Source organism: Pollachius pollachius (assembly GCF_949987615.1).
Source record: "Pollachius pollachius genome assembly, chromosome: 5".
Classification (NCBI taxonomy): Eukaryota; Metazoa; Chordata; class Actinopteri; order Gadiformes; family Gadidae; genus Pollachius; species Pollachius pollachius.
Window position 1 is genome coordinate 2,815,950 of NC_136938.1, and position 140,164 is coordinate 2,956,113.

The 140,164-nt window shown below is 48.5% G+C and overlaps 9 protein-coding genes and 1 long non-coding RNA gene across 12 annotated transcripts; 3 read left to right on the forward strand and 7 right to left on the reverse strand.

Moving 5' to 3' along the window:
• Positions 1–524: 524 nt before the first annotated feature.
• LOC307075633 (rho family-interacting cell polarization regulator 1-like) lies at positions 525–11,058 on the forward strand. The gene is made up of 17 exons (XM_079736287.1): positions 525–621; positions 2,604–2,688; positions 3,215–3,353; positions 3,882–3,960; positions 4,050–4,073; positions 4,180–4,233; positions 4,605–4,754; positions 5,023–5,086; positions 5,186–5,229; positions 5,440–5,565; positions 5,837–5,985; positions 6,163–6,271; positions 7,491–8,120; positions 8,464–8,804; positions 9,042–9,141; positions 9,502–9,568; positions 9,654–11,058. Exons 3-17 carry the CDS (start codon positions 3,262–3,264, stop codon positions 9,710–9,712), a joined length of 2,088 nt encoding a protein of 695 aa, XP_079592413.1. The 5' UTR covers positions 525–621; positions 2,604–2,688; positions 3,215–3,261; the 3' UTR covers positions 9,713–11,058.
• A 140-nt stretch (positions 11,059–11,198) lies between these two features.
• vrk3 (VRK serine/threonine kinase 3) lies at positions 11,199–18,679 on the reverse strand. 2 transcript variants are annotated; one of them, XM_079736290.1, is made up of 15 exons: positions 18,613–18,679; positions 17,849–17,988; positions 17,614–17,763; positions 17,027–17,107; positions 16,699–16,884; positions 16,400–16,549; positions 16,269–16,312; positions 16,031–16,097; positions 15,549–15,633; positions 15,366–15,468; positions 15,193–15,285; positions 14,859–14,991; positions 14,316–14,433; positions 12,410–12,468; positions 11,199–12,169 (listed from the first exon to the last, which is right to left on the reverse strand). In XM_079736290.1, the coding sequence occupies exons 2-15, from the start codon at positions 17,985–17,987 to the stop codon at positions 12,015–12,017; spliced, it is 1,563 nt and encodes a 520-aa protein (XP_079592416.1). In that variant the 5' UTR covers position 17,988; positions 18,613–18,679; the 3' UTR covers positions 11,199–12,014. The 2 variants fall into 2 exon arrangements, with proteins under 2 accessions (XP_079592416.1, XP_079592415.1); XM_079736289.1 differs by having other exon boundaries at positions 18,604–18,676.
• A 448-nt stretch (positions 18,680–19,127) lies between these two features.
• On the reverse strand, positions 19,128–26,423 carry rab27a (RAB27A, member RAS oncogene family). Its single transcript, XM_079736028.1, has 6 exons — positions 26,229–26,423; positions 23,941–24,106; positions 22,982–23,067; positions 22,176–22,279; positions 21,633–21,756; positions 19,128–20,879 (listed from the first exon to the last, which is right to left on the reverse strand). The coding sequence occupies exons 2-6, from the start codon at positions 24,091–24,093 to the stop codon at positions 20,678–20,680; spliced, it is 669 nt and encodes a 222-aa protein (XP_079592154.1). The 5' UTR covers positions 24,094–24,106; positions 26,229–26,423; the 3' UTR covers positions 19,128–20,677.
• A 1,012-nt stretch (positions 26,424–27,435) lies between these two features.
• LOC307076073 lies at positions 27,436–28,771 on the reverse strand. Its single transcript, XR_013811883.1, has 2 exons — positions 28,652–28,771; positions 27,436–27,784 (listed from the first exon to the last, which is right to left on the reverse strand). It is a non-coding gene; the product is annotated as an uncharacterized lncRNA (long non-coding RNA).
• A 418-nt stretch (positions 28,772–29,189) lies between these two features.
• Positions 29,190–32,591, forward strand: pigb (phosphatidylinositol glycan anchor biosynthesis, class B). Its single transcript, XM_079736609.1, has 12 exons — positions 29,190–29,544; positions 29,634–29,763; positions 29,877–29,994; positions 30,098–30,202; positions 30,449–30,579; positions 30,694–30,834; positions 30,915–30,966; positions 31,044–31,255; positions 31,339–31,403; positions 31,491–31,710; positions 32,140–32,317; positions 32,409–32,591. The coding sequence occupies exons 1-12, from the start codon at positions 29,445–29,447 to the stop codon at positions 32,556–32,558; spliced, it is 1,602 nt and encodes a 533-aa protein (XP_079592735.1). The 5' UTR covers positions 29,190–29,444; the 3' UTR covers positions 32,559–32,591.
• A 15-nt stretch (positions 32,592–32,606) lies between these two features.
• On the reverse strand, positions 32,607–39,056 carry ccpg1 (cell cycle progression 1). The gene is made up of 10 exons (XM_079736610.1): positions 38,983–39,056; positions 38,379–38,647; positions 38,067–38,169; positions 37,766–37,848; positions 37,375–37,582; positions 35,651–35,968; positions 35,292–35,386; positions 34,961–35,071; positions 33,398–34,737; positions 32,607–33,296 (listed from the first exon to the last, which is right to left on the reverse strand). The coding sequence occupies exons 2-10, from the start codon at positions 38,436–38,438 to the stop codon at positions 33,119–33,121; spliced, it is 2,496 nt and encodes an 831-aa protein (XP_079592736.1). The 5' UTR covers positions 38,439–38,647; positions 38,983–39,056; the 3' UTR covers positions 32,607–33,118.
• A 7,956-nt stretch (positions 39,057–47,012) lies between these two features.
• prtga (protogenin homolog a (Gallus gallus)) lies at positions 47,013–73,182 on the reverse strand (the record flags this gene model as incomplete). The annotated part of the gene is made up of 19 exons (XM_079736456.1): positions 47,013–47,474; positions 47,943–48,059; positions 48,161–48,314; positions 48,494–48,614; positions 49,020–49,187; positions 49,632–49,802; positions 50,389–50,516; positions 51,000–51,183; positions 51,310–51,405; positions 56,644–56,832; positions 57,921–58,226; positions 58,426–58,590; positions 61,010–61,257; positions 61,705–61,864; positions 62,731–63,027; positions 63,645–63,778; positions 64,672–64,816; positions 71,977–72,279; positions 73,116–73,182. 19 exons carry the CDS (start codon positions 73,180–73,182, stop codon positions 47,013–47,015), a joined length of 3,615 nt encoding a protein of 1,204 aa, XP_079592582.1.
• Positions 73,183–75,936: 2,754 nt separating this feature from the next.
• nedd4a (NEDD4 E3 ubiquitin protein ligase a) lies at positions 75,937–98,934 on the reverse strand. Of its 2 annotated transcripts, none has more exons than XM_079736523.1 (29): positions 98,783–98,934; positions 97,393–97,466; positions 97,123–97,201; positions 96,996–97,034; positions 96,250–96,303; positions 89,473–89,523; positions 89,143–89,204; positions 88,875–88,977; positions 87,559–87,722; positions 87,208–87,325; positions 86,834–86,995; positions 86,636–86,725; positions 86,409–86,525; positions 85,758–85,961; positions 85,126–85,203; positions 84,014–84,068; positions 83,832–83,890; positions 83,657–83,722; positions 83,072–83,301; positions 82,647–82,768; positions 82,208–82,278; positions 81,570–81,665; positions 80,967–81,040; positions 79,357–79,417; positions 78,900–78,959; positions 78,716–78,823; positions 78,372–78,468; positions 78,167–78,239; positions 75,937–77,902 (listed from the first exon to the last, which is right to left on the reverse strand). In XM_079736523.1, the coding sequence occupies exons 1-29, from the start codon at positions 98,825–98,827 to the stop codon at positions 77,800–77,802; spliced, it is 2,715 nt and encodes a 904-aa protein (XP_079592649.1). In that variant the 5' UTR covers positions 98,828–98,934; the 3' UTR covers positions 75,937–77,799. The 2 variants fall into 2 exon arrangements, with proteins under 2 accessions (XP_079592649.1, XP_079592648.1); XM_079736522.1 differs by having other exon boundaries at positions 86,409–86,528.
• A 4,841-nt stretch (positions 98,935–103,775) lies between these two features.
• Positions 103,776–119,274, reverse strand: LOC307075837 (DNA-binding protein RFX7-like). The gene is made up of 9 exons (XM_079736549.1): positions 118,894–119,274; positions 114,305–114,338; positions 111,985–112,070; positions 111,536–111,658; positions 109,841–109,957; positions 109,201–109,285; positions 108,856–109,063; positions 108,040–108,341; positions 103,776–107,729 (listed from the first exon to the last, which is right to left on the reverse strand). Exons 1-9 carry the CDS (start codon positions 119,124–119,126, stop codon positions 104,538–104,540), a joined length of 4,380 nt encoding a protein of 1,459 aa, XP_079592675.1. The 5' UTR covers positions 119,127–119,274; the 3' UTR covers positions 103,776–104,537.
• A 1,227-nt stretch (positions 119,275–120,501) lies between these two features.
• Positions 120,502–123,772, forward strand: tex9 (testis expressed 9; the record flags this gene model as incomplete). Its single annotated transcript, XM_079736898.1, has 11 exons — positions 120,502–120,602; positions 120,713–120,776; positions 120,979–121,049; positions 121,229–121,274; positions 121,369–121,448; positions 121,537–121,685; positions 122,035–122,117; positions 122,461–122,634; positions 122,745–122,879; positions 123,387–123,521; positions 123,605–123,772. The coding sequence occupies 11 exons, from the start codon at positions 120,502–120,504 to the stop codon at positions 123,680–123,682; spliced, it is 1,116 nt and encodes a 371-aa protein (XP_079593024.1). The 3' UTR covers positions 123,683–123,772.
• Between the last annotated feature and the right edge of the window lie 16,392 nt (positions 123,773–140,164).

The following is a 140,164-nucleotide window of genomic DNA, read 5'->3' on the forward strand; positions in this document are numbered from 1 at the left end:
TGGCTACAGATAAACCACCTCTCTTAGGGTCAATCAATGAGTGTTCTTCGGTGTTTTGCTGTCGCGGTTCAGCGTGTTGATGCGAGCTGAGATTTTCCGCTCAGAGGAGAACGGTCTGCCACATCTCATCTGTCACTCAGAACCGCCAGCACTTCCGCTCTGCCAGGGGACCTTCAAAATAAGAACCATGGTTGCATGAATAGTTTGTTATTTAAATGTGCTTATTATTGTGTGTGCGCCCATTTTTAGAAACATGTCTCTTTCAAAACTAACTTTTTTTTATTTCTGCATCATCTGTAGCTCTTCTGTTTGCCTTAGTGTGTTGTGGTTTTCTTCGATTATGATAGAGGTATTAGTTATCATAGTATCATAATATTTTAAAGCTGAATCTGGCTATTTCCGAACATGGTTGGTCCTCGGAGCCCCTTGTGGTCCCACCGTTAGGAGCTTTTATTTTGAAGGCGCAGCAGGAACGCGACTGCGCAGCAGGGAGCGCTTGACGCCGGACAGAAGAACTGCGAGATGAAGAAGGACAGCGCCCTGAGCGGAATGGGAAGCAGTTCTGAACGCGTTCAGCATCGCAATGGGACGATCTCGGGATCCGCAGATCTTCAATCCTAGGTAAGACGAGTGAATGTGTGAAGGAGCGCATCTGGGATCCAGGGGTTTTCCTGTTTTGGGATCCGCGGACAGGACGCTTCGACATGAGTCTGCTCTTCTTTGATGTTAAGTTTTCCCAAATTAAGTTGGTCCCGCTGAACCATCTTCATCAACACAATCAGCGCCGTCATTTGTTTCTCGGTGTTCGGAACTTCATGAGTCCGCATCGTGATGATCTGAGCCGGGGGTAGGTCTGGAGCTCTGGAGCCATGGAGGGAAGCAGGGCCGGGTGGGGTATGGAGGGCTTGGGGGTTGTTACTATTCAAAGTTTCGGCAGCGGGCCTGAGAGCCATCTTTAAGATGAGGGGCGTCAGGAGGTGTTTCTGTCAGAGTCCCAGTCAGTAGAGCTTGTTGGCAAATCCAGCAATTTGTCATCTAAGCGTTTTTTTTGTTGTTGGTATGTGTCATTTATGGACATCCCCTTACAACACACACACACACACACACACACACACACACACACACACACACACACACACACACACACACACACACACACACACACACACGTTCATGTGTGTCTCGCTATCAATATGAGAGCAGTACAGAGCAGAATGCGTGTCTTGTGCGTGTGTCTTTGGATCAGTGGACTTGATGCTCACGCGCTCTACGGCTGGGGGTCCGAGGGTCTTGTGAGGGGATCCAATCAAATAACTCGTTGTTTTAGCTGCCCTCAGATAACTAATAACTAACTAATGGACGCTTTGGATAAACACCAGAGCTGGTTGTATTGGACAGCGAAGGTCCAGTGACAGTACGTCCCCAAACTGATCCTGTGTGGAGGCAAGGGGTCCTCATGTGTCCCTCAATAGTCAGCATTTTCGTCTCTCTGTGTGCCTGAACGTTTCATTAGACTCCCGTCTGAATCTAGAGGATGGCATTGGCCAGCTCTTTCTCTACGAGTGTTTAGGGCCGATAACACATCTTGCTTCACTCAGAATACTTTGTTTCAAAGGTCCTTGCCTTTCTCTGACCCTGGCAAACTACAGCTAATCCTCTCAGCATGTGGCAGGGATTAGGGCTTTAAGTGGACCCCTGGAATACCGTAGTAGAATCCAGTAGTACTACAGCGATACAAGCTGAGGTGGACCACAGCGTCAGGGAGCGACTTCATGTCCGATAGGGTTGTGAGGGGATTTGATCCAACAATGATGGTCTTGGTTCTGCCGTACCTGCTGTCGCGGCCCCAGGTAGTCTCCTCTGGTTTGATGAACATTACTTAAGTATACAGACAGACAGACAGACAGACAGATAGACAGACAACCGGTCTCTGTTCACTGCCGCTGCGGACCACCAGAGCGCAGAGATCTCCATGCCTAACGTTTGTAAGGCCCTGCTCTGCTCGTACAGAGCGGAGGTGTTACGGGTTTGGCGTTGGCTTAGGCCGCTTTACTCTGTAATCTCTGCTGTCACTATCTCCGTGGAACTGGGATCTGAGTCCTGACCAGTCTAAAAGCGTTCTGCACTCTGCTGAGGATCACATGGGCCAATAAATCACAGATTTCTGCTCACATGCGACTCTCTGGTCGACATAGGATCGGCGATTTGTGCAAGATGTTTTTATTCTGCCAGGCCAGACTTCCCTGTAGAGTTTCCTGTCTAAAGTCCGCCATGAGACTTCCTGTGCTGTGTAGTGGATGAGAGAGAGAGGGGGGGTGGGGGGGGGGGGGAGAGAGAGGGGGAGATTGGGGGAGGAAGAGGAAGGGAATTGCCTGTGAGCGTGCAGGTCGTCAGCGCGATAGCCACACACAGCGGCATTGAGCAGCACAATGTGGTCAGGCAGAGGAAATGAGAGAAGCACTCTAACGCCTTCCCCTCCTGGTATTATAAATTGTGTATTATTAATGGTGAAACTACTCAGATTATTGGTTCCTCTTTGTGCACTGTGAGTTATCATGTCAAAGCATTTCCTCAACTGTCCTCTTTTGTTTTGCAAATGGCAGGACTTGACGTCGTTGGGGCTTTGATGTGCTGCAGAACTAGAGTCGACCCTCCAAGCATGAATCAGTAGTATCCTCAAATCAACAGGTAAGGGCTCTTTAAGTCTTGCTCTTTTTCTCTTTTTCTCTCTCTCTCTCTCTCTCTCTCTCTTTCTCGCATTCACACATACTCCTACTTTCGATTGGCTTAGTTCCTATATTTCTTGTGCCAGGGTTTCTATATAGACGACCATCTAATAAGAAATGACTGTCGTCTTTTAATAAGCCCGAACGCTTTATCTTGAGTGACCTCCAATCAATACTGGAGCAGGCTCACACATCAAACTTTAGATTAAAATTTAAGGGCTGATGCCAGATCAGCTCTGATCTCGGTGAACGGGGCTTCGGCCAATCATGTTGCCGGTAGTAAACCAGTAGTAAATGGTTAAGTTGTCTGTAAAGGTTTAATCAGCACTATGTAGACCAGCCCTCTTCATCCTCTCAGAGTAGGCTTCTTGGCTGGTTTAAACCGGAACCACAGGATACTGGGCGTAGCTTCGCCCCTTCAGTGGTTGTTTTTTTTGACTCCCCCAGTAGGTCCTGGTAACCAGTGTCCCCCCCCCCCCCCCCCCCAGCGCTACAGGGTCCAGGTCAGAGGTCAGAGCCGGCCCAGAGGACCAGGATGTTCACCGGCTCCACCAAGAACCCCCCCGCCAAGACCCCCCAGCCTGAGAGGCTGGATGAGGTCTACGCAGCCCTGCGACGCGGCCTGCAGTGAGTCCACACACACACAAACACATAGACGCACATGCAGACACACACACACACACACGCAGACTTACACACACACAGACACACAAACAGACGCACGCAACCACACACACATGCACACACACAAACAGACCCCCACACACACACACACATAAATGCGTGCACACATACACACACACACACAAACAGACCCACACACACACACACACACACACACCCCCAAAGACCCACACAGACACATAAACACACACATACATCCTAATCTGGAGGCTTTTATATTTGTTATTACAACCATACCATGATGCATCCTTATATTGCACTAAACACACGTTCACACATATATATATATATATATATATATATATATATATATACATATACATATACATATATATATATATATATATATATATATATATGTCCTTTTATACTTTATATATGGTACAGCGTAGTTTTGATGAAGCTTACCGCTACAGGTAGCCTGGCTACCACCTCCCCTCCACACAACCTCTAATGTTGAGTCGTCCCCAGGTCCTACCTGCAGGTCCACCAGCTGGAGCTGGACAGCCTGGGCCAGCAGATCAGAGAGAACAAGAGGAACGGCCGTCTGGTGAGAGAACCAGTCACACCAGTCACACCAGTATCATCCTGCTGGTCAGACTGTTCTGTGTTACTAACTTCATGTCCGTCTCTCCGTAGGGGTCTCTCTATGAACAGGATAAGGTAGGCCCCCTCTACATCCTCAGAGTGCATGTGGACTCCACTGGGAACCAGCAGTGGGAGGGAGTGGGTTTATACTGGCCTTATTGGGTTTCTCTTTGTTCCACAGCAAGTGAAGGCCATCGAGAGGTTCATGCGGCGCCTGGAGTTCCACCTCAGCAAGGTGCGTGAGATCCTCTGGTTCCTCCTGAAGATACAAACCTCCTCAAACCTCGGGAAGGTGGACGATGAGATGAGATACCTTCACCAGTTGAAGGCATCTCACCCTCCTCAGAGGGTGAGATGCCATCTCCTGCTGGTGGAGGTATCTCACCGTCCACAAGGGTGGAGTTCTGTGGGGTGGAGATCTGAGGTCTGATGCCTTCACCACCGCCTCTCCCCGTCTCCTGTGGATGTCCGTGAGATGGTGAGATGCCTTCACCACCAGGTGACTGCATCTCACCCTGGTGGTGAAGACATCTCCCCGTCCTCCCCCTCCCCCCTGCTGTCCATGCGTTCTGACGGCCCCTCCCCCGCTGGGCGGGTGGTGTTCAGGTGGAGGAGCTGTATGACGCCTACTGCATCCAGCGCCGGGTTCGGGACGGAGCGAGCAAGATGGTGGCGGCGTTCCACTCGGCCAGCGGCAGCCGGGAGGCCAGGGAGAGCCTGAGTGAGGCCAACAAGGGCTACAGGGAGTGCACCGAGGTGAAGACACGCACGCGCACATGCACACCGACACGCACACACAGACACACACACACACACACACACAGAGGCAGAGACATACACACACACACACACGCACACAAACACACACAGAGGCAGAGGCAGAGACACACACACACATACACACACAGGAGTGTGTCTGGAGCCGGTGTGGGGGTGTTCTATTCATATTAACGACACCTTTTTCCCTAATCCTCCCCTCGACAACCCACTCCCCCTCCCCCCTGGTTTCTGGTTTCTGTTGTAGCACATGTGTTCGCTGGAGAGCGATCTGGAGAGCCAGATGGGGGAGTTCCACATAAAGATGAAAGGTGAGTCATGCTGTGTCTGCTTCTCCGCTGCTGGGACCAGATTTGAGCCGCTAACGCTAGCGGCTAACCGCTAACTCATTCCCTGCTGACGCCTTCCAGGTCTCGCCGGGTTTGCACGGTTGTGTGCCGGGGACCAGTACGAGGTGAGGCAACACACACTCACACAGACACACAAACACACACCCACACACACAAACACACACACACACGCACACACGCAGAGACACACACACACATAGAGACACACACACATACACACACGCACAAACACAAAGGCAGAGACAGACACACACAAGCACACACACACACATAGACACGCACTCTCCCGCTGAGGGTTGCTGGTTCCCTTCCAGGTGCTGATGCGCTACGGACGGCAGCGCTGGCGCATGCGGGGCCGCGTGGAGGTGAGCAGTCGGCAGGTGTGGGACAGCGAGGACTACATCTTCTTGCCCCTGGTCACCGAGCTGCTGTCCATCAAAGTAAGAGCGCGGTGTAATGTCCTCTCAGCAGATAGAGCCTCACTCTACCAGGGAGAGCTGAATGATGGATGTGGGCGGCGATAAGGCTAATAAATAATACAACGCAACACGCATAATTCAGTCGTGTTCACACAATGTTTCTAAAATGGGATTGGCGCTCATGGCCACACACACACACACACACACACACACACACACACACACACACACACACACACACACACACACACGGCGGTCCCCCCTGCTCCAGCTCTGTGTGTTCCTCCTCCAGGTGACGGAGCTGAAGAGTCTGGCCAACCACGTGGTGGTGGGCAGCGTCTCCTGTGAGATGCTGGACCTCTTCTGCCCCCTGCCTCAGACCCTGGCCGTGGACATCAACGACCTGGGCACCGTCAAGCTCAACCTAGAGGTGACTTGGAGGTGAGAGGTCGCTCCCTGGCCCCCCTGGTCCGTCCGCGGGGGTCCTAGACCGTAGGGTTTGATAGTGTCTCTGATTCTCTCTCTCTCTCTCTCTCTCTCTCTCTCTCTCTCTCTCTCTCTCTCTCTCTCTCTCTCTCTCTCTCTCTCTCTCTCTCTCTCTCTCTCTCTCGCCCCCAGCCCCTTCGATAAGGACGACCAGGTGTCCTCCGCCAGCACCGTGACCAAGCGGCTCTTATCCAATCAGAGCCCTCCGGACACGCCCTCCATGCGGGAGCAGGTGTTCTACGTGAGTGAAGCCCCTCCTCCCCGCGGCTGGCACACACGTGACCCCTTCACAACAAGCACCTTTCCTCCCCTCCTCCTCCCGCTCTTCTGTCCTCCAGCCCCGCCCCCGACACATCACTTCCTGTCTGCCTTAACTCCGGCGTCCCGGTTGTTGTGTTTCAGACGCCACTCGGGGGACGGCTCTGCCCCGCGGCGTGGGGGTGGGCGCAGGGGTGTGTGGGGAGAGTGGTTCGGAGCGCCCGCGGCTGGGGGCCGTCTGCCCGCCGCGTGCAGGAGAATGGGCTAGCTAGCGCTAACGCTAACGGTGCTAGAGGTAGCGGTAGCACTGTCAGTAGCGGTATGTTTGAGCAGAGCTGTGGTCCCTGTAGCTGTCTGATACTGGTCGAGTAGTGGTCCCAGTGTTCCCAGTGCATCCCAGCCACCCGGAGAGCGCAGCCAGTGGCCTTGACGGACCACACCGAGGACGGGACGGCGCCGCCACGACGGGCGGAGGAACGTGCCCACGTGACGTCCTGATTGGCCCGCTGATCACGGGTGTGTTGGCCTGTAGCCGTAGTGGAAGACGTAGCAGTTAGCGGCGTAGAGACGGAGGTGGAGGGGGGGGCACTATTCAGATCTTTCAATTAGTAAATTAGTCAAATAAAGTGAATAAGTCAATTTGTCCAATTAAGGTTAACCTTTACCATGATTTGTATTATTAACCAAATCTTGGTAAAGATAGATATAATCACATTAATAATAGTTGTTCTAAACTGCGCCCTATCGTCTTCTGGTCTGGTGTCGGTGTGTAGCACTGTGTTCAGTGATCCTCTGCTCTGCCCTCGTTGTGGTGACGTAGTAAGGTGGTGTTTTCACCGTGTTCTGTGGAGCGGCTCCTTCAGCCATGAGGAGCGGGAGGCCGTGCGTCGGCGTGGCGACCGCACGACAGTTCAGCCAGCTCTCGTTTCCGGAGCTTAATCCAATCACCATCAATCCCCGGCCTGGAGACTATCCTGATTGGTTCTGAAGAGATGTAATCGAATGATCTGTGATTCAGCCTCATTAGCCTCTAGCCCCCCCCCCCTCCCCTGGTCCCACTGGTCTGAACCCTCTCTGTGGTCTCTCCTTTACTGGTCTCAATGGTCCCCTATAGTCTCTCTCTGCCACCCACTGGTCTGACTGGTGTATCTCTCTCTCCCCCCTACTGGTCTGACTGTCTCTCTCTGGTCTCTCTCCCCCAGTCCCTACTGCGGCGTCAGGGCGACCCGGACAACGGGACTCTCTGGTCCAACTCCTCTGAGTCGTCCGACGACTCGTCCAGCCCGGCGCTGGGGGGCCACGCCCACCGGCTGGCGGGGGCGTCGCCCGCGCTGCAGGCCACGCCCCCCCGACAGCTGTCCTTCGCCCCCCGCCAGCCCAGCACCTCCACGCCCTCGCTCTCGTCCAATCAGGGGGAGGACGAGCCGGAGGAGGCGGGGCCGGAGGCGGGCTTCACCCAGATGCTGGGGGCCCGCAGCTTCTCGGTGCCCAACGGCCACCTGCAGAGCTCCAAGTCGGACCCACACCTGGGGGGGGTGGCGCCCCACGAGCCCCCCCAGCCCCGCAGCACCTCCTTCCCCAGCGTCTTCTCCCCCAGCGCCGCCCTGCTGGGGGGGCGGGCCGACGCGCTGGCAGAGTGCCACTCGTCAGAGGAGAGCGTCTGCAGCCAGGGGGGGGGCCCAGGGGGGCGCCAGGACTCACCGGCCCCGGGCCCCGGAGAAGACAGAACCACGGGGTCGGGGGGGCCGCTGGGCCAGAGCTTTGAGGAGGAGGAGGAGCAGAAGGGTTCTGAGGAGCACAAGGAGGAGCAGAAGACTGAGGAGACTCAGATGGTGAGCGTGGTGTGTGTGGTATGTGTGTTAGGATGTGCGTGTGAGTATGTGTGGTGTGAGAGTGAGGATGTGAGCGTGAGGGTGTATGTGTGCTGTGTGCATATTGTGAGTGTGAGCGTGTGTGTGGTGTATGTGTGAGGATGTGTGTGGTGTGAGGATGTGTGTGTGAGGATGTGAGTGTGAGGACAGTGTGTGTCGTGTTGTGACTGTGAGGTGTGTGTGTGGTGAGAGCGTGAGGATGTGTGGGTGAGGATGTGTTTATGTGAGGATGTGTGTCTCTGAGTGCCGGCTGGTTCCTGGAGTCTTACTGAAGGAGCGGTTCTGATGTCGTCTCGCTCCTCAGGTCCGCTGCTCCAGCTCCTCCAGCTTCACCCAGGAGGTGGAGACGGCCCTGGAAAGCTTCGACTTCCTCAACTGCTCGGACCTCGACGAAGATGAAGAGGAAGAGGAGGAGGAGGAGGAGGAGGAGGAGGTGGAGGAGAAGCAGGGGAAGCAGGAGGAGGAGAGGGAGGAAGACCAGAAGGAGGAGAGGGAGGAGAAGCAGGAGGAGAAGAAGGAACAAGACATATCAGAGGAGGAGGAGAAGGGGGTTGAACGTGGCTCCGTGGACGAGGATGGGAAGGAGCAGGAAGTGGATGTGAAGGAGCAGGAAGTGGCTGTGGAGCAGATCTACGCTGCTGACAGGTCAGTCCTCGGTTCTGTCCTGATGTATATACTGTGGGGGCCGTGTCCTCATGGGGCCAACGGGGCCCTTCTCGCCCTCATGTTCTTCATGTTCCTCATGTTCCTCTACACGTTCCCAGCTCAGAGCGTTACGTAACCGCTGCCAAATAAGGAGCAGGAGGCAACGGTTGCTATGTGGTGTAAACCCGGCGCTGCACGCGGCGGTTACTCATCCCTGCCGTGTTCCTGTTTCTATAGCGATGACCACCAGGAGGGGGAGGGGGCGGAGCTAGACATCCTCATGGAGGCTCCGGTAGGCTTCCGCAACTCGGACGAGGACTGCTGCTACTTATCGCAGGTAAAGACAGCGGATGAATGCAATGAAGCTACCAAACCCTGCTAGCGCTGTGGGCTACCACTGTGTGCCAGCACTGTGTGCTAGCCAGTGTGCTAGCGCTGTGGGCTAGCGCCGTGGGCTAGCACTGTGTGCTAGCCATTATGCTAGCGCTATGGGCTAGCGCCGTGGGCTAGCACTGTATGCTAGCCAGTGTGCTAGCGCTGTCGGCTAGCACCATAGGCAAGCGCTGTGTACTAGCCAGTGTGTTTGAAGTTTTGAACGAGCTCTCTCTCTCTCTCTCTCTCTCTCTCTCTCTCTCTCTCTCTCTCTCTCTCTCTCTCTCTCTCTCTCTCTCTCTCTCTCTCGACCTCCCTCCCTCAGGGGTCGAGTGCTGAGGACCTGCAGGAGGCCTGTGACGTGGAGACGGGGGCGCTGACCCAGGAGGAGGGTAAGGAGCTCAGAGGAGACTCAGACCGAACCCCCTTGTGAGGAGGGTCATGGAGGTTTCACGGTCCCTTTCTGTCTGTCCTCAGAGTCTGTCGGGAGGCGGGACCGTCCCTCTACCAGCGCCACGGCCGCCGCTGACTCATAACAGCCCGGGCGTGCCCCCCCGGCCCTGCCCAGATTTGCCAATTTATATATAAATATATATATATATATAATCCCAGTGTGACACTGCTGGAGCCATGGTATCCAGGAGATACCAACGACAAGCAGACTCTGCCTAACAGGAGGAGGATGTGCAGAACGAACGCCGACCGGCAGAGTGTGGGGGTTGTTATGAATCCTGATTATCATTTAGAGAAAAACATTTGATTCCAAAGCAGTCCTGCCTCCGCCCCCACGTCTTTCTGCTGCTCTGTGCCAAGGCAGAACACGGCTTGACACTTTTAATTTGAAAATTCACAAGTGTGTCTTTGTGTGGTTGTTGTCTCGAGGCTGTCGTTATTTATGGTCACGCGCGTCTCTCAGCGAGCCGGACGGGCATGGATCTGCTCACTGCTCGTCCACTCAGGGTCCGTCTCCACTACAGTATTCACCCCTCAGTGTTGACCTCTGAGGGACCACTACAGTCCAAACATCACAGGTTCTCTTGAGGAGCCGCAGCCAACTGATGGATCTCCCCCCCCCCCCCCCCCCCCCCCCGTCTCCGGTACAGCATCCTGTCCACTCGGTCCGACCAAACCCGGGGGGGGGGGTTTTAATGGGGAGCGGGGGGGGGGCCATTTCAGGGGCTAAGGCAGCCCGGACACAATGCCCCTCTGTGTGTCGGGGCTCAGTCCACCAGACGGCAGTGCTGTGGAAAAACAGTTGAGGGACGGTCCTGGAGCCACGCCCCCTCCAGTCCTGTCTGGAGGAGAGGAGACCGGCCAGAACCAGACCCAACACCCGGACCACCGAGTGGGGGACGGGGGGAAGGGACGTTTCCCCCCTATTCCTTCAGACCGGCCTGGTCATTCTACAGAGTTCAGAGGTCAGAGGTCAATCCTGCCCAGGAAGGGGCAGACTTGCTAAGAAGCTCTGCTGGAATCTGATTACACAAAAGCCACTAAAGCCACTAGAACTGTTGAGATACACTTTGGGTGCAATATAGAGAGTACAGAGACAGGGTGATCTGTAGAGTTACAGAGCAGGCTGGTCTGTAGAGTACAGAGCAGGCAGGTCTGTAGAGTACAGAGCAGGCTGGTCTGTAGAGAACAGAGCAGGCTTGTCTGTACAGAGCAGGTAGGTCTGTAGGGTCTGTAGAGTACAGGTTGGTCTGTGGAGTGCAGAGCAGGATGGTCTGTAGAGTACAGGCTGGTCTGTAGAGTACAGAGACAGGATGCCTTCTGGGAAATACCTCACCCGAACCTGCACGTTAGTTTAGTTCTCACTGCCGACACGTGGCCAAATTTAACCGTGTATTCGGCGGCTTTAAGAGGTCAGACCCCCGTCTTTGTTGGGTCTTTCTGAGGATCCACACGTTGATCATCGTTAAGCCTTACATTTATGAATGTACTCCTCGTTTTGAAAGTGCCTGGTCTGACATAAGCGCCTCACTAAGAGAGACCCGGTAAGACCGAATGAAGGGCGGAAACTCAGGCCAAGAGGACGTTGTTTATTTTCTGAATTGCAAACATGAGATTTACATTTTCATAGTCAACAAAAGTGTATATGGTTTTAAATGTCAATATAACGTTTGTTTGACAATATAAAGATTTCTTAAAAAAAAAAAAGTTTGTATTTGTTAGTATGCGGCGCATGAAATGTGAAGACGTGAAACACTGGCGCCACCCCGCTGCCAGGGGAGGTCACGACATTAAGGCCTCCAGGCTAAAGCATGATAAATTATCGTTAGGTCTTCAGCCAATCCTGGTGAGGTGTATATGGTGGGTTTTAACGTGTTGTATATTGTATTGTATGTATAACCTATTGTGACGATATTCAGCACTTAACAAAGCACAGAAATCAACATAGAAAAAGTAGCGAACAAAACATAAAGCAAAATGTATATTTGAACAAGTGCACCTAAAATTAACAGTAAAGCACCAGCACACTATCTCATTCAAGAGTCAAAGAACTGAGTGAAGGATTTAGAACACATTAATAATCCACAGTGTGGCACCCTTCCCAAGTGCATTTGGACATAAAAGACTATATTGTAAACAACACTACAGTGGAAAAACATTTGAAAAGTGTATGAAAATCAAGTTTGACTAGATAGTAGTCATCAATCTGGTAAAACGTATTCATCCGGTAAAACGAAATGACATAAAACACACTTTTAAATTCAACTTCACTCTAAAACCAGTATTCATTTAAAATCCCGTTCAGTGCCTTTCCTCGACAACAATAAAGAGAGACGGGTTTTATAGTGGACTTAACAGAGCTGAGCGGCCGCTCTAGGGCGCCCACTAGTGGTAGGAGGCCGTCATGGAGCTGAGCGGCTGCTCCAGGGCGCCTCCTAGCGCCAGCAGGCCGTCATTCAGGCCGGCCTTCAGGGCAGGGTAGTCAGGTGTGTCTGTGTATCCCAGAGCCATCACCTGGGTTACATACTGCTGCACCGCACCTGCGGCACGACACAAACACATATGCACCATTACACACACAAACACACACAAACAAACACAAATGCATTCAGACACACCCACAATCACACACACACATGCACAATCACACATACACACACACGGTTACACACGCACAAACACACACACAAAAACACACGCACCCTTACACACACACACCAACAGAAGGTCATTAACCTGTGTGTTGGTTCACCCTAACAGACAAACCATGTTTCACTCACTGGAGACTCTCTTCTCCCCGAAGCAGCTGCTGAGCAGAGTGGGAACGTCCTCCAGGAACCTGGGATGGGTCAGGGGTGGGGGGGGCTTTAAGCACTTACATCGTTATGGAACAGTCATGTTTTAATCTAAAACAGTGTGTGTGGAGCAAAACCATCCATCCTAACATGACATGAATAATATTAAAGGCTGTGTTGCAGGGTTAATTTTCCAACGAATTTGTGCAATTTGCTTGTTGGTAATAAAGATTTAAACTGTTATCCATTGTATTTAATGTTGTTAGGTATCACAAAACGGAATGTAATACGAAAAAGTAGGTACTATTTTAGCGGTTTGCGATTGATTGCGATTCTCATTTCCCCCAGAATACATTGCATGACGTCACATTGGGGAGACACGGACCAAAGACGCATTGAGACCCTTGAGAGTAGAGACTAGTAAGTGAGTGTTCAGCAGATTATACAGATACATAGATAAATACATCGATTTATATAGTTAGTATATGCTACACGTGAACCTCCTAAGATGGCGCAATTTGATTGGTTCGCTATCTCGGGATATTGGGCAATATCCCATGATTGAGATCTCAAACTCGGGATATTGTTTATATCTCAAAATGTCCGGTAATAAAAACAAATAAAACGCTAATAAAAACAAATAAATCCCGGTAAAAAGTGTTATCTCGTTTATTTTTGGAGCTTTCACGTGTAGTGTAAATACTAAAACAATTATTCACCCCAGGCTCCGTGAGGTGAATAATTGTGTATATGGCGCTATATTCCCCACTATTCACTTCGCCTTCGGCAAATAATTGTTAATTAATAGCCTAGATAGATAGATAGCCTAGTCAAGTCTTTATTAATGCTAAACGACACAAATCGTCGGGAATTCATTTAGGTGATTCGGCTCACACAGGAGAGTAAGAGACCACACAGAAAAAGGGAGACAACAAGTCTGACTGGAAATATACCAAATACATCACATTAAAACTAGACACATGCGGAGATAGATAGATAGATAGATTATATTCTTTGCCAAGCGAAGCCAGACAGTCCTGCGTGCGTATGCAAATTAGCCATGTGCGCCAAACAGAAGAAAGACGTAATGTTGAGAAGTCATACTAAAAACGGATAGCAAGGGAAAGCTAAACCAGAGTGTATCACTCACACACTTTGGGTCCATTCTAACTTATGGTAAGAGGCTATTCTTTAAATATTTGCAGTGACTGAATGTTGAATGTTGACTGAATGATGATAAAACGGATTGTTTTGCATAAGATGAGTGTGTGCGACTGTGCGGCTTCGGCATACTGCATGGTTATGAAGGCCTTGTGGTTAGCAGAGTTAGTAAGTTGTGGTCTTAGTGAAGCAGCCTAGCCTTGGAGTTGGAGAAATTGGAGTGATTGTGTACGGGCGTGCGAGAGTGAGAGAGAGAGCACACCCGCCGTGGTGATGTTTGGCTTGTTGTGGGCTGTCTGTCAGCATCCGCCGGGTTGGACGAATGTGCTTTGTGTATGTGTTCAATGTACATCTGTCTGATCGTATCTGCGGTAGATTGATGGTTAAATAATGTCACACCACGATCGGTCATACTTGCAGGCACTCATTTGCAAGTGCATTTATTGCGTGTCCGATAGGCTATACCTGGCATTTATTCAGTTGATTGCTCTTCTAAAGTGCGCCAGATCGGTGCCAATTATTGTCATGTTTGCACTGTAATGCACAACTTTGCCTCTCCTTGTTATAAATCAACACGTTAACCTGCAACACGGCCTTTAAGTAAACAAATCCTCTGGACTCCAAAGGATTCACTGAATTCATCTGAAATCAGAGCGGTCTCCCCCTCCAGTAATGAATGATTGAATAAGTGAGCGAAGCGTTCTGTGGTGACAGGATGTTGACCCCTCACCTCTGCTTCTGTGCGCTGATGGTCTGCGGGTCGCTGGTTGAGTCCCAGGGCAGTGTGCCCGTGAGCCAGTGCAGCAGGCAGTAGCCCAGGCTCTGTAGGTCACTGCGTCGGCTAGGCCCTGAGGAGACACGAAGCAAGTGGAGGGGACAGGAAGCACGATGGAGGAGACAGGAGACAGGAGACACACGGTGGAGGAGACAGGAAGTACACAGAGGAGGAGGAGACAGGAAGCACAGTGGAGGAGACAGGAAGCACACGGTCACGTTGATTCATGAGACGCATGCAGACCAGGACTGGACTGGAGGATTGCTGTGTTCTAGGTCCTTCCAGTAACTGATAGATGGACTGCAGCGCGTTTCTAACTAGTGGCCCCCCAATTTATAATATTGCCTCAAATTCAGCCTTTCATACACACATTCACACACTGACGGCGGAGTCAGCCCCTCAGGGCGACGGCCAGCTCGTCAGGCGCAGTCAGGGTGAGGCGTCAGGCTCAGGGACCCCTCGACAGAGAAGAGAAGGCCAGGTTAGTGGTCCACTCACCTGCCCCCTTGTGTGAGTCCACGCTGATGTACTCCAGAGCGCCCTCGTGTGGCGTGCGGCTGGCCTCACGGTACTCCACCTGCTGGCCCCCGGGACAGTAGCGGAAGGCGTGGGAGTAGCCAGCGAGGAACACCTGGGGACACGGAGACACACGGCCGCAGCGTCAGAGAGACGGCCGCAGCTTCAGAGAGACGCCTCGCACGCGGCGCAGAGCTCCGCAGCGTCAGAGAGACGGCCTGCACTAACTAAGCTCATAGCGCGTAGCTGTGTGCAGGTTTCATTCTGGGTCAGGCAGTAACAGAGGGGGAGTGTGTGTCTCTTCAGATCTCGTCACCTGGGAGGGGCCCTCCATCGAGATGTAGATGTTCTCAGCGTTGATGTCCCCGTGAACGTACTCGTTGGAGTGGATGAAGGTCAGGACGTCAAGCTGTGGGAGAAACAAGAAGAAACACTGTGGTTACCGCGAAGAGAGCCGGACATCTCTGGCCATCTCTGGAGACAACTCACGATCCTGCAGGCTAGCTGGAGAACCGTTCTCTCGGACGGGAGCGTGGCTTTGCTCTCCAGGATGGACAGCAGGGTCTGGCCCATGCTGGGGAAGATCAGAAACCTACCGAACACACAGAGAATTCTCACCACCACACTGGATGGAAAACTAAAGAAGAGCCTGGATGAATAACCACTTCTGACCTGTATTGGAGTGCATGGAGACCAAAGCCCACACAGGGGGGCAGTCCGAGGAAATCCAGCCTGTTGCTTTTGATCCACTTGTCCACTAAAGACAGTCGTGAGAGAATAAGAGGCGGTCAATTATGCACAGATAAACCAACATAAACATGAAGGAAACTAGGATTATGATGTAGTGGACATCATAGTGTACCGAGCCTATCGTAAAACAGAGAGCGAGCTCTGAACGCCATGTGTTCACGGTCCGGAGGGGGGCGAGTGAACCCACCAGGGTTGGAGAAGTGAACCACCAGAGGGTGAGGAGTGAACCACCAGAGGGTGAGAGTGAACCACCAGACGGTGAGAGTGAACCACCAGAGGGTGAGGAATGAACCACCAGAGGGTGAGGAATGAACCACCAGAGGGTGAGGAATGAACCACCAGAGGGTGAGAGTGAACCACCAGAGGGGGGGAGTGAACCTAACAGAGGGGGGGAGTGAACCCACCTGATGAGGCTTTAGCAGCGCGCTGCAGGAAGTTCTGCTCGTTGAAGATCCGCCCGTCTTTAGCGCCCTGCGAGGAAGAGGAGGAGAGGAGATCAGGCATCAAGGCGGCCATACGACCCCCGAACCGTAGGTGGGACGGGGGTCGCCAAACAGAGACCGCAAGGAAATATAAAGAGTTTGGAGTATTGATTATTGATTATATTTATGAATGAAAGTATAATGAAAACCTTGGACTCACCAGTTTGAGAATGTGTTTGGATTCCTTGGAGTTGGAGGCGAAGGCTTAGAGGGAAACAAAACAAGAGGTGAGGAGGAGGCCACACAACATGAACCTTCAGCTCCACACGGCTCCAGGATCTCCTCAGTCACCTTCGTAGACCAGGTCTTTCTCCGTCTGACTCAGCAGCTTCCCCAGCCTCCACTTCCTGCACGCCGTGTCTGTAAGCTCCTCCCCTTCCTGCGGCGGCGTCACAGCAGACACACGCTTGCCGCTCCTTGACTTTAACTTCGACCCCCGGCCTGCTCGCGTGCACACACACACACACACACACACACACACACACACACACACACACACACACACACACACACACACACACACACACACACAGGTTAGTTCTACGGTCAGTGCTGGTCAAGAACCGTCTAGAAGGACAACCTTGACGTACGGAAGTGATTGTGACGTACGACCCAGCTCTCCTTCTGAGGGGACTTCTGGGCGGGCTTGGGCCCCGGGCTGGGGTCCCCTCCGGGGGAGGCCTTGAAGAACGGGGAGGGGGAGGTCGGGAGGTTGTCTTCTGAGAGCTCCTTCTCCTCCACCTGCCGCCCACACACTGACCTGCCCCTTCCTTTAACTAACACACACACACACACACACACACACACACACACACACACACACACTTTACGTGGGCCCAGCAAAACAGATGCCAGGGCATGGTGGAAGGTGCTGGTTTGAGTCCCGGGTGGCGGTGACATCGGACGAGTTCAGCTCACCTGGCGTTGGGGCCTTCTTGGCCGGCGGGGAGTTCAGACCCTCCATCCCATCTTTCTGTTTGAGGGCAGCTGGTGTCTTGCCTTTTCGGGGAAAATGGATGAGAATCAACCAGGTGATCAGCTCCGAAATAAGAGCGTTATCGGTGTCCTAAACGTCTAAATATCTCGGGGGCTCCAGCTTCTGACTTCACACGTTGAGTTTGTAATGATGAAGGTACAGCTGGCAGCTGTGTCTTCACAACTAGAGCTGTTCCGATACCGATACCAGAATCGGGAATTCCCCCGATAATGCAGTATTGGGAATTGGCGATCCTATGCTCAGATCCGATACAATCACATGATAGTTCACTTACTACACAGGCAGAGAACCTCATAAACATGTGCGGTGTTATGCTCACGCTTAACGAGAAGAATAAAAATGTATTATTATGATTAGAGATTATAAATATAAATGATCTAGTTCTGAAAAAAACAGATGCTTTATCGTATATAGTCGGAATCGGCCGATACTCAAGTTCAGGAATCGGAAAGTAAAAAAATGGGATGTGAACATCTCTTCTTCACATTACACACGAGCAGGTGTCTACCTCTGGCTTTCCCCCGCTTGGGGAGGACAGGAGAGGCATCCTGGAGGGGAACTGGATCTTCTGCGGAACGTTTACCCCGAATGGCAGCGCGACACGGCGACCCCAGAGGAGGCCGGGGGGAGACGGAGACGGGAGAGAAACTGCCCGAACCTGAAACCGATACAGACAGGAATGGTACCGTTCAACCAGACAGAAACACAAACACCTACACTCGAACTGGATCGTCGGTTCTTACTCTCTCCAGAACCACAGATTGTGTCGTCTCCCGATGGTCCCGCTCCCGCTGGAGCCGGAAACTTCTCGCCACAAGACGGGCAGAATCGGAAATCCGCTTGCAGCTTCGTCCCACATTGAGGGCAGAACTGAAACGGCATCCTGCAGACCAGCCGAAAGCAGAGGGTTCCGATTTTAGATGATGGGAGCGTATGAGCTTCGACTCAGAGCTACTCAGGGTTAGATTGCGGTTATAAAAATCCTTTAAATTACAAATTAAACCAATAACTCAATAAGTAGACTTTTTCTTGCAGGGTTAAGCATGACAGGAGCAGGTCGGGTTATTATGAGGACAGACATTCATGTTGGTTAGTCTGTCAAAGCGCCGATGTTTGTCATTAAAATACGAGTTATTTTGGGCAACAACTCGTTGATTGATCAGCATGTGTTCGATTGGCCCTGTAGTGAATCTGGGACCCTAACCCCAACCCTGGGCTCCAATAGTTCACCCGAAGCCCCACATGAAGTCAGCTTTGTGAAGGAGACGAGTCAAATACTGACACAAATCTGGTTCATTACGTTATGCACTGCAACACACTTTCACTTTCAATTCTGCTTCTACTTCCTATGCTTCTGATCCCAACAGCTCATATCTGAAGTAACGCTAACTATCTAACACATAACCAAACTAACCCAGAGGGTCCAAGGAAGAAACTATTTTAAACCGTCCTCCTTTTGTACCTTATTAAGCCGTCATAAGAAGCTCATCTTTAGTACCTTATTTACCCTTATTATCCTGATGTTGTTTAAAGCTCCAAGTTCCGGCAGCTTGCTATGAAGTGGACCTTCTTCTACTCTCTCTAAGAGCAGTCGAGCGTAGCACTGTTCATGAGCTGCTGCCGCCGAGCGGAGGCTCGGGATTATTACACTGTTGCACTTTGAATTGTAAAATTGTTTGCCCCAAAAAAGTTCTTATTTCAATACATAATATTATAAAATCGATATGGAGTCAAGAATTTGGATTCTTGCGAATTAAAGCATGGTAAATAATGAATACAGGTAACAGCAACTTTGTGTCTTCTCATCATGACAGATTATTCCCACAGAAAGATGAGTTAAAGCATTAAATATTAAAGTCATTATTTATGGTAGGCCTAATTATTCTCAGTTCAGACTTTTCTAGAAAGCAGCATAGGTGTGCTGGCATGATTCTGAATGCATTAGACTCTTAACTTTTAATAAATCAAACCTTTCTTTACAAATGTGTCTTTTACAAATGAACACAAACAAAGAAATATCAATCAATGCTTTCACACGATAAATAAAATATATTTATTTTTGCATAGTTCACATATTTTCCATTTGAAAGTCTCCAATATATGACTCTGATGGTGTGTATTTGGCATCGGTATCAAACTACCATTGATAAAACATTCCAAAATGGGATCTAGAATAGTGTTAACTATTGGCATTAAATATAAATCATGGGCGCAATGTTTACTAACTTTACACATACTTGGCAGTGCAACTATAAAGCCTTTCATGGGGTTAAGTATTTATACTGCCATCACATTATGCTGTATACCATTGTCTTTGCTATTCAGTGTCATTACATGATCAGAGCGTTTCAGTCTTGGTGCCTCAGGTGATTGTTGTTTACCTGAGGAGGAAACTCATATTCTTACATTCCTAAATGGGACAGACCCTCATTATGGAGGCTTCAAGCTGCCTTAGTATTACTGGAGGTCCATCAGATGTCCAACAGTATCTCTTCAGATGGTATTAACCAATGAACAAGCAGCAAGGCCCGGGGACATTTAGTAAAACATGCCGTTGGTTTAGATTCTGTTTGCTACACCACAGCTTTTTGATGCGTTCTATTCCTAAAGCAGATGTGTTTTATGTTAGCCCTGATTAGAATATAATCAGTCATACAAAAGCAGTCCAATCAGTGGCCAACTCGTTAGTCCCTGAAAACAGGAACAAACTGTGGTCATAGTGTTGCTGATTGGCTGATAAAATGAACCAATCAGGCTTTTCTTTACTTGAGTTACAAAAATATTTCCTGCTTTTCTGGTGACTTGCAGTTCCTATTTTCAATCTTTTTTTTATTAAAAAAAATGATTAAAATGATTGACCGGTATAGAGATTATAGAAAATAGTAATAAAAAAACGGTTTTATTTTAAATAAACCAGCTTGTGGATATATATACGCCCAGTGTGACAGAAACACGCTTCATGCTGCTGGTGACGTAATAAATGATCGTTATTATTGTGGCTGATGGACCGAAGGTTTCACACGCTTTCTTCCTGGGTTGATTGAATATATTTTTATATTAATAAATGTATTTCATTAAATAGAAAGAGGAACTGTCATATTAGGGTATCTATGTTTGGCATCTGAGCCTCAGCATAGTGTGAAGGGGAGGATGTGGTGATGAACGTAAAAAGAAACTTGGTGACTGGACTGTTAAAACATCAGTCGAATGAGAGACGGATTAAACCGCTAAAAACAACAAACACAATCTAAGTACATAAACTAACATGGAATAGGGCTATCATAATGGATACTCAAACGGACCATCGCTCAAAAGAAGAAAAGAGAAGGGAGCCCCGCGAGACCAGAGAGGCCGCTTCGATACGACCACAGAGGTCGCTTTGATCCGACAAGCGAGGCGCTTCGATACGACGCAACTACAGAGATCCGAACCGACAGACGCCCGCTGGAAACAACGCGGAACATCACATCACTTCCTGTTCCTGCCCTATATCCTCACCTGCCCAACCCACACCCAGCCTCCTCATCCTGCGCCCCTTGGGGGTCGGGTCCCCTGGGGTTGCCCCCCGGCCCCTAACAGGCACACTTGCCGCCCTCCGGGGGGGGGGGCTGGTCAAGGGGGGCGGGCCCGGTGCCGTTTGCGCGCACCGTGCCCTCGGGGATCCAGGAGCGGTCCACGCAGCGCTCCATCCGCCGCATGATGAGGTCCAGCAGCACGTCCACGGCCCCGCCCACGTTCTGCCCATTGGCCGCGCTCGTCTCGAAGTACGGGATCCTGGGGGCGGAGTCAGGAGTCAGGGGTCAGGGGTCAGAGAGGAGAGAGAGGGGGTCAGAGAGCAGAGGAGAGAGAGGGGGTCGCTCCACTATAGTTAAGAAGGTTCTTCTTTAATCTTCCAAGAGAAGAGAAAGGTTCTTATTATTGACACTCCCCATAAGCCCCTCCCACTCCCCATAAGCCCCTCCCACTCACGCCACCCAGCAGCCGAGCTAGTCCACGTCACACAGCTTCAGAACTGGGAGGGGCGTCATCTTACACTCTAGGACTTTAATTAAACGAATTGCTTTAACAAACAAAGCAACTCATCTGCATAAAGACGTAAACAACAACAGTGTGTCTCCGCCCCCACTGGGCCACATCAGGTCCACATGAGGATGGTGTCCTCAGAGTCTCCCCTCTGTCGACCCCAGTGTCCTGAACACGTACAGCCACCTGCTCCCTGAAGGCGTGTCCCACCGACAGCTTGTCAGACCAGGATATTGAATAAAGGCGGACCAATATTTGTCTTCCCGGGACCGTCGTATACTCCCTCGCTCCCCTGAAGAGGGCCGGGCAAACAGAGATCACGGCCTCCTAGACAAACGCTGGGGGCCCCGGTTCTACAGGGCCTGGGTTCTACAGGACCCGGGTTTTAAAGGGGCCGGGGTTCTACAGCAGGAGGTTCTGCAGGGCCCTGGTTCTACAGGGGCCAGGGTGCTACAGGGGCCCGGGTTCTGCAGGAGGTTCTGCCACCATACGACAGCCACGTACCCGTACTTGTCGGCCAGGTCGCGGGCCTCCTCCTCCTTCACCGCCCGCTGCTCGCTCAGATCGCATTTGTTCCCACACAGAACGATGTCCGGGTTCTCACAGTAGGCGTGGACCTGCAGCTGACCTGCAGACACAGCAGAACCGGAGAACAGGAGAACCACAAACACCGTTAGGAACCAGAGATCAACAAGCACATCTGAAACCAGAGAACATAACAACAACAAAGTCTGAGCAGATCTTCAGTAAACACCAAATAGACAGCGATTGTTGTGGCTCAATTTGTTTTGTCATGTAAACAAACATTTATTCTAGATAGATTCCCTGCAGCCTGAGCTTTAATTAACCTGATTTTAAATGATGTCCTTTTGAATGAAACCCCTCCACCCTCAGTAACATCGACAAAGTAAGAACTTTCCCTAAAGCGGTCTGAGGAGAAACCTGGACGAACATCTTGAGAGGTTGTTAATATACTGATATATAATAAAATATAAAGGTGATGGTGGCAGTGGAGGTGGCTCAGTTTGAATCAGATGAACGACTCACTCATCCAGTTCCGGACATTGAGGAAGCTCTGCTCATTGGTCAGGTCGAAGAGCAGCAGGAAGCCCATGGCGTCCCTGAAGAAGGCCGTGGTCAGACTCCGAAACCTGAGGAGAAACACAGACAGGACGTTAGACTACTCTGGTCATGGACTAAACCATCACACAGACAGGACGTTAGAATCCTCTGGTCATGGACTGAACCATCACACAGAGATGGGGGTGACAGACAGTAAGACCAGCGAGGGACGCGTGGAGTGGGAGGTTCCGGGATACCGATAAATACAAAATGTGTTGTTCTCCTTCAGCTGTCAGGTAAACCAATAGATCTTCGTTATTAGAAAAAAAACTGAGCTGTCTTTCCAGCCATTCATTGCATCTTTTAAAAAGCGTTTCATAAACACATGTGTGTCATAAACACATTTATAAAACAGCCTTGAATATAACCTTCTCTCAAGTAACTCTTCTGACAGATGTACTACCTGTAAGTCGCTTTGGATAAGAGCGCCTGCTAAATGCCCTAAATAAATAAATGAAAAGTAATTATTTTGAAGAACCACAGGTCTGTGTATGTAATGTGCACTGGCTTACCGACAATATAAAGCAAGGGAGAGAGGGAGGGAGAGAGGGAGGGAGGGAGAGAGGGAGGGGAGAGAGTGAAGGGAGAGAGGGAGGGAGAGAAGGAGGGAGAGAGGGAGAGAGGGAGGAGAGAGAGGGAGGGAGAGAGAGAGAGGAGAGAGAGGGAAGTGAGAGAGGGAGGAGAGGGCGGGAGGTGAGAGAGGGAGGTGAGGGAGGGACATGTCTCTGTACCTCTCCTGCCCGGCCGTGTCCCACAGCTGGATGTGGATCTTCTGCCCCTTGCCTGTGGCTCCATCGGGTCCGTTGGCCTGGTACAGCTTCAGGAGACGGGGGGGGGGGGGAACAAGCACACGATATTAATATTCAAGAGTCATACTGCAAGTTCCTCATACGGTATGACCGGTGTAGAAATAACAACGTTCGCCCGGTTATGTTTATGTTTGTGGGTATTTTCCACAAGAGGTGATAGAGGTGGTGATCAGGCAGTTCTCTTTAAAATAACACTTAATGACGATGAGCAACATAACATGTCAATGTAAACGTCAAATAAAATAAACAATCAATGATACAGACTGACAAGTTCTGTTACATCATTGACTACAGAATAATGATTAATAAAAATAAATACAGACTTCTACCAGCTTGAAAATCAAAAACCAAACCGATTGAAAATAAAGTTTTCACTCTGATCACATAAAAACACTTTTTTCAGGAATTAACCATAAATTATGGTATGATTGCATATATTTCAAAAGATCGCAATGCATTGTACATAGTAAAAGATTAGGGCAGTGCAGTGTACCATGATCCGTACTGCATCATTACATTCCTGCACTAAGACACAGAGTAGAGACCACTCAGCAGGTTATCGTATATGACGTTGGCCGTGGTAGCGTTCATGTTCTTATGTGATCAGAGGCTGTGTCAACACGTTAGCTGAGTGTTGTTGTGTTTGCCAAGTATTATAATGTTTATTCTGAAGGAGTGTACTACGGTTCTGTCTTAGTCATCCTCTGTGTGTTACTCAGAACCCTTTGCAGCGAAGTGCTTATCAGTCAGGCTTTTGTTAGAAGAGCCGGTGTGGTGTGCAAATGTATGAGTTTAAGCTTTCAATGTACACTGAAATAAAAAGAGTTAGAAACGCTTCCACCAGGGGGCCTGACTTTAACGTTTGGGAGGTTTCTGCTTACCACCCTCTTTTCTCTGAAGTCAATCCCGACCGTGGTGATGAACTTGGAGTTGAAGTTCCCGTCCGTGTACTGGTACAGGAAGCTGGTCTTCCCCACTCCCGAGTCTCCCAGGGCTAGGAACTTGATGAGGTAGTCGTAATCACCATCAGACATTGTGAGTCTTTCTCTAGAGCAGAAGGAAAACACGCAGACAAAACAAGACAGGTTTCCCTCAGAACAAGCAGATTCTTGCCAGAAGAGGTTCTCAGACTTGAGTCTACGCTGAACGATTACCACATTATCATTTCGTTTTTAGAGTGTTCGCTATGCACTCAACTTCAGGACAAAAGGAAGAGCAGCACGGCAGTAAAGCCGTTTAACCAACAAGGCGAGGTCTTCTGACGGAGGTGCCATTGCAACATATCCTGGATCATAATCTCAGGGCAGATATGCAACAGCAGCCAGTCGCCTGGTTCCCCTCCCTCCATCTCTCAGCACAGACACCTATCTGCCTGCATAATGGGAATCAAGGCCACTTGGTTCAAAATTAAATGTAAGGCATAAAGGGTCTCTCACAATGTCCTACCAGTGTGTGTGTGTGTTCCCCCATTCACTCAACATATTGATGCAGGTGACAAGCATTGCTCCTTAATTCAATAAAATCTAAACTGCCCCGTTTGACTCTGAATGGCCCTCCTGCAGTGGCCCTCCAGAGTCTAGCGTACATCACATGACCACGGGGATTTTAGACACTTCACATTCTTTAGCCATAATGAGCCTTTCAACTCGGCTAGTAAGGAGCTTAGCTTCTGGAGCTGTACCTATGGGAACGCACTAGGAGGAATGGGTTGGCACGCTTCAATAGATATGGTCAATGTAGAGCCATTCATCATCCTTTAGTATTATAATGCAGCCCAGCAAGAAAGAAATGCAGAAAGATCGATATGAATCTACAAAAGTTAAAAACAAGAAGCTATTAACCACAGACGACTCATCAGTCAGTGGAACTGGGACAGTTAAAAAAAAGCGAGCATTTATAGGAAACCAATGTAAACGTCCATCCTATTGCCGACATGTATACCAATTATTCACCATTTTAAAAGCCGTTCTAGAGCTGCCAGCCTAATACACACAGTTACATAATCATTCATATCGTGTCATGTTGCCTCTCAAAAGTTATCTGGCCACGTTTTACAGCTCTTCCTGAAAATAGTTTATTTAATAAATTTTCTAAATTACATCACAGCCTTTTCAAAAGTCACTTCTTGTATTTGAACGGACGCAACTATTTACCACTATAGCAACTATTGCAACAACTGAACCGTTTGAGAATACAAATGCAGTCTACATTCAAATCGATTAAACAGTTATCAGCTCCAGCACGAGCACCAGGATCATCATCATCATGTTACAGGCTGAGGCAGCGGTACACTTGTACACCTGCCCTGGTAGCAGCTGCTTTGCTCCAACACCCCCTCCCACCTATAATGTCCGCTAAAACATAACGGCTTCGTGGACCCAGTCCCACAGGGCCTACCCTGGCAGGGCTCCAAGTCTGCGGCCGTTCCCACAGGGAAGACGGATACGAGGAGAGGCCCCGTAAGCAGTCTATGACACGTACCGAGGCCCCTGACACCCCGTTACGCACACACAGGACCCTGACACCCCCTTACGCACACACAGGACCCTGGGACTCGTTACGCCCACACATTCCCCCTCGCTTCGGAGAAACTTAAGTTATGGTTCTGCCATGTAGCCTCGCTGACGCACTCATTGCTCAATTGATTATTCGACATAACAGGCGTTTTAAAAGAGGAGACATCCCTATCTAATCGACCTCAGCTGGCCCTCATGTGGTCGAGCGGTCAGGTGACCTTTCTCACACAAAAACAGAACTTTAGAAGCCCCCCCACCGGAGAGGAAACATCCAAGACTGCACCGAGCCTCTGAATAGGCTCCTGAACCAGGTGTTAACCCCTTATGGTTCTCAGGGGTAAACACTTGACCGCGGAGATCGTAGATGGTATTAGTAACATCAATGAGCTGCAGATGTTCATTCAGGGGTTTGATGTGAACCCAGAGAGCTGTGAGGAGACATGTCCATCAGGGACCGGAGGAGACGAGGAAACCCATTTACATGTTGGCCCCGAGCAAAGAACGAAATCAGAGAATTGTTTGACTTAGTCTCTCAAGTCCTTCAGGATCGGTATGTGAGGTACTTCAGCAGACTTCTACTGTTTCTGGGCTGTCTGGATAAGAACTAACAGATGCTGTTTTCCCGATTAACATTTCCTGAAATTAAAACTTACCAGCCGCAGTGTTGGCACACAAGGTTCCGGGGATCGAAGGCACTTTTTGGTTCAGCTTTTCCTAAAGTTAAACTTTGTCAAAAGTTTTCTCAGTCGCCGCTTTGATCCATTTGTTGCACTGCCTGACAACGAGATTATTAGAGATATTGCACTTTGAGTGAGTGTGTGTGTGTGTTGAGTGTGGTGTCTGAGCAGATCAACCAAGCGTTGGTCTGCTGAGCGGCTCCTCCCCCAGACTCCATCCTCCGCCTCATGAGGAAACATCTACCAGCAACATGGTGGTCTGTGCGTCACTCCAGGTCGCCAACCCAGGGCTCTGAGACCAGAAGGTTCTCAGTCCATGCATCGAGTTCACACTAGTGTTACACGGTTGGATGTTAATGCCATGTGGGCAAAGAACACGCTTTTCGAATCCACTCGGAACTTAAAGGAAACGATCGTGTCTTTCTGACTCGAGCCAGCTACCAAACCCTTTGAATGCTGAACTTTAAACCGTAACGGTGGCCTCAGGCCTGTAACGGTACCCGCCATGACGAGCGGGTTCATGGATGTGTTTAAATGGCTTACTTATGAATGCTTACCAAAGTTTTCATCAGTTATTTCAATCAATTGACACAATTCTTCTTGTGGACTCTGTTGACCCTGTTGGGCCGTAGTGGTGTACTGGTCCTACTCAGGAGGTAGAGCGAGTTGGCTGGTATCCTGAAAGTTGCTAGTTCGATCCCCGGCTCGTCCTAGCAGAGTTTCGAGGTGTCCTTGAGCAAGGCACCTAACCCTGAAACTGCTCCCGACGAGCTGGCAGTTGGATTGAATGGCTGACTCCGCCGTCGGTGTGTGAATGTGTGTGTGTGTGAACGGGTGAATGTGAGGCAGTATTGTAAAACGCTTTGGTTGGCCAATTGTTAGAAAAGCGCTATATAAAATGCAGTCCATTTAGTGGTGTACTGGTCCTAGTGGTGTAGGTCCTAGTGGGTTACTGGCACCAGTGGTGTACTGGTCCTAGGGCTGTACTGGTCCTAGGGGTGTAGGTCCTAGTGGGGTACTGGCACCAGTGGTGTACTGGTCCTAGGGCTGTACTGGTCCTAGGGGTGTGCTAAGGGTCAGAAAATATTCAGAGGGCTGGTCATGTGGTACAAACTGATCCAATGAGCTTGAACCAAACGTCTGGGTCTGAATAGAACGAGAATATTCCACACTAACGTCCAAAGTCAGATAACACAACATATTTTATTTTGTACAAAGGGACAATTCCCATCATTCCACTACGTCTTTACTCTGAGGTTCTGGCCGCCGCTCAGGCCCTGCCTGAGCAGCAGCCAGGGCTGGTCCAGGGGTTGGCAGAACCAGGGCCTGCTCCGCGGCGGGCGCCCCCCTGACCCCCGCTGGTGCCTGGTCCTGAGGGGGGTTCTGGCGCCGGTAGTAGGGGCCGTAGATATAGACCCCCCCGGCGGTCCCCAGGCACATGGCTACGGCCATCTGGGGGAAGGTGATGCTCCGGCGGAACATGGTCTCCTCTGGTCTGGGAACCGGCCGACGCTCTGGAGCATGAGGCTAACCTGGAGAGAGGAACGGGAAGAGTCACCTCTACTACCCGCTTTTACTTTGAAACTGGACGTTTCTTCCGAAATGATAATCATTGTCATGCAGTATGTGTGGGAGAGTATATATATATATATATACAAGGGCGTAGGAACCGGGGGGGACGGAGGGGACGTGTCCCCTCCAATATTGGAGACAGGCGCATTTGTCCCACCTAAAAATTATACCGGGGGAGAAAAATATTTTATTTCATTTTGAAAGCGCAACACAGCGTCTTGTCACCGCTTCTTATTCTAAAAAACTAGATGATTGAGCGTGCAATTAAAGAATTGATTTGATATTTATCAGTTCATTACTGCCATTCAAAATTTGTTTTCCTTTACATTTACAAATGTATCTTTTTGGCAAAATCTGATATATTTGTGAATTTTTTCAGTGTAGTTAATTTGACATATTTCTGTTCAAACCATTAACGGATCTGTCAGGTTTCCGATATGTGTCCCCCCCAATGTTAAACTCATTCCTACGCCCCTGTATATATATATATATATATATATATATATATATATATATATATATATATATACATACATATATATACATATATAAAAACACACACACACCATCAGTAAGAGCAACCTAAAATGTCATATGCATTGTGTTAATAAATAGACAGAATATAAAAAGGATAAGCTCTTCTGCTGTTGAATAATAAGGCGTTAGAACAGGACTATTAACCTGAAATAAATAAAAACGAACAGGAAATACAAGAAGCCTCTTTGAGCTTAACTTGACAAAGATACTCCCCCAGTTGGGACCTGAAATATACATTATATATGCGAATTGTAGGTTATCGTCTAAATTAAAATGTTTTCTGAACATACCGGAGTTATTAGAAGGCACAGAGGACGAGAGACAGCCAAATCTAATGCTTATAGGAAAGCTACCGCTACTGTTTGGTCAAGGACCACAGGACGAAACATGTTCCACAACCGGGTACTACAGGAAGGTTAGGCGCGGTTCTCGCGAGGCCTGCTCAATATCTCGCGAACGTGACTGCGTGTAATCTAAACGTTAATAATATATCATTAATATAAAAATGTATACACATTTGTTGTGTGTCTTATGTTTATTAGGAAGATATCAAGATGTGTCCCCTTCATTAACTGTATATGTCGATACATTCAAAACTATAATCGTAAAATTAGGAGGGTTTTATGCAATTTTGAATAATACTTAAAAACTATATATTTGTATTAACCAACAGTACTATACAATATTGAGGAAAAAATGAAATTAACAGATTGCACTGATAAGATATTTTCTTTAATTGATACAAATTGTAGTTAGTTTTGAAACTTTTATTGTGAAGTAAACTAACACTTGTACCGGAAATGTAGAGTATAAGGAAGTTGACGAAGTTGCTTCTGCCTAGTTTGTGATTAACAAGCTGGTGGAAGTCTGGATTCATTTATTAATCATTATTATTATATTCTGTAGTCAATTATCTAACAGAACATGTCAGTCTATATCCATGATGGTTCATTTTGTTTGACGTTTAATGTTGCTGATCGTCGTCAAGTGTTAGAAATCAAGTATTTGGTTGGAATATCGGACAATATTATCGATCACTAATCGAAGACAGATTGTTTCAATGACAAGGGGAGTGAAGCCACGATGGAGACCATCCGTGCCCGTTTCGGCTTCAGGGATAAAGACGAAACTGTCAAACTGAGGAAACGGAAATCCCAGCTACACAACAATGTGGTTAACGAGGGTGGGCATCTGGATGATAAGTCATAATTAATAAGTCTTCTATCAGCACCTTCTGTACAGAGGACCATGATGCCTTCCTCCACTCCACAGGCTGGTTGACCTTCGGCATCACCGCCTTCTCGGTGGTGTTCCGGCTGGCGAACTGCTCCCTTGTCCAGACCAGCTTCGTGCCTGATGAGTACTGGCAATCCTTAGAAGTCTCCCACTACATGGCCTTTGGATATCCTTTTGAACATGATATAGTCGTCCCGGTGACTGAAGCCCCTGTGTTTGTTATCATGATGCCGCTGACCTGTGATAGAATGAACACTGTATTCACCTTGACCTTCTCACCTACGGCTATCTGACCTGGGAGTGGCAGACCGGTCTCAGAGGGTTCATCTACCCGCTGTTCTTTGCCACCATTTACAAAACTCTGCACTTCATCGGCTTGGACTCTGTGACTGTGCTGGTAAGTAGAAACCATATTTCACTGCTCATTTTAGCGTTCAGTTTCCTGTGTGGTTCTGTGCTGCTGAAGTTGTTCTGCTCTAACCGGAGTGGTCGGGGCATAGATATGGTTTCCCAGAGTCATGCAGGCCCTGCTTGCGTCTGCGGCCGATGTGAAGATGTACTTCTTCACCCGATCGATGGAGAATCCTCATGTGGCAAAATGGACGGTAAATAATTACCAGACTACAGAATATGATGCACCTAATGTGCTGTTATCAATGTTAACCAAGATAAGATACTTGACATACCCGGTAACATCAAATTAATATGATTTTATGAATGGATTTTTCTGCACATACTGTTGTTGTTGTTATTGGCCGAGCAAGATTTATTTTGCCCAGTTTCCTGGTGTCAGTACAAGGTGTGCAGGGGGAATCCTTACTGATATCCCAACGAACTGTCTCCACTGCTAGTACTTCTGCCAGCTGTGCTCCTGGTTCACCTGGTACTGCTGCACCCGGACCCTGAGTAACACCATGGAGACCACCCTGACCAGCCTGGCCCTCACCTACTACCCCCTCCCGGGCTCCAAAGCACACCACAGGTCAGAGCCCAGAACACAGCACAGGTCAGAGCCCCTCCAGGCCTGGTCTGTATCTCCTCATCCTCTATCAATCGATCGTAATGAAACATTTTCTTTTTTTTTAATACGTTTCAGTAAGAAGTACCTGACGCTGGTTGCCATCGCGATTGTGATCCGTCCCACGGCGCTGATCGTCTGGCTCCCACTGCTCGTCTCCCACTTCCACCTGGAGGAGGGCCGGCTGCGGCTCATCACCCACCGCTGCCTCCCCATAGGGTGAGGGGTCCTCCGTCACCCCCCATACTCGCCCTGATTTGACCTTAAACGTGCTCACTAACCGCCTCTCTGACCCGCAGGGCTCTCACCCTCGTGAGCTCAACTGTAATCGACTGCCTGTTCTACGGCAAGGTACAGAACCCCCCCCCTGTCTTCTGATCATAAGGTCCTCTCTGAGGCGGTGTGTGTCTAATGCTGGTTCTCCGCAGTGGACCCTGGTGCAGTACAACTTCCTGCAGTTCAATGTGCTGCACGGTCTGGCCGCATTCTACGGCTCACACCCCTGGCACTGGTACCTCAGCCAGGGCTTCGCCGTGGTCATCGGGCCCCACCTGCCCTTCTTCCTCCACGGCTGCTATCTGGCCTCCAGACGCTACAGGGTCCTGCTGGTCACCATCGTCTGGACCCTCACGGTATACAGGTGAGCTCGGGTCGGGGGTCAAAGGTCATTCAGGTGAACTGCAGGACAGACCAGATTGCTCACAGTCTGTGATCTGTGAACAGCTTTCTCTCACACAAAGAATTCCGGTTCATCTACCCCGTGCTGCCCTTCTGCATGCTGTTTTGTGGTGAGTCCTTCGCCCCGGTATTCACCATGTCATTGTTCATGGTGCACAACACCCCCGTTGACGAGATCTGCTCCCCTGGGCCTGCAGGGATGTCATTGGCCCACCTGAAGGCCCGGAGGCGGGCGGCGGCAGGGGGGTTGCTGGTGGCCAACCTGCTCCCAGCACTCTATACCGGCCTGGTTCACCAGCGGGGGGCACTGGACGTCATGACCCGTATGCAGGAGCTCTGTGAGCCCCCCGGCCCTGCGGGCTCCCCCAGCCCCGAGGTCCTGTTCCTCATGCCCTGTCACTCAACCCCCTACTACAGGTACTGACACTCCTCATCCTGTCACTCAACCTCCTACTACAGGTAGTCTGTCACTCCACACTCTGTCAATCAACACCCTGTTACTCCTCACCCTCTCACTCCTCACCCTTCTTCAGGTAGTCTGTCACTCGTCACCCTGTCACTCTTCACCCTTCTACAGGTAGTCTCTCTTGGGGGTCTGTGACTCCAGACTCTAGAGGTTGTTTCTCTGGGGGTTCTGTGATAGGACTGGTTTCTCTCTACGTTATCTATTCCACAAAGAAGAGTCCATTATTCAGTTTGTCTGTGTGTTCTCCTTATAATATGTTTTTTCTCTGTGTGATGACACCTCCACCAGGGTTTATATATGACCGGTCTTACATGAAATACTAGAAAACATGAGTAAAAAAAGATTACAAATAGTTTGACATTCATGCTTTCCTCCTGCAGCCACATCCACTGCCCCCTCAGGATGAGGTTCCTGGAGTGTCCCCCTGACCTCGGGGGGGCGGGCTACTCTGAGGAGGCCAGGGTCTTCTATCAGGACCCCCTCCACTGGCTCTCAGGGGCCTTCCCAGACCGGGCCGCCCTGCCCACCCACCTGGTGCTGTTTGACGTTCTGGAAAAGGTACAATGTTCGAGAAGGGCTCTGGTCTATTAAACACAATTAGTCGGCTTCACTGTTTTTCCGTTATTAAAACGCTCTCTTGTTGATCTAGGATATTTCCGGATTTCTGGAAAGCAATAAATTCACAAGGACTGCCGAGATATTCCACTCTCACTTCCCTGAAGGGCGAGTCGGAGGAAACATCTTGGTCTATGAGAGACGAGCCACGGCCCTGGAGGAAAACACACAGCCTGATATTTAAAATAGCTTTTATTTGTTTGTTATTAAATGTGAGACAAAACCAAGTTCGTCTGAGTTTAGTTTTTCTTTATTGTTTTTGTTTATCATCCAACACGCCAAACTTGAAGGTCAAATAAAACATCCAGAACAAGATGAGAAGTGGAATGACAAGTTGGAACATTTAAAAGCGATCTAACCATGGCAAAGAACTTCACAACAACGTGAAGTACAGCAACAAGTCCAATGCAACTTGAACAATAAAACATCACGCCTAATGAGAATCCAAGCCTTGCTGCTCGACAGCTTCTTGAAAGATGATCAATTTACAATAACTAATCTGTTGTTGTGGTTTGAAATTCTAATTTATAAAGTAGATCAAAAGTAGCCAGATCACTTGGGGAACACTGCCTGTCGGAATGGCTTTTAAGTACATTCCCAACTATTTGAAAACCAAACACAAAAAGCTTGAGGAAATTCAGTAGCATTATACAGGAAAACATTGTGCAAAACATTTAAGACTCTTAGTCCAAAGCAAATCAGGAAAGAACTATAAAGTAAGTGGAAAGACACTATTTGCATATGTTAATATTTCGGGTCAAACGGCATTGGGCCCAATTCAATTTTGACGTCAGCCATGTGTGTGTCTGAGTTCCCTCCTGATCGGCTACATCTCTCTCTCTGGGGTCGCGACCTCGCTCTCTGCTGCTGCTGCTTGACCTGCAGGCTTTCTTTGGTCTGCTTACCGGGACCCTCCGTAGGTCTGTTGGGGAAGTTCAGAGGCGAGAAAAGCCTTTCATTTACAATCATGTCACAGGTACACCTTAAAACGCTGTCACCGTTTAACTGGTCTGCGGGAGTTACCTTGGTCCATAGCTCTTAGTGTTTGACTCTCCATAGAAGTGCCTGTCGACGTACTCATCGAGGTCTACAAACACCCCGTCTTCAAGGCCGTAGTACTCGTGCATGTTCTCCAGGTAATCCTCCACGCGGCCGACAAAGTCTTTGAACAGCATCTGGTCGTGGATGAACACACCGTTGCGGAAGAACTTGTTGATGAACCTGTCCAACTCCTTCCAGTGGTGGAATTCCTCCACCTCCTGATGGAGGTAGCTCTGGAGGAGCTGGTGGAACTCGTCCGCTCTCACGGGCTCCGTTCCTTCTCCGAAGAGACTCGGGGAGCCCTTGAAGCCACGGTTGAATACGCGAGCGCCCCGCCTGGGAGCCTCTCGCTGGCTCTGCGTGTCTCTGTCCTCATGGACTTTGTCTCCTGACTTACGGGTGTTCTGGCTGCGCTTGTAGCCCTCGGTGGACTCAGAGGAGTGGCTGTGCTGAGGCCTGTGGGGCCCCTGCTGCCACGGCCCCTTAGCGTCCCAGGGCCCCTTAAAGTCCCTGGGGCCCTTAGCGTCGTTGAATCTTTTGGACTCGGCGGTGGCCTTGTTGATTAACGTCGACGCAGAATCCTTAAAATGGCGGAAGGTTGATTTGACGGAATCAGAGAACTTCCTCAGGTTCTCCTTCACCGCCTCCTTGGCCTTCTTGATCTGCTCCTTGTGGTGATGGACAAACTCCTTGGTGGAGTTCTTCACTGCCTCGAAGGTCTTCTTCACCTTCCCGGCCATGCCCTCTTTGGACTTCTGGGCTCTGGGCGGAGTGTCTCCTTTGGCCTTCTCCTCCTTGCTCTCCACGTACAGCCGCTCCCACAGGTCCGAGCGCTGCTGCTCAAAGCCCAGCCTCTTTTCCAGCTCCATCAGCCGCGTCTGGGTCTCGGCCTGGCTCTGCTCCGCCCCGGCGCTGCTGCCGGCCAGCTGCTCCAGCTCCTCCCTGAGGCCCTCCGTGAACCTCCTCTCCCGGTCCAGCTCCTTCCTCAGCGAGCGCGTCTCTGCCATGGCGGCGTCCCTCTGGCTGAGCAAGCTGCGCCCCAGCGCCCGCCTCGCCTCAAGCTGCTCCGTCAGCCTCTGGTTCTCCAACACCAGGGGGTCCGCGCCGCGGGCCCCGAGCTGGGCCACCTCGGAGCGCAGGGCCCGCAGCTCCTCCTGCAGGGCCCACAGAGAGCGTTGCTCCTGCTCCAGGGAGCTCTGCAGCTGCTGCTTCTCCGAGGCCAGCCGCTGCCCTTCCGAGGCCAGCCGCTGCCCCTGGGCCTCCATCAGGGCCCTCTCCTCCAGCCCCTGCTGCAGCCGCACCTCCAGCTCATAGCTCTGGGCCTGGAGGACACCATACAAAGGGAAGCACTGGTTATCATAATGAATCAAACTAGTCTAGTTAATCACCTGTACTCTATAATCACAGCTCTGCACTTCAAAGTGGTCACACCTTAGTGTTATTCATTATATTTGCTCAGGTTGAATCATGTTTAAAATACTACATAACTAATAATGAATATTCCCAGTGGTTCTACTTGGGAGGCTGTAGAGAAGGACAGGTTACCTGTATCAGGGTCTGTTGTATATTGAGCTCCTCGTTCTCTTTCGATATATTTATAATCATCTCCACAAAGCTTCTGTGATCGAGCTCTTCTTTGGGAAACCAAGCCAGGTCCTAAAGAGTGAAACAAAACATGATCATTTCTCTTAATACCTTTCAGAAATCCACCTTTAAGTAACACGTTAATTTATTTATTTATTCATTGGTTTATTTCAGGGACATTGAGTTAGCCTAAGAGGCTAGTTTACACCCGTTGTCCCCGGATATATTATAGCTTTACTAATACAATAAAGGACACGTTTAGTGTTTTGTTTATTGTAAGCATCTCTCATACCTCATCTTTAAAAAAGGTTCTCAAACACTCTTCCAGCACCGCATCAGGATCCCCACACACAAACTCCTTTCTACAGTATGACTGCTGAGATTTGCCTGAAATACAAAATACAATGACTTAACATGAGGACTTTGAACAAACAGAACAACACTGATGAAAGGTGCTCTTTCCAAATATCAATCTCAGTGACAATCTGTCTGCATTTCTGTATGTCGTCAAAGCCCTGAAGCGAATGGTACATTCCAGTTTTGCCATTGATACTAAACCCCCCGTAATTTCCATAACATTTCCTGCATCCCAAGCAGTTCTTTCAGCTCCAATGTAATCCGACTCTGGTGACTCTTCCTGGAGGTATTTACCGTAGTAGTGGCCCACGCTAATGCTGACGGCGACCAGCATCACCAGCAGGACGCACGTGTTGAGGCTGCAGCCGGCCTCCCCTGGCCCTGGGACCCGGGCCCCACGAGCCTCCTGGGCCTGAGGAACAGCCTCCTCCTTCTCCCTCTCCTCCTGCTCCTCCTCACTCTGGCCAGACCCCGGGGCCCCTCCCTCCGGGGGGTCTGCCAGCAGGGGGCCGGTGTTCCTCCGGGGGCGTCTCCTCCGCAGGGCGGTGGCGGCTCCGCTCACGGACTCGTCCTCACTGCTACTGCTGGACGGGGGCGGCGGGGGCGGCAGCACTGAGGATCAACACATTCATGTATTACTGTCAGACCAAGAGCCCTATGATATATCAGTCCAACACATTCATGTATTAGTGTCAGACCAAGAGCCCTATGATATATCAGTCCAACACATTCATGTATAAGTGTCAGACCAAGCAGCCCTATGTTATATCAGTCCAACACATTCATGTATTAGTGTCAGACCAAGAGCCCTATGTTATATCAGTCCAACACATTCATGTATTAGTGTCAGACCAAGCAGCCCTATGTTATATCAGTCCAACACATTCATGTATTAGTGTCAGACCAAGCAGCCCTATGTTATATCAGTCCAACACATTCATGTATAAGTGTCAGACCAAGCAGCCCTATGTTATATCAGTCCAACACATTCATGTATTAGTGTCAGACCAAGCAGCCCTATGTTATATCAGTCCAACACACTCATGTATAAGTGTCAGACCAAGAGCCCTATGATATATCAGTCCAACACATTCATGTATTAGTGTCAGACCAAGCAGCCCTATGTTATATCAGTCAAACACATTCATGTATTAGTGTCAGACCAAGAGCCCTATGATATATCAGTCCAACACATTCATGTATTAGTGTCAGACCAAGCAGCCCTATGTTATATCAGTCCAACACATTCATGTATTAGTGTCGGACCAAGCAGCCCTATGATATATCAGTCCAACACATTCATGTATTAGTGACGGACCGCCGAAAGTTTCAACACGGGAAGAGCTGAACACAGTCCAACACGTTCATTATATTTATGTATTAGTCTCAGACCAAGCAGATTGCAGTGTAGAGTAAGTGTTGATAAACAACTACTGATTGATCAAATTCATAATTAAGTCATGGTTAATTACTTCAAACAATTGTCAGGGAAAATGCAGAAAGCCAACCCCTGCCAAAATAATGTCAAATAGCTACGGTTAACGTGATGTCAATCACTCTTTGGCACACTGTAGGTTGGTGATACACACAGTCGATAAACAGGAAGTGACAACATGCTACCAAACGAGCAATACAGGTTTACGTCCTGTAACCACATTCTTTGCCTGATCCTCCTGGGGGTTAAGCTCTGGTTAGTTCTCTCTGGGTTGCTCAAGATGCACACACTTCACTAGCATCACTCTGGGGCCACCTGGCAGGGAGCTGCTCCCGGTGAGCCGCTGTCTCAGCCGGAGTCCTAACCGCCACAGAGTCTGAGGAAGCCTCCAGGAACCTCCTGCTTCAAAGAACGGCATCATGGGACAGGGGGGACTCAGAAACTCTACCGTTTCTTGGTTTTCTGTTCATAGTTTGCCTCTGAAGTCTTGTATCTACTTTGTAAATACTTGAAACTTTGTGCTGATTTAAAGCGTCACGTGAGCCAAAGAAGTTCTAGTATGAAAGGTGGAAGTGCGTCCTACCGGTCTCTACGGCCGTGAAGGTGTACTGACTGCTGGACGAGGTTCCCATGTAGGACTCCTCGTTGGTTGCTGGTTCACCCTGCTCCTCGTCCTCCTCCTCGTCCTCCTCCAGCTCCTTCATGTCTCCTAAGGTCATGATGTCTGAGGAGGAGAGGTCGCTGGAGGAGCACAGCGCCACGTGCTCCTGGGATGCGGCGCCCCCTAGGGCCTGCAGGGGAACAACAGGTCGGCACCAGCAACATGAGATTACTGCATGGGGAACTCCAAACTTCAAATATGAAAAAGCTTAACTACAAGCCTATGTTCCTCACTCAGTTTTCATGTGAAAAGTAGGGTAGAGGGCCGGTGGTGGACATAAGGGTTTACACAGTAGTAAGCAATGTATTCTGACCTCAGATGCTGACATTGTTTCCTCAAAGGTTTCTTCCAGCACAGTTGCATCTAGTGGATCACGTTTCCCTTCCAAGCAACCAGCTAGGAAGAACAAAATGCACATGGATTAAGAGGTTATAAACAATAATAATAAATGTGTTTGTTAGACGCACATTACATAACCGGTATGAAACAATGTAAACCAAAGAGTTCAGTCAAATCTTTGGTTTATATTGTTTCAAACCGGTTATGTAATGCAGCACTTGATTGACTACTGTAGCATTGATCTAAATATAAAGTCACATCCTGGTTTTCCTTACCGGTAGGAACCAGTAAGTCTGGCTCCTCAACGGGAGGAAAGCTGGCCGGACCATTCCCGTATTCCAGTGCCTGATCAAGGCCCAGGCTCTCTATGTCTGAACCCTGCAAAACACACAAAAACACGATCATATCGAACCTCAACACAGACATGTACATAATGACAAAGACATATATAATAAGAATTGCAGAATTACCGCTTGTTATAATATATGCACAACTTTTATTTGACTGCATTTAAACAGAGCAACTTTAAATAAGCTCAGAGCTCCATACAACTGGTGGACAACTAGAGAGAAACGAGAGATAATCACCTCATTGCTGATCAGAGTCCATCCACAGGAGGATTCTGTATCACTCAAGGTTTCTGACATTTTGACCAGAAGTGCAGCCCTCCTGCGGTGAGAGAGACCGTAGTGCAGCCCTCCTGGGGTGAGAGAGAGAGAGACAGTTTGTGCACCCCTCCTGGGGTGAGAGAGAGCAAGTTTGTGCACCCCTCCTGGGGTGAGAGAGAGACAGTACGTGCAGCCCTCCTGGGGTGAGACGTGCAGCTCTCCTGCGGTGACGTCAGAGTTTATTGTATCTAGACAACAACAATAACATGGATTAAAAATACAACACAATATCGACCTCTAGCGGGGCGGGCTAAAAGCCCACTAAACTAATGACATGTTTTAAAACAATCACGATATGACAGGCTGGGACTGAACAACCGTTGACCTTAATTCATTTACTTTAATTTCTCCATAACAAGATAATGACTACACGTCTGAAGTTACCTGGTAACGTAATACATGATGTAAGTGGCTAACAACCGTCAAGCACAAGCTATATTGAATGCAATAACTGTGTCCATTCTTTAGTTAAAGTTACACATGACAGCTAAATCAACAAACGAAGATAAATGTGTTTATTTACCGGGAGAATCACTGATGCAATTCGTTGCAAGAACAAATATATGTTGTGCTCTGGGCCTCGGTCGCCCGCAACCCGTAACGACAGCCCAGTTCAGTGGAATGTTGGGAAATATAGTTCACAGGAGGAAACACACCGCCTAGTTTCTCCACATTTAAACTACATAACCCGTCGTGCCTGCATGAAGAACTTGGGCCAACAGACGACAGGGAGAGAACCACGTGGTGACGTGAACAACAACAACAACAAGGGCGGGTTAACATGGGAATAAGTCTCGTCGATTATAGACTCTTCTACACAAACACATCTAATATTAAATATTGTTTCAAACAACAACTGAATATTGACTTTATATACTGTCGTGGATAAATAATTGTAACTAAAAAATAAAATGATATATACATTATATAAACCTTTTTTATATAATTGCTAGTCAATTGCATATTCATTTGTATACATTCTCCTGGGACCTAAGGGTACCTCCTTTTCTCTCTCTCTTATTGAAAGGTGTTAAGATAGTTGCATTTGCATTTCCATTGCAGCCACGAAGTCATCGACTGACTTCTTTGTTGTGTTTATTGCTTTAACTGTCTTCCAGCTTTGCAGACATGTCCTCTTCAACTTGTAATAACATGTCTTTCCAGCCATGGCTGACTGAACCCTTGCAAATCCTAAACTCACGATGGTCACCCCCCTCACCTTTGTTGTTCTGTAATTTCGTAATGTATTTTTGCCTCAATTCTCAACCCAAGCCTTATGAATCTTTAAATGATTTTTTATTCTTGTGCTCTTCTTCCAAGACCCCTACTTCAGGGCAGTTTACTTCCAACAGAGAAATCAGTTTAGTCACTTTTTTCAAGCATTTCTCTGTTCACTTTAATAAATCCAACCTTAAGCTTCCCTACAGTGTGGTCTTTGTTTGTTTACAACCGAATTGCATGAAACGTCAACGAGGTCGGAGGCTGTTCACACTAAACCTACAATTTGAGCGAATTTCACTTAAAATCAATAAATATTGAGCTCCACACATCGACACACACCCCGGTGGTATTACAGGTAGCATGTAGTTACCAGTTTGGAGGAGTGAGGTGGGCGGGACCAAGAGGAGGGGCGGGACCAGGTGGGCTCCTCCCATCTCCACCTGCAAGTCGTTTACTAATCAGGGCTCCAGCTAGTGGTGATGAGTTCACCTGCTGCATCAACAGTTCAGTTCACTTTTGGTTTCCCCACCAGGCGTCCGATGTCTCTCAGATCCAGTAATCTAGATACTAGGGAACAGAACATGATTGGAATGTTCTTGTTAACGTTATGAGACTAATGATGAATCTGTCCTCCAGGTGAACGAAGAAAACAAACTTTTCGAAATAAAACCGATTTCTAGATCAGGACCTGCTGTGAGTAGAGCACTTATAGGCCTACTTGATGCCTTGACATTACTCTCTAACAGCCTATCAATATGAAAGTACAATTGGAGATTTTGAAATAGTGATCTTATTGAAATTGGAAAGAATAACTTTTTACAAGATGATTCTTATTTTCATTGGATTATATACACTAATTAAAACACATGAATATCCTATTTCTGTTAAGTCTCTTTCGCGAGATGCAGCTTAACTCTACCAAACTGCACCTTTTTATGCAGTAAAGTGAACTTTAAGTTTCACATTTTTATGAAGTTTCTACAGGTTCAAGTACTTTGAGTTGTATGATTGAAGCCCACGTAATTCAATTATAAAAAAAAGGTTGATTTGAGCTTACAAATTATTCAAAATATCAAAGCTTAATAAAGAAGAATTAATTTAAAACTTGTGGGAGTGGCTTGTGCTGATGATTGGAGAAGGGATGCATGAATAATTAACAGGTGAACAGGAGCCACTTTGCCACTGTGGTCGGTGGTTCGTTTAAGCTCTGTTGCTCTCCTTCACAGGTCGAGGAGGAGAGATTCTGTGAGTATTGAACCATGAAGAAGAAACTGTGATCTATAAGTCCTGATTTTTCCTCTTCATGCAGAGGCATTGTTTTGGGCTCCTGGTTGGTTGAGGTGGATAAGTGTAGGATGATTTAAATAGTTGGGATTTTTCTTGGGCCATGGGTTTATTCAGTCCCTAGTTTGATAATGTTGTGAATTCTGTCGTTAAAGTTGTGCAGTGTAGGTTCTAAGTTTTGGGTCCAGATTGCCTTTTCTTCCCACTACTTTCCTGAACTTTGCACAACATCACGTGTTTTCCTACTGACGGGGTTGTGGTCTGAGTGATCAGACCACTCCCCCGCTGTGCTCCTGCTCAACAGACCACCTCCCTCACCACTTCCATCAAATCCTGTCCATGTCCTCCGGCTCTCTGGCACACTTTGCATCTGACGTTTCCTTATTCAGGGGACATTCTGGACAGGAAACCACTGTCAGCCAACACATGGCTGACGAAGACCAGGAATCTGGAGGAAGACCAGGACTCTGCCTGCCAACAAGAAGTACTGGTGAGTCTGCATGAACTGTATTGTTAACGATTAGACATTACTACCAAGAACCAGTTTCTTAGCAGACCAACTGCCATTGTTGGTTACCAGACGTTGAGGCTGTTTGTCCCAGACAAGGGCCCCAGGGTGGAGGAGGTGATGGAGCCGTGCTGAGGACCAGCTGGTGAAGGACGTCCCTCGTGGGGTGATTACGTCTCTAAAGGGACTCTCACCCTCACCTCAATGAAATAGGCTGCTGCTGCATCATCTACTTGGATTTAAAAGGTATGCTCTTGATTTCACATTCATTTTTAAAGTTTTAAACGATAACTCTAACCCTTTGCCACCATTTCTATGTAAGGGCAAGTTGGAAAGAATAAAATAAATCATATTTCATCCTCTCTAACATTCCAGCCAGCACTTGTTCAAACAGGGCGTCTAAAGAATAACCTCCCAAGGGATCAACTTCCCGGCTGTGTTCCCAGACCAGGGGTCCTGGGCTGAGGAGAGCTGATGGAGGAGCCGGGAATCTGCCTGCAAACAAGTAGTACTGGTAAGTTTACTACCAGACATTAAAGCAAACTAACACTGATACCATACCGCACAAACCACTGTGTTACCAGACCATCAAACTACTGCTGTGATTGTGCGCAGACATTGAGACCAAGCCAGTTTGTTACCAAACAGGAGGGTGTGGCAGAGGGAGGTGATGGAGGACCTGCCTGGGGAAGGATGTCCTGCTGGACGAGAGACACAGACTCTAAAAGGACGACCACTGAGGAGAGAGAGCTAGAGCCGTGCATCTGGAAGGTGAATCTGGTGCCGACGGCCCTCTACAGGCCAGGATAAGGTGAGAGCCATTTGATGGCTCCATCAAATGAGGTACGAGGTTTAACCCCCAAGTTCTCAGACTACATACATCTGAATTCAGAGTCTCTTTGAATAAGAGTGTGTGCTAAATGACCGACTGTTTCATGAGAATGAACCATGTCATCCATCTTTATAATGCGGTTAAACTGCTGTGTTCAGTCTGGGACCGACGCACCTGAGCAGCTCCCCATCTGAGCGGCTCCACACAAAGGCGTAGGAACCGGGGGGGACGGAGGGGACGTGTCCCCTCCAATATTGGAGACAGGCGCATTTGTCCCACCTAAAAATTATAGCGGGGGAGAAAAATATTTTATTTTATTTTGAAAGCGCAACACAGCGTCTTGTCACCGCTTCTTATCCTAAAAAACTGGATGATTGAGCGTGCAATTAAAGAATTGATTTGATATTTATCAGTTCATTACTGCCATTCAAAATGTGTTTTCCTTTACATTTACAAATGTATCTTTTTAGTAGAATAAAATATATTTGTGAATTTTTTCAGGGTAGTTAATTTATGACATATTTCTGTATTTCAAACCATTACCGGATCTGTCAGGTTTCCGATATGTGTCCCCCCCCCCCCAATGTTAAACTTATTCCTACGCCCCTGGCTCCACACCTGCTCCTCTGCACAGCTGGGGTCCTTCAGGTCAGTCGTCCTCTGCTGAAGATATCACGGATGTTTTAAACGTTAGGTTATTACAACTGAAGTAAACCTAGTGATTTCCTGACACTAATTAGACATTCATGTACAATTTGTATTTTACCTCTGGTAATGTTTCAGAGGGACCAACAAACAGCATCACAGCCGAGGTCATCGCTGGACTGGATTCATCTCCTACACTCACACACCTTCACACGACGAGACCTTCACCGCATGCTGTTCACTGGGACCCTCCTCAGGGTGTCCATCAGGGCTCCTCCCCTCAGTGGGGTGTTCCTCAGGGTACAGTGTTAGGGAGAGATGGTCGAGGTATGGGCTGGTTTCACGATCAACCGCTCCAATGGTTTCCACATGGGATGGATATCGGACACAACGCTTCCCCAAAATGTTTAAATGTGCAAATGCTTTTTGAAATGTGTTCTTATTGTGTTTGATAATATACAAATCCAAAATATCCAACCTGGTTGTGTGGCTTCTTCAGTGTGTTGTGCGTTTACTGCTCTCAACGTCCTGGGTCAGTCGTCAAGTAACCCTCACCTAACCTCAACCCCCCTTTCCTCAGTTTAACCCCCCTCCTCACCTAAATCCCTCCCTAGTCTACCTTAACCCACCCCTTACCCTCACTTTAACACCCTCCACCCTCACCTTAACCCCCCCTGCCCTCACCTTAACCCCCCCTCCTCTACCCTCACCTTAGCCCCTCTACCCTCAACTTAACCTCCACCCCCCCTTACACTCACCTTATTACATTTACATTTAGCAGACGCTTTTATCCAAAGCGACTTACAAAAAGTAAATTTGTCAGTAAGAGAAACAACCATCTCCGTCAGTACAGTAAGGATGTTCACAGATTGCTAGGTTAACCTATCATTTTATTTATCATATATATTGGACAACAGTTTAGTATCATACGTTATAGCTCTGATAACGGTGTTATGGATATTTTAGGGCTGGCAAACTGCCTCTGAGCCCCAATTTAAAAGGATGGCTGACCTATAGTAACAAGCATTACAAAAGAAATTAAGAATAAGGACAAGTTTCTATTTCTATACTTTTATTGAAACTAGAATTCCTCTTTCACAATTAAAGGCGGTATAAAACTGCTTACATTCAACCACTGAACCATTTGGGCCGGAGCGTCGATATAACTTGTAATTCAGACAAAAACAAATAGACCAAATATGTGGACAAGACATGGACACTGAACAAAAAACATTCTTATTACAAAAGGTACATTCAAGAGTCTGGTCCGGAGGGGGCAGCAGCGGCGGCTCCCTGAGTTCAACTGTGAAATGGCTGTCGCGCCGGACCCCCTGAAACCGCTGAAACCAGCTCGTCATGTTCTACTGCAGAGGGGAGGAGCCACACAAACCAGGCTCCGCCCCTTAAATTCACACATTCAGGAAGGAACTTCCAGGAAACAAAACAAAGTGTCAGACATTCTTATCCGATGAGTCATAGGCTATTTGGCATTCGTTATAAATATAAGGAAAAAGTAGAACGTAATGAGGTAGCATTTATGTAGCTTTAACATTCAGAGACCCAATCCAGAACCTGTAGACTCTGAAATCATGGTAGAAACAATAAAAACTACAATCCAGATTGGATTTTGTGGATTGAGTTTGGTACCAGTTGTGTGAACAGATTTGGTTTCCAGTAACTGCGTCAAAGTAACAGAGCTTATCTTCAGGTTGTGGACTGGGCCTCATACTTCTCTTACTTATTCAACTGCATCAAACAGTGAGAGCACTTAAGTCAAACATGAACCCAGTTCTGGCGTCATTGCACGAGAAATGGGACTTAAGTAGCAATAAAACCACTCTAGTACAGCAACTGAAACATCCAATCGCTGCTCAACAAAATAAAGACTGTTCTTGAAAGGTGTTGGAAGTAAATGATTTGTTCACAACCACACTTTCAAACATCTCTTGGCGGCTTGCAATGTCGTAGGAACACTAAGTAGTCTTTTAGTTGACAAAGGCATCACTATAAAAAAGGAAAAGCATCACAAAGAGACAGTGTGCTGTTTAATTGTTCCTTTCCCGATATGCAACGGTGACAAAATAATCTTTGGTTTTCATTGTTGCTTGTGTTGATTGTTTTTCCTTCCGTACAAACACATCGCGATTAATTATCGGATTGGATCCCCAGCAGCCCCTCTGATTGACATACATTCATGTGCATAGATTGGAACATCCAAGACTTTCAAACACATCACCTGGCTGAAAACTTGTTAAGAGTTTATAATAGTAGTACTTTTTAACAGGCCAATATGTACTGGTCGACATCGACCCGTATCTTCAACAAATGAGTGAAAGTCAGTGAATGCCCATACATGACTAAACCGTTGCGACATAGGCTTGGAAGCGATATAATACTCTTTAACTGCGTATAAATTCTGTCTACAATGTACACAAATCCACGCGCGACAGTGAGATTCTTTAAGGACGGCTGCTAGGGGACCTTCTGATTGGTGCGCTGATGCTGATTAGAATGAACCTCCCTTCTTTCATCATGGGGGGCCTTTGGATTCTTTTGGCCCTTTAAGAGAGAGCCCACGGCAGAGCTGATCACAGGGCAAGGGCACCGAGGTGCAAGGCTTTGATTGGGAAGCAGCATCTCAACTGATATGCTAAGCTGGCTTCCATCTTCATTCAACAAATACAAAAATCAAGCCAGTGACCAGCCGGTGGGAATTCAAAGAAATAAAATGGAAATGAGGCAAGCACACAATTCTTTGGTTCATGGCATCTGCCACCGCTGCACATCACTTGATGAAGATGAAGACGATGATGAAACTAATCTCTACTGGACAGACAAGTGCTACTCTTCATCTACCCTACAGTAAAAACTACTTGGACCAGGGTATTACTGCATGTACCCAGAAGCACAAACACCAGAGATCCCTCTTTAGGGAAAAGGTTTTCATGGTGTTTCATTCAATATTTTTCTTTCTTCTCTGATTATAGTCTCACATTTCTGCCCTACAATCACACGCTTCCTGACCCCAATGTGTGGGCCCCCCACTGAGAGAGACCCCCACGCTAAGGCCAGTGTGACACTTTAAGGGCTGCTGGACTGCAGCAATTCAAGCACTTCGGTACGCATTATTTTTACTTCAAAAAGAAAACTCAAACTAAAGAGTCTGCTGTACAGCATGCAAACGACTCACATAAAAATCAAAAGAAGAGTTCCATCTGAGAGGCAGGACCGGCCTGTAGAGAACCGGCACGGGAATACATTCACTGCAAACATCTGAGTTATCACGTATTAGAACGGTTTAGCACTGAGGAGATACCCTGTCAGCCATGTAGGAGCTACATGACTTTTCAATGTGCTAAACCTTGTTCCCTGAGCAAAAAGACAATAAAATAATTTGTTAAAATTAGGTAGTATAAAACAGGACCTGCAAGGGTGACTGCAGGCGGACACAGAAAGAACATCTTCAAACGTAGAACTGGATAATACTGGCTCGTTGTGGAACACCGACACCCCCCCCCCCCCCCCCACCCCGTGTTCCTGACCAGGGGGTCCAAACCCCCACAGCCCCATCATCAGACACAGGACGAGGAGGCACGCGGCCTGGCTCCACGAGAGGCCAGGCCGCCGCCGTGTGGTCGGACGCGGCCGGGCACCACAGGCGTACGATAAGTAGGTATTAAATACGTTGGGGAACGGCTGAGAGACGCCTCAAACACTAAGGGACTCCGGCATCCATCGCTGCTCCAGTGGAAAACTGCTAAGTACTGCCGAGAAATGTCAACATTCACATTCTTTGACAATCTTTTGAAACATTCATGGTGGGCGAGATTTCTCTTCGGAAAACAAGCAAACATACAAACAGAAATAAAAGAAAGAAAACATTCACTCAGAGGAGACATTGAAGAACACATCCCAGCCGTGGAGACCTTGGTCTGCTTCTGTTCATTGTCTCTTAGAACAACAGCAAATACTGGGCAGCAAGGTCTCTCTGTCACTCTCTCTCTCACACACACGCTCACACACTAACAGTGATAAACAGTCACACGCTCACACACGCTGACAGTCACACACACAGAGAAAGTGCCGGCTGGGAGCCGTTCTGGGTTTGTTGGTACTGATGGCAGCTTATCTCAGCGGTCACCCTTATCTTCAGGCCCGAATGGCGCAGCTTCTGTTCCTCCTCCTCCTCCAGCTCCGGCACCTCCTGCTCCTCCAGCTCCTGCTCCTCTAGCTCCTGCTCCTCCAGCTCCTCGCGGCTGACCTCCGACCCCCCGCTCTCCTCCGTGCTGAGCGAGGCGGGCCGGCTGCGGAGGCCAGAGCAGAGGACGGCCATCTCGGTGCCGTCGTGGGAGTAGCGGCCGGAGTCACCCGTGTCCTGGCTGCCCTCGCTGCCCGACGAGCCCTCAGTGTCCAGGCAGGGCCCCTGGGGGCTCGGGCCCCGGCATGGGGACAGCTCCACCTCGTAGCACAGGACCGTGGCCCCCTGGTGGTAGGACAGTGGCCTCCTGGCTCCGCTGGTCGGCACCTGATAGACATTAAGGGCACGAGTCAAACCACTGTAGAGCACGGGTCAAGCCACTGTAGAGTACGGGTCACACCACTGTAGTGTACGGGTCAAACCACTGTAGAGCACGGGTCAAGCCACTGTAGAGTACGGGTCACACCACTGTAGTGTACGGGTCAAACCACTGTAGAGTACGGGTCAAACCATTGTAGAGTACGGGTCAAACTACTGTAGAGGACGGGTCAAACCACTGTAGACCACGGGTCAAACCACTGTAGAGTACGGGTCAAACCACTTTAGAGTAGGGGTCAAACCACTGTACAGTGTCAATTTAGTGGTGATCCGTGCACTTTGTACTGTGACACATCATGTAGAGGACAAGGTGTTGGATAAAACGTCCCGTCTGAGAGTCATTGGTAATCGCTGACAGTTCAGACAAACCCTTTGAGGGAACCGTTCTGGTAAATCAAACATCTCGTCTGGTCTTACCTGTATCTCCTCCACGTTCTTCTGGTCCCTCCTGAAGAACGCCCACTTCTTCTTCCGCTTCTCCTCAGGGAGGGGATTCACCGGCCCCAGGCTGTTGATCATCAGGTCCGTTCCCCCCTTGAAGATAAAGGAAAGTTAGGAAAGTTAGGACTTAAATCTTTTTCTCTAAACCATAATGGCGATATTAAAGTGAGTAACCATTGTAGTTGTATTCGTACCTTGGCATCGATAAAGTGGTCTCCACTCATCATGGGCATCACAATCTCCTCATCTTCCGCCTGGGCTTCAGACCTCCGAACGCCTGCTCCACCCAGACCTCCACCCAGCACACCACCAGTCCTCTCACTGTACTTATCAGCAGCCAATAGTTTCCTGGACAGGAAGACAACACACACATTCATGAGTCAGAAGCCTGACGAGAAACACGCAGAGAGGCGACCGGAGGCAGGAGCCTCCACAAGTCTCTCTCTCACCATAAGGACGACCCAAGTACCTCCCCCTTGTGTTATGTTCTTCTTGAGTTATGTTTCGTGTGGTGTGTGATATATCACCTGCTCTGGCCTCTGCAGGCGATGATGATGGCGGACATGATGCAGAGCAGAGCCACGCACACGCCCACCAGCACGGCCGTCAGCGGTGTCTGGTTCAGGGCCAAGAAACCCTCGGAGGAAACTGCAAAGACGGGCGCACAGGTTAGCTTGAGTATCACCACTATGGTTCCCCAGCTGTAACAGATGTAGTCACGCTTTAGGGTCAGTAGAGGCAGCAACATGAACTATTGTCTCAGGAGCAGGAGCCTTCAGGCGGCCTGATGGTCACCACAGGGGATAAACAGGGAACTGCATCTCCTTCAGTAAGGGCAGGAGAATATATGGTCTAGAACCTAACATGGTGGCCACCTGTGTAGTCGACACCTGTGTTGTCTACACCAGTGTAGTAGACTACATACTACACAAGGTGTAGTCTACACCTTTGTAGTCTATGGTGGAAGGCTGTAACTCAGCCATCATGGTAACTCAGCTGTCATGGTAACACAGGTAGGGCTCAGGCTCTGGGGGAGGAGGGGCCCCTACTGACCTGGGTTGTGCGGGGGCCCGTGGGCGTGGTGGGAGCCAGTGTCGGGCCCCAGGGCCAGCTCCACGAGGGGGGAGAAGGGCCCGTCACCCATCTGGTTGGAGGCCGACACCTTGACCAGGTACACCTGGCCGGGCTGCAGCCTCTCCAGCAGAGCCATGCTGCTGCCCCCTGCTGGTCAGAAACTGACGTTAGCTCCTGGTTTAGACATTCTATATTTCATCATCTAGGATTTATTTATTCCACAGTAAGTTATTTGAGACGTATAGAAGCGACTTTCAGACACAGGTTTGTTCGATGGAGGAGCCAGGAATTATTTCACTGCAATTGTTGGGGGTTTGTAATGTTATTTTGGTGTGATTGAGAGCCGGGTCACGTGGATATGGGCGGTTAGGCTCGATTACTGTTAAGCACCTGTTCAGGTGTACAGAGGAAGAGGGGATGAATGGGTCTTTTGATCAAATATTATTTTGATTGCAGCAATTGATCGCTGTAATTATGACTTTGATTATACTTTGTGGACGTAAGAAATGTTGATACTATTTCAGTAATAAAAGCTACATAAATATGTTTTTTTTGGATTCCAGCGAGTCTCTCTTGTGACGCAGTGCTCACCGTCTCTCTGCAGCACCTGCCACTGGCCGGCGGCCCAGGCCTTCCTGGAGGCGTACAGGATGGTGTAGTGCGTCACCCCCAGCTGGTCCCGGGTCGGGTGCCTCCAGGACACCAGCGCCGTGGAGTCCTGCACCAGGGACACCTTGACCTGGGAGGGGGGCTGCGTCGGGGCTGGGGGGGAGCAGGGAGTCAGTATATATCAAGGACACCTGTGATTACAGGTACGATGACGAGGAGCGTCACTAGCAGAGCTAACAGGTGTAGTGTGGCGATGTCTGCTAACAGAGGATCTCTGAACATACAGTATATATCAACACCCACAGGAGGGACTGAACCCCCTGCTCAATCAATTAATGAGAATTTGAGATCTTATCCAACATGTGTATGTTGCAGCAGTGTGGTGTGTATTGTGTGTGTTGCACTAGTGTATTGTGTTGCTCAGGGCGTCTCACCCTCGGGGAAGGTGCTCTGGTAGACCACGGGGCTCCAGGGTAATGTGTGTGTTGTGTGTATTGTGTGTGTTGTGTGTATTGTGTGTGTGTTGTGTGTGTTGCTCAGGGGCCTCACCCTTGGGGAAGGTGCTCTGGTACACCACGGGGCTCCAGGGTAATGTGTGTGTTGTGTGTATTGTGTGTGTTGTGTGTGTTGCTCAGGGGCCTCACCCTCGGGGAAGGTGCTCTGGTACACCACGGGGCTCCAGGGTAATGTGTGTGTTGTGTGTATTGTGTGTGTTGTGTGTGTTGCTCAGGGGCCTCACCCTTGGGGAAGGTGCTCTGGTACACCACGGGGCTCCAGGGACTGGACAGCTGGTCCAGGTGCAGCCGGATGGCGAACTCATAGCGGGTGTTGGGCTCCAGGTCCCGGACCAGCAGCTTCTCCTCACTCCTGCACGGACACACTCGTTATCACTGCACTAAGGAGACCGTCCAGCAGGTGGTGCTATAGAGCCTCTCCGGGAGCCGGCCCCTGCTACAGGGCCATCTCTCCATTCAGAGTAAGGGCTGCTGAACTATAACTGGCTGCTCACACTGGAAACACTGGTTCCCAGCGTTGGTTCCATTTGTCAACATTTCAACTTTAACCTGACCCCGCCTCAGCTGAAGCACTTAAAGGGGACATCCCTTTAGGCAGGAACCTGTGCCCCGTCCTCGTGTCCCCTGTTCTATATACTGTCCTGTCCATACGTCCCCTGTCCTGTCTTCTAGTCCTCTGCTCTGTCCCTGTCCTCCTGTCCCCTGTTCTATATAGTGTCCTGTCCATGTGTCCCCTGTCCTGTCTTCTAGTCCTCTGCTCTGTCCCTGTCCTCCTGTCCCCTGTTCTATATAGTGTCCTGTCCATGTGTCCCCTGTCCATACGCCCTGTCCTTACGTATGCAGGTAGAGCACCAGCGAGGCGTTCTTCAGCCCCTGGGCATGGCAGCGGACGGTGTAGTTGAGGGTGCGGCTGGTGAAGGCGGGCCGGGCCCAGTGCAGGAACACGCGGCTGGAGCTGTTGGTCTGGGCGTGGAGGTGGTGGGGCGGGGGGGGCGGAGGCACCAGGCGGTCCCGCACCGCTGGAGAGAGACAGGTGGAGAGAACAGCGTCAGGGTGGGTGGGGGTCAGGGGACTGGGGGACACTGGTGGACTGCAGTACCAGCGCTGTGGAGACCGCGGGGGGGGGGGGGCGGCGGAGGACTTACAGACACATCCGGGAGTGCTGACGGTCCGGTCGGCGTGGTAACCGTCTCCAAGGGCGTTGAAGGCCAGGATCTTCACATGGTACTTCTTCCTGGGGTCTGGGGTCGGGGAAACAGGACCAGAGGACATGAGGACTTTAGTTGAAGGCCCCATGCAGATCGATACACAAGACCCCATAGAACACACATGAGGAAACAATTCCAGCGAGCCCTGATGCTGCGGCCGGCTGGGCGGAGCCTCCACCTAGTCAAGGTAGGGAGGTTTGCTTCGGAGGCTGTGATTGGTCGGTGCCTTGGTGGTGTAACACCTTGCCCCATGCTTGGTGTGACATCGTGTGACACGTCTTTTGGCCCAGCCCGGAGATAAACACCCTATAGCCGAGGGCCATTCATCATCCTGTCATCATCCCCCCCCCCCCCTGCTGGCCTCGTGGTTCTATTATGCTGCAGCACAAAGCCCTCTGGAACCTTCTGGTCAGCAGCACTCTGACCGCTGACCAGACCCCCCACACCCACTATGTTATTGTATAACTAGGGTATAGTTATACTATAACTATGTTATGGTTATACATCCCTGTTCATTGACAGGATACTGGAGAAGTCCGTGTTTTGTAACATCTGCCCCGATCTGTTTCCTCCAGCATGTAAAGAGAATCTGTGAATCTATTAAAGATTTAACGCTCAGCACATTTCAGCCTGTAGAAGGAGGCCGTTAAAATGGGTATCTGCATTATCGTTATTATCGCTTTAATTAGTTTTGCCCTTTTAAGGACGTCTCTGTTCATTATAATAATCTATAGTTCAGAACTATAAAATATAATCAATTATCACCGGGGCCCTTAATCTATTCCTACTCACGAGCCCTAGAACAGTAAGACCCCCATAAATCCTTCAGACTTTACCACCAGAACCCTGAGCTGCAACATGTCGATGGTGGCAGAGATATTGATCAGGGAGGAGAGCCAGGGGGAGGAGCCTGGTCCAGGAGCAGTGGGGGGGCTTAGCCCCCCAGACCCCCCGGCCCTCAGGAGCTTCAGTGGGGCTGGGCGTGGGGTCAGGGGATCAGGCTGAGATTAAACTGAAAGAATCTGGGGTCACGGATGTGGAACACGAGAGGAATTGCTACAGCAAGGGGAGGAGCTACAGAGAGGGGAGGAGCTACAGCGAGGGTCCTGAGAGGAGGAGGAGCTACAGCAAAGGTCCTGAGAGGAGGAGGAGCTACAGCGAGGGTCCTGAGAGGAGGAGGAGCTACAGCAAAGGTCCTGAGAGGAGGAGGAGCTACAGCGAGGGTCCTGAGAGGAGGAGGAGCTACAGCAAAGGTCCTGAGAGGAGGAGGAGCTACAGCGAGGGTCCTGAGAGGAGGAGGAGCTACAGCAAAGGTCCTGAGAGGAGGAGGAGCTACAGCGAGGGTCCTGAGAGGAGGAGGAGCTACAGCAAAGGTCCTGAGAGGAGGAGGAGCTACAGCGAGGGTCCTGAGAGGAGGAGGAGCTACAGCGAGGGTCCTGAGAGGAGGAGCTACAGTGAGAGCTACAGGTTCCTGAAGTACCTGGGTTTCTCCGGGCAAGGGGGGGGGGGCGACCAAAGGAAGCAGACTTCCTCACTCCCTACACATAAGCCTCTCAACCCGACCGCCACACGTCTTTATTTAGAGTTTGGCTCCTCCCTTTCCTGTCATGTTAGTTAAAGATCTCCGCTTCCACGTGCTCCTCAGGAGAACAGTGGTCGGAACCGGGTCTCCACCTCTAGGGGGCCACAGTGAGCCTCCCCCCGGCCCCCAATACAATGGCTCCGTCGTAATTACACAGCGGAGGGGAGAGAGGGAGGGGGGGACACACACACACACACACACACACACACACACACACACACACACACACACACACACAGGGAGGGGAGGGAGGCCGTGACATCTGGGCCAAGACCTTTGACCCGGACTCTGGGCAGGCTGAATCCTGCAGGGGGGGGTGGGAGGGGTCAAACGGGGGAGGGGTGGAACAACAAAAACATGGCAGCGGCCGAAAGTCAAAGTAATGAGTGTAGCGAGGACCCAGAATGCAGAGTCAGGACCCAGAATGCAGAGTCACATAAACTTTTCTGACATAACAGATGATTGATTGGGACTTCACAGACACATTGACGCAATAGCACCTTATCCTAGCTATCTCTGTTGTACAGGGGGAATGGGTTAACCTAGTTAGTGCTTGGCACTTGTTTCTATGAACATCCTTACTGTACCGACAGAGATATATTGTTGTTTCTCTTTCTTCTGACAAATTTAATTATCGTCGCTTGGATAAAAGCGTCTGCTAAAAGCCACAATGTAAAATGTAAAATGGAAAGATTATCTCAACAGGTTCACTGCTTTAATCCGCCGCGAGTTGAGACCCCCTCTGAGGACAAGTGTAGTTTGTCCTTGACACACTGCTCTGAACGCCGCTCTGAACGCCGCTCTGAGCGGCAGCCGTCCCCACAGCCTCCAGGAACCCTCTCCACGCTCCTTTCCCAGATATAAATCTCAGAGGGTTCTGAGCCCTCACTTGTGTCTCTTTGTATCGGAGGACAGTTCCGCGCTGTCTGTGGTCACCTGATGTATACGCCCCCTCAGAGAGAAGCTGGGCAGTGCTTTGTTCTGCAGAGAAAAGACGAACTGACCCCCGGGGCCACGGGGCCACGGAGCAGCAAGGCCTCCCTGGGCCGTAAAACCACAATACACACACACACACACACTGACCAACACACACACACACACACACACACACACACACAATGACCACCACACACAAACGCTGACCATCTATCATACACACACACACACACACACACACACACACACACAGTATCCATCACAAACACACACATACACACACTGACCAACACACACACACACACACACACACTGACCAACACACACACACACACACACACTGACCAACACACACACACACACACACACACACACACACACACACTGACCAACACACACACACACACACACACACACACACACACACACTCTGACCAACACACACACACACACACACACTGACCAACACACAGCATCCAACACACACACACACAGATTAGCCGAGTACTCATTTAGATGTAGTTCACTTTGTGATGAGTTAAATCATGGGCTAGCCAAGCGCTAACCGCTGCTGCTGTGAGAGACTCGTAACGTAGCACAGTGCAGTTAGCCGGATCGATGTAGCATATCACCACATGAGGGCTCGACTGGATCAAAGTCAGCAAGGAGGACGTGAGGCCACTGACAGGCCACCCAATGAAAGGCTCTCTGGGTCTGAACATCTGGGATTATAACACCAACGTGCACCGCCTGGCCCCGTGGTGAAGAGCAGAAACAGTGGAGGGGAAGAGGAGGAGGAGGAGGAGGAGGAGGAGGAGGAGGAATACACACACCACAGATAAATCCTCTCCCTGTGGCCGTAGTGTAACTGTCAGACCCCCATGCTCGTGTTTAGCCCAGCTTGTGTTCACGTGTATTCTGTGCATGTGAGAAGACAGGCCCTCGTGCGTGGCTGGGCCCCTCACATGCATTCCTCTTTGCGGCCGGCCCCTCAATCACACGGGGCTCCCAGGCTGACCCCCCCAGCGGAGAGCGTCGGTCTGTTTACACACAGAGAGTTAGGGGCTCGCCCTTTCAGGACGGAGCCACCGTGTGTGTGTGTGTGTGTGTGTGTGTGTGTGTGTACGTATGTATGTATGTGTGGTTGGTTATGTAAGAGTTTAAATAAATAAAGATAATAATGGGTATGTGGATAATGTTTAATAGCTATTGAGTCTCTAAAAGGATTTATAAGATACTAGACCTGTCGAAAAATATTTTTTATTTTTTAAAAAACTCACTTTTAAGTCCTTGTAGGTTCTGATGTCTCTGATATATTTTTCACTATGAGTTCCATCCTAGCTGCTGTCCACAGACGCTCCTCCTCTGAGAGCCACCAGGAGGACACAGACCACATGGCTCAGGGCTGACTCGGAGAGGGATTCGGAAACAACATGTTTTTCAAAGCTAATAAAGCGAACTCTCTCCCTCCAAAGTTAAAAGCGAGAATGTGTTGGTGTTTGGTTCTGCGTGCAACCCTGGGAGCAGCAGGCTCCTCTCTATTCTCTCCACATGGGAGGTCAGAGGAGGGCTTTCTCCACCCTCTGTGGACTCAACTGAGCCCCTCCTCAACCCCCACCGTGAGCTGCTAAAACGGCACAGAAGCCTTTGGTTTGATTCCAACACTTTGCCTTGGATCAGATGGTAGAAACGTGCATTTCTTTTGGATTCTGGTTTCAGCTTCTGCCCCTCGGTTCATCTCGGTGTTAAAAGTGGAACATCAATGGGAGGCATTGATGTAAATGATCCCACGGCTAACCTGCTCAGAGCTCCGTAAAACAGCCAGTAAATCTCTGTCACAGTGACATGTTTCCCCTCCGCCAAACCCTCATCTATCGATCCTTTGTGCACGACACACAAGAGGAAGCGCCTTTTCTGCGACGCAGGCACAATGTTCCCAAGCACGGTCCCCGTTTCAGTTATTTTACATTCAGATGGTTCCTCACTGCAGTGCTCTGGTCAACAGGTATAGCCTGCAGCTAGTCCATTAAGCTAATGAAATCCGGTCTGCGGTGAGTGACCGCGGTCGTAACGCGGGACATCGGTGAGTTGAGCTGATATCAGGACCATCAACGGCTGATCTGAGAGACATGGTGGATGCAGAGTGCTGCTCTGTTCCCTCATTCTTCTCCGGCCACCTGGCTGGCCTGGGGCCACAGATGGTCAGTTGTCCCCCACCCCTCTATCACACATGGCACAGGGATCCCAGCGAAAGGCCAAGCAGACAATCCCTGCTCCGGCCAGCAGCTGCGGGGCCAGAGCCCCACATTAGGACCGGATCAGAGGTCATGGGGTCAGGGGGTGGGGTTGAGGAGGGGGGGGTGTTGGCCTGCTCTCCTCCAGGCCCCGTAAACCCCTGCATACCACATGAAGAGAGCCAATCAATCACCCGTTGCTCTGGCTGTCGATAGGAAGTGGCTGCCAGTTTCAAAACAACGGGTGCCCATGGGCAAGAACCACCAGTAAGACCGGCCGGGTCGGTTTCCTTTTCTGATTAGTCTCAAATGAGCATTGAACCGTTTGGAGGCAAAACAAAACTAAATACTGCCAACAGCGGCACCAAGACCAGCAGGGACCACAAGGACCCAGGGACCACCAGACCCAGTCCAGGGACCACCAGACCCAGTCCAGAGACCACACACCACCTACCCTAGTTCTCTCAAAATGGAGGAGCATGGCCAACCAAATCTCCCATGATGCTTTGCGTGGCTCACCCAGGCCTCCGATGGTGTGTCGGCTTTCGGAGGGCCTCAGCAGCAAGGGGGGGCCCTCGGGGCGGCTCTCCTCGTGGTAGTAGACCCGGTAGCCCAGGACCCGGACGGGGTGGCCCGGGGCCAGGGACCAGCTGAGGCTGAGGGTGGTGCAGTTCAGGGGGTCCAGGGTCAGCAGGGGGGCCAGGGGCACTGGGGGGGGGGGGGGGGGAGAAATAGAAAAAACAATACTTCGCTGTCGGACCAGTGCTAAACATATTCATGACAAACATATGTACTAAATAGTCTATCTATAGTGCTACTTCCTATATGCAAGTATTCTGTACGTTATGTGAGTTCTGTTCTTTCTTGATGAAGCACCTCGATAAGCTCCCTTCTGAAGGGGAACCCAGATAAAATACATTTCCAAGTCTCAGCCCGTCTGGACTAAAACTCAACCCCTAGAGTTAACCTAGAGTTAGCGCGACCTTAATGAACATGCACATATTTAGTCATTCTTGCTGGGGGTGAGACTCCACATAGAGGGACTTCAGCCTTCAGTCCCAGAGCAGGGAGGGAGGGAGCAGGTATGTGTTCTCGGAGCGGAGGAGGATTCCTGTGGGTGTGATCGGGGGAAAGAGAGAGGCAGACCCTCCCCCGGCCGGCCGAGAGCCGCCCTAAGGGCCCCTATTCTCCCCCCGCTGGGGCCCGCCTCTCTTTATGGCCCCTGACTGAAGCCATCCTAATGCCACAGACAGTGGGGGTCAAAGGGTGCGGAGTAGCAAACGCAATGCCTGAACGAGATTATTAGAGAGCTCCTCTCCCTCTCCCTCTCCCCCTCTCTCTCTCTCTCTCTCTCTCTCTCTCTCTCTCTCTCTCTCCCTCTCCCTCTCCCTCTCCCCTCTCCATACCCCCCTCCTCCCTTCCCTCTCTCTCTCCCTCTCCCCTCTCCCTGCAAATGCTGAACGGACAACAAACACACTGGTATGTGTGTGTGTGTGTCTGTGTCTGTATGTATGTATGTGTCTATGTGTGTGTTTGTGTGTGTGTGTGTGTGTGTGTGTGTGTGTGTGTCTATGTGTTTCTATGCGTGTGTGTGTGATTGTGTTAAACATTTGCGTCCGACTCCCTCCTCATATCTACTTTGATTCTGTACCCTGATGACCACTGATCAGAGACAAGCCTGGGCAGTAACCAGTAACCAGTAAGAAGTTACCAGTAACCAGTAACAAGTTCTTATGACCAGGATGACAGCCTGTGTTTACATCCACTCTGATCACATGACCTTCGACCTCACCCACCTTTGGCGCTGGAGGCCTTGGGGGTGCGGTGGGAGGTCCAGGCGGACGGCTCGCCCCAGCCTGCCCCGGTGGCGGCGGTGATGCGCAGCAGGTAGGTTGTGTCGGGGCGGAGGTCCGTCAACAGGTGCTGGCCCCGCCCCCCGGGGAGCTCCAGTGTGGTGGGCGTCGGCTCGGCGCCGCTGCGGAACGCCAGCCGGAGCGTTGTGACGCGGCCGCGGCTCAGCTTGGCAGGCAGCGGCGTCCAGGACACCGCGATGTCCGTCGGGCTGCGGCTGGTCAGGCTGAGCTCAGGGGCCCGCAGCGGGACTGGGGGACAAGAGACACACAGAGGGGCCGTTAGCACTGAGATCAGGGGCCCCAGAGGGACAAGAGGGGGACATGAGATCAGTTAAACCTCATGAAGACCGTTCAGATATTAACTCAAACCCTGCTCAGGGTTTATCGAGGCCCCCCCTGCTGAGGGCCAGTCCAGGGGTCTGCGGTGAGAATCGAACCGGCGGCTCACCGTCTTCCAGCGTCTTGCCCACCACGGGGTCCGACATGCAGCTGGCGCCCATGGGCATGTAGGCCACGATGTAGAAGGTGTAGTTACGCGCGGGCTCCAGGTCGTCGATGATGTACCGCGTCGTGTCGTTGCCGATGACGACTTGGTACTCCTCGTTGTTCATGCCTGGCCAATCACACGAGAGAACAAAACAGAAGAGTTTAGTAACAAATAACATGTTGGCTCGGGAGTGCAGCCTCCCGGCTGAGTCTCCCTCTCATGGTCAGGACTGACTTGTGTTTCTGATTAGGAGGGATTAAAGAAACGACACAAAGGCCTTAACTTAACTTAACTTAACTTAACTGGCAGCCCGGGCCCACAGAGCGACTCCTGACCCGGTAAACAAAACCCTTGAGCAAACACACAAGAACCTCGCCTGGAGCATGATTAGCCAATAAGTGTGTGACAAAGGCCTTCCTGTCCGCTCCCACACCCTGAGACTAGCACCCTTCATCACATGGCCTAATTAGCCCCTCTCTCCGATAATTAGCCCCTCTCCGTCAGTGGCCCCTCCCCCGTTCTGCCCTCCTCAGGTGCAGAGCGCTCGGTCTCTCCATTGTTTCGCGCTTGCGCCGGACTGAATGTGTCACTGAGTCTGAATCAACTAAAGCCTGAACAGAGGCCAGTGCTTTAGGAGATAGAGGGGGAGGGGGGAGAGAGAGAGAGAGAGAGAGAGAGAGAGAGAGAGAGAGAGAGAGGGAGAGAGAGAGTTTTTCCCGGTATACTCCGGCAGGTGCGTGGGTTCTGTGCGTTCCCGCTGGCCGCGTCCAAAGGCTCTCTTGAATGCTCTGACCACAGGCGGAGGCTCTCTGTGGAGGCGGTGGATTGTCTGAGTGACTGTCAGTCAACAGCAGAGGAGGACCAGGTTCCCAGGGCGGCTGAGGGTGTGAGAGGGTCTGGTGCCACACTGACGCCCTTGTGCTGCAACTGAATGGTTTGCTGAGCAGCGTGTCAGCGTATCAGATCAGGGGGGCTGTGTCTCCACGTGCCCCACGGGGGTACAGTCCACCAGGACCGGCACCCAACGCTGACGGAGAACGCTCTTATTGCCCCCGGCCGGCCGTAGCGACCCTCCAGTCCCCTGACCCCCGGCGGGCTGCAGCACTATTGAGAACAGATGGCCCCCCGCCCACATTCCACCCTTTGGGGCCATAAGGAAGTAGATTTCAGGTTCTCTAGCGGTCGGCTCCAGGGCGAGGGAGTCAACACAACACGGACAATACCACACGCTTTAAAGCAGGGGTCTTCAACGTTTTCCAGGCAAAGGACCCCCAAACTGATGGAGAGATGGAGCGGGGACCCCCTACTTATATATATATATGTATAAAATTTCGTTTTATATTAAACTGGTCCTATAGTGCCATGTATAAATGTACCTTGTTATTTTGCATTCAAAACTAAGGTATTCAAATAATACACAGGTTCATATATTCATGTTTTTATTTTAAACATGTGCAAGGTGAGTGAGTATGGTAGCCATGCCACTGCCATTCATAAACATAACATAACATAATAAACTGATACCTGCCAAGGTCACCAATGTCTGTCAATTGCATGTAATCATGCATAAAAGCTATTCAAATGGACATTTTTAAAACATAAATGAGGAAACGAAAATTAGTGATGTTTATTAGAGTCTTTCTTATCACTCTGCAACTAGTCCGGTAACTTATCAACCCCAGCGTGTCTGGTTGCTAAGCGACGTCAACGTCTTTGGCGGAGTATTTCTCTGCTGATGGCTTATTTTCCCGATAATGACTGGCGTTCCGTACATTATCCCTTAGATAACTGCACTCTCTCTCTCTCTCTCTCCCAACAGTCTTGGCTGCGCACTCTCAAATACGTATCGTTTGCGGCGGAGGAGGGGGTAGATATAAAGACCGGACGAGAAACTGACGTCGCTGTGCTGTCCTTCTTCTTAATTGAAGGAGCAGGCAGAGAAAAGCTCTCTCCTGCTGGGCTTTCATTAAAATCAAATACATAAAAATGTCGCAGCCAGTCCAGATGTGTCAGGTGTGCACGAGAGACATACGAACGTACACTTAACACTTTTGTAAATGCCATATATAGTACATTCCGATCGTATGATAGGAATAGATCTATTCCGATTAGAAATCGGATCAAAAGTATCCATGTAAAAGCGGCTAATGTGTTGGATTCATGTTAATGTTTATTTAAAGACATTTCAATTTGTGGAAAAAATTGGGGGGAATATAAAAGAAATGTCTAATCAACCAAAACTTTGGCGACCCCCCTGCAGTACCTCCCAGTTGAAGACCTCTGCTTTAGAGGAAGGGCTAAACATGGACCATACCACACGCTTTAGGGGGGCAAGGGAGTCAAAGAAAACATGGACCATACCATACGCTTTAGGGGGGCAAGGGAGTCAAAGAAAACATGGACCATACCACACACTTTGGCGGGGGGGGACAACGGACAGTACCACGCGTTTTAGGGGGGCAAGGGAGTCAACAAAACACAGACTGTACCACACGCTTTGGGGTGGGGGGGTTTGTGTGTAAACGGTCTTCCGGTATGCGCTCACCTTCGGCCTTCATGTAGTGGACGGAGTAGGCGATGACCTTGCCGGCGTTGTAGAGGGGGCGGTCCCAGGCCAGCAGCACGGCGGCGCTGGACACAGTCTCGGCCCGCAGGCCGCGTGGCGCACTGGGCCGGTCCTCCGACATCACCACCACCAGCCGCGCCGTGGCTAGGATGCAGCCCAGCGCGTTCTCCGCCTGGCACTGGTACACGCCGTCGTCCTCCGCCGTGATCTGGTTGATCACCAGTTTGCTGTGGAAACCACACGCACACACACGTACAGACACACATGCATGCACACACGCACACAGACACACACACAGACGCACACACAGACACGCAGACACACACACAGACACACACACAGACACACACACACACACACACACACACACACACACACACACACACACAATGAGGATTAGGAATGGGAGTGGGTTGGTGTGGGGGTCCCTGGGGTGCCCTCTGAGGTGAAGGAGGAAGTGACTCTAATGCCGTGGGCTCTGGGGTTGATTATTGAGCTTCCTTTCTGGTAAGGAAACACAGCTGATGAATATTTGATTCCAATGGTTCGGGAACAGGAAGCCGCGGCCGTATAAGGGAACAGGCCTTCACTGTGTGGACCCCGAGCGTGTATAAAGTCACTGATCTCCACCTGAGGGCCCCCAGTGTGAGCAGCAGGTAGTGGGCGGGGCCTACCTGTTGTACATCTTGACGCGGCCGTTGGGGCGAACCCTCTCGCCGTTCTTCAGCCAGGTGACGAGGGGGGCGGGGGCACCGGCCGCCGCGCATACAAAGCGGGCCGTCCCGGCGCGGGGGCGGGTCAGGCTCTGGGGCGCCTCCACCAGGGAAGGCGGGGCTAGAGCGACAGCAACAGACCAACGTCAGCACCACCAACAGGGCAGGAACACCACCCACCACCCCACCCTGTCCACCCTCAGGAACACCACCCACCACCCCACCCTGTCCACCATCAGGAACACCACCCACCATCCCACCCTATCCACCATCAGGAACACCACCCACCACCCCACTCTGTCCACCCTCAGGAACACCACCCACCACCCCACCCTATCCACCATCAGGAACACCACCCACCACCCCACCCTGTCCACCCTCAGGAACACCACCCACCACCCCACCCTGTCCACCATCAGGAACACCACCCAGTACCCCGCCCTGTCCACCATCAGGAACACCACCCAGTACCCTACCATGTCCACCATCAGGAACACCACCCAGTACCCCACCCTGTCCACCATCAGGAACACCACCCACCACCCCACCCTGTCCACCATCAGGAACACCACCCAGTACCCCACCCTGTCCACCATCAGGAACACCACCCACCACCCCACCCTGTCCACCCTCAGGAACACCACCCACCACCCCACCCTGTCCACCCTCAGGAACACCACCCAGTACCCTACCATGTCCACCATCAGGATCGCCACACACCACCCACCACCAGAATACCACCCAGCACCACCCACCACCCCACCCTGTCCGCCCTCAGGATCGCCACCCACCACCCAGCACCACCCTAAGGAATACCACCCAACCATATCCCCGCTCAGGAACACCACCCAACACCCGCAGAAAAGCACCACCATCAGGAACACCACCCAGCAACCATCACATCCACCCTCAACCTCAACACCACCACTATCAGGACCCCCCCCACCCCACCACGCCCCACCCTCAGGCCCGGGGGCGGAGATTCACCGAGCACGGTGACGTTGGCGTGGGCCAGGCTGTGGGTGCGGGTCCCGGGCGTGGAGGCGCGGCACACGTACACCCCGGCATGCTGCGGCCGCGCGGCGGACAGCACCAGGTTGCCGTTGCCGAGCACCCGGCTGTGGTGCACGTCGATGGAGCGCCCGTCGGCGCGGCTCCAGGAGACCAGGGGCCGCGGGTTGCCCGTCGCCAGGCACTCCAGCACCGCACTGTGGTGCAGGGCCACCGAGGTGTTCTGGGGCCCCGCCACGATCAGGGGCCTCTGGGGGGGAGGGGCCACGAGGGCTGGGGGAGGGAGGGGAGGGTTTAGACATAGGGCAGCGGCTTCAGCAGACGACTCGAGACTCACCTGTTCAGAGTTCACCTGAACTCTCCCCCCTTCCCCCCACCACACCTCACCACCCTCTCACGCACTTATTGTATGTTGTACGTCCGGTTAATAATCTTATCCTAGCTATCTCTGTTGTATAAACAAATGTACTTTTTGTACATGTCACTTTGGATAAAGGCGACTGCTAAACACCCTAAAGGTAAATGTAATGTGGCTCAGGAGGTAGAGCGGGTTGGCTGGTAACCTGAAGGTTGCTAGTTTGATCCCCGGCTCCTCCTAGCTGAGTGTCGAGGTACCCCTCACCCTGAATGCTCCTGACTCCGCCGTCGGTGTGTGAATGTTTGCATGAATGGGTGAATGTGAGGCGGTATTGTCAAGCACTTTGAGTGGCCACTGGTTAGAAAAGCGCGGCACCGCCCCGTGCACTAACAGACGTCGCTCCTCCGGTTAAAGTTTGTCTAAAATTGAAGCCCTCAAACGGGCGACCGGTCACTAGCTTCTAAAGCCGTTAACTTCCTGCTCTGAGACCTGAACTTCCTGCTGAGCCATGACCCCGTGACCTCTGACCTACCGGGCGTGACGGTGAGCGTGGCCTCCGCGCTGCGGCGACGGTTGGCGATGTTGGTTGCTATGCAGCGGTAGTTGCCGGCGTCTTCCGCCCGCACGGCGTGGATCTGGAGAACGCCTCCGGGAAGCACGGTGAGTCTGGACGGAACCGGACGAGACGACGTTAACACACAGAGGGTCTCACAGGGTCCGACGTTGATCATATGGAGTATTATGGGATGGTTTCAGATTCAACAAACGGTATAATGTTGGCTTGGTTTGACTTCTGTTCATAACCAACATCAGAACATCAGAACGGACTAAAAGGATCCCCTGAAATCCTCCAGTACCCATAAGGGTCGGGACCCCCCTCTGAGAAACAAGACTGTCTCTGAAAATGCGGTTATACTATGACATGATTGCTACATAGTTAAATATATTAAATATCTAAATATATATTATGTTAAAATGTAATGCAACAGAAATATTACAATCACGGCTTCTTCTTTTACATTAGGTGAACTACGGTAATGTTATGAAGACCTTTCAGTGTTAACATGGGTTTACATTAGGTGAACTACGGTAATGTTATGAAGACCTTTCAGTGTTAACATGGGTTTACACTAGGTGAACTACGGTAATGTTATGAAGACCTTTCAGTGTTAACATGGGTTTACATTAGGTGAACTACGGTAATGTTATGAAGACCTTTCAGTGTTAACATGGGTTTACATTAGGTGAACTACGGTAATGTTATGAAGACCTTTCAGTGTTAACATGGGTTTACATTAGGTGAACTACGGTAATGTTATGAAGACCTTTCAGTGTTAACATGGGTTTACATTAGGTGAACTACGGTAATGTTATGAAGACCTTTCAGTGTTAACATGGGTTTACATTAGGTGAACTACAGTAATGTTATGAAGACCTTTCAGTGTTAACATGGGTTTACATTAGGTGAACTACGGTAATGTTATGAAGACCTTTCAGTGTTAACATGGGTTTACATCAGGTGAACTATGGTAATGTTAGGTATGTGAGGCGAGGCAGACCTTTCAGTGCTCAGGGGCAGGGTGACGCGGTTGAACTCCCAGGTGATGATGGGGGGGGGGTTGGAGGTAATGGTGCAGGCCAGCCGTCCCACAGAGCCCTCGGTCACCACGATGGAGGAGGGCTGGCTCGCGAAGGAGGAGATACCTGGGAGGAAACGCAAAGGGAAACGTTACAGCGGAACCTTTTTACCTGGTTTCCAGGTTAGTCTTTGAGGACTTTGAACCCGGATGAGGAGAATGAACACATCCTAGCCTCCAGTATTGATCACATAAAAAAGAACACAAGCAAATCAACAAGAGACAAGTTGTTTGGATGTGAGTTCTGTTCGATTCAGTTTGGATGTGAGTTCTGTTTGATTCAGTTTGGATGTGAGTTCTGTTTGATTCAGTTTGGATGTGAGTTGTGTTTGATTCAGTTTGGATGTGAGTCATGTTTGATTCAGTTTGGATGTGAGTGGTTTGATTCAGTTTGGATGTGAGTTCTGTTAGATTCTGTTTGTTCAGTCATATGGCTCCACTACACATGTCCAAATCGAGGAGAATTAAAACAATCCATGCCACCAACTCATGCTCCCTTGACTACATTTTCACTTTGTGTTTTAAAACTAAATGTATTGCTACATTTCATTTATACAATTTGGACCTATTGGAAGTCTACGAGCTCAGGAAACCAAACATTCCTAAAGCCAGGACCTACAAAGCAGGTAGAAGCTCCTCCTCCTCCTGGATGGAGCTTCTGGGGTCTGAAAAAACATGAGGCTGTAGGGCTGCTCCTTACGACCCTGATCCATCAGTATACGTACAGAGTGTTATATCCACCCATAAACCAGCTCATCACTACCAGTGCTGCATCCAAATAACAGCCTCCCTGGGCCACACCCTCCCTAGGCCACGCCCTCTCTGGGGCACGCCCTCTCTGGGGCACGCCCTACCTGCGTAACACGGGCAGGTGGACATAAAGGGGCCTAGCAGCACACAACCAATCAGACTTTGCATGTTGAATCGGACCAGACAGCATCCGCATGGTTCCAAAAGCTTCCAACACAGCTGAACACACCAAACAGATTTGTTCCTCGTCCGAGTCTTCCCAAACGTTTCAGATGGCCAACAGTTGGGCCAGTGTGTTCCACACTTCAAACCCCCGCTGTCGCTCTTCCTCCTGTGTTTCCTAGTTCAGGAGATAACCGGCCAGTAGCTCTGTTCTTTCTCGTCAGTTTTTAAACTTTGCTCTCTTCAGATATGTCAACAAGTCGCGGCTGCTGCCCTTTAACCTCTGAGCTGTCGTCTCTCTCCTGGCGTTCCTGACGGGCTCCGGCCCCGGGCCGATCCCAGGCCGGCACAGGAAGGGGCGCTAAGGTGAACCATGTGGTCGCGGACGCGTGGCAGAAACTAAACACACTAAAGCCTCGTGGCTTCTGGTCCCACTCCGCTGATCCCTCAGAGCTACAGATGCCCACTGAACGACCGGGTGATGGATGGGCTCCACTCGGTGGTCTCTGCGAAGCAAAGACATTCACCACGACCGTAGCTCCACCCTCCCTCCCAGAAAGCAGGGGGCCCGCTGCTCTGCAGACGAGGAGACGCTGCCCCCCTCGGGCGGGGCTGCCAGGTGTCACGGTGCCAAACCGCGCGGGGGGGGGGGGGCTCCAAGAGCAGGCAGACTCTGGGAGGGTCCCGACGCCATCCCGGCCGACTGACAGCTGGGGAGCGGAGAGAGAGGAGCCTCCGCCTGAGAGGAGCAGAGTGGTTCAGGAGCAGAAGGCGACGAACAGAGGAGTGCTCTCTCAGGACGATGCGTCTCATTCTGCCGTCAGCAGAGCTTCTACTTAGCCCAGAGCGAAACACGATAGTTACTGAAATATAGAATAAACAAATACTTAGATTACAAATACAAAGATTTTAACATCTTTTAATGATAAAATCTCCTCCGTTTGTTGTCCTTCTGAGAGCGTGGCACTGTGGGGGGGGGGGGGGGCAACATGCTGTTCTGATCGCCGGTTCCGGAGCGGTTTCTCTGCTGGACCTGTTTAATTGAATTAGCTCTGAGCGGTTAGGCCTCTTGTGTGAACGAGCGGTCGACTGTTCTGCTCGGAGCTTTGATGTGAGCTGAGCGGGGGGGGGGCAGTGGGCGGGAGGGTCCCCTCACCCTGACTCCCTGACCCCCCCATCCTCACACACCAGGTCTGAAACAGGGTTAATGACCTGAATGGTAGAAGCTGAGGAGTGCATGGGAACCACTGTTGGCTGTACTGGTCTGTACTGGGTGCCCTGCCTCCCTCTAATGGTATTGGATCGGTAAACAGGGTCATTGATTATGGATCAGCCCTGAGCAGGGTGCAGACCCAGGGTGCTGGGGTGTCAGGAGCTCAGAGGAGACGACCTTCGCTAGGCGCTGATGTTTCCCTCGACCCCTTCATGTTTTTTTATGTAAGGATCCTGCCACTGAGGGGAAATGATCCATACAGTGAGTTCAGTATTGATTATCTTTACTTCAATATTACTTTACTTAAGTTCGCTAACAGTTACAGACAGTTTTTTGTTTTCGAATTCCTTCAGAAGTGTCTTATGTGTATAAGAAAAAGGTTTGAAAAATCTTCAAGAAAGGGTTTTCACGCTCCGTGAAATCAAACGTTTACTAAGCCGCTTTCGTCAGAGGCAAATACCTCGTTCTTTACTTCTCCAACACAAAGAGGTTCCGGCCATCTGTCTCTCCCGGCTTACCTCTCACCTTTCACCTCTGACCTCTGCCAATCCTAGCCAGCACACAGCTCTGGCCTATTCTTGTGTGACCACCCCAGAACTCTGCTGCTGCTGTGCAAAGCTTCGGTTTCTAGAAACTATCCATCACTCAGGGAAAACCCCCGCACTTAAAACAACACAAACGCTGATCTTTACTGCTCTTTTTTCAGCCTCTTGACTGCAATAACTCAGGATTGTTGCAACCACAATATGGTTATGGTCCGGTGATGAACTATCACTTGTAACAGGACAGAACTAAAACTGGTAACATGACATAATTACCACTTGTAACCAAATTATTCAGGCCAATCTTTGACTTTAAAGGTCTGGGCTGTCCATGTATTTCCCCTTTAACTGGCTATTGGTTATTCTCTCCCCTCCTCATCAGTCAGACTGGGAGCCAATGATGAACCCACTGCTGTTTGATCCGACTGCTCCTCTGGTCGACTGTTCCCTCTGCATGAGAACATTCAGATGTTTCTCCAGAGCAGAATCTACGACCTACAGCAGGTTTAGATTCACCCTCTGGGAGGCGGGGTCTCGACCCGGAGCAGAACAGAGGCTAAAGCGCTCAACAGATCCGTCAGTGGCGGGCTGGCAGGTCTACGGGCCCCCTCAACCCCCCCTCACAGTGTGACAGTCAGCTGACCACTGGGCGCCCACGACACAAAGAGCCCCAATCAGCCGCTGGGGGAAAGAGAGGGGTCAGAGGGAGAGCATTCCCCCCTCCTCCCCCCCCTCCACTTCCTTATCTGGCCACAAAGTTACCCAATCACTCAGCACACACCCTCCACTCACTGAGACAGAGCTTTATGGGCTCCAATCTCGCAGCCCGCTGGAGAGGAGCTCAATCCACAACAGGTGAAGGCCTCACTCTGTGAGGTGTTCTTCTCCGAGAGGCTCCGTCCAGACCTCCTCACCGGTCCCCAACCCCATCTACTGAGGGGGTCTAGAAAGGGGACGATGAAGAGACTGATAAAGACTTTAGGTACAAACGAATAACAATGGGGTGAGGAAGGGCCGGTGTAGCAGGGGTTAGAACCAAGTGAGACCCTGGTGGTGACGCTGTCCCAGGGATTACAATCTATTGAACAATTTTAAGTTACCTTTGACCCCGGGGCATCTCTGTCCCTGGAAACCATAGCAACCCTTTATTTCCCGCAGAGTTGAAGAACAACATGGAGGGTGGGGAGTTATTTTACTAAAGGGTTTTTCACTCAGCGGCGGCGTCTGACTGTGCCAGTCACCCTCGTATTACTGCGCCTTCTAATTGAGCCGCGCCTCGGAGAGTCAAACGTTGTCCTTAGCAACCGAACCCCGCCAAGCGTCTGCTTACCTCCAGTCCCTGTCCGCGTACCTCCAGTCCCTGTCCCTGTCCGCATACCTCCAGTCCCTGTCCCTGTCCGCGTACCTACAGTCCCTGTACCTGTCCGCGTACCTCCAGTCCCTGTCCCTGTCCGCGTACCTCTCGTCCCTGTCCCTGTCCGCGTACCCCCAGTCCCTGTCCGTGTACCCCCAGTCCCTGTCCGTGTACCCCCAGTCCCTGACCGCGTACCCCCAGTCCCTGACCGCGTACCCCCAGTCCCTGACCGCGTACCCCCAGTCCCTGTCCGTGTACCCCCGGTCCCTGTCCGTGTACCCCCAGTCCCTGTCTGTGTACCCCCAGTCCCTGTCCCCATACCTCCATCAGCCTCCTCCCCACCGGTGTGAGGGACAGAGGGCTGCTCTACTGTACGGCGACAGTAAGAGTCAAGGTCAGAGGGGGGTCACTGCAGGAACTCCACAGAAGAGGCTGACCGACTCCGCCGTCGGTGTGTGAATGAGTGCAGTATTGTAAAGCGCTTTGAGTGGCCACTGGTTAGAAAAGCGCGGTATAAATGCAGTCCGTTTGGGGGGGGGGGGGGTCGGGGAAGCAGAGCCCCTCCCCTCTGAGGGACTGGTCCCAGCGCCTGAGGCAGACTCACTCAGCCGGCCATCTTTCAATCACCCATCAATCCTGAGTCTATTGACATTAGTCACGTGACCGGCCCATGTGTCACATGCCAGCATCAAAGACAAATCCCCACTGTTCCTCAGAGCTCAGGGTTTTTGGAGCCGGCTTCGGCAGCAGGCAGGAACCGGCCAGGTGCCCTACCTCAACCTCACAAGAAATGAACAGTGGAGCACTAATTAATGAAATGTGTTTTAAGTTCATCAATGAGTAATGGGCCCGTTTCCCATGAAAACATCTTTAGAGATGGGATTTGTTTTCATCTCACATTTGAATGAAAATGAATGCTGCCCACGAGAAAACAGAGGCATTCTTCGATAAGAAACCGGTCTTTATATATGAACCTCCAAACCAAGCCTTTGACTCCAAACCTAAACATAACCTGACTTGTTGCGGTCCCCGGCCCAGCTGTCCGCGGGTCTCTGGACAAACAAATGGCTCTAAAGAACCCCCCCCCCCCCCCCCCTCTGAGAGGGCACTGAGGGGCAGAGCGGACAAAAAGGGTCAGGGTGAAAAGCTTTCCATTCTTCAGCGGGGAGCAGAAAGCCATTGTGTGGCCCCTGCTCCGCTGGTTAGGGGCCATAAAGTTTGGCTCTTTAGACGCTCACAGTCAGGCTGTGGTACGACAAAACGCATTTCACGTGTGTGTGTGTGTGTGTGTGTGTGTGTGTGTGTGTGTGTGTGTGTGTGTGTGTGAGTGTATGTGGGTATTTTTGTGTGTATGCCTGTGTGCGTGTGTTTGGCTGTTTGTGCGTGTATTAATATGTGTGTGTTTGTGTGTGTGTGTGTGTGTGTGTGTGCGTTTGTGTATGTTTGTGTTTGTGTGTGTATGCATGTGGTTGTGTTTATTAATGTGTGTGTGTGTGTGTGAGTGAGTGTATGTGTGTGTTTGTGTTGGTATGCGTGTGTGTATGTGTGTGTGTGTGTTTGTGTGTGTATGTATGTGTGTGTGTGTGTTAGACTGTGTTTGTGTGTGTGTGTGTGAGTGTGTGTGTGTGTGTTTGTGTGTGCATGCGTGTGGTTGTGTGTATTAATGTGTGTGTATGCGTGCTTGTGCGTGTGTGTATGTATGTTTGTTTGTGTGTGCGTGTGTGTGCGTGTGTGTTTGTGTGTGTGTGTGTGTGTGTGTGTGTGTGTGTGTGTGTGTGTGTGTGTGTGTGTGTGTCTGGGTGCGTGTGCTATCTTCAACCCCCGTCCTACCTATCTCCTTCCAGGGCATTTCTCAGGTATGTGTAAAGTTTACGAGCTGCGGACCTCAGAGCGGCTCTAAGTACCCGTTTAATACTAACTAGTAAACTCTGCTGCCCGCCTTTATGACCAGTAAAGCGTGACCCATTAATACCAGAACACACATTTCAGCATCCAGTGGGATGAATGCAAACACCGGGATAACTGCTCCTTAAAAAGAAGTGTTGGACCTTAACTTAACTTTAACTTAACTAATTAACTTAATTTCCTGATTTATATTCATAGCCATCTATAACCCTGTCATATGTGTCTCGATATGAAATAGCATCGTAAAAATCACTTAATCAGGCTGCTCTGATTTAAATGATTCACATGTTCTGACATAATCCCTAATGTTCATCACTTCATCGTTTGCTCTAGTCAAAAGAACTTTAAGTGTCTCTGCATTCAGGCCAATAACCAGCACTTAAGGATTTGAACTTTGTGTTTAAAGGGTAGAGTGAAAGTATTAAAAGTAGTTAAAAGTATTTAAATCACATGAATCTTGACACATCATTAACAGAGGAATGTCATGAAGACCCGAAGAAAAAGTTCAACTTCTTTTGTTCCGAAGTGACACCGCGAGAAACACGAGGGGGGAGAGAGATCCTGAGGGGAGGGAGTGGAGGAAGGACTCCCTGAAGACCCACCAGCCTGGAGCCTCTCCCCCCCTGCAGAACAGGCCACACACACACACACACACACACACACACACACACACACACACACACATACTCATACACACAAGCACACACACCAAACACACACACATGCATATGCACATCCATACACACTTGCACGCGCACACACACCACTGGAGGAAAAGCATTCCAAAAGAACAATTGCTGGTGATCAGGAGCAGTGAGATGAAAGGCCCTGAATAGAGGGGTCATCTGCTTCTTAGAGCGGGGCAGCCCAGCCTGGACAGCTACTAACCTTTAGAACGGCCCTCCTGTTCATTACCACATCAATGGGCCCTGCTCCCCAAATAGCATCTTCCTTTGGCCCCCAACACTGAAGACCTCATCCCCCGACTGGAGCCAATGATGAACCCTGAACCGCCTCGCGATGTACGGCGCAAACTAGAAGAAATGTTACCCAAAACTCTGTGTGTGTAACTGGAGAGGAGGAAGCTTTGGCAGGAGGAAGTATGTGTGAGTGTGAGAGCCGCTGAACACACAAACACATGAACCAACAACCCAGCTCTGGACTCCCAGTCCCAACTGGGAGTCCCCATGAATCCCAAACACAACAACAACTAAAGCACTAACGTCCTGAGCCCTGTATGGTAAACACAGCCTCAGAGCAGCAGGACATCTGATCCCGCTCCGTCTAGAGCGGGTACTTACTTGCGATTGTCAGTCGGGCCTTCTGGCTCAGGACAGCGCCGTACTTGTTCTGAGCCAGGCACTGATAGGAGCCCTCGTCTGATTTGTCTCCCCTCCGGCTCTCCACCTCGGCCATGTAGAGCGATCCGTTTGGCAGGCGATGGATCCGCTCGCTCTCGGCCAGCTGGAGCCCGTTCCGGAGCCAGCGGACCGTGATGGGCGCCGCTCCCTGGGCCTGGCAGTCCAGAACCACCGCGTCGCCCCGGACCACCGTCACGCCCTGCGGCTCCGCGACGAAAAACAGCTCGCTGAAGCTCAGCGCACCTGAGGTGGGGGGGGGGGGGGGGAGAGATCCGGTCAGTGACGCTCAGAGGGGGGGGGGGGGGAACCGGTCACTGAGGGTCAAGGTTCCAGCTCATCAGAGGAACACTGGATCGCTCTCTGAAGAACAGAGTGGATCTGAAGCCACTGAGACAGTAGCTGCAAGTCCACTGATGATAACGTTAATAACCCAAAAGATATCTCAATCTTAACCCTTAATCTTGACCCTTAATGGCCGAGTACCAAACCAATATTAATCTATACACTAAAGGGGTTCAAAATCACCCTATGAACTTAATAAGAATGCATTATACTAGATCACACACATGCATGCCTATAATAAACTCTATGTCCTGACTGGGAAATCATATTCCACCAACATGTTGTCTTTCGGCCTGAAGCACCTCGGGTTCTGAGGTCGATCCCGCTTACTTTCATTAACTCAGGGCTCTGGGGGCCGGGGGTCCAATGCAAAGCGAGTTGGCAGGACTGCACCACACACCACAACACAGAACCATTTGGTAGACATTTAATACGTTAAGCGACTGAAATCAAAGCGATTGCACCCAATCCCGATGGATGTGTCTGACTGGACTCCAGTCGGAGCGCAGCGGGGGGTCCGGTTCGCCGAGACGCGCTGTGGCGTCAGGGCATCAACCATAGTGGGCTTAAAGTTGAGTTATTTCCACTAGCTGTACCAAGTGTCTCTTTAGTTTTGGCTAGGGTACTTAATGGACACTTCAAACCTAGCAGCTAGCAGGCTTCACGTTGGGGGGAGAGCGGTCACTTTCTCGCCACGAATGCTTTTCCTTTTGAAAATGTATTAAAATGTTCCTTACCTGAGATTTGTAGGTAAACCGAGAAAAGGAGCAAGCGGTCGTATAGTTTCCTTTTGACAGGCGCCATTTATGAGTATTGTCCTTGCATGCTAAACGTGTACAGTCCTCTGCTGAGGATGACCTGCGTGCGGATCCTGAACTCGACTGAGCGCTTCTGACCGCCGGGCAACGCTTCGCCTCATGCGGAGGACCGACGCTCGGACCGGGGAGCGAGGCGCGGCCAGCGCCCCCTTGCGTCGGCTATCGGAACTCGCTATCCACTCGACCCAGCTCGGTCCATCAGTTACAGTTATAAGCGCATATGATCAACAAACTATTGCCAGACATCCAATCTTATAAAAATGACTGGACTGCACAGTGTGTTTAGGACCCATCTCTAGGAGAGAGAGACCTCAGTCCAAACAATTAGGAAGACAGTTTTTCCATTCAAGTTAAACCGTATTTTGTGTAGTTAATCATTCCAGTATACCTGTGAAGACTCACACACTCATTGTGGTGCTGTACTCATTTCGGCTCAACTGTATCATCTTTGACGTTATCAACCGCCTCAAGGAAGGTTTATTTTGGCCACGATGTTGACGCTGAATGTTTTTTTATCCCCTGAGAAGTCCTTTAAGTCTGTGAGATGGTGAGTCTCTCCCTCACCTCATCCTTCACATCCAACAGCACAGCCTCTTACGGAGGCTGAGACACAGAAACAGGAGAAGTTAGATCACCGTGTTTAAGACGACCATCGCCCTGAGGTGCTGAGGTTGGGTGTGATCACATGACTCGGACACCTCAGAGACAGTTTGATCCCTCCAACTGGGGATGTAAAACATTTTAACGTTCTCAGCAGCCTTTCGGTCAGTGGCTGATAATCAGCTGTACACATATGAGTAGTATAGTGGTAGTTTGAGGATCAGTGGTCAATCATACTGACCACTGATCCTCAAACTACCACTATACAACTCATGTGGGTAGAGCTGATAATTAGCTGTATACCTATGAGCAGGGTGCGATTTGCCGGTGGGGATGGTGGGGATTATCCCCGCCTCTGGTTTACACGTCCTACCCTCTGCTGAATTATTTTTATCCTCGGTGGGGATAAAAATTATCCCCCCCACCCAAAGTATTTTCACCATTACATCGTAATAATTAACAACCAAAATACACAGGGTCCGTCTTCATTTTGAAACATTTTAAAATGTTTCTCAAAATTATCCCCCCCTCTGGTTTTTTCACAAATCGCACCCTGCCTATGAGTACTAGTAGTGGTTTGAGGATCTGTGGTCAGTCCTAGTGACCGGTCAGGACGACCCCTCCGTGGAGATGAGAGTGTGCTTCAGACCGGGCCTTCATCAGCAGCCAGCCTCGACGGAGCGGACAGCTGCTGAGTCAATGCGGATATTGATCTGGTGTCCATCTTGTTTACAGGGAGGTTCTCATTGATCTGAAGGGCCGCCGCCCAGCTGGGAGACCCCGTTCCCACGGTCCCACGGTTTAGGGGTGGGTCCAGGTATTGTGGGGGGGATCAGAACTGATTCGTGCAGAGACCTGCTTGGTGGAGCACTGCTGTTGAGGCTTTATTTAGTTTTGGGGAAATTAGGTGATCAAGATTTCTTACAGGCTCTCTCTCTCACTCTCTCTCCCTCTCTCTCCTGTCAATAGGGCCGTTTGTCGGGGGCTGATCCAGATGAACGGAGGTCAGGCCCTGAGGATCGATGACGTAGAAGTCGTTCAGGGGTCCTTGGTATTGGGGAATGGGGGGCAGACAGGGGTCCGACCCACCCAGGCCCTTCTGCTGCTGGGTCCGGGGCTCCCAGGCACACGCACCCCCTCCCCGCTGACCCCAGCAATGTCCAAAAGGCCGGCCTGACCCCTGACCTTTCCCCTGACCCTGCGGGGTCAGTCTTTAGCAGGCGGGGGAGGGGACAGAGGAGGTTGTTAGGCCACATCATGCAAATGGAGCCGGCAGAGTCGCCCTGTTGGTCTGCAGCCCAGAGCACAACATGGCCCAGCTCCTCTAGAGAGGCTCATATACAAAGAGCATTGGAAACAGATACAGACCATAACAATATACAGACTATTCCAATATACACACAGAACTATGAGCTGGAACTCTGAGACGGCGCTCTGAGGTTCAACGTTCAGTTTCCAAGCAGTGTGTTGTTGAAACTGGAATGCCTTTTTAGTTACAAACCCCTCTTTTGTTATTTTGCATCCTATTGGTTTGATACAACGTTACCATAATAAATTAACTAAAGGCTTTGTCTAGGGATTGCAACTTTTGACCCTCACTTTAAAAGGACCGGCCTAAAGTCACATTTGTCGGCTGAGAAATATGGTAAAAGACAATCAAACGGATAATGTTATCACTTCATGTCTCGATTTTGCATTGCCCATTTGTTTAAGATACAAAATAAATTGACTTTCAGTACATGTAGTAAAGTTTCAACTGCCTTTACATTTGAGCTGCTACTTTTGAAGATTGGTCATGGTCTTCTCAACAGTTATTCTAGGGCTTAACATAAATATACAATTACCAGTAAGTGGATACAAGTATTTTCATTTGATCAATAATTACTTGACCAAACTATGGGAATGCCTTCGGGAATGCTGTAGTTATTTGACGGGGTCTTGTATGAACACACGTTGCTCCATGTCGACCCCGTGTGGGTAAGTGTGGTATTACATACTTTTGTGTAAATTCATGTCGTCAATCAAATAGTACACCAAGTTATATCATATAACGACACAATAAGATAAATAACGCAATTGAATGTCAGACGTTGGCCAAGACTTTTAGGTTCCATTCTTTTATTTATTTGAAGAATGCATATTGGCTTATATTGAAAAAGCAGAAGTAGCTAAATCATAAATAACGTGTTGATCCATTAGCGTTTTGCCATCAATCCTCAATTGTCAAATCCGATCTTAAGCAGTACTGAGGGTAAAGACACTTAACATGTTTGAGCAGTACAACCACAATACAACAAATAAAGGCCTCATTCACTTTTAAAATTCAGGGAAAATAAAGTTTGTTCATCTACAGAAACGTTTGTAACATGTAAACGTTTCAACAAATATGCAATTTTTTCGTTTAACTGTCACAAGCAGGCTAAAGTGGTTACATTGGCAAAGGTTCAGAAGATAAGACTTAACTATGTATAAAGAGTGCTTCACTTCATAAAAGCACGGGTATAAAATGCATTATTACAGACGAGACAGAGCCCATAATATTGTCCTTCATTAACAACCTGTAAACAGAGTAAGTGGTGTAAACAACAACAACCAAATAGACCTTAAACAAACACACCTGCCCATAACTGAATGTCATATAAAGGTGATTATGACAGGAACTCCAGCAGAAAAGACCGATTAGCAGAGGGGTTACCTCTCAGTCATCACATCGGCCACTTGTCCTAACTGAATATTATAATATGATATAATATGATATATATTATATATAACGGCATGTCAGAGTAAACCTTCTGCATTGTGAGGTCCTTCTTAAGATTATTTAGTACTGAATATATCGTTACTTGTAGACTGTGGACTCTTTGCATCTTTTGTGTTTACTTATGATTTGATGGATGGATTTACCAAATACTGTGGGCTGTACATACACAGAAGAACGTAGAGATGGATGTGGAACTCCAGACATCAATGCATCACCGTGTCATTGATATGTTTAGTTAGTGAAAAATGAAACAACCCTGTTTTTAGTTTTTGGCATATTTGAACCATTCAGATAAACAGCGGATGGGATTTGCAGGTCTTAATAAACACAACTGAGAATGAAAGTGAAAGAAGCTATTTTCTGCAAAACGCACTTTGATGTTATTTTGGGTGATTACTTGTCTTTGATTAAAGTTAACTGGAATGTTTTGTAAATGTAAATAAACATGAAAGAAACCTAAATAGAGCAGAGAACGTGCGCTGAGACATAGAAGCTTTTTAGTGGAGCAAATACAATCTGAGAGAAGTGGTTACCCAACTTACGACAGGGATACAACACCCACCTGGTTCTTACTGTTCCAGAGCGTGTGTTGTGAAAGTATTCCGATCTAACGGTTGTTTTTCAAGAACGAAGAAGACCAATTACTCACAACTCGAAGCACAGCTCAATGAAGGCTCATAGCTGAGACTCAGCCTGGATAGAAAAATAACATTTAGTTTGAAACCTTCCGCCAAACGTCTGATATTTACACAAATAAAAGTCTATACTTGTATCTATTTATATATCTATTTTAAACGTCTTTCAGCAAAATGCGCAGCAAAAAAAAGAGCTATGTTTTCCAAGCATCCATTTCTTTACAGAGAATAGAAAACGATTGTAAACTTGAAAGAGTAGTGGTTGACGTCCCGTCGCTGAGCGTCCCGCGAGGGGAGCGGGGGGGGGCAGCGGTGCTCCTCCCCCCTGGAGGGAGGCGGTGCTCCTCCTCCACCCCGAACGTGAAGGCCAATATGCTCCGCCCCCAGTGTCTCTATCGCCGCTCCAGCGCCTGGAACATTGTATCCGACGAAAATCCAACGTTTGTCCCACGTTAAAACCAAAATCCCAGCGTGAGGCCGCAGACCGCAGGACCCCCTCCTAGTCCTCAACCTCATCCTAGTCCACGGCGGTCTAGTCCACGGCGGTCTAGTCTACGCCGGTGTGGTCCACGCCGGTCTAGTCCACGCCGGTCTAGTCCACGCCGGTCTAGTCCACGCCGTCGAAGCCCTGGGCGTTCTCGATGGCGATGTGCAGCTTCTCTCTCAGCTCCTCAAACGACTCGTAGGGAGGAAGGTCCAGCCGGTTGAAGCTGTGGGACGGAGAGACCGGTCAGGGGTGTGTGCTGGTGTGTGTGTGTGTGTGTGCGCGTGTGTGTGTGTCTGTGCGCACGTGTGTGTGTGTGTCTGTGCGCGCGCACGTGTGTGTGTGTGTGTGTGTGCGCGTGCGTGCGTGCGTGCGTGCGTGCGTGCGTGCGTGCGTGCGTGCGTGCGTGCGTGCGTGCGTGTGTGTGTGTAAGTTCTGTGTTCTGTGTGTATGGAGGGCTGGTTCTCTGCTGCCCGGTCAGGGCTCTCACCATGTGTGCGCTCGGGGGAGTTTGTCTCGGGTGCCCCACTGCTCGATGGTGAAGAGCTGGGGCCCGTTGGATCCTAGGGTCAGGGGTCAGGGGTTAATACAGCAGCACACTTATCAGCCAGAGGAGAAACTAACTAATAAGTGAAAGCAGGACTAATGAGCAGGTCTCAGAGGAGCAGAGGAGGTGAACCTCCACAGGGACTCACCGTAGAGCTCAGCGAAGCCGTTCATGGGCACCCTGGACGTCCCCGTCACGAACTGCAGCAGCCGGATCCGCTTCTCTGCATCCATCAGCAACACCGTCTACAAGCAAGGAAAACACACACAGACACACACGCAAACACGCAGACACACACACACACACACACAACAAACAGGGACAGACAGACACGCAAACACACGCACAGTTCAGACAGGGAGGAAAGCCCCATGGAGTTGGTGCTGCGTTGCTGGGGATGGGTGGTGTTGTGGGGTGGTGGTGATGTCGTGGGGGGGTGGTGGGTGCTGATGAGTGGTGTTGGGTAGTGGTGTCGTGGGAGGGGGGCGTTACCTTCCAGAACCACTGGATGAGGGGCTGAGTGGGGCAGTAGCCCGTCTTGTACTTGGTGTTCGCCCTCCAGTCGTTGACGTCCACGTCTCCGAGCCCGCACATCAGCAGCTGGAGGAGCAGAGGACAGTTAACCCCACATCTCCCTCTTAACCCCGACCCCTGACCCCCGGACCCCTAAACCCACCTCCAGCTCGTTCTCATCGAAGATCTTCACCAGGTCCTGAGGGATCAGCTCGTAGAAGCCCTAAAGAGGAGAAGAAGAGGAGGAGTTCATGAGTCTGACGGCTCTCAGAACAGACAGAGGAAGAGGAGGTCATGAGTCTGACGGCTCTCAGAACAGACAGAGGAAGAGGAGGTCATGAGTCTGACGGCTCTCAGAACAGACAGAGGAAGAGGAGGTCATGAGTCTGACGGCTCTCAGAACAGACAGAGGAAGAGGAGGTCATGAGTCTGACGGCTCTCAGAACAGACAGAGGAAGAGGAGGTCATGAGTCTGACGGCTCTCAGACCAGACAGAGGAAGAGGAGGTCATGAGTCTGACGGCTCTCAGACCAGACCCTGAGGAAGAGGAGGTCATGAGAATGACGGCTCTCAGACCAGACCCTGAGGAGACCCTGAGGACCCTGAGGAGCAGCACTCACGTCTTTGAAGGCAGTCATCTGCATCTGGATCCGGTTCACGAAGCGCCACTGCATCACCAGGCTGAGGACAGGAAGGGAGTGTCAGGAGGAGCAACAGAAAGATGTTCCCTCCTCAGGCGCTGCTTACTACTACTGATGCTTTAACTTCTACCTCCTTAAAGGAGTAAAAATGGATCTGGGATATGTTTAGTACGATAACGAGTTGGAATGTTTGTTTGGGAGCAAAAAAGCGTGTATAGACGCATTCTTAAGTTGGCTGTTTTTAGCCGATTCTACCAAAACGCTATAAACTTGGAACGATGGGGGCATGTGTTATGTTAAAAACTAAATCGTTATTTTAAACCACTTAAAAGGCTAGAAGTAGCCCGACTCTTCTTTGATAGTATAATAAGGGTCTCAACATATAAAACGAGGCAGTGATAACTTTGTAAGTGTACAGATTGTTTATTAAAAAGGACATTTTATACACACAATACCATCAATAGTTCACCCGTCGACGCCATATTGTTTTTAAGACTTGATAAGTAGATTGGTGAACACAGAGCTTGCGTGTTGTTCACGGATGTCACAAGCTCTGTGTTCGTCAATCTACCTATAGAATCTTAAAGACAAGATGGCGTCGACAGGTGAACTACTGATGGTATTTTGGGTATAAAATGTCGTTTTGGTAGAATAGGCTAAATACAGCCAACTTAAGAATGAAGCGTTTTTGCTACCAAACGAACATTCCAACTCGTTATCATACTAAACATATCCCAGATCCCTTTTACACTGGATTTGTCCTTTAACTCTAACTCTGCTGCTGCAGACCCTGAATCCCCAGCCTCCTTACTCAACATCCTCCAGGGTTAGTAAAGTGTTTCTGTGTTAAGGGTTAGTAAAGTGTTCCTGTGTTCCTCAGTAAAGTGTTTCTGTGTTCCTCAGTTAAGTGTTCCTGTGTTCCTTATTAAGGGTTATTAAAGTGTTTCTGTGTTCCTTAGTAAAGTGTTCCTGTGTTTTTTAGTAAAGTGTTCCTGTGTTCCTTAGTAAAGTGTTTCTGTGTTCCTTAGTAAAGTGTTCCTGTGTTCCTTAGTTAAGTGTTTTTGTGTTCCTCAGTAAAGTGTTCCTGTGTTCCTTAGTTAAGTGTTTCTGTGTTCCTCAGTAAAGTGTTCCTGTGTTCCTTAGTAAAGTTTTCCTGTGTTCCTTAGTAAAGTGTTCCTGTGTTCCTTAGTAAAGTTTTCCTGTGTTCCTTAGTAAAGTGTTCCTATGTTCCTTAGTAAAGTGTTTCTGTGTTCCTCAGTGAAGGGTTCCTGTGTTCCTTAGTAAAGGGTAAGTAAAGTGTTTCTGTGTTCCTTAGTAAAGGGTAAGTAAATAGTTTCTGTGTTCCTTAGTAAAGGGTTAGTAAAGTGTTTATGTGATCCTTAGTAAAGGGTTAGTAAAGTGTTTCTGTGTTCCTTAGTAAAGGGTTAGTAAAGTGTTTCTGTGATCCTTAGTAAAGGGTTAGTAAAGTGTTTCTGTGTTCCTTAGTAAAGTGTTTCTGTGTTCCTTAGTAAAGTGTTTCTGTGTTCCTTAGTAAAGGGTTAGTAAAGTGTTTCTGTGTTCCTTAGTAAAGGGTAAGTAAAGTTTCTTACTGGATGTACTCCTTCTTGTTGTCGTTGGTTACCACCACCTCCCCGCCCCCGGGCTTCAGCTCGTGCTGGTGAGTCTGCAGGGAGCAGAGCCAGAAGACGCGTTAATGATCAGAGAACCGCTGAGAGAACCACACCTTCTCTCTACAAGGCGTGGTTCTTCTGGACATGAACCTCATCTTATCTCATCACGAGCATTGACATGTTGATATGAATGGCAAACAAGTCTTATTTTGATCTTCATTACAGTAATTATAGTATCATATTATTACATATATTACCTGCTTATTTGTATGTGCAACATGGGGCTAGCTATAGTTAGCTGTATGGAGCTAGCTATAGTTAGCTGTTCAACATGGCGCTAGCTATAGTTAGCTGTTTGATATAGAGCTAGCTATAGTTAGCTATTTAATATAGAGCTAGCTATAGTTAGCTGTTTAAAATGGATCTAGCTATAGTTAGCTGTTCAACAAGGAGCTAGCTATAGATAGCTGTTCAACATGGAGCTAGCTATAGTTAGTTGTTTAACATGGAGATAGCTATAGTTAGCTGTTCAACATGATCCTTTAACGCGTCAGAACAGGCAGCGGTAGAACCGGTTCCGACCTGTCCAAACAGCTCCTCGTCAATGGTGAACCTCAGGTCCAGGTCGGCGGGGTCGTTCTCCAGGATCCATTTCAGAGAGTTGAAGTACTCGCTGTCCTGGAGACACAGGGGGAACACGCTGTCAGTCGGCCCAGAGCCACAGAGGTCTGCACGACCTTGGCGTGTCCAGAGACCTCGTGAGTAGGCCGAAAGATTTGTGGAAATAATCCAATTGCGATTATTTCGACCAAAATGCGATTTTGATTTAGTATGTGATTTATGATTTAGTAGTATTTAGTGATTTTTTTTTTTTATGTTCTGTGTTATCCACTAAACAAGCAATAAATCATTCTGTAGTATGACCAACACAACATTGGAAGCAGTCAACATATAAGCGGCTTTTTCCTTAAGGGCCAGGCCTATGTGTTGAGATGAATTGATGCATGAATTGATATCATATACCATATATCATATATCAAATACGAATCTTACTGATCTCCAGTCAGTAACAGTGAAAAAAATAAATAAAAAACACAAAATAGATTTTTAATTTAATCGCAGCCTTTGCGATTTGCATATCGCATTCTATTACATGGCAATGTCGGATTGAATTGGATTCATCGTTCAGCCCTACTTGTGTGGTCGGCGGCGTGGCTTACCACGGACTCCATGTCGTGGAGTGTGATGGGCTTCTGCAGCATCATCTTGTAGAACGGGCGGATGAAGAAGGCTTCAGAGGAGAGGAGACACAGAGTTAGTCAGCTGGACTGTAGGTGGCCCCCTGAGCCTCAGATGGACGTTAGGGGGAGGAGAGACAGGGTTTGATTGGCTGACAGCTGCTGTTCTGCAACATGTGATTACAGATGATTATCGTTAACTCAATAAGGGCGATGTTTCTCTGGCTGTCAGACGGGAGACGAGGAACGGGTTTACCTCAGTGAGACGTTACACCCTGTCTGAGAAATACTTTAAGGAGACTTTTAATAAGTATTATCTTAAACCAAACTCACACAAATAGAAAGATTAATGTGTGCACTGAGTCTAGCAGTAGTTTGAGGGTTAGGCTAGCATGCTTAGAGCGGAGGCCATCCGACCTACCGTCGAGCAGCTTGCCGTGGTAGACCGCCATGCCGGCGACGCGCCCGATGAACTTGAAGTAGGAGAGGTGGTCCTCGTTGCAGAGGCCTGAGTTGGGGTTCACCTGCAGGGTGTAGTTATCCCTGAGGACAGAGGGGGTTTAAACGAGGAGCTCAGTGGTATCGTGTGTCAGGGAGTTGAGAGGCTAATCTAGGGTAATAAAACAATGACTCAGGGTTTAGCGTATGAAATAAGATCTTTGTTGTCATGCTAGCGGTAGATGATGTGGTTTCCCATGTCTGCTACAGATACATTCAGAATTGAGTTTTCAAACAAAGGATGAGTTGGCAATCAAATACAAATATGAAACAATATAAACGCTCAAGCGCCTGAGAAACGGATCAGGAGACACAAACAAAGGACAGGAAGAGACGGGGTCAACTCACGTGGCGGAATACTCAAACAGCCCATAATAAGGGTTGAACATCTCCTTGGAGATAAGGAAGAACCACTCCCTGGCCACGCCCCCGTAGTCCAGCCCCTTCTCCCCCTCAAACTCCACCCACAGCCGCGCCTTCAGGAAGTCGGCGCGCTTCACGGACAGGATGCGCCGGTACGAGTCCTCCAGCACCGCGCTGCGCCGCAGCTTCATCTCGAAACGGTTTGGGATGTCCGCCTGGAGGAGGGGGGGTCAGTGGAGAGGGGATCAGGGGGAGGGGGTCAGCTCCATTGAGTCGACCGTGAGTACTAGGGCTGCACCATGTATCGTTATCGGAAAGCAGTTGCCACACTCGAAATTCAATGTTCAAAATCGTTATTATCTTGGTTACAGGAAAGACAACGTTTACCAAAAACAGGAACTTTGTCGAGAATGCCTTGCAATTGTTCCCAAAACAAAAGGCCACAAGACTCATTTATATAAGACAATAATAAGACAATATATCCCAATAGGATTTTTTTCCAACATGGTGCAGCCCCTCGTTAGAAGGTCATACTGGAGGAACACGAGAGGATCCTGAAGAGAACTTTACCGGTTTCTTCAGCTTCTTGCGGAAGTAGTCATACTTCTGCTTGTAATCCCTGGAATACGGTACTGCCTGCAGAACACAGGAAACAGGCTCTTGTTACTGCCAATCCGTCACCGCCTTAGCACCGGCCCCTGATCAATACTGCTTATTTATAGATGCTGAGGTCATCAATGCTTACGGGTCCTGTTATGGCAGAGCTCTGTAATCGGGGATCCTCCCATTGTGTGGTCCTTGTGTCTGGAGAACACAAAATAATGTCTCTATTTACAACGTCCGGAATGATTGGGATGCTTTCATCCCAGTGGGATTAGTTCATTGATTCACTTATTGATCTGATCAGATGCTGTGCTGCTGTCTTACTGTGATCAATGTAGAAGATTCTCCCGTCGCTGTGGACTCTCTCCTCCCAGCCAGGCTACAAATCAGAATCGTATCAAACATAGGTGGATTGGATTACAGAAGTTATCAAATGCACTGTGTAATAACATACAACCAATATCCACAACCACACATTAGAATGTAAACCAATCAAATCATATTATCCCTCTTTGGGACCGCAGATCCAAATTCCCTTATATTGTTTTCTATCCTCAATTGTGTTTTTGATATCTTTCAACGTGTGTAAGACTTTTCTGACACAATTAAATAAATCAAATCAAATCAAATCAAAACCCTTCCCAAAATACGCCCTCCCAAGTGATTTGTCCTCTGGAAACTAGGGATGTGCATTTCTGGCAAAAATACTATTCGATATTCGCTGATAAGTATTCAAATAATATTCTAAAACTGGTCAATCAAGAACCCCCACGCACGCACGCACACACGCACCTCGTATACACGCACACACAATGACACAGGGAGAGGCTTCTATGATTTGTATGAAATCAATCTGTTCATTTCAACAACTGCGCCATCAACATTCAACATCAAAATGATTTAAACGTGGGCTTAGGCTGATAGGCCTACATGCACCGAAAAGAGATCGCTATTTATTTTACTGAACACAGCCTACATGACGGTGAACGAGACACGTGTTTAGCCTCTGGAAACTATGGCAAAAAAAATAACTTCACATGGTGTGTCTTTTTACAATTTATTTGTTACCAGCATTCGTAGTGTTGATCAGCAGAGAAATAGTCTGCCAAAGACGTTGACGTCGCTTAGCAACCAAGAACGCTGGGGTTGAAGTTACCGGACTACTTGCGGAGTGATACGACAGAAAAAAATAAATCCACTTTCCTTGACAGCGGTCATTATATGCTTAGCAACAAAGAATTATCAAAAAAGTATTCACCGCCGGAAGTTGTGAAGGCCCATGCAAGTGAACGGAGAGTTCAACAGCATTGAGAAGAGCCGTGTAATAAATAACGATAGTCGCATTCATTATTCGATTTTCTACGTGACTCTGACTATTCGACTATTCGACGATCGTTGCCCATCCCTACTGGAAACACGATCCATCGGAGACTTACCGGCAAGGGGCCGAGGTCTGTTGGGTCCAGTGAAACTCTCCTCCTCATCTGCACTGGAATCTTCAGCCTAGGGTCCTCCTGAAACACCAGTACATCATGATGATATAGGCTCTGAACCTGGTGTTAGTTTAATGAGGATAGTTTCTTAATAATATTATACTCTGTATACTATTTATACTACTCAGCCAGGTGGTAGTTTAATGATATAATCTCTTACCCAGGTGGTAGTTTAATGATACTCTTACCCAGGTGGTAGTTTAATGATATACTTGCTTACCCAGATAATAGTTTAATGCCGTGTTACTCACCCAGGTGGTAGTTTAATGCTTTGTTCTACTCTCTCACCCAGGTGGTAGTTTAATGCTATGTTCTACTCTCTCACCCAGGTGGTAGTTTAATGCTATGTTCACTCTCTCACCCAGGTGGTAGTTTAATGCTATGTTCTACTCTCTCACCCAGGTGGTAGTTTAATGCTATGTTCTACTCTCTCACCCAGGTGGTAGTTTAATGCTATATTCACTCTCTCACCCAGGTGGTAGTTTAATGCTATGTTCTACTCTCTCACCCAGGTGGTAGTTTAATGCTATGTTCACTCTCTCACCCAGGTGGTAGTTTGATGCCATGTTACTCACCCAGGTGGTGGTCTTTGTGTTGTGGTTGATGAAGAAGGGTCTTCCGCTGGGGGCGCTGCGGACCTCCCAGCCAGCGGGCATGAAGCCACACTCGTAGCCTCTCTCAGGCCCGGGGGAGTTGAGGGGCGAGCCCTCTGGGGCCACGGGCTGCCCTGCCGAGGGGCTCAGGGGCAAGGCATTCTGCGCTGCTGCCTCCGATGTCACCTGGCAAAATGATACGATTTTTTACCAAAGAATAGGAATGAGTCTCTCGGACTGGTCCGAAGACAGAATAAAAATGAGTAGCAAATTATTGAGTACCTTAAAGTGGTAATCTCAAAGATTTACATTTAAACCAATTAAGTCTAGTTAGTCGCCATCTACAGCCGAATAAGGAGACAAAGAGGTGCTTGAGCTTCGGGCCCACTGATGAAAGCCCTTCCCCTGGCAGCACTATCAACAGACTTGGTGTTGTAACACCCACTTATCACCAAAGGGGTCGCCAAAGAGAACCAAGCAGAAATCTTTGAGAAACAAAAACCAACTGAAACAACCCCACCCCTGATATGAACCAAAGAGCATCGCTAGTCATAACCAAAAGCCTTCCATCCTCAAAGAGGTTCTAGGAACTTTCTGAGGCCCATACCCCCAGAGCCGGAGGCTGCTCCCTACCTGCACCAGCGGGCGTGTCCAGGTGGTGACGCGGCTCTTGTGGTTGACGTAGTAGCGTCGGCCTCGGCTGTCCAGCTTCTCCTCCCAACCTGATGGCAGCTCAGGGAACCCAGGCAGCTGCTAGGGGGGAAGACCAGGTCAGTCTGGGGACCCCCTGTAGACTACAACTCACACTGAAGGCCAGGTCAGACTCCTGAAGACCCCCTGTAGATACACCTCACACTCACCGCGGGGTTGGCCGGGTACTCGTCGCTGGACAGTGCCGGGGCGCTGGCTCTGCGGCTGGAATGGCTGGAGTGAGCGGCGGCGGCGTGATCCTGTGGGGGGGGGGGGGGGGGGGGGACGACACACACACGTTAGCATGAGGGCCTCCAGCGGCGGCGCTCGTATCGACCGACTCAGACGGCCCGCGGCGCGGCCCGTACCGTCTGGGAGGTGCGGCGCTCGGCCGCGGGCACACCGGTGATCTGCAGCTGGGTCAGCTCCTCGCAGGCGGGCCGCAGGTCGGCGTTGGGCCGGGAGTAGTGGCCCGTGCTGTGGGACAGCGAGGACAGCGAGGACTCCTCGAACAGCGTGTTCTCCCAGTTCTGGGGGGGGGGCCAGAGGAACGTTGGCATGAGCACCAGGTTCCATCTCATACTGCGACTCTGACATAACGCTAGTACTGTTATAAATGTATATTTTGTATGTTATTTTTATTTAGCTGCTTTGGAGATTTGAATCAAAATGTGATCCGTCAGCTTTAAAAGGTGTCAAACGTCCTTTTTTAAAGGATAAAATTGAGAGCAGAGGGACTTACGTCAGGAGAGTCCCGCCGGTCGTTCTCCTCGTGGTCAGAGATCTGTCTCCGCGCCGTGAAGGCGTGCTGGGCCTCCATGTTGATGTCCTCTCTGCGTTGGGTGTCCCCCTCGCTGTCCCTGTGCACACAACAAACACACACACACAGGCACACACACACACACACAATCTCACACACACACACACACACACACAATCACGCACACGCGCACACACACACACACACACACACACACACACACACACACACACACACACACACACACACACACACACACACGACCAATGAGTTCCCAGATGAGGTGCAGGTCCGGAAGGGTGGGAGTTAACAAAGGAGGAGGAGGGGTCCTACCCTGCGGTGGGCCGGTGCCACTGGGTGGTCCGGCTCTCGTGGTTGACGTAGTAGGTCCTCCCCAGGTTGTCCTGCCGCTCCTCCCAGCCGGGGGGCATGGCGGGCACCAAGTGCTGGTGGCCGGCCCCCGACATGTCCTGGCCCTCCAGGAACTCCCAGCCAGGCTGCAGCACAGTGGGGCGAGACCAGAGTGAGACGAGGGAGAGACCGGAGAGAGACCAGAGACAGACCAGGGGAGAGACCAGGGGAGAGAGCAAAGGGAAACCAGGGAGAGACCAGAGAGAGAACAGAGAGAGACCAGAGAGAGACCAGAGAGAGACCAGAGGGAGAACAGGGAGAGACCAGAGAGAGACCAGGGAGAGACCAGAGAGACCAGAGAGAGACCAAGGGGTGACCAGAGAGAGACCAGAGAGAGACTGGTGAGACACGACTCATTTAGCAGACGCTTTTATCCAAAGCGACTTACAATCCAAGTCCATTTGTCAGAAGAAAGAGAAACAACAATATATCTTTGTCTGTACAGTAAGGATGTTCATAGAACCAAGTTCCAAGCACTAACAATCACTAGGTTAACCCATTCCCCGTATACAACAAAGGTAGCTAGGATAAGACGCTACACAATGCTAAGTACTATTTTTAAGTTCCAGGACGTACAACATACAATAAGGGGTGGGAGGGGTTGGGGGGGTACGCAGGCTATGCAGAGTCGAGGTGAACTATGAACAAGTGTGTCTTTGACCTGAGGACTCTCTGGTTGGTGTTGGAAATAAGACATTGTATCACATGCCCTGATTCCATCCAATCATAACTCCTATGAAGTGGTTTTAACGACGAGCCCACACCAGTCTTGATTCACACTTAATTCCACAGCATTCTGGTCTAACCAGTCTGTCTGCGTCCCTCAGAGTTCAGGGTACAGAGATGTGCTTCTGCACGAAGGTTTAGCCCCAGAGCAAACCGATACGTAATAAAACAACCACAGATCTCTTCTGTTCACAGAATAACTGAAATCCAGGTCATTAAGGATACGGTAGGGGTGAGGTAAACTAGGCTACACACAGGTATGGAGTGGACATTGGGCTTCGAACCAAGTACCTTTAGGCTGGGAGCAGAACACCTTAGCTTCTACACTGGCCTGGCCTTTTGACAACCAGTACAACACAGTACATCTCCACTGGAAGAGGAGGTAAAGGCTAGGGACAGGGTTAGGAAGGCTGGGAAGGGAGCAGATAGTTCGTTAGCTATTTAGCTGGCTAATTAGTTAGCTGGCTAGCTAGTTGGGTTGGTGATCAGGTAGGTCGGTGATGCAGTCTTACGTCCATGTTCTCAGGTTGGTCTGCATGATCCTCCTCTGAGCCAGGCGTCCGGGGTAAGTAAGTCATTTTCAACCGCAGGTGACCTTTGACCCTGGACTTGTGGCTGAAGAAATGTTATGGAGAAAGAAGTCATCATTTTAAAGTTGGCATTTTAAAGTTTTAATCATTATGACAGCTCCAACCCAAGCCAGGACATGCCCTATTGCAATAGTAACAGAAAGTACTAAGAATGAATGTTATAAACAGAGTGTGAGAAGAGGAGTGAAACCTTCTCGGATGAAGCAGGAAGTCCTTGGAGGTGTACGGCCGCTCCTCATTGGGATTCTCAACCTGGAAAAGGAGAGAATAAACTCTTTGGTTTCCATGGCTACATGCCGGTTTGCACTTACATAACGGAAATAATGTTTAAACTGTTGTTATCCAAATATTACAAACATTAAGCATGTTCCTTGTTTTAATATAAAACGGAAGGAAGATGTTGACATGATTGACCATCTTTAAAAGCACGGTGATGAAGTGGGACAGACCAAGAGATGTTGACGTGTTTCGAGGTGAAGCTAATGTCCTAAGAACATAATCACAGAGGGGCGGGGCTCACCGGTATCTGCTGTAGAGGGATATCCACCTGGCCCAGGAAGTCATCGCGCGTCTGCACAGAGGGTGGGTCAGAGCATGACTAACACTTATAATTACACAAACACACTCACCAGCACATGACTGAATGGGACAGGTTTAATGAACTGCTCAGCCGTGAGTCATGCTCGTACGTCGGACCGGCAGTGTAATTTTGGTGCGAGCCACCTTTAGCTACCCCACTCTGAATCCTGTCCATAGGGGTCAGTATGAGTTTCCCATTGTCCCATGGTTCCTAGTCCTGCTACCCTGATGTCTGCTGCTATCAGCTCCCGATTTGGCCGTGATTTACTGTTGATGTTAATGTTAGCCAAGTCCTGTGCCAAGGCTACTAGCACTGAAAGCTATCAGCCAGGGAGAGCCTCTAACCAAGATTCTTGGAACATTTCGGAAGAGTCGACTTGGGGAAAGCAGGAGCACGACCTGCTCCGATTCCTGGATTAGTTGTTGTATTTTCACAGTTTTCCTTTTCTACTAAGCAAGCATTGGTCTCCGGTTACCCCGCGTCAGGCTGGCTATGATCGGTGTCTCCTTCTTCCGACCCGGAGCACGCAGAGTGCGGAGACTGTGACAGATTGTAGGTCATCCCCCTTCCTTTTGGGGGTTTTGGTGCTTACAATTCTATATTAGGATCTCATTTTTGTCATTGGCCACACTTAATATCGTACAGTGTTATGGCTGGAAATAAAACACAAGTGCAAACAGTAACACTCAAAACGAACAAACAAACACAATCGCTGATTTGGTTACTGATTAAGGGCTGTGCAAAGAACAGACTTCACTAGATAAGGGTTTAGCAATCCGCCTTTGAAACACAATGGCAGAGATAAAAATAAATAAATAAAATGAAACACAGTCATGTCCCAATCACAACCTCAGCGGTTGGAATACACAGAGCAGGAAAAGTGTCTGACGTTTGAAGACCTTTAGAGACCAAAGATTTACATTTTCCATGACTGCCAGGGAAATGATGGTGACAAAGTCAGGCAAAAAGAAAGGATGATACTGTCCATGCAAGGTGTGTGGTTCCTGACCGACAGGAAACAATGATCGGACTGTTTCCTCAGGCGGGGAGATATTTGGTTGTGATATCAGTGATTCTGACGAGGTATTGGTGCATTTGTCTCTCCATTGGCCATCCTGTTGTCTGTTCTAGGATCAGTCATGGAGGCGCTCAGGAGGTAATAACAGCATGGTCATGAATCACAACGCCTGGATGAAGCCTGATCTTCAGGAAGTCACAGTAACAGCGTTTACACTGTTACTGTGACTTCCTGAAGATCCGAACGGGGCTGATTTGTCTGATGGCTGCATTGTTGTCAGGGAGCATACTGTCTTTCTTGCTAAGTACAGGAGGGGGAGAGACGGCACGGAGGCGGTCATTCGACTCTTCACAAACACCGCCTCGCATGGGGTCCGACGTAACACACCACGCTGTCCTACTGGGAAGGCTCATCCCCCTGCTCTCCCCCCTGCTCCCCTGTTTTCTCCCCCCTGCCCTCTCTCCTTCTCCCTCCCTGCTCTCCTCTGCTCCCCGCTGCTCTCTCCCCCTGCTCCTACCTCCCCTCACCCCTCCTCCCCCCTCTCCCCTGCTCTCTCCCCTGATCCCTTCACCTCTCCCCCCTCTTCCACCCTGCCCTCCCTCCTCCGCTCTCTCCCCCTCTGCTCTCTCCCTTCCTCCCTTCCCTCCGCCCTCCTCTCTGCTCCACAGATGGCGGCCCTGCATGCCTGTCCTGCTGCTCTAGTATGACACTGTTAAATGTGAGGCGCTGGGCCCTGCTGTTAAATGTGCAGCGCTGGGACCTGCTGTGGTTCTAGACTCGGTGGAGTCGGGGGGAATATTTCAGAGGTTATTTATATCAGGAGGAGCACTGCTGTCCCCACCTCTATTAATAGCCCCGGGAAATACTTAGGGCGATTACTCTAAGCGTTAACAGAATAATACAAATACATTACTTCTTGGAATATTAGCCGGTGCGCAGACATAATCAACTCATATTCCAACAATATTGACTTTATATTGTTGTATTAATGATTGTCCTTCTTTATTGGTAACCAGTTGGCGAAGGAATAACTATCACAACTAAGAGTACTTGAATGTTGGTCCAATGTCCACAGAGGTAGTTAATGACAGGTCTTCATCAACCTATCTGATGGTTTGACTGTAAGGCAGCACTTACTGGCAAAGGCAGTAGTAAGCAGAGCTGGTTATGGTAGTATGTGGAAGACAACATTACCATAACCGCTATACATTACATATTCATTCAAATTAGTTTATTGATAAGAAGCCAGTAAACTTCTAACCCTCGCAAGCTCATCTGTGTCAATCTGACCTTATTTCTATCTGGATAAACCCTGTTTTAAACCATTACAGAATTCATAGTATTTTACATTTATATTATTATTATTTTTGAGTGTAAAAAGCCTAATCCTTAACCTTAAATGTTATATTTGTTATATATTTGATTGCGTTCCTTTTTATTGGAACCCATTTGGAACAATATACGCCCACCTGAACACAGCTATTAACATGTGTCTGTCTTCCTGTGGTCGTCTGCTCTCGAGTCGTGATCCCGGGCAGAAACACACCGCTCACCTTCATGTTGTGATCCCGGCTGGTAACAATATGATCCATTTTGTGAGCAGGCTTCAGATCAGTTACAGCAGTGGTTACCCTAGCCCCAGGGCACGGAGATAAATGAATGTGCACATGTTGTGCTGTCGGCTTTCCCGTGTAGGGTACTTCCAGGGAGAAGCTCCTCTGAATGGTGCGCTGCCACTGGTTCCCCTCCGCTGGCTCCTGCTCCCTCTCCCTGACAGCCACTTTGGGATTCCTCTCTGACAACTTAGCCGAAGGGGGCAAGCAGGTCGAGGTACTTCGGTAGAGTTTGCGCTGGCTGGGTTCACAGCCGGGCTGAGCGGCGGGGTACAGCCCAGGGGGGTATTCCACGTTGACCCTCGCCCTGCTCATGGGTCCCTTCCCAGGCATCGCTGGTCTCTGGTGGGCGAAGTGCAGCAGCACACTGCTGGAGTGACGGTTTGGTAGGTCTAATATAGACGGGTGATCCAGCGCTTCGCTCACGTCCTCCCGTCCACACTGCGGTTCGTCCGCTGAGGGAAGGTTCAGCTGCACCGTGCGCTTGGCGTCCCTGAACTCGGAGCTCGAACAGCCGGCCTTGGAGAGCCGGAGTGAGGTGCAGCTGGACATCTTGGAGCCCGCCTCGTGGTTCTCCTGTGAGGTCTCGCTCGCGTTCCTCAGCCCGCACTGGGGAGCGAGGGAGCCCTGCGTGGCGAGGAGGGCTGGGACGGCCTGGAGCGTCACGGGCGAGGCGGGCGGCGTGCTGCAGGGGCTCCTGGAGAAGAGGACCAGCGAGGAGCAGCGCCGCAGCGGCACCTTGTGCTTCCGGCAGAGGACGCCCTTCTCCCGGCCGGCCCTGAGGTGCTCCGAGGCCTCAGGTTCAAAGATGTTGGTGCTGCTGCAGTAGCCGGCGTCACTGGCCATGCTGCTGCTACATGAGCCTCCGTCAGAGCTGCTGCCTGCCCCCCCCTCCCCGCCAGCCGGCTCCACGTCCTCTCCGTGGCTCTCGGGTTCACCGGCGGGCCGCCCGGACGGGTGCAGCGAGATCTGCAGGGTGCTCTTCTTGTTACATCCTCCGCTGTTGCACTTGGGGATGAAGACGGAGGAGTAGCGCTGGGGGTTCCTGTAATCCGACAACACGGGGGTAACCTTCATGTGGACCGAGCTGTGTGCTAGGTTCTCAGCCCGGCTGCACGCCGCCACGCCAGCCTCCCTCTCCGCCCCATGGCCGCCCAGCAGGGTCTCTGACAGAGGGTCTGTGTGGCTTCTCCGGGACCCAAATTGCATGCGGAGCCTGGCTGCCATCAGTTTAACTCTCGAATGCCTGCGACAGCGGCAAGCATGGTAAACATGCTAGTGAAAAACAAAAGAGCAGCAAAGAACGTCTTCTGACTTCTGCTCTGGGAGAGCGGTCATTCCCAGGAGTACAATCCGACAAGATACAATCCTGTTCAGACTGAGGGTCTCTCTGTCGGATCACTTTGTGTTTGGGAAAGAAAATAACCTACATGAAACCTTTTTTGCTGAGGTAGTTCCAGAGATCCTTCTGCTGTACAACAGCGGTTCCACTGGCTCTCTTGCCGCTCTGCCCCGGCTCCAGACTCGATAAGGGCCAGCCTGAGCCTTGTTGCAACTGTTCCGCTGGATTCTTGCCAGTCCAGTATAAGCTCTCTCTCTCTGCCGTTCTCAACAGCCGCACTCCTGCTCACAAACAAGCCGGCAGTCCTCTACTCTGCATCTCAGCCTGCCACTCTGCTGAACTGTCTGCCGCAGACCACTCACTCAAAACCCAGCTTCCTACCACTGCAGCTATGCTTCTAATGTTTCCTCTCCTTCGTGCCTCCACAAATATTTTTACCCACTGGTATTAAGTTACAGGAAATCATGGGAACGTCTTTAAACATCATTCTATATCAAACTGAGCGTTTAGAAACCCGCATAACACTGAAGACAATAATAGGGAGAATAAGAATCATAAAAAATATATTATGTTACCGGTAATCATATTCATAATACAGTTTCACAGGGTCAAATAAAGAGTATGCAGGGGCACCACTGATATCAAACCTGTCCCCAAGCAAACATACCTCAGGACAGAGCTACCTTGGGTTTCCCGGAGCGGAACAAAAGCATTACCTACAGTACAAAGGTCATGTGTTCCCCCGGACGGCACAGAGACCGGAGAGGAGGCTGCTCTGGGAGATAACGTGATAAGCCCTGTCACCTGTGATGTGACACCTGATGTAACACTCAGTTCTGGTTTCAGCCTCCGCGCCGCGCTCGTTAGCCAGCCACCTCTTTTAGGTGTAGTGTGTTGTTTTGTGTGGGCCGGGCTATTTCAGGACGTTGCTGTTGGCCTTCAACCAGGTCATATTCATGTGAGATAAGTAGTTCAACCAGGAAATGTAGATGACTCACGAACCCTCGCTGGTGAACTCTCCCAGCCCCTATTTTTGTTAGGTTGAGGGTGGTCTTATTTTACCTTCTATTGGTTGAAGCTTCATGGACTTATGTTACCTTGTATTGGTTAAAGCGTGGTCTTATTTTATCTTCTATTGGTTAAACCCTGGTCTTATTTTACCTTCTATGGGTTGAGGGTGGTCTTATTTCACCTTGTATTGGTGGAAGACTGCATGGTCTTATTTGACCTTCTATTGGTTGAAGCACAATCTTATTTTGCCTTGTATCAGACATCAATGCCTGATATAGAGATAACTGAAGAAATATGATAAAAGATACTTTTTACAATACAATACATACATTTTGCTTCCTTTACCATAAGTGATTAAAATATACAGAAAAACATTTAGCTGGATAAGGGACTCTCTTGACCATATCCTATTTGTTTGCGTCAAAGGTATACAGCTTTGGCCTCAAACTCAAAGCGAATATTGACCCAGTGAAACAGGAAACTGAACACTGTAAATGACTGATTGACCCCTATTTATTTTCAGAAGTAGGTTATTCAAAGAGTTCTAAATGAAGAATGCTATAAAATATACTCTTCTCTCATCGATTTGGCAATAGTGATTTAAGCGATTGAAGGCCACATTAATCCGTCATCAAAAGCAATGGACATTTAAAGCAATCCATACTTCACTGTTAAGGTTGCAACATAGAGAGGAATACAATAATGTTAATTGTAGTCCTATAATTAAATGTGTTACATATTTAATCTGTTTGAATAACTGCCCTGATTGAATACTTAAACAAGCACCTCTGATATCTGAACCCTCATTGTTGGAACGGAGCAAGATAAACACTTGACTATAAACATTTGGTTTAGCTTGGCCCATATCTAAGCGTCCCTGAAACAAGGTGTTAATTGTTTCCAGCGACATCAAATATGTGAGGCCATAATAAGGGTGATTCTCTCTGTCATGGTCACATAACACACGGCACACTCACACACACACGTACGGTACACAGATACAGCCTGTATTTGCTGAAATCTGAGACAACCTCCATGCAACTATTTAAGCCTTGACTTTCATAGGAGCTATTAAACCCTGGAAAGGTCACCATTGCTTTTAATGTGGCCTGCTAATGTGAACTCCAGCAAACAAACCCTTTAGCGGTGGAAAACCTGCAGCATTCCCAACTTATCCAATCATTCTAGAACAGTAGTTTCTGACAACAATAACTATACAACAAAAAATTCTTTGTTTGGAAAATTGGTATCAGTGAAAGACTTTATACTAGTGTAGATGAATATACATGAGGATAAACCCTACAATATTCCATATTTCATCTGCCCCTTCAGAAGAATAACCCCCCATTCATTTCTAATCCTTTATTCTGAGTGGCTGTGTAAACTCTTGATTCTGTGGTATCCATTGCCACGGGACGCTTTGAGTTCAAGCAAGGTCAGGTCCCATACTTTGTTTGTTTGTAATTCAGGACCAAGATATTAATACACTCCATAAGTAAACAGACATCGCCTGTGGTCTATGGAGTGAAATAACTCATTCCCCATCGCACCCTATTTTAAAGCATAGCCCTTAGTATAGCATCCGCCATCAAGGACCGTGACAGTGAAGTTATGAACACAAAAGTATTCATTTTGTAACTACAAACTCCAAAAAGTACTTCCTCAATGCCTCTTCTGTTGGGACAGAACAGGAACAGGAAATGTATCATATAACATTACAGGTAAAAACTTACCAGGCGGTTTTCATCAAACACTTCCAGCAGCAGTCTGTGCTTCCTTGGATGAACCTGCGAAATAACAAATAAACTAGGGCAAACCAGGCAATGATTGGTCCACTCAAAGGGATTTTCCACTTTTCTATTCCGATTTGTTTTAACGACTGGAAAACCAACAGTTCCTGAGAAAACCTACAGCCGGTAAAATAAATGATGTGATAGAGGCTTTGCACTCCAAACTGGAGTGGATGAACAGAAAGGGCTAATGGTTGTTTTGGAAGAGCCCCATTAGTTGTTCTTATCAGGGGGAGCAGAAAGCTGCGCGATGGGCCTTGGCACACAATCATTTCTGAGAAGTGAAACAAGGAAATATTTCCCATCCATTACGCAATGCCCTCCCTGTGGCCATCATTTTTCAGATGTTCACATTTCGCTAACCAATCCAGAAATGTAGGCAATCCCGAAGATCAGGACCACAGCTGGGGGCTTTACGCACAAGTCAGACCAGTATGGTGTAGCTTCATCAGCTGTGATGGTCTGAGTAGCTGAATCCATCCCCCCAACCCTTCTCAGTCTTTATTTGACAAATGGAGGACAGGATGTCTGAGCGCTGGTTTATGACAGTGGCGTAACTATTGTGCCGGGGTATTGGACTGAGATGATCTGGTATTCCAGCACTGCCCACCACTATCCTGCCAAAGCTACTGGGTGTAATAACATGAATGTGTTTTTTATTTCCCTGCTGAATGTTTGCTGGAACTTACCCGGAAGTAGAACTCTTCATTCCACTTCGGATGCAGCGTCTTGCAGGATGCAGAGAGGAAGAAGTGGATTATAACGTGCCCACCAGTAACAGTATGACAATTGATTCTGAATGGACACGTCACCCACCTTCTTTATAGTTTTAGTCTGGAGACTTGTGAGCTCACCGTTGATAGGGTCATAGAGAGATATTTTTGTATAGGGATCACTGTGCAGAAGGCAAGAAACAGATATTCAAACATCCACAAAACACTACCTACCCATGAGGCTGAATGTGATTACGCAGTTGCAATCCATAGGATGATAAAAGATCAATATATATGTTGAAAGTCACATTAATTTAAGGCTCTGTGGTGTCACATGGACAGAACAGAGCCTCACACATCCTCTAGGACACACCTGGCTCCCAGAATGTCTTTCTTGGCCAGCCCGATCCCAGCGATCACCTTCACCCTCAGGATCCTAGAGTCCTCCTGGATGTCATTAAAGAAACAGATCTGTGTCACGATACGATTGACCAGCGATACAAATATACAAAGTTCAGTGCAAACAAACAGTGATAAATAACGGGCATGCTTGGCAGTATTTCATACCATATTTCTCATAGTTTTTGATTATTTATTGCTGGCTTCGAGGAATGGCCGTGGCATTCCTCAGACCAGAGCCTCCCAGCCAGCCTGCAGGGCTAGGATAATACTGGACTCAGCCATGGTTCCTGTTCACATTAGCTTTGACAAATTTGCCGTCGCTTCATTCATTACTAATTATTCTAATTACCCAAATACATGTTCTTTCTCCACATGAAAACTAAACAAGTTTTGCAATTGCTGGATTTTTATGAGCATTTTTGACCGCCATATATTGTGAAATAGCCTAACTATCCTGATAACACTGTTCTTAACCCATCCCTACAACTTTTGAGTTGTCGTGCCTTGAATTCCTGGTAAGGATCTGGAGTGTCTCAATAAGAGAAAAGGTTGGGGCCCACACTGACAACACGTGGTTGAGCTGAAGGGAGTGAATACTAACTTCAGATGTAGGGAGTGAACAGAGTGAACACTAGGTTAGGGCTTCACATGAAAAGAGTGAAGGGAGTGAGCACTACGTTAGAGCTTCCTCTGACGGGACCGAACACTTAGTTAATTGGGAGTGAGCTGAATGGAGTGAAAGGAGTAAGCACTACTTTAGGGCTTCATCTGAAGGGAGTGACCACTACGATGAGCATTCAGCTGAAGGGAGTGAACGCTGAAGGGAGTGAACGGAGGGAGCACTACGTTCGTGCTGCACTGACACCTGACAGCTAACCTCAGGTCAGCTGAGGGCGTCCCTAGGCGGTCCAGTTCAACATGTCTTGTTGCTAGGGTCCAACATGTCTTGTTGCTAGGGTCCAACATGTCTGTCTTGTTGTCAGGGTTGGACTAACAGCCTGAGCTAAAGGAGTTAGCTCAGGTGTTAGCTCAGGGACACCCTGGCGTTACTCTCCGTCCTCCCCGTCGGTACCGAGGTGGTTCTGGTGGTCTTGGTCCTTCTGGTTGTTTTGAGGCTAATTGGCGGAAATGGTTCAGTCAGTCTTCAGCTAGCGGGAAGTTTTAGGGTCGATAATGGCGTCCGGGCGACGCGGCGGTGGCTGCTAACATGGTTGGCTGTTCCGGACGGCGGGATCCCTCCACGTTCAGCTGTTTGTCTGTCTCCCTGTCTGCCTGTATGCCTGTCTGTCTGCCTGTCTATCTATCTGTCTGCCTCTCTGTCTGCATTACTGGAAGATCTGAAGACTGCGTTTTGAACTCACCTCATCGGTCTGGAGTCCTCGAATCTCCGGAGCGTTCACCGCCATGTCCTCCGCTTCCCCGCCCGGTTACTACTGCGCTACTACCGCGGAACAATTGCTCATACGACCCAGGGGGTGAGCACTACGGCACGGTAAGCACGGTCTGACTGCCAACCAACAACTTTAATTTTGTTGTGTCGTCACTCATCCTTTCCAAAACCCTCCGCCTCCTTTGCCTCCTCCTCCTGCTCCTCCTCCTCCTCCTGCTCCTCCTCCGTTTCCTCTTCCCCCTCCTGCTCCTGCTCCTCCTCCTCCTCCTGCTCCTCCTCCGTTTCCTCTTCCCCCTCCTGCTCCTCCTCCTCCTCCTCCTCCTCCTTCTGCTATCTGCCAGCCTCCCCAAACTGACCACTTCCACTTGAGAACAGAACACCAATAATCTCTTCCTTGGGATAGAGTAAGGCAAAGTGTGTTTCTAAATTAGGTGATGGATGTATTTTACCATAATAATTTCATGTTTGTATTTGTCAAATCAGTCGCTCCTTACAAAACATTTAGCACATAAACATCTAATTAGTTGATTGGATTCAGTATAAAAGATCATGATGTTCTAGAAACTGATCACGTTGCGGTGGAAAACAGTGAAATGAGGTGAATTCAGTGAGGGATATTTCAGCCCTCTTTGTTGTTGTGATTCAATAGGAAAACATCCGCAGGAAGCATTATTACTGTATTCCACAATCTTACATAGCTTTCAATTTATGGCTGGCTTCGAAAACCATATGGTCACAAAATCTGAAATTGCAAAGTCATTGTTATGTAATAATAATTTAATTGTCTCTTCCACATTTGACAAGCATTGTACAGAACAGACTATAGTGTCGATTCAGGATTCAGCAGCCAAACATTACCCTGTTGTGCAATGAGAACAAGGTAAGTCAAAGGTTGTGCTATGGGTTGTGTCTTTACGTGTTATTCGCCACTATCTCCTGAGATCACTGCCTTGTGAGAGCTGGCTAAAACTGTTCTATCATAACTCAATCCTGATCAGTTTTATGGAGTCAGATAGGAATTGTATGCTGTTCATCATATCAATTATACTGTCGGATTAAACCATATTTTCTTGAATATGGACACATTTTAAAGAGTTGAGGACTGACTTTTCTCTGACTTTTATGCTGTGGGCAAACCACACTGCTGAACAGGGAAATACACTATGTTAAGGTTGAATCTGACACTTTGAATGCCTCTGGATTATTTGATATGATATGGGGAGGCTGCATTGACTGCAGGCAGCGAAAGTAAAGGAGGGATTGAGAGGAAGGAGCCTTGCCTTAAAAAGGAGGGAAAGCATTTCCTGTGCAGTGCCCACACACACACACACACACACACACACACACACAAACTCACACACACACACACACACACACACACACACACACACACACACACACACACGTTTGATTATACCATGGCATTTGTTTCCTTTCAGTCAACACATGATGAGCGTTTTGAACAGATTACTTGCTGTTGCGTTGTGTCTTGGTGCTGGGGGTCTCTGCTTCAGAATAGACCGGGCTTTAGGTTATTCTACACATTATATATACAAACTTTGACGCTAGAGAAACCAGAAAAACTCACACGTGGATCGTGTTTATGGTTTCTTGTGGTTATGCCAGTTGTTCTTCATCCCCTGGGGTTGCCTTTGGAACACTGCGGTTCTGTGGTATTGGGGTTATTGTGACAGCCGTAGTGAAGTCCTCCAGCCCTCCTGCTGACGTTGGTAACAGATAGAAGGTGTACAGGACCAGGACTCAAGAGTCACGATGGAACGCCTGGAAAGACCTTGAACTATGGATAAGAAACTTTTCTCCCAGAGCATGTGATGTGTGAGGTGTGTTATATCCTTGTGGAAACTAAACTTTGCCCTGGAAACAAGGATAAAAGTAGGACGCATATATCATGAAGGGCTGGGGCAGATGTTAGTGCTCACAGGAAGCTTGAACACACATCTAGATTAGATTAGATGTATGATTCGATTAGCAGAGAAAAAAATAAGCCCTGGAGCCTAGAGGAAGGAAGGCTTGAGGAGTCTGAGGCTCCAGAGGGAGAATGGAGGAGTCTGCGACTCCAAAGGCAGGCTTGAGGAGTCTGATGCTCCAGAGGAAGGCTTGAGGAGTCTGAGGCTCCAGAGGAAGGCTTGAGGAGTCTGATGCTCCAGAGGAAGGCTTGAGGAGTCTGAGGCTCCAGAGGAAGGCTTGAGGAGTCTGAGGCTCCAGAGGAAGGCATGAGGAGTCTGAGGCTCCAGAGGAAGGCTTGAGGAGTCTGATGCTCCAGAGGAAGGCTTGAGGAGTCTGAGGCTCCAGAGGAAGGCTTGAGGAGTCTGAGGCTCTTGAGGAAGGCTTGAGGAGTCTGATGCTCCAGAGGAAGGCTTGAGGAGTCTGATGCTCCAGAGGACGGCTTGAGGAGTCTGAGGCTCCAGAGGAAGGCTTGAGGAGTCTGAGGCTCCACAGGGAGACTGGAGGAGTATGAGGGAGACGTCAGATGGCTCCCTAACTCCTCTGGGGTGTATGCTGTGTTCTACTAACCAAGTGGGCCACTTTCAGATTGTATTTCCATCCTGTTGAAATACAAGCTGCAGGACCTGGGTCTTCTTGTGCCAAGCACCTGATCTATAATGAAGAAGTCATCGATCTTTCATCTGAAAACTCACTGGCCCCAAACATCTGCTCCCTGAGGACCTGAATCCCTAGTGGGGGCCAGGGACATATCAGAGATATAGACGGCCGCTCCAAGTGAACCTGTTTTTTGATAGGTGCCAGCTACTTTGAAGTCCTTGCTTCAGATGATGGATTTGATTCCCATGAACTTAAAGGGACTGCCAACCGTAGGTGGTTGGCTGCACTAGAGTTAGGAAATATCGTCACATTTTCATATTTCTTTCCTGAATGTTAATATATCTGGCATTATTTGAGTGCATGTGTGTATCCCTTCTTTGAATTATTGTGTTGTGTTGTTAATCAGTCAGTTAACTGTAAAAGCCTTAGGATGTATTGATCATATCTTGAATGATAACTGAAATTCCAGACGGCAGCTTTGTGTCCTTTATATTGATATATCTTTCTGACATCATGATGCTCAGCTGGGACATCCATCACAGCCGGTTAAATTATCATGTTTAGGTTTCGTAAAAAAAACTCTGCTAATGTCACACAAAATAACAATATCATTGACAAAGATACTAACTATACACATTTATGCACTTTTAATGTTATGCTCACATTAATGCGTACATTTTGTTATGCTCTATATAACCTTATTTATTTATTAATTATAATTTTGCATCATATGACTGACCAGCAGTGGTGAGATGTATAACTGTATATTATGTGTTTTGACCAGTAATAAGTTTCCTATTTTGTCTCTTAATGTTTATTAAAGATATGATGCAGCAAACATTCATTTCAAGGACTTCATTTGTTCAAAAAGTTTATTACTTTTACAAACCACAGTAGACATCCGTGTTAATAAGCACATCCACTGAAGCAGCTGAGAAAACAAACTAATCCTGTACACTGAAAACATCACATCAGATCTAAGCCTACAGTCTAATAGCACCGGTTTGCATAGAAACTCACAAAAAACGGATAAGTAATATCCTTATTTGAATACAAAAATCAGTGCTTCAAACATAATTGCCATAATTGTCCAGATGCATATTTTTTTGAAAGTGTCGTCTTAAAGCTAGGGTAGGCACCTAGCCAGATCTAGAGTGAGCTAGATATTAAAAGTATCCAACAAAAAAACATTTCATTTTGGCAGAATGAAATGACTGGACAGGGGTATTACCAGCAACAGTTTCCAGGAACTTTCATCATTTTCAGAGCATTTGATTTATTGCTGAGAATTTCCCCTAATATAAATTGCATACCCTAGCTTATCTAAATAAAGTGAAAAACACATGCTCTCAAATAGACACATTGCAAAATACTACCATTTCGCCTTTTTTCTCCCCGCAATTGGTTAGTCACACGTGTTGTTAAAGAATACAAAACGCACCCATGACCAATATGATGCCCCATATTATCCCAATGAGTAATTTAGCATTTGCATTTAAACTTTTAAAGCCCTGTTATTAAATGAATATGTTTGCATATTTTTTCTTCAACTAAGATAACAAGATACATTTTAATAAAGCTTTAAAAACAGAAGAAAACTTTCCAGCGTTTTTTTCCGTGATTACATTTCTTACTATTCAATTTACTGCATTGTTTTAACTTCTTTTAAAAAAAGTCACAAAAATACAAAATACTATTTGCACTAAATAGTATGAATTTACCCAAAAAAACAATGAAGCAGAACACATTGGTTGGGTAGAAGTAGAAAGTTCAAAGTTGACCACAACAAATGCTCTAGCTTGACAACACAGGACACTGTGAGGGATAATATAAATTGAGTGCAAAATATTGATTGTCCGTTCAAGTACTAGTAGTGATGTTGCCATAGGAGTGGTTCTGAAACAGCCGTGTTCGTCAACCCTTTAACCAGTTTCCTTCATCTTATTTTGGTTTGGAAGCATCCATGATTTCAACAAATTGCAGCGCATGATTCAATGAAACACGACAATCATGCTATAAACGTGGATTGTCATTTCAAATTCATAGTTGCAACAGAAACAGCAGCGATAGTCAATACACATGATACTAAAGGGACTATCAGTCTGCCAGATCCAGAAATACTCAATTAATTCTCTTTGACGTGTTGAACATCTTGCACCCCCTGAAATAGACTAATCATTAATAAATATAAATTAGTATAATATATTATAGTTAATGATTGTCATGTTCTTACAATGTAATCACATGCTTTTGCCTTTCAACTGAATTAAATACTGTTTTTAATATTGTTTTCTTAGCAGCCAGAGCAGGTGAGCTGCAACTGCACATTTTGAGGTGAGGGTTAAGATTTTGTGTACAACTTCAAAATGTACGATAACCTCCCAGCGTGAGTAGCATCTTGAAATGTGTAAGAAATGCATAGTTGTTTGAAAGATGTCTAGCTGCACCTTGGAGACGATGACAAGGGGACTCTACCGCATTATGAGTCCCAATCAGGTGATCCTTAAAATAGGAACCTTAGCCTTTGGGTACCAAGGAGACAGGAGGCATCCTGCCTGCATGAGGCCATAGTTTAATCTGTGGTTAATGTGTGAATATGCTAAACCCTCTCCTCATTAAACACCATCCCTATGCTGTTCATAGAGATTCCACATTTTGATAAAAATATCCTACAGGTGATTCCGCCAGCAGTTATATCACATTTCTACGTTGCTTTCAGAAGCACCACAAGCAACGAGAGGTAATCAACACCTCTATTCATTTCTCCACCTACAATGACTACTAGAGTGGAAGAAGTGCATCTTTACTTTCCGGCTCATCCCACAGTCAAATCATCTGACTCAATACGAGCATTGAATAGCATTGAAGAGCTGGATGAAGTTGAAATAGCACAAATCATTTGAAAGGGGTCATTCATTGTCAACTAATAAATAATAAAAATTAAAACTAAGGTGAAAAACACAAATCTGCAAACCCATGCAAATGATGTAATTCTTTGTTTTAGCTATAAATAACCTAAAATAATTCATGTTGAGGACTCAAGGTTCAGGACATATTTGAAGCCCTCAATACTGAAAACAAACCCTTGACCTTAACGAAAGAAAACACAAACAATCCCACATTATTATGTGAACGCCAAACTGCTAACACTGTATTATTGCTCAACCCATCAGCCCAACGGTTGGATGATCCTTGCTCTCCAGCCAGTCAAACCCACTTGCGTTTGCAGTCTCGCTGCAGATCTGTTGGAACAGGGGGTCATTCATGATGTCTTCAGGTGTGGTATCCTGATATTGACCTTGCTGCTGATTGGGGTCAAACAGGAGATTGGTATCCAGAGTGTTCAGGTCACTGATGGTGCTGGAGAGATCCGACGTCATTCCCATCTCCCCGGGGTATTCCTGCCCCCCGGTACTGTGTTCTGACGCTTGCTCCGAGAGCCTTTTCCCAGAGTGAAGGCGGCTTTTCTCATTGATGAGCTTCTTAACCGCCGTGTTGAAGTCAAGCAGCTGTCCCTGTTGCTGCTGCCGCTGTTCTGGGGGAGCGGCGGTAAGGCGGGGGGGCGGGGCCTGCTGGTGATACTGCCTGGAGATGCCTGACGGGTTGGCCCCGCCCCCTGAACACAGCATCATCTGTTCATTGGTCGGGCCTTGCGTGAGGTAAGTGGGCTTCTGGAAGCGGTAGTCACTGTGATTGTCAGCAGACCTCAGGGCCTGGTGGTTGGCACCGGTTGGAGCCGGTTCCAGCATCTGGGAGAGGTTCATACACGCTGTATAGCTGGAGGGCAGATGGGTCCTGCCCAGGCCGCGTCCCGTGTCACAGTCTAACTCCATCTTACCCAGCAGGATGTTCCCGAGGCTCTGGTGTTGACCCTGCAGAGGAAGGACCTCCGTCTGCATCATCACGTTGACCGGCACCGACTGGCTCCTCTGGGCCAGGCTGCTCACACTCATGTTCTGATGGCTGTTGGCGAAGATGTTCAACATCTCAGGGGCCACAGGGGAGTGGAACTGGGGGGAGACCAGTGTCCGGGCCATGTGTGGGGGGCCGTTGGTGCCCGTGTTCCGCTGGCCCACCGCGGGGCTCACGCTGCGGCACCTGAAGGCAGTGTTGGCGGCGGGGGCACCGATGGCTTTGTTATCCAGAGGGGCGGGGACAGCGAAGCCTTCCCTCCTCGCCATGCTGGGCGCCTGCTGCTGCACGGGGGAGACGGGGGTGAGGCGACCGAGGTGGCCGTGGTGGTGCCTGCCCTGTGGGTGGACGGTCTGCCCCGGGATGGCGAAGGCGTGAGGCTTCTGGAAGTGGTCCTCAACCAGGTCCTGGTAGCTGGGGATGAGGCCCAGGCCGCTGTGGCTCTCGGCGCTGCTGTTGTAGCTCTCGTTCATCCACTCCAGCTTGGCCTTGTCCGGGTGCGTGGCCGTCGGCCGCTGCATGGGTTTGACCGGGCTGCATGAGACCGTGCTGCTGCCATGGTAACCGGTGACACTGGAGTTGATGGGGGTAAAGGCGAAGGGGTTCCTGCACTCCACAAGGCCAGCCTGTGCAGCGCTACTGCAGGTGGGGGTGGGGGTGCCCATGGGGGTGTGGCAGCCGCTGCCCAGCGCGCCGTCCACCGGGGTGGTGGGGGCCATGCGGGAGCAGGGGCTCATCAGGGCTCTGGCTCCTCCCATCATCTCGGAGGTGGGGGTGGGGGTGGGCGTCTGGACCGGAGTGCAGCTGCTGTTGCGGGAGTGGTAGAACGGCGTCACCACCTGATTGGAGGACGCCGCTCTGCCCTGCATCGGAGTCTGCTGCCGCTGGAAGGACGCGCACGGGCCGAACTGCTGCAGGTTGAGCTTCATCTGCTCCTCCATCTGCACCAGCTCCTCAACGATGCTGTCCTGCGTCACATCGTCATCCTCCAGGAAGTAGCCCGCCCCAGTCTGCATGGCGGGGGGGCCGCAGGCTGGGGGCTGGCCCATGGCCGACAGGGGGTCCCTGAGGGGGGTGGAGGTCCGCTGGTGGTCGGACAGTGGGTCCATCTGACAGTATGGCTGCTCCATATGCGGCCCGCTCAGCCCCTCATTGGAGCAGAGGGGATTGTTGTTAGAAACAGGAGTCTGTCTGTGGAGGTCTGGGCTTTTGGATATGGCTTCCATGTGTGTCATGTGGTACTGCTGTTGTTGTCGTATGAGTGCACCACGACCGAACGAGGGAGGGCTCTCCATTAAGCTACAAGTGCTTCTGCTCCTTTGTTCCACCGTGCTCTGTGTTCTGGCGACCGTCTGGAAGCCACTTGTAGTGAAGGGGGCTCTGGAGAGGGCGGGGCCTTGAGGGGACAGGGCAGAGCCCCCGCTCATCAGGCCCCTGCTGAAGACGGGGGCGCTCTCAGGTCGGAGCGGTGCTCCTGTGGACAGCGACCGGCTGGTCATGGCTGTGATCTCGTCTCTGAAGTCGTCAGAGTACCCTTCAGCTGGCCTGGAGGTAAACACCCTCTTCAGGGGGGAGTAGTGAGGGTCTGGACTCAGGCTGGTCCGCTTCCTGGGGCTTGTTGTGTTACTATTACTGAATAATAATCCATCACTGCTTCTTCTTAAGGATGGTGACATGTTTGCATTTGGAACCGAGACATCTCCTATGTTCCTGGTAGAAACATTTGAGTGTAAAGTGCTTTGCTTATTAATAATAGTATTGCCTCCTTCTAGAATGGTTCCAGTGATGGTTCCCAGTGAGCACGTCACACTGGTCTTCCGATAGGATCTGTCTTCCAGCCCCAGGTAGCCTCTGGTTTGTGGTATGGGCACACTGGCAGCCCTGGGCTGACCTCTAGGGGTCACTGTTCCCGGGTTCAGAGCTAGTCCGTTAGCATTCAGGTGCTGGCTGTTCTGGTGGATAACCTCGACCTCCATCTCCACGTCGATGCTGGGGGGCTGGTCCGCTGGTCCGGGTCCGGCTGCGGGAGCCGTCGGGGGGGCGTCAGACCCCCTGGTGTTCTGGGGGCTGGCTCCCTGGTTCTCTTCTGCCGTCCCGTACTGCGGGGCGGGGTTGGGGACGGCGGGGGCACCACCATGGGGGAGGGGGACGGCCGTCATCTGGAGCAGGGGCCCCGGGCTGAGGTGGCAGGCGGGGACGACGGCCTGGAGGGCGCTGCCGGCCAGCAGCACCCTGGGGGGGGGGTGCAGGGCGAGGGCGCTCGTGGCCGACGGTTTTGGCAGGATCTGGGGGTAGCGCTGGCGAGCGGCGCGGTCCCCCAGGGGCCCAGGGAGGGCAGCCCTGGGCCCCTGGAGCGGCTGGGCCACCACCTGCAGGCTGAGGGGCACCACCTTGTTCTCTGCCGCCGGACTCGGGGACAACAGCGACCGGCCTCTCTGTACCTGAGGACAGAAGAGAGGGTCAGCTCAGAGGCCACCCCTGGAGTCACACGGACCACCTTCAACTGAGATACGCTTCTAAACAGTGACGTACAAATATATATATTTTTTTTAAACAGTGAATTGAACAATCATTTTCCAACTCCTGTACTTCCTTTCTAGTTTTTCGTTCAAGCAGTAACCTAAACATAGCAAGTGTCACATTGTCCAGGTAGTCATGGGAACTGTCACGTTCGGGTCAAAGGTCAAGTTGCAAACGTAAACAAAGCCAAGGCGTGGCCGAGCGGTGGTTTTAGAGGGCGGGGCTCTGTACCGTCCGGGGGCTCTGAACCGCCGCCACCACAAGGCCGAGGGGGGGCTGGGGGGAGGGGTGGGCGGGTCTGGCCCCCAGCAGGGCGCGGCCCACGGGGGGGGCCGCCTCCTCGGTGCGTCGGGCCGGCCCCTCCCCGGGCGGGGGGGAGGTCAGCCTTTGCTCCTGCTGCTTCATGTGGATCTTGCGCTGGAGCTGCTGCTTGGCGTCGATGGAGGGGGAGGGGCGGGCGGCGCCCTGAGGCTGGTAGGGGCCGGCCTCGGGGGTCGGGACGAAGGCCGAGGCTGACGGGGGGGACTTCACCCCTGGGGGAGGAGGAGGAGACATGGAGGTCAGGTCAACGACTGCAATACAAGGACTCTTACAGTAACTACACCACATGGGGTGAAGTCGTGTTATTATGGCCCCCATTGCACTCCTGATCACCCCTGGAGGAGGGATCCCCAACTCTGAAGGAGGGATCCCCCACTCTGAAGGAGGGAACCCCCACTCTGAAGAAGGGATCCTCCACTTTGAAGTAGGGATCCCCACTCTGAAGGAGGGATCCCCCCCTCTTCCTTGCTAATTAAGGGAGTTTTTTCTTGCCCTCTGGGGGGCTAGGGTCAGGGGGGGTCATAAACACAAGGCCTATTAAGCCCTTTGAGACTGTACCTGTGATTAACGGTTATACAAATAAAATTGAATTGAATTGAAAGTTTACATGGTTTCCTCGTGCTGAAGGAGTACAGAGCATTGACCAACAGGGGGCAGAATTACTCTTCAACATTCAAGGGACACTGAACATGGAAGAGAGGGAAGGGCAGCAGAGAGCTGTCTCACCGGCCGCTGTGCTGGCCATGATGCTGAGCGCGGCCACAGACTTGTTGCTGATGTAGTGGCTGTTCAGCAGGAAGCGGGCGAGGTCTTCTACGGCGTTGAACGGACGGCTGAGAACTTTCTGGGCCCACTCACACACCAGGCCACAGGCGGCATAGCGCACCTCCTCCTTGATGTTGGAGATCGGACCTGGAGAATCCAGCGCTTCAAACTGGAGGCAGACCACACCGAGATGTTGGGTTACACACAGTGTTTGGCAGGGCGCGTTACCAAACTGTTTGAAAAGGCTGGAATCGGAAAACAATGAAACACTGATATAGCATTAATACTCAGATATGAACTGCTCACCGAGTTCCCTGTTTTGTGTAGGTCAAGAGTGGGCAGTGAGGGCATGCTGACCAGCGCCCTCTTCCTCAGACCGCTGTAGCAGTACGTACACACAGGTTAAGGGAGCAATATGGATGAATCTTCAGATACAATGAACATTCTGGAGGTTATATTGGAGAAGGTCACAAGAATGATTTTGACCAACACATATAGTGTGTGTTTGTCTTAGAAGAATTGTCACATTAACTTTTAACATATGTTCTTGGATTAAGGACCGGTCAAAATCTTTTAGTTTTTAGTTCTGAATGTACGTCCAGTCAACTGTCAGAAGGATGATGACCCATTCCCGGATGATACGTATGATCAACCAGATTGTACGTTATTGGTGACAATAAACACGAGTGTCTCCTTTATCTTCCCCCCCCCCCCCCTCCTAAATAAACCCCCCTTGTGAAGGTCAGGAACAGCCAATCCTTGGCTTCTCTGTTCTGCAATACAGTCTCACGGCAGAGAGGGGGAACTTTATTTGATTTCATTTCCCATCTATTTTTAGATTCTTTATGAACTGAAACAGCTGCCGTATGTGACTTGAATTCCAACAGAGGTCAGACAGAGGTCAGGTGGAGGTCCGACGGTTAGGATTTGTTCCTATAAAGGATATTTGGATTTGCCTCTCATGCCAAGTCGCCGAGCTTTCATGTTGGGGAACACATTCTTCATCATCTTCCCGAAGTCGGCAGCACTCAGGGGGTGGTAGTTGAGGTTGTCACAGTAGCTCCTGGAGAGAGAGGAGAAGTCAACCTCACCCCTGGGTTATGAAGATGAGCCACTCCTAGTCTACTGTAGATATGGACCGTAGAGAACGAAGGGAAACCTTTAGTGACATTCAATCAAGTTCTAAAACAGTGGCATCGGAGATGTTTTCTTTAAATACAGTCTACCAAGTATCAATAATACACATGCTGCTAAATGAATATCCAAAATTAACTCCTTCCTGATCTAATTAAATGAAAAATCCTGATATGATTGATTATGTTGTATGTTGATGACACCACTTTTCTGCTTGGTTTAATTGAGTTATGTCCAGTATAGTATCGGTACCAGCGACCCTATGGAGGGTAAATCCCTGAGGTAAACGTGTTGTGTTTGGTGTGCTAAAGAGCTTTAGCAGTTAGCTTCACACCCATAGCTTTAGCAGTTAGCTTCACACCCATAGCCCTGCTGACGTACGAGGGGAACATCCACCTGAAACCAGAGCTGCCTCAATCATGCTATTTTCGGCCCCTTTAGTCTCTTATTTTAGTTTTCTATGTCAGGCAGTCAAAGAAATGTAATAGTACATTACACAGACCTGCTGTCTACTGGACCATGGTACATTCAAACCGGCTTTATGCAGGATATACCGCTTTAAAATGGATCCTGTGCTTTTACCCTCTATCTCTACAGGCTGTTATCGACAACATAAAGTTACACGTTTTATAATCGATCTTTGGGGATCTAGTCAGATAAAACATGATGGGTAATCATTTTAATTAGTTAGTGGTCACTGGTTGATGAACACAGATGTTACTTCCATTCCGTCGTCTATGGCGCCCATGTTTCTGACCGTTGTGTTTTCTGTTTGCTCGTCGAGTTAAAAGGACTTGTTGCATAAGAGCGCCGAGGTATTTCAATCACTGTCTCAGACTTTCCATTCTAATGTTACCAACACATGGCACGCAGCCCCATTCCAGCAGCTAGCATCTATTTATATTGTCTTAGCTGTCAGGAAATGTAAAGGAGCGATACACTGAAAGCACTAATGGCTCCAGAACTGTTTGCCACCAGAAAGACCGACCACTGTTTTATTCTAAAAAGGTTTTCCTCACTACGCTACATTTGATTTTACGGTAGGCTTCTTGATGTTTGGAAATGTGCTTTAGTTTGAGCTAATGAAAGACTGGATTAGAGAGATATTCAGGTATCTTCGTCAAAGATTAGATACATAGAGTTATGTTATCAAACTACCAACCCTACAGTCATGAATTAGCTTTTACAGAACACACATAAAAAGTCAGGAAGATGTTTTTCACAGAGAATAAGCCCCTCCCCTCTTAGCCCTGAGATTTTTTTTAAGATGGCTCTGTCGTTTCTGTTTGAACTATCAATACAAAATGGTTCAATGCTCCTTCAAAGTGTCTCTTTTACTGAGCAGACTACAATGAAGAAAAGTTCAGATCTTGAATGTCTTGTCAGACTACCTCCATGCTGCCATGGAAGGGAAAGTATATTTCCCCATCAGGGCTAACTATTAGCCTGACCCCAGAGTCACCATGACCTGGTGGAAGGTAAACAGGAAGTGGATTTGAACACCTACTTGTACTCGTCGTACACTTCCTGCTTGGGGAGGGAGGTCTCGGGGTGCTCCTCCAGGTGGCTGCGGATCCAGTGGAAGGCGTGCGTCTGCTGGGTGCGGCTGGAGGTGGCCAGGGCCTGCTCGCTGAGGAGCATCAGAGAGTCAAATTATGGTTCCATAAAGGGGTCAGGGGCGGCATGTGACTCAGGAGGTAGAGTGCGGTATTCAAATTAGTTTGATCCCCGTCTTCTGAGTGTTGAGGTTTCCCTGAGCGAGACGCCTCTCCCTGACTGCTCCTGAACAGCTGGCTGTCGCCCTGCGTCGCTGACAACGCCGTCGGTGTGTGAATGTGTGCATGAATGGGTGAATGTTGGGCAATGTGAGTGGCCACTGGTTAAAAAGGTGCTGTATAAATGCAGTCCATTTAACATTTACAATCATCAGAGAAATCGACAGAGGATTGGACCTACCTTTTATCAGTGGTTACGCTGGAGCCAGTTGGCAGCTTGAGATAGAGGTACAGCTTCTCAATGTCAGTGAACTTGTCCACGTCTTGCTGTTCGGACAGAAATCAGGAGAGGATGACCGTTACACTGATCTCTCACCGTTCCTGCGGTGTGATCTTAACATTAAGTGTTGATTAAAAGTTGTTTCAGCAATGTTGGGTGACGTCACTTCTGTAGGTATTTGAAGCGAGATCCCAAACAAAAAGATCCCGCTCGCCCCTCCCTTCCGTGTTTCGTGCATCTAGTAAAAACTATCATGAACGCAGCGCAAAACCCCACAATACCCACCCCTTGTCGGTGATTGGTTGGAATACTATTTCTTTTGGTTTTGAGTGGTTGGTAGTACCATTTGTTTTTGTGTACGATCTCACAGGCTGCCTACAGAGACAGGGTTTTTTGACGGCCTGCTTATGGGGCAGGCAGCTAGCGGATCGTGAGGAAAGATCAGATGAATGTGATCATTTATGTTTCGGCCTAGAATCGCTGATACAACCTTTAAGGTATTTAAAGTAAAGCTACAGACTGTAACGTTATACTATAATACCACATATGTATCTTAGTCTTTATGAGAGAGAAGAAACAAACACAGACTGCTGGAATTAAAGGAGGTAAATGCTCAGCAGGGAGCCTCCGTCTCTGTCAGCGGCCACACTAACAGCCATAAAACGTGCAGTTCTAATAAAATCTGACAGTGGTTATTCATCTGCAGTATTTAGGTTTTCTGAATAAGGCTTTGAGTGCATCACTGACAAAGTGTGTGGTGTCTGGATGTGGATAAAGTATGGCATCCAATCAACTAACAGCTAGCACAGGCCATATATCATCTTCCAGCCAGCTGGGTTTCCCATTCTGCCTGAGTGACTGGTACGGAGCCAAATCCATTTAGCCGATCGATAGCGGTAATGTAATCAAATTTCAGGATTACAACTATTGAGTTATCATCAATATAAAAAGCCAAGCCTGCAAATTATCTACACAGACGGGAGTGCTCTTGGGTGCCCTTACAACGGTATCCGCATGTCGCTGTTCAGCACGACCCACGGCCGCGTGCGCATTAGGGAGGAGACAGAACGCGGGCCCGTCTATTGGCTGGAGGGCAGCCATGTTCTGGGCACTGTCAGTGAAGGAGACCATGTAGGTTCCCCGTGTTTAAATATGTTCAAGGGTTAGGTCCTCACTCAGTATAATAATCACACTAGAGATATTGCTATACACAGTGAAACCCACGTGTCTAAAGGTGGGGTCTACCCTTAATGCCCCCCTCAGACATCTGAAGCTAGAACGTGGAATTACTGAAGTACACTGTGGTGCGTCAATTTTCAGAAATGAAGGATATGACAAAATATAACATCTAAGAACTGGTTTGCAATAGATTCCATTGCAGTTTTAATATCTGTATTAACTGCTCAAATCTGAGCATTTCACAGCACTTTCAGGTTCCATTATTTCGATGAAACACTGCAGTATGTTATGACCACCGTAGGAACATGACCCTGCTGACCTCAACATGGATAAAGGAAGTGACATTTTGGAGTTCGTCTGGATGTGGCCCAAGCATGACCTCACCTCGGTCTGACCGATCAGTAAACACATCCTCACTAAAAACCGGTGAAGTGAGGAGGGCAGGTGTTTTATGAATGAAGTTGCAAAGCAAGAGGAACAACGCTGTGGTGAGTTAAGTATTGATCAGCAGTGCAGTGTCTGAGGGTCTGAACACAGTTCAGAACAGAGATCTGAACACAGTTCAGTTCAGTTCAGAATACAGATCTGAACAGAGATCTGAACAGACATCTTCACAGAGCGCATCTGAACGCGGCTTCTCCTGGGAGGCTACAAAGAACAGGATGGAGATCCAGATCACTCTGAACAAGTCTGGTCAGGCTTCTGGTTCTCTGACCACCGACATGTGGATGCCAGCCTCAGACTACGATGGTGACCCCTGGGTCAACGGTTTGACTGGTTTGACTCCCATTGACCCCTGGGTCAATGAGGACTAAAACACATCATTATTTTATTCACAGTAGGCCTTGGCTGTTTAGTGTATTTCAGTGCAATTCTCCTGAGGCCCGCACTTTCGGTACTATTGATACACACTTCATTTATACATTCCTGAATTGATTTTATGTCAACACATTTTATCACCAAAATGCCTAAAATATGTCATTTCAGAATCCACCCGTTTGAAACCAGTTTGAACATATAGAATCATAGTAACCAGTCTGAATATATAGAATCATAGAAACCAGTCTGAAATATAGAATCATGGTGCTTAAAGAATACTCACCAACATTGTGTCCACCTTGGATTGGACGGATTTGCTGTGAAGAGAGATATAGTGTGATTAATGATGAGCGTGTTTGAACAGAGACAGTGTGATTGATGATGAGTATGATTAAAAGAGAGATAGTGTGATGAGACCGATGCCCGGGTAAGGGGAGCCCACGCCTCAGACCGTATTTATTTATAAAGCGGAGGAATGGTCGGTTTGAAACAACCCCTCTTAGGTCACGTAACCCGGCAACACATGTCATGTGTACAAAGAAAGACAGGAAACCATGTTGACTTCAACTGGAGGTGACCAGACCTCTAGTGACCAGACCTCTTCTCTAACTGGAGGTGACCAGACCTCTAGTGACCAGACCTTTTCTCTAACTGGAGGTGACCAGACCTCTAGTGACCAGACCTCTTCTCTAACTGGAGGTGACCAGACCTCTATTGACCAGACCTCTAGTGACCAGACCTCTAGTGACCAGACCTCTTCTCTCACTGGAGGTGACCAGACCTTTAGTGACCAGACCTCTTCTCTAACTGGAGGTGACCAGACCTTTAGTGACCGGACCTCTTCTCTCACTGGAGGTGACCAGACCTTTAGTGACCAGACCTCTTCTCTAACTGGAGGTGACCAGACCTTTAGTGACCAGACCTCTTCTCTAACTGGAGGTGACCAGACCTCTATTGACCAAACCTCTAGTGACCAGACCTCTAGTGACCAGACCTTTTCTCTAACTGGAGGTGACCAGACCTTTAGTGACCAGACCTCTTCTCTAACTGGAGGTGACCACACCTCTATTGACCAGACCTCTAGTGACCAGACCTCTTCTCTAACTGGAGGACCCCTGGAGTATATATACTACCTGTTCCTCATGTATATATGATGAACAGTATATATACTACCTGTTCATTATGTATACTACCTGTTCATTATGTATACTACCTGTTCATAATGTATACTACCTGTCCCATGGTTCACACTATGACCTTACTATACCCACTCATCCCAAGCCGTTCCATGTTTACAACACAATGGACTCTCGTGATGTGATTCATCGTTGGCAGATTACAGCATCATAAATCATCATCATGAATCAAAACATCGCCCCCTTTTCTGTCTGATCACAACCTGAAGCTAGAAAGTACAGTGGGGCAAAAAAGTATTTAGTCAGCCACCAATTGTGCAAGTTCTCCCACTTAAAAAGACGAGAGAGGCCTGTAATTTTCATCATAGGTAAACCTCAGCTATGAGAGACAAAATGAAAAAAAAAAATCCAGAAAATCACATTGTCTGATTTTTTAAGAATTTATTTGCAAATTATGGTGGAAAATAAGTATTTGGTCACCTACAAACCAGCAAGATTTCTGGCTGTCACAGACCTGTAACTTCTTCTTTAGGAGGCTCCTCTGTCCTCCACTGGTTACCTGTATTAATGGCGCCTATTTGAACTCCTTATCAGTATAAAAGACACCTGTCCACAACCTCAAACAGTCACACTCCAAACTCCACTATGGCCAAGACCAAAGAGCTGTCAAAGGACACCAGAAACACAATTGTAGACCTGCACCAGGCTGGGAAGTCTCAATCTGCAATAGGTAAGCAGCTTGGTGTGAAGAAATCAACTGTGGGAGCAATTATTAGGAAATGGAATACATACAAGACCACTGATAATCTCCCTCGATCTGGGGCTCCACGCAAGATCTCACCCTGTGGGGTCAAAATGATCACAAGAACGGTGAACAAAAATCCCAGAACCACACGGGGGGACCTAGTGAATGACCTCCAGAGAGCTGGGACCAAAGTAACAAAGGCTACCATCACTAACACACTACGCCGCCAGGGACTCAAATCCTGCAGTGCCAGACGTGTCCCCCTGCTAAAGCCAGTGCATGTCCGGGCCCGTTTGAAGTTTGCTAGAGAGCATTTGGATGATCCAGAACAGGATTGGGAGAATGTCATATGGTCAGATGAAACCAAAATATAACTTTTTGGTAAAAACTCAACTCGTCGTGTTTGGAGGAGAAAGAATGCTGAGTTGCATCCAAAGAACACCATACCTACAGTGAAGCATGGGGGTGGAAACATCATGCTTTGGGGCTGTTTTTCTGCCAAGGGACCAGGACGTCTGATCCGTGTGACGGAAAGAATGAATGGGGCCATGTATCGTGAGATTTTGAGTGAAAACCTCCTTCCATCAGCAAGGGCACTGAAGATGAAACGTGGCTGGGTCTTTCAGCATGACAATGACCCCAAACACACCGCCCGGGCAACGAAGGAGTGGCTTCGTAAGAAGCATTTCAAGGTCCTGGAGTGGCCTAGCCAGTCTCCAGATCTCAACCCCATAGAAAATCTTTGGAGGGAGTTGAAAGTCCGTGTTGCCCAGCGAAGGCCCAAAAACATCACTGCTCTAGAGGAGATCTGCATGGAGGAATGGGCCAAAATACCAGCAGCAGTGTGTGAAAACCTTGTAAAGACTTACAGAAAACGTTTGACCTCTGTCATTGCCAACAAAGGGCATGTAACAAAGTATTGAGATGACCTTTTGTTATTGACCAAATACTTATTTTCCACCATAATTTGCAAATAAATTCTTTAAAAATCAGACAATGTGATTTTCTAGATTTTTTTTTTTTCATTTTGTCTCTCATAGCTGAGGTATACCTATGATGAAAATTACAGGCCTCTCTCATCTTTTTAAGTGGGAGAACTTGCACAATTGGTGGCTGACTAAATACTTTTTTGCCCCACTGTATGTTTACGGTTTTGTAAAGCCTGTTTTATTATTGAAGGTATTCTGCCATGTAACAAGGTATCTCTAATAAGGAAATATTAATAAGAAATAAGCCTCAACCGAAAATAAGTACACTGTGCATTACATTGTGCAGAGGTTTTTGAGTGGCAGTTTCCGTGTAGGAAACATGAAGTAATAATCTCATAACGTTAACACTGGAACTGCTTCAAGCAGCAAATCTGATGAGTGACAGGTCAGACTGGAGGAGACGGGCCAGAACACTTCACCCTGTGAGGCGGTCACTATCTCCTAGGAGCTAGGGGACAGGTCGGCAGCATAACAACAACAAAGGGATCCCTTTAATGAGCTGTTACTATGGGGATCTTTCACTCTCGACACGTCGTCATTATGCTGTTCCTAAGCCGCGTCGGCTCAGTACACAGAGAGACGATCACAGCTTGTTTATAGCGACCTGAGGAAAACAAAGATAAGTATCTTACATAAAGAGGTTCTTTAAAAGGGATTGAATTATTAGACTCAGGCCAATTGGCTGAGACTGAGGCAGGCGTGAACTCCTTTCCCTGGACCTGCTCAGCTCCAGAGAAGAACCCACGGAGAGGTACCGCATGTGGTCTGCTCAGCTAGAGGAGAACCTACAGAGAGGTGCTGGCCTGTGGTCTCCTCAGCTAGAGGAGAACCTACAGAGAGGTGCTGGCCTGTGGTCTCCTCAGCTAGAGGAGAACCTACAGAGAGGTGCTGGCCTGTGGTCTCCTCAGCTAAAGGAGAACCTACAGAGAGGTGCTGGCCTGTGGTCTGCTCGGCTAGAGGAGAACCTACAGAAAGGTGCTGACCTGTGGTCTCCTCAGCTAGAGGAGAACCTACAGAAAGGTGCTGGCCTGTCTCCTCAGCTAGAGGAGAACCTACAGAGAGGTGCTGGCCTGTGGTCTCCATGTTCTGTCTGGAGAAGACTTCATTAAGGTCTGTGGGTTTCTTTAGGACTGAGGTCCTACTTCACGGCTGGACTGTGAGACCGAGATGCACTGGGGTTAACATTATACACTGGGCAAACATTTGGCTAGTTTAGTTTGGACTCTCAGTTTTGCTAAAAAATAAGAAGTGTCATGAAGCTATGGGCCTGTGTGTCTGTCACGCTGAACAAGTCTACTCCAGTAATACATCATACATTTCACTTCTAACAATATTTATTTAGTGGTTACTTCATAGTAGTAGGCCTTCACGGATATACGTTTTATTACTTATGTTATAAATATTGAAGCATTGTTCAACAGTATTGTACTTATATTGTGTATGATTGTCCTTATTTACAGTATAGATTCCTGGAGACAGGACGTAAACAAGCGGTGGGGGGGAATTCGCGTTGCCGAGAAGCGCGCGGCCGAGAGGCGCGCCTATAGGTTATGACTTGGAATTGGACGCGGGGGTGGAATATGCGTTCTTGCTTCTATATTCGCATTTATTAATAAACGTTGTTGTCAAAATACATGAAGTACAACAATAATAATAACGCAGCACTTTAGTGAATGTGTCTACCTAGCCGTCTTTTAAAAATAGATTCCGATGTCAGCATCGGCAACCGGCGACTCCAGCTTAACCCCCCGCTGTTTACCCGGTCGTCAGGGGGCGGGTCTACCTCCGGGCGGGGAGGGGCGGGTTTACCTCCTGCCCAGTTTACCGTGGCTACCCCGGGCGGGATTACCTCCGGGAGGGGCGGGGCGGCGGGCGGCTATGAGCGACTCTGTGGGACAGGAGCTTCACTGCCACCATAATAACAGCAGAATAATAATAATAATAATAATAATAATAATAATAATAAACCACCTGCTAGTTTATGACGACGGTTCCCTCCTACCTGATAGAATTCTTTATCCGGAGTTGCAGCGCACTGGCCTCGGACCCCTGCAGCCCCGGGACCAGGGGGGGCAGGGGAATCCCCGTATGCCCCAGGGAGGGCATGGTGACCCCCGGGTCCAGGGGGGGAAGAGTAACCCCCGGGTCGTGGTACAGCCCCGGGTCCAGGGGGGGCAGGGAGACCCCCTGGTCTGGGTCGTGGTGCAGCCCGTCTCGAGGCAGGTCCTCGTCCATCGTCGTGAGGTTTGAACGGGAGGAGGAGCAGCGTCAGGCCACACGTGTGGGAGAGAGCAGGAGTGACGGAGTGCCCCCCCGAGTCGGCAGCCCCCCGGTCCGCATCATCTCAGTCCCAACAATTCACCGGGGCACCGGGGCTCTGGGGAAGCTGTTATTCACACGCGGAGCCGGGAGCGCGAGCATGCTACAGATAAGCCGTAAAAAAGAAACGGAAGGCGAGAGTCGAACCGTCCGCCGTATCCCTCCGTCAGCCCCGCGGTCTGGGGCTCAGTTACATGTGCGCGGTCAAGAGTTGTGGCGCAGGCGCACTCGGCCTGGCCCCCACCCACACCGACAGAAATACACCTTTATATATTTATCTTAGTGTGGCACACACTGATGATAGAAACTAACAACAGCTGGGCTATGGTTGGACAATGATAGCATACTTCTTTCTATAAAGACGATTATCCTATATCGCAATGAAAATATATATTGAAAAAAAGACTGGGGCTGTATTTTAGTTTTAATTGGTTGATATTTTACATTGAAATATTTCCATTACAATATTGGAGCAAATGTCGTGTAATGTAACATACCGGTGTGTACCCAGAACCTTTTTAGTTCAGTTTTCCCTCAGGTCTGCAGCTACACACTGACCGCGTCTGAGTGTATTTAAGAGCGAGCAGGCTTCACTGGGAACACCAGGTGGCGCTGGCCGCTCCCTCAGCTCTACATAGACGGATATAATGGAGAGGCAGAGGCTGGCCTGTAAACGAATACAAGTCAGCGGGGGAGCTGCTGTTTTTCGGGATAAAAACACCTTTAACGTTGACATTTCTCAACGACTTCATCGATTCGTTTTTATATTTATGTTCATAAATCATGTTATATGTTTTTAAGATAAATATATTTTACTTTTTTTTCAAGTCAACCACATAAAATTGAATAAAACTACAAATTGAAATCGCTTGAGAAATCTAAACGTTATATGGCTTTTATTTCCAAGTTAAAGTGCATATCCGACATTTAGTCGTATTTGTTTACTCGCTTTCCCTCTCCAACATGGCGGCGACGTTGACGTAGGATCGAGCCCAATGCGGAAGCTGCGGCTTTTCTATTCCAATGGGGGCGGGGCTCCGGTTGCTAGGTAACGTCCACCGCGTTAAAGAGGAAACAAACAGACAAACAGATCAGGGAGAACTCCTCCACGCGTCTCAAGGTAACGTCGAAGTCAACCTGGAAACATTCATACAATAGCAACGTATTTCTTTAAACAGTACTCCGTTTCTGACTGTTAGTCCGCTCTAACATTTTATAACGCGGGTTTTTGGTTTAAACAAACCAGTAGGTGGATGATCATGAAGGTTGTGGTTTTGTTTACATCCTAGATATGGGCTCCAGGAAGGCAGTAGTGAAGATGAGTGGGACGGCTCCCTGCGGCGCGCTGAACCAGCCGGCCCTGAGCCTGATGGCGAAGGAGCAGCAGTATCTGTAAGAGACATTGACGATCATCCGCTGCTCTGATATTGACTGTATTGATAAGGTGACCAAAATATCATTTATTAAAGAAAAAGGTCTTTCTCCCCATAATTAATAATCAGACGAATGAATGCAGAGTTGGAAGCCAAAACAGCTGCTGTAGTCAGACAGGCGGAGGAAGTGATGGTAAGTTATGTACAAATGTTGTGTTGATTGAATAAAGTAAACATTAAGGGCTGATACTACTGTTTGGCTCTATGAGAATATTTCCATATCATTTTCCTAAATGAAAACATAAAGTCGAGTTAATAAATAACAAGTTACGAATTAATAAGTAAATACAAATGTATTTGATATTGCTGACGATTCGTTGTCTATTGCATTGCAGAGGGATCAAAATTATATTTTGTCTAAACCAATTCCCAATAATCTGGATTGTGATTTTGAGGATGCCTCGAGGTAAAGTATTAAAACGTTTTCAACATTGGTGTTTATTGAAAACATCTATATATATATATATATATATATATATATATATATATATCTATATATATATATATATATATATATATATATATATATTTATTAACCACAAGGCAAATTATTGTCAAACTAATAATCGTTATCTAAATCCCCAGTATCATAACACCGAAAAAAGCTTTTTTACAGCAGGCTGCGGTGAAGGTAAACCATTTAGTAATGATGCCCAATCTGTACTCGTGCTTAAAACATAATGTTCAGTTATGCAGTTATAGTCGCCTCATTTTGTTTTGCTCAGACAGTGCGTAAGAAGAAGGTCCCAACCACCTCCCCAAACACAGCAGAGGTATGGCGAGACAGTGAAGACCTCAGGGCAGCGTGAGTCTCTTCTGATCTCCTCCTCAACCAAACAGCTCTGAGACCGTAAGACTTGCTGCTTCTACCTTCCATCTGGTTCCATCTGTAGAAGACCCAGGCCTGCTGTCGCTGCGGACCTGACCACTGAAGACCCCAGCCTGGAGACGACCATCCTCCATCTGGAGGAGAAGCTGGAGGGTTTCTGTGAGGAGGAGGTCGTGGAGGAAGCCCCTCCCACTGAAGACAGCGTAGGATCAGGTAGGATCGCCATGAGTTAGCCCCAGACCCCTGTCTGACACTCACACCCCAACGGGATGCAGTCTGGGGGAGGGACAGGGCCTCAGGGGTCAGATGTCACCTGGGAGAGGGACAGGGCCTCAGGGGTCAAAGGTCACCTGGGTGATTGATAGGGCCTCAGGGGTCCTATCAATGTAGTCTCATCTGTTTTAATCCAACCGGATACCGATTCGTATCGGTGAATCGTTACACCCCTAGTAGGCAGTGTGTGTCTTCGTGTACGGCAGAATCGGCGGTGGAGGATCCGGATTCTTGGAGCCAGGCTATCTGATTAGCCAGGCTAACTGATGCTCTATTGTTGTGTTTTTAGAAGCTCAGATCCGTGTTTTGAAGGCCAAACTACGAATTATGCAGGAGGAATTGGATCGGCTCTCACATGATTACAGCAAAAAGGTATCACATTTACATTGAGGGCATGTAGCAGACACTTTTATCCAAAGGGACTTACAATATGTACATTTGTCAGAAGAACGAGAAACAACAAAGTATCGCTGTCGGTACAGTAAGGATGTTCATAGAACCAACAATTACAAAAAAACTCTCCCCAACACCTGGGGAGAGGTTTCTTTAGGACACGATCTCATGTCTGATGGTCGTAAGTGAACCATCCTACATGTCTTCAAGTGTTGGAGTTAATTGGAGCAATTGAGATTTTCTTTTAAATGATCCAATAATATATTTTTATTCAGATTAATAATAATAAAGCAATGTGACTGAGACTGCATTCTGTTGGTAGGACGATGAGAACGGTAAGCTGTGCAGCAGAATCAAAGAGCTGGAGGAGGAGCGTGCCCGCCTGCAGAAGACCGCCAACCTCCAGCAGACGCACATGGAGAAGCACCGCGCTCTGGCCGAGGAGTCTGGCAGGAGGTGTGACGCTCTGCAGGCGCAGGTCGCGGGGTTACAGAAGGTTTGTCCAAAGGACGTTCCAAAAGCTCCTCATGTCAACCATCAAACCAACGAGATGACGCCATCACAGCCAGCTGCAGCGTTCTCCCTTAACGCCTCCTCTGTTGGCAGGAGGTCGAGGGGTCGAAGAGGGCCCAAAAACAAGCAGCCGGACACCACAACACGGTGGAGGTCCGCCTGAACCGGGCGCTGGAGGAGGTGGAGAGACTGAAGGCCCAACTGAACAACATGAAACAGCTGAGTAAGGTGAGCCCAGTAAAGAAGGACTATCCAGTCATTTCTCACCTGAGTATGGTGAGCGCATTAAAGAAGGACTAGCGAGTCATTTCTCAGCTGAGTAAGGTGAGCGCATTAAAGGAGCATTAAAGAAGGACTAGCGAGTCATTTCTCAGCTGGGTAGGGTGAGCACATTAAAGAAGGACTATCCAGTCATCTCTCAGCTGAGTAAGGTGAGGGAGGTAAAAAAGGACTATCCAGTCATTTGAAAAGGTGTGAAGAATTAGCAGTGGACTTGTGAACCTGTGATGATGTGTTTCTATTGCATTTGGGCCATGAAGCTTGTGGTGGAAGTGCAGTATGCTTGCTGTGGCCTGCTGATTATATCAACACTTCTAGAAGAAAGAAGTGTTTCCTTCATCAAGAGAATCAGGAGTTCGTTCCACTATTCTTAAGAGAGCATGCTTCAGTCCTCCACTGTAGACGTGGTCATGGCTCTTCTCTTCATCCCGACTGCGTTGGTTCTCCTCAAACCAGGACAGGACTAAGGAGGTGCACCTGAGCAAAGAGAATCTTCTGGCTGAGAACAAGGTGCTGAAGAAGCAGAGAGAAGAGCTCATTCTGGCCTTCAAGAAGCAACTAAAGCTGATCGACATCTTGAAGAGACAGAAGGTAGGTGTCCCTCATCACTCATAATTGTGTTTGATCACAAGTCACGGCCCGGTCATAATGAAGGGGACTTGTTTCTGGAACAGATGCACTTTGAAGCCGCCAAGATGTTGTCCTTCACTGAAGAGGAGTTCATGAAGGCCCTGGACTGGGGGAAGTCGTAGAGACCTTGTTTTATCGGATTCAGTCCATGTGGCTCTCCTCGGTTCTTATGGATGAGACCAATGTGTTGAAAAGGGACAATACGGTTCCATTTAAAAGTTGTATTGATCATTGCCATAATGGAACTTTTTTTTGTGTCTATTTTATGTTTTTATTAATCATTAAAATATGTTCCAACACATGTACATACTATTGTCTATTGAATAGTATATTTGATTGACATAGTAAGACAAGTTTAATCCTTTTTTTATTATAATTTAGTATATATCATCAAGGTGTTTGAGGTAAAAAGCTTGCGAGATTTAGGGGAGCATCGTGAGGAGGAGCTGGAACGGGAAGCCTGGACCATCGCGTGACGGGGGCACTGTGATGGTGTGTTCCTGAATCCTCGGACGCCAGCCTTCTGAGTTGAACTTTTGACGTAATTTCCGGTCTCAGAGCATTTATAGCGATCCTTTTCGTCTTTGTGATTGTGTCATGAAATTGTCTAGTCGTTGTTTATTGTTAGCTACATAAGCCTCTTTAGCAAACCAGCCCAAAAAAAAACAACAACTTTACATTGTACTTCATGCACAGCAAGGTTCTGCAATGTATAAATTGGTGACAGTAGCAATGTAATCAAGTGTGTAAGAGCATTTAAAAACGTCATTAAAATGATCAACGTGGTACAAATACAAAACACTAAATGTCTTCACGGGCGCAGCCATTTGTTGAGAGCGTCATCACTGCTCTCGGTCTACTCTCAGATTTCCCAAAGATGAAGACAAAAAGGGGGCGTGCCGCCGAGAAATGCCGCAAGAAAGCTGGAAGAGCTTCGACTTTCGACTCGGAAGTCTGGCGTCCAAGGACTGAGGAACACACCGTGTTCTGTTCCCTCCGTGAAGTATGACACCAGGGGGCACTGTTTCACATGTTTTTTTCTTTTCTTTGCGCAAATGTGAATATATAAGTGTTTTGGGCAAATTCTAAACCACAATTTACACAGTAGCCCAAATAAGGAAGTACTCAAAGGTAAATCCACGTAATTAAACACTGATTGTTGCTTATTATGGGGAAAGACGCTGAGCTGGTTGACCATACTTAACCATCCATAGTATGTGTCTGTAAAATGCCTTTGAGTGTTCAGGAAATGCCCCTCAGATGAACTAGACTTCATAACAACAAGTATGAATTCCCGCAGTGACCTCTTCACGCTTCTTTGCTGAATCAGATGAATAAATTATTAGAACTGCTTGCAATGGTTGAGAATGAGCGAGAATCTATCAGGTGATGTTTATAATTGTAAGCTATTATGTATCATAATACAAATGTTAGAATGGGTGTTCAATTCGCCTCCTAGTGCTTGCTGCAAGTTCACTTTAGTCTATCAATGAAATGGGCAGCCACTGTTGTGACGTGATCTCGGGTGACTCAGGTAGCTTTACTTCCGCACAAAACTGAGGCTGCGCAAGATGGCGGTGTGAGTGCACGTACGCTTCCGAACTGTTCACCTTCAGACTTACATTTTAGTGAAACGTAGTTATTTAAAGTATAGTGTTGGAGGTATCTTAATGCAGAGTTGAGTGCATCGTGTCAACTTATTATTAAGCTCGTATCGTGCAGAATTCTCACCTCTTAACGACACACCTGGGGGGGATAAAAAACTTAAGGCTAACAGCATCGCTAGCTGGCATACCACAACTACGGCAGCATGGAGGTACCGACGGAGAATCCGCTTATGAACAACCTACACGACTACTGCATGGCAGATGCACCTGTGATCTCCCTCTGGATCCAGATTTCCCCCCTCTCCCTATTACTCCTTCCACAACTCCCTCCGAACCTCCTGCATCAAAGAAAATGAAGCTGCAGCGCTCCTTCGGTCTAGACTGTGATGGTATTGTGCAGAAAATCTCGGTCATCTTCAACACCAGAATCGACTCCGGGAAAGAGTGTGGAGAGAATGATTCAAACAACACACTACAGATTGAGGGGCTAACAAAGACGGTGGACTTTGCCTGCGCTGAAATCCGGCACACGCCACACCTGTCAACATGTGCCTTCAGCCGAGTTAAGCTATAATAACCAAAGTGCTTTTCATTCGCTGTGTTTCTGTTCTGAAAAACACTTTATTATTATTTATTTATTTTCTTAAGGGCTGATGGGCACATTAATGACACTCAAATGAATATATTTACAAGACAACATTTATTACATCTAGTCAAGTTTTTTGCAATGTTCTAGAGGCTAGCATTTTATGTCTATTAATTCCTAATAACTGGTATAAAACCTAGGTACCTCCTTAATTTGTATTGTTTTACTAGGTTTCACTATGCACTTTTTATTTAAGTAAAAATGGTGCAGCTCCTTACAGTAAGGTTAAAGTCTAGTTTCATCCAAACTTTACTTTTTACATTGTTCTATCTGTTGTTAATACATCTTTATCTATCAATACTCTCAATGCCAGGGGGATAAGGGATATTGTTAAGCGCAAAGCGTTATTTTTGTTTGTCAAGCAGCACAAATCTGATTTCTGTTTCATTCAAGAGTCACACTCAGTTCCGGATGATGGTAGATTATGGAGATCCCAGTGGGGAAATTATCTGTGGCAGGCTCATGGGTCTGAACATTCTGCTGGTGTTGCGACTCTAAAATATAATTTTCCCGGGACTTCCCGGGTCAGTGATAAATCAGGTCATTTTATAATTATTTATGCAAAAATCAAACTTGATTGATGTATGGAGGTTTAACAATCCTAACATAAATGCGTTTACTTGGAGTAATAGAAGTGCCACCAGACGTTCACGATTGGACTATTGGTTAGTTTCTGATAATTTGAATATTGATAAAATATCAGTTAATATCAACACAACCCCATTAACAGATCATAATGCAGTCTCCATTTTTATCCCCTTGCAATCTGCTCCCTCTACAAATTGTAGAAATGCTTACTTGAAACTAAACAGTTCACTTTTACAACACAAGGGGGTAAAATCAGACATGAATTTTTTCTAGCGTCAGGTATTGCCGACGCTAGAGGTCGGCAATACCCGCCGTCGCGCAATGACGTCGGTTAGGAAGAGTTGAGTCATATTCATTTTAAACAGTGCTGTCTTTTTCTATGTTCGAAAGGAAGCATCTTCTCATCTCTCCTTGACCCGATGACGTTTTCCACAAAGGTTAAGGAAAGGAGGCATAAAGGTTAGGAGATTTGACTATTCGTAGAGGCCCCAGGCGTCGTTCACGAGAACTTTCTGAAGTCGCGAACATGTTTTCCCCATAATTCCCAGCGATCTGAACGCGTCATGCGTAGCGCGACACATCTCTCGAGTTGAAATATTTGAACTTTGCCGCCACATTCGCGTGATGACAGCCAATCAGCGTTCACTCCCTGAGTGAAGTAACAGCAGCCAATCAGCGGTCAATCCGCCAACCGTTCTCACTCTGCAACCAGACCCCTCTCCATTCAAGTAGTGATGGATTCTGTTATATATTGATGTGACTCGGACACATGCTCTGCTTAAAACCAAACACGTCTTTACCTGTCGTCCGCTATTATAAATATACGTACCATTACGTGCTGACGTCATACAATCTGAACTACGGAAACACACACACACACACAATACAACCCCTTTCTTAAGATGCTTTGTTTCGTTTTTTGTTTTAAATTACACTGATACAAAATAATGCCTCACTTCTTTGTTGTCGTTATGACACGTAACATAAAACAATGCCTTAAGGTAAAACCTTTCCTTCATGGTTTAACACCATTCAAATAAACTTGTATTGTATTCTACAGTGTATCTAACAATACCAACAACAAAATGCATTGTTACACACATGCATTAATAAATCAACAACCTTTTTCTTTTCTCATTAACACTCCCTGTGTGAAATAGCATCAATCTGCTTGAGTTCAAATGTATATCTACTATTTGTATCTGGCTGGAATCTTGACTTGTCTCCCAGACCCTGTGTGATGTAATTGTAACTGTGCTTGTCCATCATGAGAGTCACTGTCCTGATTGACCTCTGTGTCGTTGCATTCTGTGTCAGACTCAGTGTGTGCCGTTTCAGTGTGTGTGTATGTGGGAATGTCGTGCATCTCTGTAGGTAGAAACTCCCTCTCGTCTGTTTTCAGTAGATGCTTTCTGTTCCTCCTGTAGACTCGTCCATCTTGTGTGCGAACTATGAAGGATCTTGGTAGCTGATGTCTTTTCACAACCACAGCTGGCTGACATGCATCTCCTTTCTGTATCCTGACATTTTCACCTGTTCGTAGATCTGGCAACTTTTGTGTTTGTCTGTCAAAGTAGCTCTTTTGTTTCATTTGTCTGCTCTTCAGATTGCAATGAACTTGAGCTCTATTTTCAGGAGTCAATAGAGTTGTTGATGCTGGCAGTTTGGACTTTAGACGACGTCCCATTAACAGCTGTGCAGGAGAGAATCCTATATACTCCAGCGGTGTGTTGTGGTATTTGAGCAGAGCAATGTAAGGGTCGCCATTGCCGCTCTTTGCCTCTTTGAGCATGTTCTTTACAGTTTGTACAGTTCTCTCTGCCTGACCATTAGACTGAGCAAGTCCTGGACCGGAAGTAACATGTTCAAATTCCCAGCTCTCAGAAAACACTCTGAAAGCACCACTGGCATATTGTGGACCATTGTTAGAGACTACGGGAACTGGAATTCCGTGCCTAGCGAATGTCGACTTCATAGCAGTGATGACACCTCGGCTGGTTGTGTCACAGAACAAGCTGATCTCTGGACATTTTGAATAGTAATCTACACAGAGCAAATACTCTGCCCCATTGTAGTGAAAGAGATCTGTGCCAATCTTCTCCCATGGTCTTCCTGGCAGTGTGTGGGGAAGTAGAGGTTCTTTTGGATTGCTGTTTTTGTTTACATTACATACAGCACATTGAGACACAACGTCCTCTATCTGAGTTGACATGCCTGGCCAGTAGAGAATATCTCTAGCTCTCTTTACATTTTGTGGTAACCCGGGTCTATCGGCCCCTCCCCCGACGAAGGATCAGGAGTCTCTGGTGCTCAAAACTGCCAACAAAGGCACGTTTATTGAATCCGAAACAGAAAAAAGGGAAATCCCCCGTCAATGCAAACTATAACTATAAAGAGTCTGGGCTCCGTGAGCCACTGGGGACGCTGTGGTCGTATCTCACACGCTGTCCCGGTATCCCGATGGGGAGGTCCCTCCGCGTAGTCCTGTGGTCTCCTCTAGACCGGGTGCTGGGGCAAAGGTCCGTCCGGGTGAGGTGAGGAGTCTCGGTCTGCTCTCCGCTCCTGCATGGGTCACATACCTCCTTCCTTTAGACAATGTCTCCAGTCTGGTTATAAACCTTCTCCTGTGCCTGATTGGCCTCCTTCGCAGGTGTCCCCCGTTTGCGTTGATTGGGGCTGCTCTAATGCAGTCCTTGGCTCCCTCTGGGGGAAAAGGGTGGTAGACTGCCTGTATTACCTGCCCCCTGGGCTTCCAGAGCCGCTGTGTCGGGCCCGGGTTGCCACAATTTTACTATGCCAAGATATGACTCATGTATTTTGTTGAGCATTTCCTGTCTCATCTGGTTTGGCACAATGAGTTTTGCAGCTTTGAACATCAGTCCTGATGCATAGCTGATTTCCTCTTTGAATGTCCAGTATGTTTTCATTTCTTTTGGAATATCATTTCTTTCTTTTGGCCATCATGTCATTGTAATGTCTCGTAGCATTTGCATTTCCGGATCATCCGCTGTTGCTTTTCTGAACATTATTAATTTCTTCTCTGAGATGGGTAGTTGTGGTGTAACCCAGTTGACTTCCAACTCCTCTCCTAGCAAATCTTTTTGTTCTTTTAGGAAAGCACGGCTCAGAGTGTCAGCGATGTACAGCTCTCTCCCTGGCTTATAGGTGACTTTGAGCGTGTACCTCTGTAGTCCAAGAAGCATCCTTTTAAATCTCATGGGAGCTCGTTGAGTGGCTTTTTGAAGATGCTCTCCATCGGTTTGTGATCACTCTCAACATTGATGTCTCTGCCATATTAATACTGGTGGAATTTCTCACAGTCATAAACTATGGCAAGTAATTCCTTTTCAATTTGCGCATATCTGCGCTGACAATACGCTCGTGATCCATACGCTACAGACCTCCCATCCTGCAGTATTACAGCTCCTATGCCTTCTGAACTGGCATCCAAAGACAATGTCACAGGTGCATTCACATCATAGAACTTGAGTGTTGGTGCATTGGTAACCAACTTCTTTAATTGTTCATAGCTTTGCTTTTGCTTCTCTTCCCAATGCCATGCAGTGTCATTCTCTAGCAGCTTTCTCAGTGGAGTGCTGACCTCAGACAGGTTGGGAATGAACTTGGCAAGATATTGTATCATGCCCATGAATCTCATCAGCTCCTGTTTGTCTTGTGGTGGTGGTAGCTGTACCACAGCTCTCACTTTTTCATCATCTGCTTTCAGCCCATCAGTGCTGAGTACATGACCTATGTACTTGATCTCTGCAGTTCTGATTTTACATTTGTTTCTGTTCAATTTCAAGTTGTACTCCCTTGCTCCCTCCAAGACTTTTATCAATCTCTGATCATGTTCCTCGATTGTGTCACCCCATACAAGCAAATCATCGATAATGTTGACCGCTCCTTCCAGGCCTTCAATCATTTGTGCCACGGATCTCTGGGACACCTCAGATGCAGAGGAGATTCAAAGGGTAGACGCAGGAACCGATATCTCCCTATAGGAGTGTTGAATGTGCACAACTTGGAACTTTCTTTGTCCAGTTTAATAAGCCAAAACCCTTGATTTGCGTCTAGCGCAGAGAAGTACTTTGCTTTCGGCATGCGTGAGACAACCTCTTCAACAATTAGCAGCGCTCTCGTTTTATTGCCTGATTAAGATCCTGTGGATCCATGCATATCCTCATCTTTTTCGGTGTGACCACCGTCACCATGCTACTCACCCAGTCTGTCGGTTCTATTTGTCTTGTTATCACTCCATTCTGTTCCATCCTGTGTAGTTCTTCCACAACTGTGTCCCTGAGAGCTACTGGAACCTTTCTTGGAGCATGCACAACTGGTGAAATAGTTGGATCAATCTGAATATAGTGTATCCCTGGTAAACATCCTAAACCAGAACACAAGTCATCAGTCATTCAGAATGTCATTGTCCTTTTTAATATCATACACTCGCTTCACCAAGCCTAACTTGGTGCATGTATTCTTTCCCAGTATTGCTGGAACATGTTTCTGCGTGATCTCAAACTCAATCTTGTGTTTTTGTCCTTTGTGCACACAAGTGAGTTCTCTCTTGCCCAATGGCGCAGACTAGTCGAAATATGCAACAAGCCTGCAGGGTGGACTTTTTCAGCTTTCCTCTGATGTCCAGTGAGTTGAACGTGTCTGCTGACATCACATTGCAACCTGCACCAGTATCAAGCTTAAATTTCACCCTTCACCTGTTTATCTTTAGTTCTTGAGTCCACTCATTGTCATCCTCCATCTCTGCATTGTCAATATTTTTGATGCATACTTCTTGTTCCACATTGATTGTGCCCATGAACATGTTATTGTCACTGTCACTCTGTTCCACAGCATGCATTTTCCTTGTTTGGCCTTGTGCCTTGCACATCTTTGCAAAATGATTATTTTTCTGGCATGACTTACATGTCTGACCAAAGCTGGACATTTCCTGTATTCATGTTTATATCCACTTCTATTGCAATCAAATCCCTTTTGCTCATCTTGTGACGCTGGCTTTGTTCTACCCTTTTCAGCTCTTTCTTGGCTGTATTCACAGGTTTTATTTTATGCACTTCAACTTCTTCATTGAGCATTTTAACTTGACTTGACGTGATCTCATTGGCACGGCAGACATCAATGGCTTTTTCTAACGTGAGATCCCCCTCTTAAATAGTCTTCTTACATTATCATCTAGTATGCCGCATACAATCCTGTCACATATTAAAGAGTCATGTTAAAGTCAAACTCACAATCTTTGGCTCTGCTCCTCAACTCTGTCACGTAGGCGTCTATGGTCTGTCGGTCCTTGAGCCTTTGTGAAGAACATATGTCGGGTGTATGGAAGGTTCTTTCTAGGCTCGCAGTAATCTTTAAACTTTTCTTTCAACACTTGAATTTTGTCTTAACGTGTTGCAAACCTTTATTGCCTCTTCAGCCGCCACGTGCAGAAAAGTAGCACACTGCACCTTCTCAGACTTTTCACCTATTCCGCTAGCAGTACAAAACAGCTCCAACTTCTTGATCCATAACTTCCAGTTTTTCGCAACATTACCTTGAGGGCTCAAACTTGACAGTGGCTGTAACTGTGCCATTTTTCCTTTTGTCCTCTCATATTATTTTGTGATTTCTTCTGACACCATGTTATATATTGATGTGACTCGGACACATGCTCTGCTTAAAACCAAACACGTCTTTACTAGTCGTCCGCCATTATACATATACCTACCATTACGTCCTGACGTCATACAATCTGAACTACAGAAACACACACAATTCATTACAGATTCAATGATTATTTTCCTTGATTCAGTTCGCGTCGGTCAGTTCGCCAAGAAGAGTCGTTCAGAATTGTTAGTTCGTTTGTTGGTTCAGTCGAGTTTCCGCTAGCGGTGAATCTAATCATGGGGCCTCTACGAATTCTCTTTTTTGCATAGGAAATTTCCTTTCCTATGGAGATGGAAGTGCTTGGAGGAAAGGTGGTTCGAATTCTAAAAATGCTTAGGAAAGGAGCCTCGACACAGGGAGGCAGAGACGGGGTAAAAGGAAACAGGGTTTATTGGGACACGGGGTAGGTGACAAGCTAGGGCGAAGCAAGCGGTAGTCAGGCAGGCAAGGACTCGGCGACAGGCGGGTAGGCAGGCAGTGGTTCGGCGACAGGCGGGTAGGCAGGCAGGGGTTCAGCGAAAGGCGGGTAGGCAGGCAGGGGTTCAGCGATAGGTAGGCAGAGTGACGGACGGAGAATGGGTAGTTGTAAACGACGAACTGGCGCCGGCTGGATGGAGATCACCGGCTGAAGAATGAGGTACAGTGGCGTTAAGTGGCCACTAGATGGGGGTGTTGGACCGCGTAGCAGGACGCGGCATGACAGTACCCCCCCTTCTATGAACGCCTCTCGGCGGACGCCCAACAACAGACGGGTGATCCCAATGGAAGTCCCGGACGAGCAAGGCATCCACAATACAACTCCAGGGAACCCAGGAGCGCTCCTCAGGACCGTACCCCTCCCAGTCGACGAGGTATTATGACCCCGGCCGCGTCGTCGTACCTCCAGAAGGCGATGGACTGACCACGCCGGGTGGTTGTCGATGACCCTGGGTGGAGATGGGGGCGGAGCGGGGGGAGACAACGGGCTGGTGGAGACAGGCTTGACCTGGGAGACGTGGAAGGTCGGATGTACACGGAGGGATGGGGGAAGTCGGAGACGAACGGAACAGGGGTTAATAATAGTCTCGATCTCAAAGGGGCCGATGAAACGGGGGGAGAGTTTGGGAGGTACTCCCTTCAAGGGAAGGTCCTTTGCCCGAAACCACACCCTCTGTCCGGGAGCATACTGGGGGGCAGGTAGACGGCGCTTATTGGCCTGCGATTGGGAGCGGGAGGATGCGCGGAGAAGCGCAGTGCGTGTGCGCTTCCAAGTGCGCTGGCACCTGCGCATGTGGACCTGGACCGACGGGATTGAGATCTCGTCCTCCAATTCGGGGAACAGGGGTGGTTGGTAGCCCAGCGAGGCCATGAACGGGGATAAGCCGGAGGATGCATTGACTAGTGTGTTGTGGGCATACTCGACCCAGGGAAGCTGAGAGTTCCAGGAGGAGGGACTGGCGTGGGAGATACAGCAGAGCGCTGCCTCCATCTCCTGGTTGCCCGCTCCGATTGTCCATTGGACTGGGGGTTGAACCCGGAGGAAAGGCTGTGTGTGGCCCCTGGAGCCGAGCAGAACGCACGTCACACTTGAGAGGTGAACTGGGGACCCCTTTCGGAAACGATGTCCGCAGGGATGCCATGAAGGCGGAACACGTGCCTAACCAGGAGATTTGCGGTCTCTCTTGAGGAGGGAAGCTTGGGAAGAGCGACGAAGTGCTCGGAGAAATGGTCGATCACGGTGAGAATGGTGGTGTTGCCCTCGGATGTGGGCAGACCGGTGACGAAGTCCAGGGCGATGTGTGACCAAGGCCGGCTAGAAATGAGTAGGGGCCGAAGCAGATCGGAACGGGGACGGGTCGAGGTCTTATTCCGGGCGCAGGTTGCGCACGCCGCAATAAATGCACTGACGTCTGCGTCCATGGTAGACCACCAGAATCGCCGGCGGATGAAGTCCAAAGTGCGGGTGATTCCCGGGTTGCAGATTAGCTTGGAGGAATGGGCCCAGACCAGTACCCTGGACTGAACAGCGTCCGGAACGAACAAGCGATTTGGGGGGTCAGGACCGGGGCCTGGCTGCTGCCTCTGCGCAAGGCGTACCACGGACTCAACTTCCCAGGTGAGTGTGGCGATCTGACAAGCGGGGGGCAGGATGGTTTCGGGATCAGTACAGGGGTCCTCGGGGGAGTACAGGCGGGACGGGGCATCCGGCTTAACGTTTCGGGACGGTAGGTGAGGGAGAAATTGAAACGACCGAAGAATAAGGCCCACCTGGCCTGTCGAGAATTCAATCTCTTAGACTGAATGTAAGCCAGGTTGCAGTGGTCGGTCCAAACTATAAACGGGTGCTCCGCGCCCTCCAGCCAATGTCGCCACTCCTCCAAGGCGAGCTTGCCGGCCAAGAGCTCGCGGTTGCCGACGTCATAATTTCTCTCCGGCGGGGACAGCCGGCGGGAGAAGAAGGCACAGGGGTGGAGCATGTGGTCGGAGGGGGAGCGCTGGGAGAGGACTGCGCACACTCCGGTGTCAGAGGCGTCGGCCTCCACCACGAACTGGAGAGAGGGATCGGGTTTAACGAGGATAGGCGCGGATACAAATTACTTCTTGAGGCCCAGAAAGGCGGTCTCAGCCTCTGGCGTCCATGAGAAGGAACTCTTGGTGGAGGTCAGGGCCGTGAGAGGTGCCGCGATTTGACTGTAGCCTTGTATGAACCGTCGATAGAAATTTGCGAATCCAAGGAACTGTTGCAGTCTCTTGCGGGACCTTGGAGGGATCCATCTCTATCTGGCCTTGACCGATTATGTAGCCCAGGAAAGAGATGGACGGAAGGTGGAACTCACACTTCTCCGCCTTGACGTAAATTTGATTCTCCAGCAAACGTTGAAGAACCTGTCGGACGTGAACTCTGTGCTCCTCCACGGATCTCGAGAAGATTAGGATTTCGTCGAGGTACACGAAAACGGAGCGGTTCAACATGTCCCGGAGGACATCGTTGACCAGGGACTGGTCAACGTTGGTGAGTCCGAAGGGCATAACCAAGTACCCGAAGTGGCCCAATGGGGTGTTGAACGCGGTTTTCCACTTGTCTCCCTCCCACAAACTGGCGCCGGCTGGATGGCGATCCCCGGCTGAAGTAGGAAGTGAAGATTGATGATTGAAGACAGGTGTGAGAATGAGGTACAGTGGCGTCAAGTGGCCACTAGATGGGGGTGTTGGACCGAGTGGCAGGACGCGGCGTGACAAGAAGTACAAAAATACAATTGATAATAATGGGGAATATTTCAAATATTTCTGGAATACAATTCCAGAAACATAATTATTTCAATATAAATGAATTCATTTATTGCTGTTTAGTAAGCACATAAAATACAAGTTTAGCCTCTTTTTTTTCACGTGTGAATTGGAATTCAAGTGGCCTAAAATATTCCCGTTGGCCAAGTCCGACCTAAGTAATCCTCACTGTTGGCGATAACCTGATTGAAATCAATAAGACAAGAACGCGTGGATCAAAGAGCGCTTGTTTTAGTCAATCTTTGGAAATGTGTAGTTTCACACTAGAGACGTTAGAGGTCAGTAATACCCGCCGTCGCACAATGACATTGGTTAGGAAGAGCAGAGTCTAATTCATTTTAAACAGTGCTGTCTTTTCCTATGTTCGAAAGGAAGCACCTTTTCATCTCTCCTCGACCCGATGACGTTTTTTTTTTTTTTACAACTTTGACCAAACGCAGCGGGATGGGGGGTTTAGTTGATTATTGGATGTTTAACATATCAGCAAGATAATAGACTTGATTTAGCAATGATGGTTGGGGTCCTGGGTGGAGAACGAACCATGAAAGAACGAGACAGATTGACGAGTCATTCAAATATTTGATTAATCTTGCATGACACAGAAAGTACAAAGACAGCATGCATTTACCATTTCACTGATATTGAATCGTATTATCGTACGCTCGCTCACTAAGTCTCTTCCCTCTTCACCACTCACAGTCAGTGAACAAACAGCGAGTCAGAGACTAGTGGGTCTGGGAGGAGTCGAGTCTGAGAACGAACAAGAGAGAAGAATCAATTCGGTTCGTTCTTGTTAAAGATTCGTTCATTCGAACTGATTTGGTCGCGAACAACCCATCACTACATTCGTGTCGAGATCTCCATAGGTCAATGGTCGAGATGCATATAGGGTTACCACCTTGGATTTGGGGGGAAAAAAAAGGGACACTCTATCAAATTTTTGGGGCGGAGGGCTTGGCCATTATTACCAGTTCAGACTGACCAATGAACATACAATTCGGACAAAGGAGACGGAAAAAAAGTCATGTTAATAAATGTATTCGTTCAGGGGTCACCAGGGTGGATGTACACCAGCTGATAATTTCAGTCCAGCAGCCATTGCAACACATTAGAACACAGAGAGACATCACATGAGACTTGGTCACAAACTTTCAACAGTTATTTCAACATTTATATTTTTGTATTTCTTGTTTGTTTTGGTGTTACACCATGTTACTTTGGTGTAGCTATACTACGTTGACTATTAAGTTATCTAGGCTATACTAAGTTATAGGAATCCCTGTTGCCTCTCTTATCGTACCTTTGTTTTCTTCTTGACACAGGTTGACTCTGACACAGATGCTCTTGACTCTGTTGCACTTATTCTGGATGGACTCCTTGATCTGCTGCTGCTACTCTGTTCTGCATTAATAGCTTAAAAATACAGATGAAAACATGATTGGACATGCAAATATACCAAGTTGACAGTTGTAAGACTCCCTATTTCTTTTCTTACCCATTTGTCGTCCTGATACTGATTCTCTCCCTGATGGAGATGCTCTTGACCCTGACAAAGATGCTTTTGACTCTGTTGAGCTGATTCTGGATGGACTCCTTGGTGTGCTGCTGCTACTCCGTTCTGCATTAATGGATTAAAAAATACAGATGAAAACATCATTAGTGATTAGATGTTCACAGGGCTCAACAATAAGGATTGCCCGACGTCCCAGGGCAAGTAAAACGCCACGTCGGGCAAGTAACTATGACAACCCGCTTGCCCGTTCGGGCAAGTGGAGGACTCGAAGCAAAAAAAAAAAAAAATTCAATTTTTTTTCTGATTGGCCAAGGGGAGGGCCCCCTCCCCTTGGCCTCGTCGGATAATGCTTGTAATGCTTGGTGTACTATTTGATTTTATTTGAATGTGGCTTCGGCCAATCAAAATCGAGATTGCGAGACTCCCGGCAGGTAGCGGGCCCGCCGCAGTCACTTGATGAAGAACTAGGAGATGGCTGCGTACGAGCTCAAGCGTAAGCAAACTTCTCAAGCATCCTGAAAGAAGGAGTTCCCCTGGGTTATACTCAAGGATGTGGAGGAATCACCAACTATGTTCTGCGAGGTTTGCCTTAAGTTCCCGTCAACGGCGGATAAAAGCGGTTCGTTTTTTAAAGGAACGTCATCTTTCAGAAAGCAGATGCTTGAGTGTCACGATAAGAGCAAGCAGCATCTTGGTGCCAGCTCGCATGGCAGCTAAGTGGGCTGCTGATAACCCGTCCTCCAGTGCCTTGCCGTTTATTTTTGTGGTTATCACAAAGCTGATAACCACAGCTTATCACGTCACAAAGACTGGACAACCATTTACCGTGTACCCCAGTGTGAGTACTCAACAGAAGAACGGGGTTGGGCTGGGTACACAGTACAACACTGACATGGTTTGCCGACAGTAAGTTGTTAATTTATCAGCCTTATGTAAAGTTGCTCTATTGTAATAAGTCAGTCAAATTCGCAGCAAAAATAAACTGTGAGAAGCAACCGTGTTATGAAATGCATAGCTACAGCCCACTTTTGATCATGGTTTTTGAGGCTACATCCAAATGGGCCCGTTTTGAATTTATATACTGTATTGCTACGTTTGAGCCTGTGCTCCTCATTAATCCAGCGGAGCAGTATAGAGCTGCTGCTGTCCCCCTTTTATTTTGAAATTCCGGATCTGCGTGTTTTTTTTAATATATATATATATATATATATATATATATATATATATATATATACACACACATACATACATACATACACACACACACACACACTAGTTGTGTAATTGTGTGATTAGAGCTATGTTATGGTGCTTAGGTTCAAGGTGTGTGTGTGGCTGTGATTTTAAAAACAAATGTGGCTGAATAAATTTGGATTAAATGAGCGACAGATATCGAATTATAGTAAGATTCATGAAAGTTATCCATTTAGTCTCTTTTAAGGTTTGCCATGGTCATATTTGATGACCTTTGGGAACCATTTTTGAGCATCCTAAAGGCCAAAAAGTTCTTCAGTGTCCTGGCAGACTCTTCCACTGATGTGAGCACCCGTGACCTCGAGGGGGTGTCCGTCAGGATGCTGCAAAACGGGGAGCCCCAAAACTTTTTTTTTTTGGCAGTCGAGGAACTTAAGCAGGCTACTGCAGTTGGGCACCTTGCAGCTCTTAATGCGGGTAAGCTGAAACTCATTTGAAATAACCTTTGTTCATAAACATTAATAGATGTAAATATATTAAATGGTAGTTTAAAAAAATACATCATTAACTTGTCACTCTCTACAGTATTTCAGAAAGTTGGCCTCCCAGAGTGGAAGGAGCGGTTAGTCGGCTTTGGATCGGATGGAGCCCCAGTGATGGTCGGGAGGCGGGGGTCTCTACTCCGGGAAGAAGTCCCCCAACTCATCAACATCCAGTGCTTTGCCCATGGACTAGAACTGGCAGCCATGGACGCCATAAACGGGGATGAGAGAATGAAGAAAGGAGTCACAGCACTGAATTAATTTATTTGAAATTAATGTATGTAACACAGTAATGTTTTATTGCCTCTATTTATTTTGTCCTCGTCATACAGGTGACTGATCTCCTCAAAGGCCTCTACAATCAGTATCACTACTCGCCCAAAGCCTGGAGAGAGCTTAAAGCACTGAGTGAGGTCCTCCAGCAGAAGATCTGGAAGCCGACCAATCTGGGGGGAACAAGGTGGCTCCCACATATTGAAAAAGCTCTTCAGACCCTCATGAAGGACTATCCTGTTGTGTTGGCACACATGGAGAACACAATTGAGAAGAGGCAAGTTGTTTTTCTGAAGCAATATTTTCCTTAAATTTGTATTATCATTACTGCGTTATATTCTCACTGAACAACGATACGCTGTTTGTGCTTATTTTAGATCTGCCAGCGCAGACATGATCGGGAGAGCCAAACAGTGTGTCCAGATCCTGAAGGACTACAGCCGCCTACTGTTTGTGGTCCTGGATCAGGATATCCTGCATGTTTTGAGCTGGTTAGTTTACTTATTACTTTTTCCTCTGTATAGTTTTGAGTGAAAAGTAAAGTGTAGTATTAGTAAGTCTTATCAAATAGGTGACATTGTAATCCAAGTCTGAAGCTTCAGACGGTGTTACACTCCCAAAGGCCTTACAGGCCTTTGAGACGACACTGCTCATGCTTACAAGCATGCACACAACAGCTGGAGAGAGCCTTGAAACCTTTCTTCAGGAGTCAGCAGAGGGCCAGTTCCATGCAGTTCAGCTACAGAGCTTTAGCCAGGAGAGCAGGGATAGATTTAACAGGTAGGAAATTAAAAAAATAAGAACATGGTTAACAGTTCAATAGGGGTTATGCGGAGCGCCCAGCGTTCGAACCGGAAAACACGTGTAAACGGGTCTAATCATTTCCGCTTTTCACTTCCGTACACTGGTTGTCTGCAGCGGTAGGTGATCTCCTGGTAACTTCTAAGTTTCGCTTTAGTGTATTCTATTTAGTATTTAGTTTTCTATTTCGTGTGATTAAAATTTAATTTTAACATTTGTGAAATTAAAATTTAACAAATGTTAAAATGTTAAAATACCAGAAACGGCAACATCTGAACAGCAGTTTTTGTTGTGTGCCGAGCTGTTCTGTGTCGGGGAAATTTAACTCTAGCGTAAGTTTCCACCAGTTTCCAAAGGATGAGTCAGTTAGGGCGATATGGGTCCGAAACATTAGGCGTGATAAATTCGTTATAAGGAGACACACCACTGTCTGCAGTCGGCATTTTATGCCAGAAGATGTCTTGTAACAATCATGCTGTTTACAGGCCCGGGTTTTACTCCCTTAT

What these genes read in the sequence shown, in the direction of transcription:
- LOC307075633 (XM_079736287.1), top strand. Translation starts at nt 3,262, where the DNA reads ATGTTCACCGGCTCCACCAAGAACCCCCCCGCCAAGACCCCCCAGCCT. An exon ending in CTCTCTATGAACAGGATAAG is followed by an intron (nt 4,074 to 4,179) that starts GTAGGCCCCCTC and finishes TTTGTTCCACAG; the next exon opens with CAAGTGAAGGCCATCGAGAG. An exon ending in AACCTAGAGGTGACTTGGAG is followed by an intron (nt 5,986 to 6,162) that starts GTGAGAGGTCGC and finishes TCTCGCCCCCAG; the next exon opens with CCCCTTCGATAAGGACGACC.
- vrk3 (XM_079736290.1), bottom strand. Translation starts at nt 17,987, where the DNA reads ATGCCGTTTCAGTTCTGCCCTCAATGTGGGACGAAGCTGCAAGCGGAT. An exon ending in GAAAGACCTGGTCTACGAAG is followed by an intron (nt 16,313 to 16,399) that starts GTGACTGAGGAG and finishes TTTCCCTCTAAG; the next exon opens with CCTTCGCCTCCAACTCCAAG. An exon ending in CGCTGCTAAAGCCTCATCAG is followed by an intron (nt 15,634 to 16,030) that starts GTGGGTTCACTC and finishes GACTGTCTTTAG; the next exon opens with TGGACAAGTGGATCAAAAGC.
- rab27a (XM_079736028.1), bottom strand. Translation starts at nt 24,093, where the DNA reads ATGTCTGATGGTGATTACGACTACCTCATCAAGTTCCTAGCCCTGGGA. An exon ending in ACTTCAGAGAAAAGAGGGTG is followed by an intron (nt 23,068 to 23,940) that starts GTAAGCAGAAAC and finishes CGTCTCCTGAAG; the next exon opens with CTGTACCAGGCCAACGGACC. An exon ending in GACCTGGCCGACAAGTACGG is followed by an intron (nt 20,880 to 21,632) that starts GTACGTGGCTGT and finishes CTCCGCCCCCAG; the next exon opens with GATCCCGTACTTCGAGACGA.
- pigb (XM_079736609.1), top strand. Translation starts at nt 29,445, where the DNA reads ATGGAGACCATCCGTGCCCGTTTCGGCTTCAGGGATAAAGACGAAACT. An exon ending in CTCATGTGGCAAAATGGACG is followed by an intron (nt 30,203 to 30,448) that starts GTAAATAATTAC and finishes CTCCACTGCTAG; the next exon opens with TACTTCTGCCAGCTGTGCTC. An exon ending in TGTTTGACGTTCTGGAAAAG is followed by an intron (nt 32,318 to 32,408) that starts GTACAATGTTCG and finishes TTGTTGATCTAG; the next exon opens with GATATTTCCGGATTTCTGGA.
- ccpg1 (XM_079736610.1), bottom strand. Translation starts at nt 38,438, where the DNA reads ATGTCAGAAACCTTGAGTGATACAGAATCCTCCTGTGGATGGACTCTG. An exon ending in TAGCGTGGGCCACTACTACG is followed by an intron (nt 35,387 to 35,650) that starts GTAAATACCTCC and finishes TTTGTATTTCAG; the next exon opens with GCAAATCTCAGCAGTCATAC. An exon ending in TACAACAGACCCTGATACAG is followed by an intron (nt 34,738 to 34,960) that starts GTAACCTGTCCT and finishes GGTGTCCTCCAG; the next exon opens with GCCCAGAGCTATGAGCTGGA.
- nedd4a (XM_079736522.1), bottom strand. Translation starts at nt 98,827, where the DNA reads ATGGCGGTGAACGCTCCGGAGATTCGAGGACTCCAGACCGATGAG. An exon ending in AAAGACATTCTGGGAGCCAG is followed by an intron (nt 97,202 to 97,392) that starts GTGTGTCCTAGA and finishes CCTTCTGCACAG; the next exon opens with TGATCCCTATACAAAAATAT. An exon ending in GCAAGAAGCTGAAGAAACCG is followed by an intron (nt 83,302 to 83,656) that starts GTAAAGTTCTCT and finishes CCCCTCCTCCAG; the next exon opens with GCGGACATCCCAAACCGTTT.
- LOC307075837 (XM_079736549.1), bottom strand. Translation starts at nt 119,126, where the DNA reads ATGGACGAGGACCTGCCTCGAGACGGGCTGCACCACGACCCAGACCAG. An exon ending in CCAAGGTGGACACAATGTTG is followed by an intron (nt 112,071 to 114,304) that starts GTGAGTATTCTT and finishes CTGTCCGAACAG; the next exon opens with CAAGACGTGGACAAGTTCAC. An exon ending in AGCGTAACCACTGATAAAAG is followed by an intron (nt 111,659 to 111,984) that starts GTAGGTCCAATC and finishes GATGCTCCTCAG; the next exon opens with CGAGCAGGCCCTGGCCACCT.